General features: G+C 50.4%; 6 protein-coding genes and 2 long non-coding RNA genes across 8 annotated transcripts; 3 read left to right on the top strand and 5 right to left on the bottom strand.

Annotated features, from left to right (window-relative positions):
- Nucleotides 1-9444: 9444 nt before the first annotated feature.
- On the bottom strand, nt 9445-17722 carry TRIM11 (tripartite motif containing 11). Its single transcript, XM_027050622.2, has 6 exons — nt 17169-17722; nt 14405-14500; nt 13968-14198; nt 11569-11591; nt 11380-11480; nt 9445-10860 (listed from the first exon to the last, which is right to left on the bottom strand). Exons 1-6 carry the CDS (start codon nt 17574-17576, stop codon nt 10313-10315), a joined length of 1407 nt encoding a protein of 468 aa, XP_026906423.1. The 5' UTR covers nt 17577-17722; the 3' UTR covers nt 9445-10312.
- Nucleotides 17723-17787: 65 nt separating this feature from the next.
- Nucleotides 17788-24063, top strand: LOC113596631 (uncharacterized). Its single transcript, XR_003417430.2, has 3 exons — nt 17788-18112; nt 18268-21535; nt 21602-24063. It is a non-coding gene; the product is annotated as an uncharacterized LOC113596631 (long non-coding RNA).
- A 12958-nt stretch (nt 24064-37021) lies between these two features.
- Nucleotides 37022-38035, bottom strand: H3-4 (H3.4 histone, cluster member). Its single transcript, XM_015083406.3, is given in 2 exon segments — nt 37022-37809; nt 37812-38035. Coding segments are annotated over 2 exon segments (396 nt in total). The 5' UTR covers nt 37951-38035; the 3' UTR covers nt 37022-37552.
- Nucleotides 38036-59420: 21385 nt separating this feature from the next.
- On the bottom strand, nt 59421-60022 carry LOC106985217 (histone H2A type 3). Its single transcript, XM_027050624.2, has one exon. It carries the CDS (start codon nt 59948-59950, stop codon nt 59558-59560), a length of 393 nt encoding a protein of 130 aa, XP_026906425.1. The 5' UTR covers nt 59951-60022; the 3' UTR covers nt 59421-59557.
- On the top strand, nt 60021-62049 carry LOC106985218 (histone H2B type 3-B). Its single transcript, XM_027050625.2, has one exon. The coding sequence runs from the start codon at nt 60263-60265 to the stop codon at nt 60641-60643; it is 381 nt and encodes a 126-aa protein (XP_026906426.1). The 5' UTR covers nt 60021-60262; the 3' UTR covers nt 60644-62049.
- A 293-nt stretch (nt 62050-62342) lies between these two features.
- Nucleotides 62343-68658, bottom strand: LOC106985210 (uncharacterized). Its single transcript, XM_053219814.1, is given in 5 exon segments — nt 62343-65112; nt 65144-65454; nt 65456-65943; nt 66763-66817; nt 68642-68658. Coding segments are annotated over 4 exon segments (822 nt in total). The 3' UTR covers nt 62343-65112; nt 65144-65192.
- Nucleotides 68659-96121: 27463 nt separating this feature from the next.
- RNF187 (ring finger protein 187) lies at nt 96122-99362 on the top strand. The gene is made up of 5 exons (XM_053219748.1): nt 96122-96133; nt 96211-96984; nt 98406-98498; nt 98700-98921; nt 99039-99362. Exons 1-5 carry the CDS (start codon nt 96122-96124, stop codon nt 99039-99041), a joined length of 1104 nt encoding a protein of 367 aa, XP_053075723.1. The 3' UTR covers nt 99042-99362.
- Nucleotides 99363-102920: 3558 nt separating this feature from the next.
- On the bottom strand, nt 102921-105043 carry LOC106985221 (uncharacterized). The gene is made up of 2 exons (XR_001431857.3): nt 104661-105043; nt 102921-103606 (listed from the first exon to the last, which is right to left on the bottom strand). It is a non-coding gene; the product is annotated as an uncharacterized LOC106985221 (long non-coding RNA).
- Between the last annotated feature and the right edge of the window lie 10599 nt (nt 105044-115642).

Genomic DNA, 115642 nt, shown 5'->3' with positions numbered 1-115642 from the left:
GGAAAAACTGAGAGCTTTTTCCCTGAGATCAGGAACACGACAGGGATGCCCATTCTCACCGCTGTTGTTTAACATAGTGTTGGAAGTTCTAGCATCAGCAATCAGACAACAAAAGGAAATCAAAGGCATCAAAATTGGCAAAGATGAAGTTAAGCTTTCACTTTTTGCAGATGACATGATATTATACATGGAAAATCCGATAGACTTCACCAAAAGTCTGCTAGAACTGATCATGAATTTAGCAAAGTTGCAGGATACAAAATCAATGTACAGAAATCAGTTGCATTCTTATACACTAATAATGAAGCAACAGAAAGACAAATAAAGAAACTGATCCCATTCACAATTGCACCAAGAAGCATAAAATACCTAGGAATAAGCTTAACCAAAGATGTAAAAGATCTGTATGCTGAAAACTATAGAAAGCTTATGAAGGAAATTGAAGAAGATATAAAGAAATGGAAAAACATTCCATGCTCATGGATTGGAAGAATAAATATTGTTAAAATGTCAGTACTACCCAAAGCTATCTACACATCCAATGCAATCCCAATCAAAATTGCACCAGCATTCTTCTCAAAAGTAGGACAAGCAATTTTAAAATTCATATGGAACCACAAAAGGCCCCGAATAGCCAAAGTAATTTTGAAGAAGACCAAAGCAGGAGGCATCACAATCCCAGACTTGAGCCTCTACACAAAGCTGTCATCATCAAGACAGCATGGTATTGGCACAGAAACAGACACATAGACCAATGAAATAGAATAGAAACCCCAGAACTAGACCCACACAAGTATGGCCAACTAATCTTTGACAAAGGAGGAAAGAACATCCAATGGAAAAAAGACAGTCTCTTTAACAAATGTTGCTGGGAGAACTGGACATGCAGAACAACATGCAGAAGATTGAAACTAGACCACTTTATCATACCATTCACAAAAATAAAGTCAAAATGGATAAAGGACCTGATTGGGAGACAGGAAACCATCAAAACCCTAGAGGAGAAAGCAGGAAAAGACCTCTCTGAGCTCAGCCATAGCAATTTCTTACTTGACACATCCCCAAAGACAAGGGAATTAAAAGCAAAAATGAATTACTGGGACCTTATGAAGATAAAAAGCTTCTGCACAGCAAAGGAAACAACCAACAAAACTAAAAGGCAACCAACGGAATGGGAAAAGATATTTGCAAATGACATATCAGACAAAGGGCTAGTATCCAGAATCTATAAAGAGCTCACCAAACTCCACACCTGAAAAATAAATAATCCAGGGAACAAATGGGCAGAAAACATGAATAGACACTTGTCTAAAGAAGACATCTGGATGGCCAACAGGCACATGAAAAGATTATCAACGTCGCTCCTCATCAGGGAAAAACAAATCAAAACCACACTCAGATATCACCTCACGCCAGTCAGAGTGGCCAAAGTGAACAAATCAGGAGACTATAGAGGCTGGAGAGGATGTGGAGAAATGGGAACCCTCTTGCACTGTTGGTGGGAATGCAAACTGGTGCAGCCACTCTGGAAAACAGTGTGGAGGTTCCTCAAAAAATTTAAAATAGACCTACCCTATGACCCAGCAATAGCACTGTTAGGAATTTACCCAAGCGATACAGGAGTTGATGCCTAGGGGCACTTGTACCCCAATGTTTATAGCAGCACTCTCAACAATAGCCAAATTATGGAAAGAGCCTAAATGTCCATCAACTGATGAATGGATAAAGAAATTGTGGTTTATATACACAATGGAGTACTACGTGGCAATGAGAAAGAATAAAATATGGCCCTTTGTAGCAATGTGGATGGAACTGGAGAGTGTTATGCTAAGTGAAATAAGCCATACAGAGAAAGACAGATACCATATGTTTTCACTCTTAGGTGGATCCTGAGAAACTTAACAGAAACCCATGGGGGAGGGGAAGGAAAAAAAAAGAGGTTAGAGTGGGAGACAGCCAAAGCATAAGAGACTCTTAAAAACTGAGAACAAACTGAGGGTTGATGGGGGGTGGGAGGGAGGGGTGGGTGGGTGATGGGTATTGATTAGGGCACCTTTTGGGATGAGCACTGGGTGTTGTATGGAAACCAATTTGACAGTAAATTTCATATATTGAAAACAGAAGAAAAAAAAGAAAAAAAAGATTAACATTAAAAAATAAAAATACAATTACCATATGATTTAGCAATTCCGCTTCTGGGTATGTACCCCAAAGGTTTGAAAACAGGATCTCAGAGGGATATTTGTATAACTATGTTCACTGTAACATATTCACAATAGCCAAGAGGTGGAAAAAACCTTACTGGCAATGGACATGTGAATGGACAAAGCAAATGTGGTCTATACATATAATGGAATATTATTTGACCACTTAAAAGAAGGAAATCCTGACATCTGCTGCAACATGGATTAACTTTGAGGACATTATCCTAAGTGAAATAAGCCAGACACAAAAAAAATAAATCCTGCATGAACCCACTTCTGTGAGGTATCTAAAGTAGTCAAACTCTTAGACACAAGAACATGAGTGGTAGTTGCCAGCAGCAGAAGGGACAGGGGGAAGAGGGAAATTGTTGTTCAACAACTGGGTATAGAATTCCAATATAATTAATCCTACTGTATTGTGCACTTAAAATGGTGAAGATGGTAAATTTTGTTAGATGCTTTTAGCCTTATTTTTAAAAGATTAGTAGGCATGATTTCACTCATATGTGGAATTTAAGATATAAAAGAAATAAGCAGAGAGAGAGAGAGAGAGAGAGAGAGAGAGAGAGAGAGGGAGGGAGGGAGAGAGAGAGAGAGAGAGAGAGAGAGAGAGAGAGAGACCAAGAAATGGACCCTTTACTCTAGAGAACACATTGATAGTTCTGAGAGTGGAGGTAGGGGGGGATGGGGGAAATAGGTGATGGGGATTAAGGAGTACACCTGTTGTGATGAGCACAGGCTGATGTACAGAAGTGATGAATCATGAGATTCTACACCTGAAACTAATACTACACTATATGTTAACTAACTGGAATGTAAATAAAAACTAAAAAAAGAAATCAGTAGGCATTTCAATACAGAAATAAAAATAATTGTAAGGATGATGACAATGATCCATAAAGATGAAAATGATCAAAACAGAGAAATCATATCCAGGAAACAGATGGATACTGTCCTCCACAAAGGAAAAGGAAAGAATGATATTCCCAGATATACAAAAACAGAATTTGTTGATAGCTGACTTCCCTTGCAAGAAATACCAAAGAACATTGTTCAGACAGAAAGAAATTGACCCCAAAGAAAACTCAAATTGACCTGAAGAAATAAAAAGCACAGTAAAGACAGTTACATGGGAGGATATGAACGACAATATCAATAAAATTTGTTTTTAACTGATTAAAAAAACAACCACATGCAACAATATTTATAAAATTGTACATCTGGGAGGATAATACGTAAAGATCTAACATAGGTAACAAGAAAAGCACACAGAATGAAGTGAGGAATGGAGCTACACTGAAGAGGCACTGACAACAGTTATGCTAACCCAGAGGAAGAAAAAAAAAGTACTAAAAATGAGAAACATGTAGGTTAATGTAAAAGTCTCTATGAATATGTTTCTCTCTACTTCTCTTAACTTCTTTAAAATACCTAAGATTAGGGACTCTGTTGGTTAAGCATCGGACTCTTGATCTTGACTCAGGTCATGATCTCATGGTTCATGAGTTCAAGCCCTTCATTGGGATCTGTGCTGACAGTGCAAGGCCTGCTTGGGATCCTCTCTCTCCCTCTCTGCCCCTCCCTTGCTCTCTCTCTAAACAAAATAAATAAACTTTAAAAAATAAAATGAAATAAAATACCTAAGATTATATAAAGCAATAATGAAAACATTGTATCATTGGGTTAAAACATATAGACATCATCTATCTGTCATCTATCAACCTACCTATTTATATTTATCTACACACATACACACACAGAAGGGGAGAGTAAATAGAGTTATAATGAATAAAATCTTCTGTTTTTTACTGGGATTAAGTAAGTATTGATCTGATGTAAATTGTGATAAATTAAGATGCATATTTCCATGTCACAAGCAATCAGTAAGAACCACCAATAGAAATAAAAATGACCACTGGAAAACACTTCTTTAATATAAAAGAAATTGGTAAAGGAGCACAGGGTAACACAGAAAACATGAGACAGAGAATAAATAGCAAATTGATAGACCTGCATAAAGCAATTTGAAATAATTTGAAGTGAAAGTTCATGAAATACTCCAGTTAAGAGGCAGAGATTGTCCCTGATCAAAAAAGCAAAATAGATAAACAAACAAATAGAAGTGGTGTTTATAAGAGACACACTTTAAGACACAAATAGATTGAAATAAAAAAGGCTGAACTTGCAAACTGTCTTATGGTTAATAAAAGCTAAAGTGGTTATAATAAAATAATCAAAAATAATCTATAAAACAAAAAAAGGTTACTAGAAAAAAAGGATGTTTTATAATAAAAAATTTAATATTACAAAGATATGACGATTATAAACATGTATGCACCTGACAAAAGAGTCTGAAAAATCATAAAGCAAAAAGTGCCAGAATTAAAGTGAGAAACAAACACTTGAACAATAACAGCTGGAAATTTCAATAGCTTCCTCTCAGTAATGGACAGGATAAATAGAAAACAAACAGCAAGAATATGGAATTACCAAACACCATCAAGCAACCTGGCAAATCTGACATCCATAAGTATGCTGTGTTTTCTCAGATTCTAGATTTGTCTATTTGGCCTCATAGTGCCAGTTGTATTAAATATATATCTATACATAACGTTTATTTATTTTGAGAGAGAGAGAGAGCAAACAGGGGAGGGGCAGAGAGAGGGAGACACAGAATCTGAAGCAGGCTCCAGGCTCTGAGCTGTCAGCACAGAGCCTGATGCGGGGCTCAAACCCACCAACCGTGAGATCATGACCTGAGCCAAAGCCAGATGCTTAACAGACTGAGCCACCTAGGTGCCCCATATATTTTCTTATTTTCTGTATTTTTCATGCTCTGGTGTTTATGTCCTCTCTGACGGGGGTGAGGGGGAAAGACCACCCCTTCCCAGGCTGAAAAATTCTTAGAGATAGTAAATGCTCTTCTTTTGTAAGCAAGGTATCCAGAGCAGATCCCACACCACCAGCCAACTTGGATTCTCAGCCACCAAGCCAATATTCTCCCTGCCCTGAGTCAATGCAGGACCAGGTATGGGACAGCTAGCCCCTCTGCCCCACAGCCCACTAGAATTATTTAAACCAGCCAAGCTAAGCTGTTTACCCTGTCCTGCTTTCTCTTTCCTGTGGAAACCAGGGGAACAAACCTGGGTCTCTCCCTTCACTACTTTCTTCTGCCTCCTACCAAAACTGCTGTTTCCCTGAAGTGGCCCTGGGTGGCTTGGCATGCCCCTTTCTCTTGAGACATATCAGTAATGGATTCTTTCCAGTGCTCAGCAGGTCACCCCATAAATTAAACTCCTGTGTGTGCACAATATAACACTGACTGGCAGCAGAATGAGCAGGACAACACAGGTGTGCCTGGAACATTTTCCAGGGGATGCCCTGCCCCAGACTGTTCACAGCTAATGGCATGCAAAATCTATCAGAAGTCAGCCATGCAAGGAAACTCGGGAATGCCACACACATTTGCAAACTAGACAATATATTTGGGAATAATCCATGTGTCAAGAAAGAAATCATGAACATAATTAGAAAGCGTTTTGGGCCAGATGGGAATGGAAACAGTAGTTATAGGGCACAGCTAAAGTGGGGCATGAAGGGAAATTTATAGCTGCAAATGCCAGCGTCAGAACAGACGCTGAAATCAATTTTAAGAAGCAGATAGAGAGGAGCAGGGACGCCTGGGTGGCTCAGTGGGTTAAGTGTCCGACTTCGGCTCATGTCATGACCTCGGCTCATGTCATGACCTCAGGGTTTGTGGGTTCAAGCCCCACGTCGGACTCTGTGCTGATGGCTCAGAGCGTGGAGCCCGCTTCGGATTCTGTCTCCCTCTCTCTCTGCCTATCCCCTGCTCACGCTCTCTCTCTCTCTCTCTCTCTCTCTCCAAAAATAAACATTGAAAAGAAAAAGGAAGAAAGAAAAAGAAAGAAATGTAAAATCTGAACAGACTTGCCAAAGCAAAGAAACTGAGATGGTAGCGAAAGAACAGAGACTCCCCAGAATCCCCGGAATCGGATGAGGTCACAGCACAGTCCTGTGCCAGCTAGTTCTCAGAAAACAGTGGCGGGGGAACGGAGATCCCGGTCCCCAGGTATGAATGCAAGCCCCCTGGCACAGTACGAGCTCACGGAGTCCAAGAAGAGGAACAGGAGCCAGTGGGATTTACCCGGGAAGGCAAGATGGGCGGATTTAGTAAAAATCCCTCCAGTGTGCGCTTGGGACAGCTGCATTCTTTGGCGTGAAAATTAGACCTCGGGCCTGGGGTAATCAGGAGGGGAGGGGTCAGTGCAGGGGTCCAAGCAGAGAGGCCAGGCGGGCGCGCTCACTCAGGGGACGTGGGGGACTGGGGCGCGGGGAGCAGGGAGGCTGTGGGGTACGTGGGAGGCATGGAGGGCGGGGGATGCGCGGGCTGCGAGGCGGGGTCTGGAGCCACAGAGCACACGGGGATCTCAGAGGACCGCGGGGGCGGGGTTAGGACACAGGGATCTGGGCGAGGGGAGGAAATCGTAGAGCCTGCCAGGTTCCGGGGACGTGCCCAGTCTGTGGGGGTGCTAGGTGGGGCTGTCGAGCGCAGCGCAGGTGGGACCGAGCTGTCCTCCACGGGTCCCTCAGGGTCTCCGCGCCCGCGCGCAGCAGGTGCGGAGACTCGCGGCAGCCCCCGAACGCACCGCGGGTCGTGTGGACTCCAGGGCGCGTAGACGCAGCAGGTGCGGCCCAGCCCAGGGACGCTGGGGGTGGGGGGCTCCACCCCGGGAGGGATTCCAGCGCGCCGGGGAGGTGGGACGTGGTGCGCACGGATGGTTGCGCAACTCTGCCCAAGTTTACGGAAATCACCCAGTTAGTTGTAGGTTTGCAGCAGGTGAAGTTGGTGTACAATGAGTCCTCAGCAAAGCTTTTGGAATGCAGGCAGCGCTCCAGGAGATTGTGCGGGTGTGAGGGAGGATGGTGCTGACCTCACTACTGGCCGCTGCACTAGATGCAGGAATGTGTCTGGCAGGTGCAGGGAACAAGTCGCTTGTCTGTTAAGACAGTCTTGTGGAGGCTTTCCTGACCAGGAGAGGTGCAGGAGGGGAAGCGCTTGCAGGGAATGACCAGCAGCCAGCACCAGCAGGGATGGTTTTAGTTCTTAATGTTCTTTTTACCTCCACGGAGCCATGCCCTGAGATTAGACCAGGCGCTCCCTTCCTGAATATTTTCTTCATTCCACGAATTACAACCCACAATGCCTGTTTCTCTTCTCTACCTGCTTTCTCTGCTGTCTCCCCGTTGGACGGCTGAGCCACCAGGGAGCAAGGCGTCTGGGAACTTTAGGAAGTGGTAGGCTCTGTGCTGGGTTATTGTGGAAGCCTCTGGATGGGCTGAGCACATGGGGTGCGCATCCTGGTTCTCTGCTCCCAGCCTTGAGGTATCCGCCTCCAGAGCACTCATCACTCTGAGGGGATGAGGGGGCTGAGAAAACCAGAGGAGGGGCTCACACCCGCTGCTGCCAGTGTAGGACATCATGCACTGGTCATCACCACACCCCCCCCTCCCCCCGCCCACCCGCACAAGGGCATCAGCCCCACAGGCAGGAGCTGGCATGTTGCTGTGGTCTGTCCACCATCTAGAACAGTGGATGGCGCCCTCAGGCCGCTGGAGTCAAGCAGGGAGACCAGGTGGAAAGGTGAGTGTGTGAATTTAGGGTGTGTGCTTGTGAATGGGCATCACTGAAGCTTGCTCTCTTTTCGCCTGGTGAAGGGTACCAGAATACGCCACCTGAAAATATCCCACTTTGGCATTAGGATTATTTTGAGATGGAGGCAGATGAGAAGAGCTCTGTACCCTTCCTTTATGTCCCTAAAAGCGGGACTCAAATGTAGGTGTCCATCTGTCCTCCATGCCAGGAAGGACTACCGGTCACAGGAGAGAGCTCTAGACAGTCAGCCTGAATGTGGCAAGGCGGGAGGGCGATCCACATGATCCCACTAACTAGCCTTTTCAGTTTACCTTCCCGTGGCACCTTGAAGCTTGATGCCACTTCCTGTGTCCTGTGACGTCTGCACGAAGTCATACTTTCAAACTGGTTTTTTTTTTTAATGTTTATTATTTTTTAGAGGTAGAGAGACTCAAGAGTGTGAGCAGGGGAGGGACAGAGAGAGAGGGAGACACAGAATCTGAAGCAGGGTCCAGGCTCTGAGCTGTCAGCACAGAACCTGATGCGGGGCTTGGACTCATGGATTGAGAGATCATGACCTGAGGTGAAGTGGGACGCTTAATCGACTGAGCCACCAGCCGCCCCTAAACTACCTTTCTAAGCTGCTGGTCTGAGTTACTCATTTTCCATAGGTATCTCCTATCAGTCTCTGTGTTGAAAACACAGTGAAGCCGTCAGAGGGGCAGAGGAAAAATGAGGTCTCCACCCTTACACCAGCACCCAGTGCCCTCCTAAAGCCATGGCCAGAGCATCTGTCCTGGTGTCCTGGGTGTGGCTTGGTGCTTGTCCACTCTCCTGCCCATGAGGCTGTCCTGCTGCTGGCTGCATTCTCGATGGCCACTGTTCCAAGTCCCAAACCGTAGGGCCAATCTTGCTGCAGGTGGGAGCACCCAGTATTCCCTGATCCTCAAGCAGGAGTGACGCAACAGGAAGTCACTTGGGAAGAGGTAGGAAACACTGCCAGACCCCCGCTATACTGAGAAAATACTCGCCCATTGGTATGTAACGTGAGGGAGCTGTCCAGGATGTTCAAAGTGGTATAAATTTATAACAATAGCCAAGGAGCACCTGGTGGGGGGCTTAGGCCGCTAAGCACACGACTCTTGATGGTGGCTCAGGTCATGATCTCGTGGTTTGTGGGATCGAGCCCATATAAGGCTCTGTGCTCACAGCGTGGGCCTCCTTGGGATTCTCTCGCTCTGCCCTTCCCCGACTTGCGCATGCACACTCGCTCTCAAAATAAACATAAAAAGAAAAGTAACAATAGCAAAAAGTCAAAAAATGGGAGAATGCATAACCAAATAAATGGAGCACTTAGCTACTGTGCACTTTCTGGGTATCTGGAAAAACAAAACAAAACAAGAAAAATGTTCCTGAGGCAGGTGCATGAGATGAACGCACAGGAGAACACGGCTGGGAGTCTGCTGTGCCCATGGGGGTGACTTGTGCCCCTGACTTCGCCCTTGGGGGTCCCGCCTATGTGTCACCCTCCCGGGGCCATCCCCCTCACTGGTGCATTTCCTCACCTCCACAACTGCAGACAGCAGATTACAGACAACAGTTAATTTATTTGCTGTGACATCAGTCCTTACAATAAATAAAATCTAGGGTACAAAGAATTTGCAGCACACCTTTAAGCAGGGTGACCAAGAGTCTGAACAAAGCAAAGACAAATCCCAGACTGTTAGCAGGAAAGGGAGGGGGCTCTCTGAGCCTAGCCTTCCCCAGGCAGGGCAGGGATGCCTATGGACCGGGTACACAGAGTTCTGGGATCAGCGAGAGGGTGACTGTCTAGCTGGTGGTTCTCAGCCCAGGGGAGACCGTGGGCTCCTATGCCTGCTCACCTCGGGGGCCCTAACCTCTGCTGCACCTGACTGGGAGCCAGGGAAGGGCACTTTCTGGAAGACCCAAGTGGTCTGCATTTGGGGGAGGGGCGTGGTCACTCGGCCCCCTGACCTGCGCTCCCAGCTTCCTCTGGCCACCTCCACATACCACCCAGTACCTGGCTGTTCCGAAGCCCATTCTGCCCTGCCTTGTAGTGGATGGGACCTGGACACAGGGTGGCAGGCTTGGAATGGCCTCCTGCCAGCAGCTCCAGGGCCGTCGGGGGCTCAGGCTTCAGCCGGAGAATGTCCCACAGGCCATGGTGCCTCTCCCCAGACCTCTGTAGGGCTCCGAAACCAGAGACTTGGGATGTCTCAGCGCCCTGTGGCCCCCAGAAAAGAACGCAGCTGGCCCCGCACATGCCAGCGCACGCTTGCAGGAGCGAGCACACTTCAGTTCCGCTGTGCACACATCTGTGCACGGCACTGTGTGCATCTCCCTGGCTCAGAGGACAGCACTACCCACCCAGGGTCCTGTGTAGCCAGAAGTCCCCGATCCCGGAGCCAGGGTGAGGAGCCACGAGGCTCCCCCGTCACTGGGGAGCCAGCGCATCCCCGGGCCCACCTTTCAGCCTGCAGATGGTCATGGGCGTGGGGCTGCTGGACAGAGGTGAGAAAAGGGCCCGCAGGGTCCCCGAGAAGGGGGTCTCAGGGAAGGCATACAAGAGGGAGCCATCAGTGGCGCTGTAGAAGGACAGGTGCCCAGCCTCGTAGTCCAGAAAGATGCCCACGCGCCGCGGCGGGTTGCGCAGTGGGGCGAAGGCGCGCTCAGATGAGTTGTAGTAGCTGCCCAGGAACACCAGGATCCAGAAGCCATTGCCGGCAAACAGCTCGCCCTTCTCCTTGCGGTTGGCCGTCTCCCTGCAGACGCCCAGCGCCCAGCTGGCCCGCTCCCCCACCTCCACCTCCCAGTAATGACGACCCGACGTGAGGGCCTCCTGGCCCAGCACGCAGGGCCCGGGGTCGAAGCGCTCGGGACTGTCGGGCAGCGCCTGCCGCAGGTCCCCCCGCCGCACGCTCCTCCTGTCCTCTGACAGGACCAGCTCGGGGTTGGCGGTGTCAGGATCCAGGGTCACATCCCCTGCAGATGGAGTGGAGGTCACTGGGGGAGCAAGTGGGCAGCCCTGCCTGTGCGCCCCTGTGGACCTCTGTGGGGGCTGGCTGTGCACTGGCCATGCCCCATGTTGCCTCTCTCCCTGAAAGCTATCACCTAACCACCTGCCATTGCAATTCAGAATGTTCCAGAAGGAGGTCCAGGCTCCCTCATGATGCACCCTCCTTCAGAGGACCTGTGAAACCCCAAGGGTTTCCTGCAGCCACTCCTCCAGTTCCTGGGGCAAGGGAGGAGTGTCCAGCCTACTCGCATCCTGGACTCCCCACAGCTGGGGTCCGTGCGGGTGGACCTGTCCACCCCGGCGGGGTCTGACCTCTGCTCTTCCTACACGCCCAGGCCAGCAGCCAGACCGGCCCTCCCTTAGCTGCTGTCTGGTGCCTGAACCTTCCAGGTCTCTGTGAACTGGTCCGCCACAGGAACAGACCCATCCTGCATGCCTGCAGGAGCTCAGGACCAGTGCGTCCCCTGGGCCACAAGGGTACCCACCTCGGAACTTCCGCAGGGCCTCCACCAGCCCCGGGACCCTGCACACCGTCCTCATCTCCATGGGCACCACCTCAGGCGGCTGCAGCTTCACGTCCTGGACCCTGGAGGGGGCAGAGCATGCGTCACCCCCCATGGCAGCCCTGCCCTGCACCCTGCCCACCTTCCCCGGGGAGAGGCCGGGGCTCCTACCTGCGCAAGGTGTCCCTGATGTCCTGTGGGAGAGACACACGCCAGTCAGCGCCTGTCCCCTGACCCTGGGCCCCCCCACGCCCCGGCCACCAGTGTCCCCCAAGACCCAGCTCTGCCCCCCCGTCTCACACTCACTCACACACTCATACACCAGTGATCAGGAACCAGCGGTGGGCTGTCCCAAGTGCAGCTTGGACATGGGGACCCTGGAAAGACCCTGGGCTCAGCCACCGTGCAGACCTGGCCTCACACCCCCCATGTGCTTAGAGGATGCAGGGCACTGGCTACTTCCTTGCCCACCCAGAGCCCCCAGCACCCCTGGGTGGCGGGACATGTGGGCGGGGTCCTGGCCTCCAGGGCTCAAGGGTACCTGGCTGTCTGCTGCCTGCCCTCCCACAGGTCCCAGACTCACACCCACCTTCCAGGTGAGGCCTCTCCACTTGGACATTCCTTTCTCCCATAATGACACACATAAGCATTGTACTCAGCATGAGGGATTGACTGTGTCCCTCGAATCCAAATGTTGGAGGCCTAACCCCCAGGGCCTCAGAACAGGGCTGGATTTGGAGATGGGGACTTTACAGAGGTGGTTTGAGTAAAAGGAGGTCACTAGGGTGGACCCTGATCCCACATGACTGGGGTCTTTATCAGAAGAGGGGACTGGGGCACAGACAAGGGACAACCATGTGAAGATACAGGGAGGAGACAAGGAACCTGGTGTGGGTAGCATGCAAAGCAGAAACAGCTTGTCCTTGGTAGTTTTGCTGGGTGGGCAGCCCACCCAGGGGGCACTGGGGAATGACGGGGGCAGTTCTGGTTGTCACAAGGCCTGAGGCGAGAGCAAAGCCCCACCTACCCTGAGGGTCATGTGGAGGGCCCTGAGCTCCAGGAAAGGGGCTGGCCTCCATGCAGACCACATGGCCCCTTGGAGACACATATATCCCTTTAGGAAAAGGCTCTGAGCGGACCGAGGATGGCTACAGGGTGAGCCTGGCGGGGGAAGCTGGGACCCCCAGACTCTGTCACACAGCTGGGACTCATAGGTGTGGGTTCCTGGAAGTCACCCAAACCCTCACTTCCTCTGTCCATGAGGGTGCACATCCCCACCCACCCAGGTGCCAGAACCCATGCAGCAGTCCTCCGCCTAACACTGAGGTCTGAGGGTGCAGGTGCACCTGACCTCGCTCCCTCACACCAGTACACAGGGTACTGCTGGGGTCTGCTCTTCTGCCCCTCCACACAGCAGACCCCACCCCACCCCTAGCACAGGCAAGGGGGGCTCTGGGGCTGGGGGGTGATAGGAGAAGGGACAGGGGTCCTCCCTCTAGCTAGCCAGCCAGCTAAAGATCCAGGCCAGGAGATGTGAGCAGGTTGGGGGAGGCAGTGGAGGGCAGGTGGGGGAATAGGCAGGGGGCACTGGGGGGCAGGTGGCCACTTTCAGGAGTGCAGCAGGCCAGTCAAGACCACCCACCCACCCACAGCCTCCAGTGAACCCAGTGCCCGCGCCACTGGAGCCTCCAGTGAACCCACTGGGACATCTCACATTGTCCCAAATCACGTTTCATACAGACTTGGGGTTATCATCTCACATCTGGGGCTGACCCCTCCTCTTTCCAGAACTTGGGGTGTCCCTGCCTTCTCCACCTTGGTTCACTTCCCCTGACCTCCTTGGCTGGCGGCTCAGACTCTGCCTCACTGACCACAGCCTACTTCTGCCTGAAGCCCCGCGAGATACTTGGTCTTGGGTTCTTCCTCTTTCCAAGGCTTGAAACTGCCTGGTGTCTCAGCAGGGCGGAAGGACCAAGTTCAGACTCCAGGAGGGCAGCCAGGAGCCTCTGCCTGGTCAGTGAGACGCAGGAGGGTCACCACCCATGGGAGACGCCCAGGGCTACACACACAGCGTCCTCACTCCCACCCTCTGCCAAGAGCCAGGCAGAGTCTCAGGGCCCCACAGGGCTGGTGCAGGAATCCTACAGGACTCCTGCCGGCCCTTCGCAGTCCAGGGGACCAGAACCTCTGGAGCTAGCCTGGTGACCCACAGACCCCAGATGCCACCTGTCACACGGTCCAATAGGGCTACAGGACAGGCACTGGAGCAGTTCCGGGAGAAGTTCCAGATCTGCACCCACTCTGCAGGACCCACAGCCACATGTGGATCGCTGGTCCCAGCTACCCCCCCCCACCCCCCCCACCCCGCCCTCACCTCTCACAGGTGGGTGACACCTGGGTGAGCTGAGCGCGCAGACTGCCCCATCCGGCTGTGGCTTTCTCTGCTTTCCTCTCTCTGCCCCGTGAGCCCATCCCTGCCCAGAGCCCCCACGCAGGCACCCCCAGGGCACAGCGCTGCCCATCCCTTCTCAGAGCCAGCACGCGCACACCTGGGGTGCAGCGTGCCTCACCTGCAGCAGCCCCAGCGCAGGCAGCTGGCAGCGCCCCTCCAGCTCCGCGATGAGCTCGGCCAGCTGCGCGCTCTGCTGACCCAGGCGGGCAGCGCTCTCCCGCAGTGGGGGCAGGACCTCCAGCTCCTCCTCCTCCAGCCTCTGCAGCAGCCGCTGCTCCTCCTCTGCCAGCAGCCGGCGCAGCCTCTCGAACTCCGCCAGCACGTTCTGCCGCTGGCTCTCCACCATCTTCTGCAGGGTGAACAGGGCAGCTGAGGGCCCAGGGACCTCATCCATCCCCCACCTGGGGCCCCCACGTCCTGTCCAGTCCCCAGCCTCACCCTCCTGGGTGGGTTACACGCAGGGAGTCTTCCTCATACACAGCACGAGGCAGGCGCCCGCTTGCCTGCTGCCCCCACCCCCCGACCTTGGGCACCTCGGGGCACCGTGCCACCTGCCTGCCACAAGGCACAGGTCTCCTCGGCCTGGGCCTGGAACAGCAGCGCGTCCTCCATTTGCTTCCGCAGATGCTCTAGGGACTTCTCCAGTTTACCCTACGGGAAGGTAAGGCCAGTGTGACCCTGGCTGGGTGGGCCCCATCCCCGTTCCAGTCAACCCGGCCAGGCATGACACATGGGACAGCCTCAAATTAACTTACGAGTCCCCTACCCCCCAGCACCGAGGCCCCTTGCCCTCCCCTGACTCGGTCCCCTTTCCTTCTCCAGGCCTGCTCTGGGCTCCCTGCAGGCCCCACACCTCTCCACCTGACTGCGCTCTCCCTCCAACTTCTAGATGGACTGAGGCCCGGAGAGGTGGCCCTTTGGGGGACCCAGCACTCCAGGGTGTGCAAATGCCAGGCACAGCCCTTTGGGGGCAGGTAAAGATGGTGTGCTGCGCACCCCTAGCATGAAGGGTAGCTACCTGCTAGTACAGGGAAGGAGGTCAGAAGGTGCCAGCCCAGAGGGAGCCACTTTGGCACAAGGACTCTCTGGAGATGTAGGAAGAGCCCTCTGCCCTCCTCCTTTCTGCCTCAAGGCAGAGCAGAAATTTCCCACAAGGGTGCCCTCCCTGTCTGTACCCAGAAGGGGACGGCACTCATCATAATGTCTGTCAGACAGGACTGTGCCTGAAGGGACTTTATGACTCAGATAACCCTGACCTATCACTTGTTCCCCCCATATATTCCCTAGTTCCTTTCCCACAACTTACTGACCCTACAAGCCCTAATTCCCTTTCTTTTGCCTAGCCACTTTTTCCCAGTTTATCATCACCCTTTGTTAAAATAGAACATAATCCCATATCTAAAAGGGTTTTTCATTTTGCCTCTGTGAAGCTCTTGTGCCATAGAACATTTAAAAGACTGATAAAATTATGGGGCCCCTGGGTGGCTCAGTCGGTTAAGCGTCACACTTCAGCTCAGGTCATGATCTCAAGGTTCACGAGTTTGAGCCCTGCACTGGGCTCCATGCTGACAGCTCAGAGCCTGGAGCCTGCTTTGGAATCTGTGTCTCCCTCTCTCTCTGCCCCTCCCCTGCTCACCCTCTGTCTCTTTCTCAAAAATAAATAAAACATTAAAAAAATTAAAAAAAATTTTTTTTAATGTTTATTTTATTTTTGAGACAGAGAGAGACAGAGCATGAGCAGGGGAGAGTCAGAGAGAGAGGGAGACACAGAATCCGAAGCAGTCTCCAGGCTCTGAGCAGTCAGCACAGAGCCCGACGTGGGGCTTGAACTCACCAACTGTGAGATCATGACCTGAGCTGAAGTTGGATGCTTAACCGACTGAGCCACCCAGGCGCCCCTAAAAAAATTTTTTCTTTAAAGACTAATAAAATTATGGTTTTTTTCACTTGTTACTCTGCCTTTGTTAGCTTAATTTGCAAGCCTCAGTCACTGAACCTAACAAGTTGGACATAAAGCTTTGCCCTCCCCTATGATAGGAAGGGGTTTAAGTGCTGCCCCAAGAGGCGTTATCAGGCCAACCGAGAGGGGCCTCTGGAAAGCGGCATGGTCACTTTCTGCTCAGTGACAGAGCACATTTGCTGGACCGACAAAAGGGGTGGGGCATCCGCGTGTTGTGCCTCAAAGTGGAAGGCAAGACTTCAGGGGTCTCCATCAGGACAAGCCCACAGATGCAGATCAGGATCCAAGTTTGTCCTGTTGGTTCTAGAACAGTGACAAACTGGCCAAGTACTGGTTCACGTGGCCATGCCACGTCCTTGGAGCAAGCCAGCAGACGCTCTGGGCCATGAAGCACAACGCACACCAATCCAAACATTGGCAAGGTGTCAGCCGTGTAGTCAATACCTGGGGCTCCAGGAGCAAATACTCCTGAGGCCCAGTGAGGACCACACATGGGTGTCTGCCCCAAGCTCTCAGCAGTTGGGCGAGGGCTGGCCTGGATTTTGAGGAAATGCGTTTCCAGAACAAAGCAGGTGGATCTTGCCATGTCAGGTGGCACAAGTGGCTCCAAGCATCCCACTCGGAAAGCTTGACGGGCTGCGGGGACCCTGGCACCTGCCTCCCAGGGCAACGGCTGTGTCCCCACCCATCCCAACCCAGTGATTCCTCAAATCTCGTCTCCACCCCACAGCCCTGCCTTGCCCATGGCCCTCTGAGGGCTGAGCCCACTTCTGTCTACGCAGAGAACCTAAGGTTCTCTTCCTGCTTTCTCCTTCTCTGGGCTCCATTCCTGATTTTCAGGCCGGTGCCCCACTGGTGAATGGTGTCCTAGCCAGTAGGTCTGGGACAGGCTGCACACACACCCTGTGCCTCGTCCTTAGACCCTGGCCAGGAAGGTGCCAGCCTAGACCGGCTGTACAGGTACCCTGTGTCCCCTACTCGCTGGCCAGAAGGGTGCTGGTGTAGGCTTGCTGCACTCAGACCCTGTTTCCCCTAAACCCCAGCCAGGATGGTACCGGTCTGGGACTGGCTGCACACACACCCCCCCAAGAGGGTACCAGTCTCCATTGTTGCACGCGCACCCCCACAACCCGGCCAGGGTGCACCCCCAGCCAGGAGGATGCTGGTGTGGGCTTGCTGCACTCACATCCCGTGCTCCTTAGAACCCGGGCAAGGGTAACCCTGACAGCCAGAGGGTGCTGTGTGAAGCCGGCTGCGTGCACTCCCTGCACCCGAGCCAGGAGCACACCACCCCCGGGATCCCGCCCGGGCCGAGCCCCCACCCCCGGGCCCCGACTCCAGCCGAGCCCCGCCGCGCACCTTGAGGTCGTCGGCCGCATCCTGCAGCGGGCGCACGCGGTGCGTCCAGTGCTCCCCCGAGCGCTCGCAGGCGGCGCACAGCAGGCGCAGCTCGTCGCCGCAGAAGGCAGCCAGAGGCTCGCGGTGCGCGGCGCACACGCCCTGCGGGACGGGCGACGGCGGGTGCAGGCGCCGCGCCATCTCGGCCATCTTGGCGAGCGGGCGGTTGGGCCGCAGGTTCCTCTGCGGGGACACCTCGCGGCACTCGGGGCAGGCGTACGGGCCTTCGGGCTGGCCCCAGCAGCGCCGGATGCACTCGCGGCAGAAGTTGTGGCCACAGTCGGTCATCACGGGGTCGGTGAAGTAGTCAAGGCAGATGGCGCAGGTGGCCTCCTCCTGGAGGTTGGTGGACAGGTCGGGGGCGGCCATGGCGCCGGTCGGGCGGAGATGGGCGGCGCTTTCCGCCGGCTCGGGCGGTGTGGCCTCCGTCACCGAGACTCCGGGTAGCACTCGGAGACGCGGGGGCTACAGGGACGCGCGGAGGAAGAGGCGCCGCGGCGGAAGCAGGAAGCAGCTGGTTTTTTTTTTTTTTTTTTTTTTTTGGAACAACCCGCTTTAGCTCCGGATTGGCTGAGGCCGGCCACGCGGCCCGCGGGCCCAACCGAATTGGAGGCTGCATGCCAGCTGACCTTGTGCCGTAGCCTCCTCTGTCTGCTCGCGCGCGCGTGCGCTCCAGGCTGTGGGTCACCTCTCCCTGGCGTCCCGGGAAGCACCGGTTGCCGGACCCGGGCCGGCGGGCGCCTCACACGTTCACTGGGTTCCCCGCACAGCACAGCGACTTCGAGGACAAGGGGAGCCTGAGGCCGCGGCGGCGAGCCCCAAGCCGTCTCCCGTGCGCCCCTGCGCCGGGCACGATCAGGATCAGTGCAGGAAGGGGCTCGGCCTGTAGGCACTCTGGCCTTAAGGTAGACATACACCGACTGGGATTCTGGGTGCCCGGCCTGGCGTAGGGCGGTTAATGCGCCTGAAACTGCGGGGGCGGGGGCCAGAAAGGACTCTCCTCCCACCACCACCACCACCGCCCCCCCCCCCGCCCCCCCGTGACCCGTGATCCCTGCAGGTGCACCTTCAAGGCAGGACTGCTCTGAGGGTTTCAGCGATGCAGTTTGAAAAGTGTCATCTTCCCATGGTCCCCCCTTCCCCATGACACCCGCGAAAGGTGCGTGCAAACGTGGAAGTTTTGGAAGACAAGGTGGGTCCTGCTCTGCGAGTCACAAGCAGCCCATGCGCAGGCAGCATCCCTGCTTGGGCGTGTGTCGAAGTGGGGGCTAAACAACAGCATCCCACACTGCGCCGGGCACGGGAGGTCCCCACTCAGAATCGGCCCACTGTGAAACCCAGCGGTTTTCAAAGCCTCCTTTATGACGCATGTGTGAATACAGTCTCTTGATATTTAAAGGCTTTAATCGCTATTACACTTCAGCTTTGAGAGCAGCCAGCCAGTGGCTCACAAGCGCTCCACCACCTTAGATATGTCTGGCAGGTGGCCTGCGCTGAGTGGAGCCACCTCACCTTCTGGAGAAACCAGGGACGCCCGCGCCCCCCTTCCCCCGGCCTGTGCCCCTATCCCTTCACCCACAGCGTCACTGTAGAGATGACCATCTGGCCTGATTTGGGGGCCCCCAGGCAGAAGAAGGGCTTCAGGGGGCCGGAGAATTGCAGCTGGGCGTAGGTGTGCATGTGTGACCCGTCCTTCAGGTTGTAGAAGGACACCTCCCCCGCCTCGAAGTCCAGGAAGACCCCCATGTGGCTGGGGGGCTCGGCCAGCGTGACAGGGGTTGGGGCAGATGTGCCGGGTGTGTACTTCTTCCCTTTGCACAGCTGCACCACCCAGAACCCATTTTCGGGGCACTTGGGGACCCTGTCCCTCCGGCTCACATTGTCCCTGCACACGCCCAGGGCCCAGAGAGCGTCACCGGTGAGGTTCATGCCCACCTCCCAATAGTGCCTGCCCGAGGAGAAGGTCTCCCGCCCCACGGCACAGGGGTAGGCCAGGAACCGGTCCTTGCTGTGGAGCGCGCCCTCCAGTGGCGTGCTCAGGTAGCGCCTCTGGCGGCTCTCGTACAAGAGGAGGTAGGGGTAGGCGGTGGCGGGGTCCGGCACCACATCCTCTGCAGATGGAGGGAAGGGGGCAGCGAATCATCCCTGCTCTCCCTAACCAGGCTCCAGGGCTGAGTCCAGCTGTACACCCGGGCCACTGGGGTCCCTCCCCCAACTGTCCATATTGGTGGTGCTAAGGAGCTGGGAGCTGGGGGGCCATTTGGGCACCTCACCGTGTGTCCCCATAGGAACAGAAAAGGCACAGAGTGTGAATGTCCCATAAAAGACAGTCCCCCCGGCTGGGCTCCTGCTTACCTTGGAAACTCTTCAGCACCTCTATCTGCCCAGGGACCCTGCAGAGTGTCCTCAGCACAGTTGGGGTGGCCTCTGGGTACTGTACACTCAGGCTGTTCCTCCTCCAGTGGACACAGGGTCATTGTCCCCTCTGACCCCACGCGGAGCCCTCCCTGCGCCCATCAGTGCCTCCCCTGCAGCTGGCCACGTACCTTCTCAGGAGCTCCTTCATGTCCTGCAAGACACAGAAGGAGGGAGATTGGCAAAGCCTCGTGAGGAATCTGGGGCGTTGTGCCTGCATTTCTGGTCTGTAGTGCTAGAAAGGCTAAGATGTTTTCCCACAGCCCTGTGCCCGCTTTCCAGAGCGTAACCCGGTCTTGGCTGCACACAGGAATCCTACGCGCTGGCCTGGCCAGGCCTCCTGTTCTCCCCACATAATGCCTGGAGACATGGAAGCTGTGCCAGTGAACCCATGGGTGGAATTGGGGGCACAAGGCAGGTGACCATCAATGTGCCTTTTGTAGTTCAGCATCACTGTGAGTGACAAAAAGGTCCACATGTTAGTTTGTAGATAGGTTGCTTTTTAATAGAAGACAAAACGTTCCTCTGAGCTACGTAGCCTGAGCTACCATATAACCTGTCATCTAGAACAGGCCCCTTCCTGGGGACAAAACCCACAGAGGTCAGGACAACAGACAAAAACCTGGGCCTGAGCCAGGCAAACGGGACGGATGCATGGATTCCCTGCATGTGGCATTTGCTTCTCTTGTGGAAACATGCACACAGGAGTGTGTGCAATCTTATCTGTCGCCGTGGATTCCGTCCCTCCACATAGTTGGTGAATCACCCACTTGTTGGCCAACATAACCCCCTGCTTTCAGGGTCTCGGTGGGCCGGTCTGTCCTTGGAAGGCCAGCTGTGGCCTCTTGTGACTGCCATCCTGGGGTGCAATCACATGACTCCCTCCTGCCTGTGAAGTCGTGGGTGTCTATCTGGGCCAGTGTGTCTGTGCCCCACATCACCTCACTAATGACAGCCGCCCCCAGGCCACTTCCCTGGGCTAGGAAGGGAGGGGACATACATCTGCAGGACGAGAGCCTGTTATGGGCTGACTGGGCTTCAGATTCACACACTGGAGCCAGCCTGCAGGACCTCAGAGGGGGACTGTATTGGTGATTGGGTCTTTAAAGAGCCGATTTACGGTAAAGTGAGGTCACTAGGGTTGGACCCTAATTCCCTAACACTGGTGTCCTTGCAAGAAAAGGAGTTTAGGACACAGACAGGCAGAGAGGGACGACCCTGCGAGGACTCAGGGAGAAGATGGCCACGTATACGTCAGGGAGAGAGGCCTGGGGAGTAACCAGCCCTGCCTGTGCCTGGATCCCAGACTTCCTGCCTCCAGGACTAGGAGACACAGTCCACTGTGTGAACCACCTCCTGTGGTCTTTGTGAGGCAGCCTGAGCTGAGACAGAGCTTTCCCCTGTGTGTACTAGTTACTGCAGTCACCACCTGACCACACCTGGGCATGAGTCCCCCCCACCCAGATAGGTGAGCAGGGGTGCTGAGGTCTCACCTACCCCCCCAGGTGAGCAGGTGTACTGAGGTCTCCCCTCTCCCAGGTGAGCAGGGGTGCTAGGTCTCCCCTCCCCCCCAGATGAGCAGCTGTATTGAGGTCTCCCCACCCCCCAATATGAGCAGTGGTGCTGAGGTCTCCCCTCCCCCAGGATCAGGTGTCCTGGGGACTCCCCTCCCCCAGGGAGCAGGGGTGCTGAAGTCTCCACTCCCCCAGGTGAGCAGGGTTGCTGAGGTCTCCCCTCCTCCCCAGGTGAGCAGGGGTCCTGAGGTCTCCCCCCCAAGTGAGCAGGGGTCCTGGGGTCTCCCCTCCCCCAGGTGAACAGGTGTACTGAGGACTCTCCCCCATTCCCCAGGGAGCAGGTATACTGAGGACTCCCTCCCAGGGAGCAAGTGCACTGAGGACTCGCCACACCCCCAGGTGAGCAGGTGTACTGAGGACTCCTTCCCAGGGAGCAGGTACACTGAGGACTCACCACACCCCTAGGGAGCAGGTGTACTGAGGACTCTCCTCCCCCCAGAGAGCAGGGCGCCCCCTCACCTGCAACATCTGCAGTGGGCTGTGCTGGTTCTTGTCCTCCAGCTGGAGCAGCAGCATCTCCAGGGAGTGGCCCTGCCGCTCCAGGGTGGCAGAGCTCTCCCGTAGCCTGGCTCCCACCTCCTCGTCCTCAGTCTTCAGGGCCTGGAGCAGGCGCTGTTCCTCCTCCAGGAGGAAGAGGCCCATCTTCTCAAACTCCACCAGGATGCGCCGCCTCTGCTCCTTCACCTTCTCCTGCAGGAGCCAGCGGTGGGGGAGGGGGGATTGCGGGTGTGAGGGACCCCGGACCCGTGTCCACTCCCTTTCCCCGCCAGCCAGATGGGAGGGCAGCTCCCAGGACGCTGTAACCCCCCAGGGTCCTGGTGACCCACAGAGAAGAAGCTAGCCTAGCAGGGGAGGGAGCCCCTCTGTGGGGGTCACCTGCTGAGCCCCAAGCAGCGGCACCCAAGTGTCCCTGCATCTCCAAGGCGGCCGGCCTGGGCTGGGCGTGTGTTCTGGATCCTGATTCTAGCGGGAATCCTGAGCTCCGGGTATGTGTTCGCATCCACACAGCTCTTGTGTGGCCTGTCCGAACCCACTGGGCTCCTGTGTGTGCACCCCGTCCCTGGGCACCTGCCTGCCACTCAGCCAAGGTCTGTCTCTCCCTGGCCTGCAGCCTCCCAGTCTTCATCATCTCCTCCCGAAGGTGCCCCATGTCGGCCTGCAGCTTCAGCTGTGAGACACATGGACCGCAGAGTGTGGGGTCAGAGGCCCTTATGCCCTGGCATCTGCCCAGTGCCCCCACCCAAGAGAAGGATGTGAGGGGGTCCTGGGGAAGAACACATGGCACCTGAGACATGCGCCTTGGGCAGGAGGGTTATTATGAGCTGGAGCCAATCAAGGATCAGCACTGCAGAAATAGACCTTCCTGGGGCTCCCCTTAACTGAGTAAAGGCCAGAGGAAGAGGAGGCCCAGGGGTCTCATCCCAGGAAGGTTTATGGCCCTACAAGAAGGTGGCGAGCTGGTGCCCTGATGCATGTGCACTAACAACCCTTCTCTTCCGTGAGTTTCTCTATATTTGCTTTCTGCTGTGCTTGGCACATGTCTCCAAGCCCACATGCTGAATACGAACCCCCAGCGCGGAGTGAGGAGGTGGGGCTCCTGGGGGGCAATCAGGTCACGAGGGTGGCGCCCCCAGGAATGGGATTAGTGTGATCATACAACAGACCCCACAGAGCTCCCCGCCCAGCGAGGACAGGGAACCAGGATGAGGGCTATCAGCCCATGGTGCTGGAGCCCTAACTGCACGGACCTGGGGCAGGGCCTCCAACAGTGTGGACTCCAGGCCACCAGCTTTGTGGACGTTTGGGCTGTGCATTATGGGGGCTCTTGTCCTGCCTACTACATGTGCACCAGGACGTCCCTGTGACCCACCTTGTACTCTTGCACGGCCTCCTCGACCGGGACCACCCTATGGGTCCTGTGTTCCCGGGCCTCCTTGCAGACGACACAGATGGGGATCTGGTCGTCCTCACAGAAGAGCTTCAGCAACTCCTGGTGCTCTGCGCACAGGTCCCTGCTCTGGAAGCCCGGGTGCTGCCGCGCCATCTCAGCCACTTTGGTCAGCAGGCGGTTGGGCCGCAAGTTCCTTTGAGGGGATAGCTCCCGGCACTCGGGGCATGGGAAGGAGCCCTTCCGCTTCCTCCCCCCTTTCCTGCCTTTGGCCTTCTCCCAGGCCAGCCGGATGCACTCGCGGCAGAAGTTGTGGCCGCAGGAGGTCATCACCGGGTCCGTGAAGTAGTCTAGGCAGATGGAGCACGTGGCCTCCTCCTGCAGCTTTCTGGCAAGTTCCAAGGCATCCATGCTTTCTGGGCAGGGAGTGGAGTGTCCCTCACATGCTCCTTGATCCTCTCCACACCAAACCCTTGTCTGTGGCCGGCCCAACCAATGTAGGGAGAATCTTGCTAGGTTGCATTAGAGCGTCCCCCCAACCCCCCAACCCCCCACCCCCCACATGATGTCTGATCTGGCTCCTCACCTCCCACTGACCTGTCAACAGCAAGAATCCTGTTCAGCCAGTTTGGCAAGAATCGCCCTCTCAGAGATTTTTCATCACTAACCCTCACTTCCCCTGAACCGCCATAAATCCCCACTGGTCCACCCTATACTGAGTTGAGCCAGTTCTTTGCTGGGATCTCTCATCCCCTATTACAGTAATCCTGAACAAAGTCTGTTTTTACTGTCCTGACTACGCGTCAGCTCTGGTGTTCTGCCACATGGTGCAGTGCAGAAAAGACACCTGGTGTGCGTGAGTGCATGCACAGACATGCACACACACAAGAGCAAACACACACACGTGCACATATGCACACACACGAGAGCGCACCCATGCACACACGCGCACATATACACACATACACATGCACAGAACACACACACAAATACACACACATGCATGCTTGCACACATACGTGCACAAATGAACACACAAACATACACACGTGCACACACATACACACATGCACATGCACACACAAGCAGACATGCACATACACACGCAATGCAAACACATGCACATACATGAGAGCACACGCGCACATATGCACACATACACGAGAACACACATGTTCAGAGAACATATATGCACACACGTGTGCACACATGCACAGAGCACACACACAAACGCGCACAAATACACATGTACGCACACATGCGCGCACATGCATGCACACACACTCACACAAATACACACATGTACATGCGCGCAGATGCACACATGCACACACAGAGACATACACACGCATGCACACACACAAATACACACATGCACACACATGAGAACACACACATACACACGGTCACACATGCACACACATGGTCACACACGCAAGACATACGTGCACACACACGAGAGCATACATATGCACACACAGTGCACACATGCACACAAATACACATGCACGCACACACGTATACGCACATACACGGTCACTCATGCACACACATACATGCACACATACATGCAAATATGCACGCACACACGACAGCACACCCACATAGGGCCACACACATACATGCACACATGTACGTACATATGAGAGCACATACACGCACACACATGCACACACACACACAAGAGCACACGCACACATATACATGCACACACATGAGAGCACACACATACACACTCGCACACATAGTCTCACAAGCACACACATACATGCACACACAGTCACACACGCACACACGTACATGCATACATGCATGCACACATGAGAGCACACACATACACACATGCACACACATGGTCACACTGGGTGTGGCTGTACCCCTGACCCTATGCCAGGGAGGTCCAAAGCCCCCTCTGCAGGTCACAGGGTGTTATTCGAGCCCTGTTAGGGGATTGGAACATCATTTCTGGACTTTACTATCCCAGCTCCTTTCTCTGCAGTCATCTGCAGTGAGCAAGGCTGGATGCCTCAGGCCTCCCACGTCCCAGACCCTGGTTCAATTTATCTGGAGCTGTCTCTGCAGACACTGTGAGGTCAGGGTGTCCCTCTGCTCTCTCCACCCTAAGGGGCACTGCTGCCCACCCAACAGAAACGCGGGCCAGCGGGGCAAGCTGGTGGGCTGGGGGTCTGGCTCAGGATGGAGGCGACACGCCCAAGGGCCCCAGGTCAGTGAGGATGGACAGGCCACCCTCCGTCCGAGAATGCTTTTCTGTAAAGGGGCAAAACCAGTTCACCTGTCTGGTCCCAGGCTGTAACCATCCTGGAAGCTGTGTCTGCTACAGGGGCAGCGCACGAAGTCCCCACCAGAGCCTCAGCGCACAAGGGGTGACGTGCCGCCTGCCCCCTCCCTGGAGGGACCGGTACTCACCACCGGGGAGGGGGCCACAGGCCGCGGCGGTCGTCCTCAGCCACGCGCGCAAATAGCGCCCTGGAAAGCCTGCGTTTGCGCAGTGAAGACCATGGGGCGGTGGTCACAGGGCGTGGGGGCCCCGGGGGTGCTGGGCTTTGTGGCGTCAGCAGGGGCGGGGGCAAGGGCGGCGTGGGGGGGGGGCGCTAGTTATCAGGTGGGGGCAGGGGATGGGGGCGGGAGGCTTTGTGGGGCGGGTTGTCAGCAGCCTGGGGATGGGGCGGGGGGCCAGCGCAGAGTGGGTCAGGGGTGGGACGGAAGCGGTTTTGGCAACCCAGCCCGGAGGAGGGAAGAGGGATGATAGAGATTGCAGGGGTAAAGGCCAGTGGGGGGTAATCTTTCTGAGAGGTGTGGGAAAAGAGGGTTGCAGGCAGGGGGGAGGTGGGGAAGGGGCAAGGGGTGGATCCACAATGGGGAAGAGATGAGAGCAGAAGACGGAGCAAGTCTGGGCTCCCCGCGGCGTGGAGGGGGGGGGAGGTGCGGGAGGTGAAGGGATCGCTGGGTGCGGGTGGGGATGAAGTGGGGTCGCTGGAGGAGGCAGCAGGGCGGGCGACCCTCTCACAACAGCCCCACCTCTCCGGTGGTGACTTCGCTAGTGCTCAGAGCCGGGTCCAGGGGAGGAGGCGTCGTCCAGATCCCCGGTTAGGAAAGGAGGATCATATCGGACGGGCACTGGGAGCGGTCGACCCCTTGGGGTCCGGCCCCCGCCCGGAGGTTGCTTCGGCGGGTAGCTGCCCCCAACCCGGACCTAGAGCTCGCTGGTGGCTGAGCACCCCCAAGTCCTAGGGTCTGGGGGACCCGACAGATGAGGAAATTGAGGCTGGGCCAGGGCAGGAGGGCGGGGAAAACAGGCATGTGGCTGTAGACGCACAGGACCAGAACAGGCTGGGCGCTCACCCTTTTTATGTGCGCCTGGGCCTGGGCGGTGCAAGAGGCTCCAGGTGGACAGCCTGATGCTGACTCTAATCCCCCCTCCCAGAGCCACGACCCCTCTGCTGCCCTTTCCATCAGCTGGGGCGTTCTGGGCGGAGGATGTCTTTCCCTTCAGGGAACAGAGTCATGGAATGTTCAAACCTTGAGTAAAAAGGTGTCAGGAAGACCCACAGGAGAGCAACGAATCCCGTGCATAAAGTGCCCAGATAAGCCTTTTGCCGCGTTTGATGTATCTGGCCTGTTGTTTTGTCTGCGGGAAGACAGAGCACAGGCAGGGGAGGGTCAGAAAGAGAGGGAGACACAGAATCTGAAGCAGGCTCCAGGCTCTGAGCTGTCAGCACCAGAGCCCAATGCGGGGCTCAAACCCACTAGCTGTGCAATCATGACCTGAGCCCAAGTCAGACGTTTAACTGACTGAAACACCCAGGCGCCCCAAACGTTGTGTTGTTTAAGCAAACCCCAGACAGCACTGGATTCATCTTTTGCCTGCTCCAGACAATACCTGGAGGAGGACAGACAGAATGACAGGACAAAAAACTACCTTACTGTGTATCCTTGGGGAGCCAGAAAAGGTTAGAAGGGGTGTGAGTTTCATGCGCACCTTGGGAGGGGGACAGGTAGCCTCTGTGGGGAAAACAGGTTCCTTTAGGAAAGGCAAGTGGGTTTTGGGGAAGAACAGGAGATAAGCTTTGTCTCCACAGCTGCCAGTGGTCTTTCCGTCTCCTTGGGGATGGAGAGGTTTCCAGCAACCTCGTTCCCAGAACTTGCTGCTTTTAGTCAAGAGAAGCCCCAAGGCAGCTTTCTTTTGCATCTGTTGAATCTTAAGTGATTTTGTCTTAAAATAATGTGGCAGTTCTGGGGTCCGGAGTGGCCCCCACACTTCCCACACATCTCCAAAACTGGGTTTTTTACATAACCACCATCGACTGTCATTCCTGGGAACTCCTTGCCAAGGAAGGTTTGCTTTAGAGCTGAGCTTTGTAAGAGGGCTACACAGTGGGGACTCCCTCTGTCTTCTTCAGGGAGCTTTAATTCAAAAAAATTTTTTTAATGTTGATTTTTTTTGAGAGAGAGAGAGAGAGAGAGAGAGAGCACTAATTGGGGAGGGGCAGAGAGAGAGAGAGGGAGGCAGAGGATCTGAAGCGGGCTCCAGACTCTGAGCTGTCAGCACTGAGCCCGAGATGGGGCTCGAACTCAGGAACTGTGAGTTCATGACCTGAGTCGAAATCAGATACTTAACCGACTGAGCTACCCAGGGGCCCCTCCCCCGGGGAGCTTTACACAACTCTGTGCAGGGGCAGCTCGGAATCTCTGTGGAGGGATCTGGCACCACTATTTTTTTTAACATTTATTTATTTTGGGGAGACAGAGATAGAGCACGAGCAGGGAAGGGGCAGGGAGAGAGGGAGACACAGAATCCAAAGTGGGCTCCAGGCTCTGAGCTGTCAGCACAGAGCTTGACGCGGGTCTCAAACTCATGAACCATGCGATCATGACCTAAGCCAAAGTCGGATGCTTAACCGACTGAGCCACCCAGGCGCCCCTGCACCACTATTTTTAAAGCTGTCAGAAAGCCTCTCACTGTCAGAAAAAATACAATAAAAAACAAGAGGCTTGGTTCTCTCTGTTGAAAATAAGAGACTTCCTTTCTCCTGGTGCTTTTGAAATGCATCCTTTCAATGTCTGAAGAAGGGACTGGGAACACGTGGTGGGTGGTCTGGTTGAATGTTCATTCGACAACAAAATTGTTTTCTTTCTTTGTTTGTTTTTCTCTTTGTTTCACTGGGTTGGGAGCAAATTTCATTATATTTCCCCAGCATTAACATACTGCCACTGTTGTGAACCAGGTTGGTTTAGAGCATGATCTGATTTACCTAAAGATTTTGATGTTTGGTTTCTATCCACATTTGCCACTTTTAGTCAGAGGAACAGAAACACAAAATTAAAGTATGAAAGGAAATATAAAGTTTCAAATGATGATTTTTGTGCATTTGTAGTGTTTAGTCTTTAGGGCTTCTGAGGTGTAGGGAAAGGAAATCTTTCTACCCTCTTAGATTCTTAGCCCGAGGTCTGCAAATTAAACTGACAAAGACAGAATAACAGAAGAAAAGCCTATGAATATGATTTAATGTTATTTTTTTATGTGCACGGGGCTTCATAGAAAAGAATTGAAAAACCCAGAGCAACAGACTTGGGGGTCTGTATGCGATTTTAACAAAGGGTGATATATTGTGCAGAACTGACAAAAGGGAGTTTGGGCTTCTTTGGATGTTAAATCATGAGAAGGTAAATATATGTGGGGGAAACCAACTAAAAAGGGTTATAGTAAGGTTTTTCTTATGCAGATTCATCTCCGTGCTGCCTCCATCTCTGGTAATAAGGTCATTCTCCGTTTCCTTCACAAGGGGGATTTATGCCCTGCTTTTAGGCAGATAGAAAAAGAGCAGTAAGCCCATCCTGTGCTCAAAATAACCCTTATGCCAAAGTGGAATGTTCAGGGGTGACATATTTTGATTCCCTGACATGTTTGATCTGAGATACACAGAGCTGGTTACTAGGTAAAGGTGGTAAAGGCATTTTATTCAGCAAGAATGGAAAGATGCTCTTTTCACTTCAACTGAGCTGAACTCTGAATGCAGCAGAGACAGCTGGAGATTTCTACCAGTGAGTGAGAGAGGGGCTCAGCCCTAACAGGCTACTATAGACAGGGTGGCTTATAAACAACATATTTTGCATAATTTTGGAGGCTGGAAAGTCTGAGATCAAGGTGCTGCTAGATTCAGTATCTGGTGAAAGCCTAATTCCTGGTTTGTGGGAAGTGTGTTCTCGTTGTGTCTTCACTGGTGGATGGGGCAACGGTGCTGCTGTCTGGAGTCTCTTTTATAAGGGCACAAATGTCACCAGTGGGGCTCCACCCTCAGGACCTCATCAGCTCCCAAAGACCCTGCTTCCAAAACCCACAACACTGGCAGTTACGTTTCAACATATGAATTTTGGAGAGACACAAACCTTTAGTTGGTGGCATTGGGTTTTCAATATTCTTACTCAGGCCGGTCAAGGATATACAAAAATGTCAGAAGTGGGGGGTGAGGGGGGTGCCTGGGTGGCTCAGTTAAGCATCTGACTTCAGCTCAGGTCACAATCTCGTGGTTCGTGGGTTTGATCCTCTCATCAGGCTCTGTGCTGACAGCCCAGAGCCTGCTCAGGATTCTCTTCCTCTCTCTCTGCTTCTCCCCCACTTGTGCTTTCTTTCCCTCTCAAAATAAATTTTAAAACCTAAAAAAAAAAAAGATGGGGGGTGAGGAACTTACTCAGACATCAAGCGTCGGGGCAGGGTGAGATCTATCACCAGGCAGACTCAGCAGGATTCTTGCTATAGCTGGGCTCTGGGCACAGAAGTCCACGGGTGAGGTCCCACAGGTGACTCATGGAGAAGAGAACTCAAGGGGGCCTGGCTGGTTTGGTCAGCACTGAAGCATGAGCTGAACGCCCTCAGAGCTGTGATGTGGGATGTAGATGGGGAAGCTGGAGGGCCATTCCCCCTCCCCTCCCCCTCCTGACACAGCAGGACCCTTCCTGCAGGAACCCTCACAATGGGCATCTGGCTCCTGGAGAGCGACATGCTTTTCTGTCCTGTACCAGGAATCTGGGGGGGAGCGGCCTTAGGTCAAGTGCCGGCAACCCTGCAGCTTCAATGTGGGGTTCTGGCTTTTCCTTTGGAAACCGCACAGAGTCATCCTTGTCTTCTTCTACCTCGTGTAGTCCCTCAAATATCTGCAGGTCTCAATTTTGTGGCTCACCCTACCCCACCCCGTTCCCCCTGTCCCCTGCCTACCAGATTGTAGCCCCCTACCTGCATTGCTGTCACCATTTCTTGCAGACCCTGGTTTCCAAATTTCTTGCTAACGTGATTGTTTTTATCTGTAGTTACCACAGAACCAGCTGTATCTGTGAGGATTCTGTGGCAGAGGCACACAGTTCTGCATCCTGGAGGCTCACCACAGCAAGGGTTGTTTCTCACACTCACTATATGGGCACCAGGGACCTTGTAGGGGAGGAGGAAGATCTTTTCTCCTACCCTCTTATCTTCTGTACCTGGGGTCTGTGAATTAAGGTGACAACAGCCAGAATAATAGAAAAGAAGGCATACAGATTTTATCTTATGTTTGTAATGTTATGTGTATGGGCCCTCACAGAAAGGAAGCAAAAACACAAATTGGCTTATGGGTGACAGATTGTGGAGAAGTAACTAGACAAAGGAAAGGGGATTGGGGCTTCTGGAGGTGAATTGTAGGAGGGTGTCTGGGAAACTTGAGGGAGGAACCAATGATAGGTAAGCGTTGTTTACACAGACTCATCTCTGTCCCATCTCTGGTGATAGGAGCTCACCCTTTCCTCTTTCTGGTACAGGAGAGGGGGCACCTTTGCCAATGGAAATTTCCTGACCAAATGGGGATTTTTGCTTTGCTTTTAAGGGAATAGGTGGGAGGGCAGAGAGCTCCTCCTGTGTTTGCTGTTTCTCAATTGCCTTCAGCTAAAATCATCAGGATGCCAAGGTGGTGTATTTTGGGGTAGCATAGCCCCATTTCCCTCAGCCTCTCGGTGATCATACGGCAACACATCCTCAGGCAGGAGGCCAGTTCACAGCCTCTACCACGTGACGGGGGTCACCAGCTCTCAAAGCCAGTGACTCCAGAAAATGCGGGAAGGTTGCTCCTCTGGCTTAATGAGACCCCCGATGAATCTGAAACATTGGGACCCAAGGCCCAGGGCTCTGTAGTGATGGCTGGCAGTGTCTGTTTGGGCCTCTGCTGCCTTAGCAGGTGGTGACAGCCTCCCCAGGACCATGTCTCAGCTCCTTCCCATATCCCAATCCAGGCAGCTGAGACCACGGGGGCTTTCCTGTTTTGGGGTCTGATGTTATCCTTTCCTGGGTGACCATCTTCTGTATGTGCCCTTCTGTCCACTGTGTACCCTCTGCCCCCCGGGTAGCACCTGTCTTTCTTCTTGGGGACGGGGCAGGGGACCGTCAGAGGGAGTTCCTGGTGGGGTCCATCAAACAGGGAGAAGCAGGAGGGCAGTGGACAAAGCCTAGAATCCAGGTCCCAGCTTCCTGGGCCAGCTTCACATGACACTAAATGGCATGACCAACAGCCCCAGAGTCTCAGCTTCACCCACCAGAACAAGAGTAAGGCAAGTCTCTCTTGCCCCCAAATCTAGAAACCTCTGTCTAGTGGGAGGGAGAAAAACAACTAATTTGAGTGCTGATTTTAACTGTGATGATAGCATATCAGTCAGCTTGGGCTGCATAACAAATACCACAGCCTGGATGTGTATTGTCACACATACATTGTCTCCCAGGCCTGGAGGCAGGAAGTCTGAGACCCAGGTGGTGGCGGGGCTGGTTCGTCCCCAGGTGTCTCTCCCTGGTGTGTAGATGAGCCTGCTATGAAAAAATGGACTTCTGTGTGTTTCTTGTACTTCCTTTAAAAAAATTTTTTTTTTAGCTTTTATTTATTTTTGAGAGAGAAAGAGACAGAGATAGAGACAAAGACAGAGTGTGAGCAGGGTAGGGGCAGAAAGAGGGAGACACAGAATCCGAAGCAGGCTCCAGTCTCTGAGCTGTCAGCACAGAGCCCGACACGGGGCTTGAACTCACAAACCAGGAGATCGTGACCTGAGCTGAAATCAGATGCTCAACCGACTGAGCCACCCAGGTACCCCTCCTCTGACACTTCTAATCACCACATATATGTAGGGGGGAGGGAGGGGTTCTTTCCCTACACCCAGCAAGTCTGCGACAGCAGATGGCGGGGGGGTCCTACAGCACAACTCAGTTAGGACACCATCTATGTGGACTCTGCTCTGGCCCTGTCCACATGGAGTCAGCATCAGACCCCACAGGCTCAGCCCCACAAGACAACCCCCACTTCAGACGCCAATCCCAAGTCCAGATGTCACCTGTGCTCTGACCCACAGGCGACATATCAGAGTTTCCCATGGGCCCTCCTTGGGTTTGATGTTCTGGAGGGGCTCAGAGAACTCAGGGAAATGTTTCACTTGATAGATTCGTGGCTTATTACAGAAGAAATGAAAGCATATGAATCAGCAGCATGATCTGGATGGATCCCGCCAGCAGGAGCTGCTGTCCCCATGGAGTGGAGAGAGCACGACCCTCCCACTATGTGGATGCATTCTTGTTCCCCAACCCAAAAGCCCTCTGAACCTTATCCTTCTAGGTTTTCATGGGGGCTTCATTGTACAGGCGTGATTGATTAACCCATTGCCCATTGGTGATTGATTCCTTCTCCCCTCCCCAGAGGTCAGGAGGCGGCACTGAAGCCTCTAACCCTTTGGTCCCATAGGTTGGGTCCCCCAGTCACTAGCCACCATCCCTGGGGGCTTTCCAAAGTCACTGCAACAACACAGATACAGGGGACTGTTATGGACATCATGACATCCATCACTCTCATTACAGAAAATTCCAAAGGTTTTGGGAGCTCTATGCCAGGCATGCAGAGGGAGACCAAATATGTCTCATTATCAATCACAGCATCACAGCCATCCTCTTCCCATGTCCTCATACGGTTGCCCGTCTGTGCGTGTCTGTGTCCTATCCTGTTATAAGGACACTGGTCCTAGGGGATTAGGACCTACCATAGTGACCTCATTTTATCTTAACACCACTTTAAAGGCCCCATTTCCAAACACAGTCTCATTCTGAGGTCCTGGGAGTTGGACTGCAGCACAGGAATTTTGCAGGGTTTGGGGGTGCACGCAATTCACCCCATAACAGGGAGTGGACACACTTGGGCATCCCCTTAGTGGGACTTTCTGATGTGATTTTCTGGGAACCCTCTGGTCTGGGAACAGACATTCTTATGCCCAGGGCGTGTGGCCCAGCTCAGGGTGGATATGCACACCTGAGTCAGGGACTCAAATGAAGGTATTATGTCCTTCAAAAACCTCAGGACAGGCTCAGTGGGATGGCTGGAGATCTCAGGCAGTGGGGCTGGCAGATGACCAGGAGCCATCTGCTGGTTTGTAACCCCCCGGGGAGCTCCCCGGGTGCAATCTGGAATGGGTCCCTGGACTCGGAAGGCAGGGGGACATCCAAGAGAGAGGATGGCAGGAGGCAGCTGTGGTAAGCAAAGGGAACTTACACCCAAGGCTTGTCTTGGGGGCCAGCAAGACAAATAGATACCCACACAGGCCCACCAGATCTGAAACACTTGTAAAGGGGCCTTAACTGGACTCAGCCACGTATATCACATAGCTGTTTCAACACCACATCAGCATCTCAAGGCTCTATCTTGGAGCAGCCTCTGAGAGTGGAAAAGGCAAGTGGGAGCCACATTCCTAAGACAAGGGGTGGAAGTGAGGGGCCTCTGAATGCCTGGGACCAGCTCTCGGGTCAATCAGTGGTCATGTGTTGTTTTTTTTTTTTATGTTCATTTCTTTTGAGAGAGAGAGAGTGCGTGCATGAGGGGCAGAGAGAGAAAGGGAGACAGAGAATCCCAAGCAGGCTCCACGACGCCAGTGTAGAGCCGGATATGGGGCTCGGAATCACGAACGGTGAGATCATGACCAGAGCCAAAATCAAGAGTCAGATGCTTAATCAGGTGCCACGGTGGTTGTGTCTTTTGATGTCATTCCCCAACATTGTCCTTTAAGAAGAGTCAGGGGTGGGGGGCCCCTGATTCCTCCTGACTCCCTAGTCGGGAAGCCCAGCCTGCTCCCCACTCTGCCCCAGGCCCAGTGCAACCCCAGCTATTTATGTCCCATGTCCTTCTGGAGTGCCAGCCCCACAGGGCTGTCCTTGAATGCACCTGCTGTGCCCTCCTTTCCATGACGGCCTGTCACGGGGCTCCTGAACCAGCACTCTTGTGTCCTCCACGGATTGCTGGAATCCACGTGGCCCATCCTCTTCTTTCAGTGTGGCACTTTTTGTGTGTGTGTGTGTGCTGGCAATATTTCAGGCACTGAGGATCCCTCCTGCTCCCCCCCCCCCAAATTAGGGCATATATTCACAGCCCGTAAGGAGCACAAGGAGAAAGATTCATTTTACTAAGCAGTAAATGCACACACCGGAATACAGTAAGCATGAGGTATGATGAATGAGAAAAGGAACATCGCTGGCCCACGGGATATGTCTGAACCACCATGTGCCCCGTCCTGCCCCCTCCCCACCATGAACCATCTCGATTTATCAGAGCCTAGCTTTTTCTCATCAATTCAAGCACGTGTGTGTGTTCTTGTCTCACAGGTGTCTGTCTGGGTAGTCCCACTCTGACCCTCAGCCAGCGATCCTGTCCAGGCCTACCTTCCTTCATTTAGTTTTACAATTTCTGTCCCTGAGGGGTGCGTGGGTGGCTCAGTCTGTTAAGCATCTGACTTTGGCTTAGGTCATGATCTCATGGTTTGTGAGTTTGAGCCCCGCATCAGGATCTCTGCTGTCAGCACAGAGCCTGCTTCAGATCCTCTGTCCTCTCTCTCTGCCCCTCCCCCAATTGTGTTTTTTTTTCTTTCTCTCTCAATAAACATTTAAAAAATAAAATATTTAATCTGTATAAACCATTATAAAAAATGGGGCACCTGGGTGGCTCAGTCAGTTGAGCATCCGACTTTGGCTCAGGTCATGATCTCACGGTTCCTGAGTTCAAGCCCTGCATCGGACTCTGTGCTGACAGCTCGGAGCCTGGAGCCTGCTTCAGATTCTGTGTCTCCCTCTCTCTACCCCTCCGCTGCTTATACTCTGTCTCTCAAAAGTAAATAAACATAATATTCATGAGGCACCTGGGTGTCTCAGTCAGTTAAGCGTCTGACATTGGCCCAAGTCATGGTCTCACAGTTCGTGAGTTCGAGGCCCACGTGGGGCTCTGTGCTGACAGCTTGGAGCCTGGAGTCTGCTTTGATTCTGTGTCTCACTCTCTCTCAAAAATAAATCAACATTAAAAACTTTGAAACAAATATTCATGCAATTGTGCACTTCAGATGACAGCACTCTCTCGATGTGCATATATATGTGTTTGCTGACGGATCCCAGCTACACCACAAGTGAGGCAACTCCTGGCACATCCTGCCCCTGTGCTGTCTCCCTTTCCCACTTTTCCCGTGGTCCTCTCTCTCGTGCCCTGCCATGCTGCGAGGGTGCCAGAACGTTCTCTGGACAGCAAGGAGGCTGTGTCTCCCTTGGCAGTGGCTCTGCCCCGATCAGATCTCCCGAGGGTGGTTTTGTGCAGAGGGTTTGCTCAATGAGGAACTGCCGCCATTCTCCCCAACTCGCACCCCCCCACCCCTCCCACCCCCCCACCCCCCCCACCCCTGCTGCAGGGACACAACCACAGGTTCAGATAAGTGTGTGGGAAAGGCTTCCTTCACTATCCATTTATATGACTGTGAGGGATGTCAGTTACCTTCTTCCTTTATCATCACTTCTTTGTTTTTCTTTGCTCCTCACCTCTGGTCCTCGGGCAGAACATGCTCTGTCAGAGTCTGTTCTGGAACAGAACAGAATGACGTGGACCTGCCCCGCTCCCCCACCCCATGGTCTTCCATCATGATCTGTAGCCTATCCTGCCAAGGACACATCATCTGCATGGTTTCCCATCATCTGGGTTTCCCCAGATGTAGCTAGTTGCCCAGCCCCAGGTCATATGGTAATGTGGGGAAGGGCATGGAGGGTTAGCTCTCCCGCATTGGAAAAACCCTTGCCAAGAAAAGGTACTTGTGAGCACAGTAAAGACACAGTGGCCAGACTTGGATCTACTTAGAAGGAGCCTAGCATTAAAGGTTAGCACTGATTTTCAAGCCAGAACATGGGCTTCCCTGAACACTGTAAGCTTGTGTACATCCTAAAACTTCAGGATTCTTCTCAACATTCAAAACACACTTCTGCATGTGCTACTTTCATTGAAGCTTTTGAATGAAGTCTAACGGATAACAAACTGGGTCTGAGGTTGAAAATTCACCCTTGCACACAGACAGCATTGGGCTGTCATGCAAACACGTTCACACCAAGCATTTCTCCGTCTGAGCCTTCACTCAGCTAGGAGGACCTGGGAAGTGTAGGCTGGCCGTCTGCAGGTGACCAGCACTGGCCAGCGACTGGGTTTTACCAGCTTTAAAAACAAATTTTATTTTAAAGTTTGGTTTTGAAAGAGACGGTACATGAGTAGGCACGGGATAGACAGAGACACAGAATCTGAAGCAGTCTCCAGGCTCTGAGCTGTCAGCACAGAACTCGATGCGGGGCTCGAACTCACCAACTGTGAGATCATGACCTCAGCCCAGTTGGACATTTAACTGCCTGACCCACCCAGGAGCCCCTAGAGTTCTATCAACCTAAAATTTTAATTATGAACATGCTTGTGCGGTGCCTGGATGGCTCAGTCGGTTGGGCAGCCAACTTCAGGTCAGGTCATGATCTCTCGGTTGGGGAGTTTCAGCCCCACACCGGGCTCTCTGCTGTCAGCACAGAACCTGCTTTGGATCTTCTGCCCCCCCCCCCCCTTTTTGCTACCCTCCCCCTCCCCCACTCACACTCTGGGTCAAAAGTAAACATTAGGGGAACCTGGGTGGCCCATTAGGTTAAGCAACTGACTTCCTCTCAGGTCATGATCTCGCGGGTGAGTTTGAGCCCCTCATCAGGCTCTGTGCTGACAGCTTAAAGACTTGAAGCTCCTCCCCAGCTCATGCTGTCTCAATAATAAACGTTAAAAAATTTTTAAATAAAAAACATTAAAATAAAACCAAAGATGCTGGCAAAGATGCAGTGGGAAAAAGCCCTCCAACCGCATTCTCTAGGTAGCCCTACTCTGGTGGGCTCCTCTCCACTCCACTCTTGGACTTATGGGTAATCACCCCAGTTGTTAGGGTTTTCATTTGGTTAAACCCCCGCGTGAACCCTAGGGAACACAACCAGCTAACTGGAAGCTAAGGAAGCTGGAACCAGCCAGAAAGAACCCGATTGGTACCGCACCCTTTGTGGACTGGTGGTGGCTCTGAAAAGAGCCTTTAGGGGGAGAGCGACGACTCAGGGCTTGGCGGCCCACACATGCGCGTGGCGCTTAAGCGCGCTCCCCGCGAATGCGGCGCGCCAACTGTAGGTCCTTGGGCATGATGGTAACGCACTTGGCGTGGATGGCGCACAGGTTGGTGTCCTCGAAGAACCCCACCATGTAGGCCTCGCACGCCTCCTGCAACGCCATGACGGCCGAGCTCTGGAAGCGCAGATCGGTCTTAAAGTCCTGCGCGATCTCGCACACCTCCCGCTGGAACGGCAGCTTGCGGATCAGCCGCTCGGTGGACTTCTGGTAGTGGCGGAAACTGTGCCAGGCTGGTGGCGGTGCGGCTTCTTGATGCCGCCGGTAGACGGCGAGCTCTTGCGCGCCACTTTGGTGGCCAGGTGCTTGTGCGGGGCCTTGCCGCCCGTGGACTTGCGCGCTGTCTGCTTCCTGCGAGCCATGGCTTGCAGTGTTACAGAAAAAACCGAAGCCACTTGTCCCTATGGAAATCGTCAAAAACGAAAACCAAGCCAGTGTCAGCTTTTATAGAGGCCTCGGCCTTCCCATTGGCCGACCGCTGGTGGCGTGATGGTAAGCTGTGCTCTGATTGGCCCGCGGGACGCTCCACTCGGCCGCCTGCCCCTTTATCTCCGCACCTCTGCGGCAAGACTGTTAGTAGCAAGGGGATCTCCTGGTTCCACGGAGAGTTTGTTCTTGCGCTTGCAGGCCAGGGGCTAGGGTCAGGGTAAGGGTCAAGGTCAGGTCATCTCGCCAAGGGCGTCGTTGTGGGCTTTGCCTCTCCCACACAGCTCCCTCCTTTCCCCCTCAACACTCCTCTTGGCTCCCGAACGCTCCAGGGCCCGAAGACCCTTCTAGAAGCCTGCATTCTGAGTTCAGCTTTTCCGGGGTGACCACATAGTTTTCCCTGCCAGCAGTTAAAGGGGTCCCCCACCCCTCGTGTCTGCCTGACTCTGACGCGAATCAGGGGTGCCCCTTTGCTGACCCGTGACACCATGGGGCACAACTTGTCCACATCCCCGTCCTTCCCTTCCCCCAGGGACAGTTGGCTGAACTGCCTGTCTCCATAGGCGGATCCAAACAAGGTGCCCATTTGCCCGGATGTGGTGAAGCGTCCGTGCTGCTCCGTGTCCTGATCCCTGGCCCCTCCTGGGAACCCGTCGGCCCAGGGCAAACCTTCCCTGACCCACTGTCCTGTCAGCTGCCCTGTCGTGTTCCTTTCATCCTATGGAAGGAGATCCCCCATTGCCCCACCCCAGTGACACTTGGGCACCCCGATGTGCCATCCTCAAATGCAACTTCCCTGCAAGGATTATTCTGAGCTAAAGGCACTTGAAAAACGGCAGACGTAAGAGGAGAGCTCGGATGCCTCTGTTTTCTTTCCTGAAAACAGGAGGTAATTCTCCTGTGTGTGAAGACTGACCTGTACCTGGAGGAAAGAAGCGTTTGTATCATCACCCACCGGACCCCGCACTCACAGGCCTTACTGACGTAATTCTGATCTTCCTTCGTTGTGCTCACGTCTTTTTTTTTTTTTTTTCTTTGTTTTACAGTTTGAGAGGGAGAGCATGAGCAGGGGGAAGGTCAGAGGGAGAGAGAGGATCCCAAGTAGGCTCCACACAATCACGGCACAGCCCCACTCGGGGCTCGAACCCACAAACTGAGAGCACCACCTGAGCCGAAATCAAGAGTGGGATACTCAACCACCGGAGCCACTCAGGCGCCCCCATCCCTTGCATTTAAGTTACTTTCCCACAGTTGCCTTTGTTCAACCCAGTGTAAAAGCATTTAGGCTTTGCCCCTTCTGTAAGTCTTCATTCCCTTTTGAAGGGTCCTGTGTCACAATAAAACCTAAAAGCTTTCCTTTAATCTGTCTTTGGTTACAGAGTCCCTGCCAAGTCCTAAGATGAGTAGAGGCAAGAATTTTCCTCTCTCTCTCCCTCACTCTCTGCTCCTCCCATGCATCTCTCTCTCTCTCTCAAAATAAATAAAGTTGAAAAAAAAGAAAAAAGAATTTTTCCTGTCCTAATAGTCCTTTCCCCTGCCTTGTAATAATCTTTTCAGATAAAATCTCTCCTTACTAAATCTGCGTGTTTTTTTATTTGGTAATGATTGTCACATAGAATCCCCACTGCCATCCCTGAGTCAGGTTGGGTTGGCTGAGCACCAGGAAGAGGGACTAAGGGACACACCTAAGGTCTCCTGGTGTGTATGGTGTGGATCTGACGCAGTCTGACAGGGACTTGTTGGTTAATCTCCCAGAGCTGTCCCTATTTCAGGGCAGACAGAGTCCAGAGCTCTGGGTGTCCCAAGGGCTAAAGGGGACAATGGTGGGTGGATGCTGGATTTCTGGCACCAGCTGTGACTTGCACAGGAGCACCCAGGAAGGAGCCCTTTGGGGATCAACTCGGTCTATGTGGCTGAGGATGGAAACCCAGGCGGCACTTTGAGACTGTTTGGGTGCATGTCTAAGGCCTTCTCTTCTGACCACAAGAGCTTTAGTTTTATTTTTACTTTTTTTTTTAATGTTTATTTATTTTTGAGAGAGAGAATGAGTGTGAGTGGGGGAGAGGCAGACACAGAATCTGAAGCAGGCTCCAGGCTCTGAGCTATCAGCACAGAGGCCAACATGGGGCTTGAACCCACAAACCGCACGATCATGACTAGAGTCAAAATCAAGAGTCGGACACCCAACCAACTGAGTCACCCTGTCGCCTCAGTTCTGTTTTTAGATTTATGTTTCTAGATTCCCAGGGGACTTGAGTCCATTCCCCGGACATGAGGCAGAATGTTACCTGGTTCCATGTGTCTGAACAAATACACACACAAAACATGGAATTGGGGGCTGCCTATTGTGCACCCTCCCCACCTGCAGTGGGATTTGAAACCATAATCTGCATTACATGTGTCAACGCAAATTGAGCAAACCTTTAAAAAAAATTTTCCCCCACCTATTTAAATTTTGAAGAGTGGAGAGTTTTATATGAGCTGCCTGGATACACCATCCTCACAAAGAAAAGCGTGTTCCAAGGAAGGAACATTTGGTGCAGGGTTACATTAGTATCATCATCATCATTATTATTCTTTATTTTTTACATAAAGAGTTACAGGTCATCACGATGGAGAACATTCCAGAAGGTTATAGACTTTATCTTATGTTTGTAGTATGTGCAAGGCTGTATGCCTTTAATCTTATGGGAACCAGGGAAGGTTTTTGTTTTTCTTTATGTTTGGAATGCTCCTTTTTCGTTATATATATATATATATATATATATATATATATATATATATATATTTAATGGAGCAGATATACAGAAATAGAGCCCATGCTTTGAGGTTCTGCTGAGTTTTTTTTAATGCTTATTTATTTATTTTTGAAAGAGAGAGAGAGAGAGAGCAAGGGAGAGGCAGAGAGAGAAGAAGAGAGAATCCCAAGCAGGCTCCATGCTGTCAACACAGAGCCTGACACGGGGCTCGAACTCATGAACCGTGAGATCATGATGTGAGCGGAAATCAAGGGCCAGACACAACCAACTGAGGCACCCAGGCACCCCTTGCCAAGTCTTTTTGACCTTGGTAAAGGCTAAAGTATAACTTCCCTGGGAGCCTGAAGGCAGATCCCACAAACCAGAAAAGTCAAGAATTGGGGTGCCTGGGTGGCTCAGTCAGTTAAGTGTCTGACTCTTGATTTTGGCTCAGGTCATGATCTCATGGTTCATGGGGTCATGTTCTGTGTCGGGCTCTGCTCTGACAGCGCAAAGCCTGCTTGGGACTCTATCTCCCTCTCTCTCTGCCCATCGCCTGCCCGTGCTCTCTCTCCCTCTCTCAAAAATAAATAAACATTAAAGAATAAAAAAAAAAGAAAAGTTGAGAGTTTCGTTTATCACATGTTAAACCTCTTTTTTAGGGGCACCTGGGTGGCTCAGTTGATTAAGCGTCCAACTTCAGCTCAGGGCATGATCTCACGGTTCCTGGGTTTGGGCCCCACGTGGGGCTGACAGCTTGGAGCCAGGAGCCAGGAGCCTGCTTCGAATTCTGTGTCTCCTTCTTTGTCCCTCCCCCTCTCAATGCTCTGTCTCTCTCTCTCTCTCTCTCTCAAAAATAAACATTAAACAAATTTAAAAAAAACAAAACAAAACAAAAACCTCTTTGCAGTTGGTTCAGTTGACAAGTTTTCATGATCTCAGCAACTGACTTCCATGTGGTTCCTACTCCCTCAGAGGCACTGAGGCCCAGGGAAACACATCCCCTAAAAAAACTTCCTGAGAGATTTGGTCTCTCTGAAGAGCGCTTCAGATGCAAGCATTTCCTCCCAAATACTGGCTTGTCCAGGACAAATACACTTTGTTATAGATCAGGTCTGTGCATGCATTTGGTGCTGATCACTTTGATGGGGAGAACAAACGGAAGAGAGATGTAGCTAACGTTAAGTGTCCCTACAACTTGCAGGCCACTCATTAATCCCTGAGGCATGCGGAGCATGACCTTCCTCAAGTAACTCATGGCTGCCTTCATGCTGATGTTTTAGTAGAGACTAAAACCAAACTTATCCTGACAACAGCCAGACCTCCAAGGTCCGGGAAACGTCAGTCTTAGCGTACAGCAATTCCTTAGAAACTTGCATTATCTCTACTCAGCCTCCCTCCACAAACTTAAACATATATTATCAGTAACTCCTCACAATCCCAGGGCAACTCTTTCTGCCCAATGTGTCTGGTCCCTGTGCTATGATAACAGCATCTTTTTGCACCATAAAACGTCTCAAGAATTCATTCTTGACCATTGCGCTTGGCAACCAAGCACCGACTACCATCCGGTGCTGGAGGGGAACCATCCCTAACCTGGAATGTTCTTCCCTTGCTCTCATCACTCATGGAATTTGCACACACTACTAAGGAAATATGAGGTTGTGTGTAGTGCTTTGCTGTAGATCCTTGGGGATTTTAGGTCACAGGGGGTTGACCGTGTGCGTCATCTCTCTCTCTCTCTTTCACACACACACACACACACACACACACACACACACACACACACACACGATGCCGTTCTCCAGCATAAAAACTCCCTATTCTCCCTTGCTCACGTGACAGCAAGCTGGGAACCATCTGGACTTTCAGGAGCTCAGTCTAAAGGCAGAGTGGGGTTCTTGCAGGGGCAGGTGGTCCTGTAAACAGTGTGCGAAAGCCCCTCCAGAGCTGACAGCTACAGCGGACGCTAGGGTTCCCAGTTGTTGGGGGGACCCTGCTGATACCCCAGCTAGTACCCCATTTCTCTGGCCCCCTTTATAGGAAACTCCCATTGACCATGTCCAGGTCCTGCCTTCCCATTCTTTGGGCCTGAAGCACAGACAGCATTCAGTTTGAGTCGCCCAGAACCCCACACAGTACCAGGGGCATGGGGCTCGCCCCAGTCACTCACACCATCAGCCACCTCGCAGCATTCAAAGGATGCAGATGGCACCAAAGTGCTCCGAAACCATGCAATGCGCCTGGTTCTTCTCCAGCCCTAATGGGGTCCTCAGGACAGGGTCTTCTTCCCGTTTAGCCCATTTCATAAGAAGCTCGGTGTGGGGTTGTCTCCACTGCAGTGATTCCCCATGGACTCCACAGTAAGAAAGAATTCTGCCATGTGGTTAAATACATTTCCTAATCGTGCTTTGTAACTTTGGCCTCTTCAGGAGGTTTTCTTTTTCTGTTTAGTGTGAAGAGATAGCAAGAATTTAATTTTGTTTTCCTTTTTTTGGCCTCATGAACCCCTCTGGCAGTTTGGTGAAGCTGGGAATATTTTAAAACATTTTATTCTATTTTTACCTCTTTAATTTAGAGAGAGAGAGCAGGGGTGAAGGGCAGAAGGAGAGAGAAAATCAGAAGCAGGCTCCATGCTGAGCATGGAGCCCAATGTGGGGCTTGATCCCACAACCCTGGGATAATGATCTGAGCCAAAGTCAAGAGCCAGACATTCACCTGACTGAGACACCCAGGCACTCCAAGATTTTATTTTTATGTAATTTCTACATCCAATGTGGGACTTGAACCCACAGCCCGGAGATCAAGAGTTGCACACTCCACCAACCCACCCAGCCAGGTGCCCCATTTTCTGCTTCTTAGAATCAGAAGAATGTAGAATTAGAATGTAGAATTTCATCTACAAACTTGCACACTTTTCTTCATCCCAATGTGCAAACACTTCATCAAGGATATTTGTAGCTGTAAAATTTTTCAACAATATATTAATATTTATGTATATATTTATTGTGCTCTACTGGATGGATGTCCTTATTACATTCCCTGTTCCTTGTTTGTAATCGATTACTGAATGGGCACAGGGTTTATGTTTTTGTTTTTTTGTTTTTTGTTTTGTATTTGTGTAACTGCACTCTGTCATTTCTGCATATCCGGTACCTTTTAAAAGTTTCTTCTTTGCCAAATACTGAGTGACAGTGGACATTCCAGGATAAAGGTAAATACTAATGGCAACAGTGGGCTTCTCTGATTTGTTTCCAGACCTAATGGCAGCCACACTAAAGTAATTCACCAGCAACATGATGCTGGACCTCCACTGATCCTAACTCACCGATTATTAATTTCAAAAAATGATAAAAGATTAGAGATGCATATGAGATGCATCTCTTATATGCATCTCTTTTCTCTTCAGACCTAACTGAGGTGACTTACGTTCTCTCCAATACTGAACGATTCTATGATTCCTCCAAGAAATTCAAATTTGTCATTGTTGTTGTTTCAGTGTTGTACCTAATATTTTAAGGTAGAATTTCTGAGGGCCCCTGGTGGCTCAGTTGGGTAAGTGTATGACTCTGGCTAAGGTCATGATCTTGGAGTTTGTGAGTCCTAGCCCCGCGTCCATCAGGCTCTGTGCTGACAGCCTGGAGCCTGCTTTAGATTTTGTGTCTCCCTCTGTCTATGCCCCTCCCCACTCACACTCTATGTGTCTCTCAACAATAAATAAATATTAAAACATTTTTAAAAGGAAGAAAGAAAATTCTTATACTTTTAAGGGTTTTTTGCTGCCTGTTTTCTATTTCCTTGTACAAGATCTTTACAATTTTTTTTTCAAATAACAAATAAAATCCTGAATTTATAGATCAATTTAAGGGAAAATAGATCTTTTTTTTTCAAATTTAGTAGCCAAGGAAGTGGAATCTCCCTGTTTTATTTAAACCTCTACACACCTCTCAATGAGGTTTACTCTTTCATGAAAATAAATTCTACTTTTTCCAAGATTACCCTTGTTTATTTACCACAATGAGCAAAGTTTTCCCCATTCGATTTTTTACTGACTCATTTGGAGACAGGAAAGATAATTTTGTGTGTCGCTGAATCTCCCAGTGAGCCCTTTCAATTGTGTTTTAGTTGTTTCTGTGGGGGAACTGGCTCTCAAAGGTTCACATCCATCTGAACACCTGAAAAGGTTTCCAAAGCAGATGACTGGGCCTCATCCCCTTTGTGACTCAGTGGGTCTGGGCTGAACCCCAGTTTGCATTCCTAACAAGTTCTCAAATGACCCAATGCTGGTTCAGGACCACACTCTGTACTGCTCTAGGATTTCCAGGCATTAAAAGCTCAAACAAACAAAACCCACAAAAACACTCCCAAACCCTCTTTCTCTACATTTTCTAATATTCCAGAATATAGTCCCTGACTTCTTTGATACTCGAGGAATGATAGATTTCACCTATACGTCTTGCTGGGCTTTGAGAGCTACGTGTTTTAGGACAATGAGGAATCATGAATTTACCATCAACATCACGGGTTATGTTTACAGATTTCCCCAGGTGGGAAAGTCTCCAACTCATGCCAGTAACCCATCCTGGGAATGCCTGGCCGGAGCGGTATTCGGAAGGCTTCTGGGGATATCTGTGTTCTGACTGGCTGACATCCCCAGCAATTTTATCCAATCAGATAGCCGCACTGCCTCTGGCTATTTAAAAATGTTCTTTGATCCAATCACATGTTGCGTTTGCCCAATCCCTCATTTGCATATAATCCATATAAATAGTACCGGGGTGCCATCCACCTTCTCTAGGACCAGCGCGGTCTGCACTGGAAACGCGTTTCTGCTCCTGGGAGGGAGTGACGGCGAGATGTGGCTGGTGTTAGAAGGATGGAAACGCCCAGATCCCCAGGCTCACTAGCTGCAAGGGGGCTGCTTTTTTTCTGCGGTAAATTCCAAGACCCTCTCTGTTACCCAAACCTTCCCAGCTACTTTGAAAATAGACTTTATAAAAATAAATAAAAATAAAAATATTTCATATTGGTTTCCTATTGCTGCCGTATCAAATTACCTCCCAAAAATGGCAGCTTAAAACAAAGCCTAGTTATTCTTTTGCGGTTCTGCCAGTGGAGGTCGAGGCTCAACCGGGTCCTCTGTGGAGGCTCAGGGGCTCACATCAAGGTGTCCGCAACCTTGCTTTCCTCCCTGCGGGCTCTGGATTATCGCCCCCAGGCTTCCTTTCCTAGCTGACTGCGTGTGGGCTCTTTTCGCCCACACCCTGCCCACAGTCCCGCTCTGGTGACCCAGGTGCCCCAAGCAGGGGCGGGTCACATCCCCCTCCTGTTTCCAATCTGTCCAACTTCCGTGCGGCGTCTTTCTTCCTCTCTGCCTTTAAGGCGCCTGTGATTATATGGGGGACATCCAGGATGATCCCCTTATCTTCAATCTGTAGCCTTAATGACAGCTGCAAAGTCCCTTTAGCCCTGTGACAGGTCCTGCAGGGGCGGGTGAGGGTGGGGGCTGCAGTCGGCCTACTGTAGACACCTATAAACAGATTTTCCCTTGGGACCTACTTAGTCGTCTATTATTCAAATCAGGGAGGTTATGTAGTAAAAATAAAGCTCATTCTTCCCTAGGTGGACTCATACGTGTAAGCAGGGTTCACATCTCCACATGGACCTTCACAGATGGCTCAATCAAAGGGGATATAACAAAGCTGGAAGCCACCTTTTACTTCGTTTTCTTTTTCAGAAAAACGACCTGATGAAACTCAGGTGTGCCAGAGAGCCCTAACATGGAAAAGAAGGCACTGTTAGGTCTGAGTTTTTGCAGGGTGGGAATATTTTTCTTGCTTGAGTGAACGAATAGGACAATCTGGGGGCATGCATGGGAAGTTGGAGCAAACAGACATTAGGGTTACACATGGGTACAAAATGTATTCACAGCAGAATATGTCTACTCTCACTGGAAAGAAATGAGGGCAGTAATAAAATTACATCCTCCCAGGATGTATGCTTAACACATGTGTGGCCATGGTTTTCATTATGACCTTATGATCAGGGTCATGATAAATAAAGTGACCTTAAAAAGTCTGTGGTTCAATGGCAATGAGAAAGAATGAAATATGGCCCTTTGTAGCAATGTGGATGGAAATGGAGAGTGTGATGCTAAGTGAAATAAGCCATACAGAGAAAGACAGATACCATATGGTTTCACTCTTATGTGGATCCTGAGAAACTTAACAGAAACCCATGGGGGAGGGGAAGGAAAAAAAAAAAAAAGAGGTTAGAGTGGGAGAGAGCCAAAGCATAAGAGACTCTTAAAAACTGAGAACAAACTGAGGGTTGATGGGGGTGGGAGGGAGGGGAAGGTGGGTGATGGGTATTGAGGAGGGCACCTTTTGGGATGAGCACTGGGTGTTGTATGGAAACCAATTTGACAATAAATTTCATATATTGGAAAAAAATGTAAAAAAAAAGTCTGTAGTTCAGACTCAAGAAAAACAAAAATACACTTGGCCCTTGAACAAGGCAGGGTTTAGGGTGCTGATCCTCTAAGCAGTTGAAAATTGATGTATAACTTTTGACTCCCCCAAAACCTAACTACTAAACAGCCTGCTGTTGATGGGAATCCTTACCAAAAACATTAACAGTCAATTAACATGCATTTTCTATGTTATATGTATTATATACAGTATTTGTACAATAAAGCTAGAGAAAAGAAAATGTTATTAATAAAATCATAAGGAAGAGAAAAAACATTTATAGTATTGTATTGTGTTTATATTAAAAAACAAATCTGTGTATCAGTGGACCTGCACAGTTTAAACCTGTGTTGTTTTTAATTTATTTTTATTTATTTATTTTTTATTGTTTGTTTATTTTTGAGAGAGAGACAGAGCATGAGCAGAGAGGGGCAGAGAGAGAGGGAGACACAGAATCTGAAGCAGGTTCCAGGCTCTGAGCTGTCAGCACAGAGCCTGACGCGGGGCTCCAACTCACGGACTGCGAGATCATGACCTGAGCCAAAGTCAGATGCCTTAACCTACTGAGCCACCCAGGAACCCCATAAACCTGTGTTGTTTAAGGGTCAACTATAATGTGTTAAATAACTGTTTTTTTTTTCTTTATAAAACTGGAAAATTTCAAACACATACAAAGGTAGACAAAATAGTCAGGTGGACTAGATTTCAACAATTATCAGCTGAAGACCAATTTTGACTTTATACGTTTTTCCTTCTCTTGCTCAGATTCTTTTGAAAAATAAAATCCAAAATATTGTATAATTTCATGCATAAATATTTCCCTGAGTTCCTATGCCATCCCAGTTGACTGAAAGAATTTTGTATGATATTTCAGGGATATAATTAATCACACTCATCATCCTGATGAGACAGGAAGATCCTGTCTTCCAGATGATAAGCAGTAATAAAACTTCTCAACAGTATCCTACACAGAGCTTATAAGCATTGATGAAGAACTGTTTCAACTTTTAATGTTTGTGGGCCCCAATCCTGGGGTCCCAGGGAAGCTATACTTTAACATTTACCATAGCCATAATGATTTGGCAAAACCTCAAAGTGTGGTGTCTATTTCTGTATGTCTGCTTTGTTAAAAAACAAAACAAAACACAACAAAAAGGAACATTCCAAACACAAAGATAAGAAAAACAAAAACCTCCCTGGTTTTTAAAATTAAAGTCATACAGGAGCACCTGGGTGGCTTAGTTGGTTAAGTGTCTGACCTCGGCTGAGGTCATGATCTCATGGCTCCTGGGTTCAAGTCCTGAGGCCAGCTCTATGCTGACAACTACTTTGGATTCTGTGTCTCCCTCTCTCTCTCTCTCTGCTCCTCCCCACTCATGCTCTGTCTCTCTGTCTCTCTCTCTCAAAAATAAATAAACACTTTTTAAAAAAGGTTAAAGTCACACAGCCTTGCACATACTAAAAATATAAGATAAAATCTGTGACTTTCTGGAGTGTGCTTCACCATGATGACTTATGACTCTTCATGTAAAAAAGCATATATAACCCTGTACCAAATGTCCCTTCCATGGACCACTCTCTTCCTTGTGAAGATTGTGTATCTAGGCAGCTGTCCCAATTTGGGCTCAAATAGAACTCTTTTCCTTTCTCTTTAAAATTTTAAAAAAGCGTTGTTCATTTGGTGTCGACCATGCGACTGTGTGCAGTAGCAAAGCAGTCTTATAAAACCATGAGCATGAGCTGAGCATTGAGCCAGAGTCCCTGTGTATTGATTTGCTAAGGCTGACATAACAGATACCCCAGCCTGGGCAGCGTGAACAACACACATGTATTGTCTCCCAGGCCTGGAGGCAGGGAGTCTGGGATCCAGGCGGGGGTGGGGCTGGTCCCTCCCCAGGCCTCCTCTCCCTGGCGTATAGATGGCTGTTTCTCCCTGTGTCCTCACAAGGTCATCCCTCCTTGCATGTGTGTGTGTGTGTGTGTGTGTGTGTGTGTGTGTGTGTGTCTTAATCTCTTTTCAAAAGGGCACCAGTCATGGGGCTCCTGGGTGGCTCAGTAGATTAAGCATCCAACTCTAGATTTCAGCTCAGCTCATGATCTCCCGGTTTGTGGGTTCAAGCCCTGCTTCAGGCTCTGTGCTGACGGTGCGGGGCCTCCTTGGGATTCTCTCTCTCTCCCTCTCTCCCTGCCCCTTTCCTGCTCTCTTTCTCTCTCAAAACAAATAAAACAAAGGCACCAGGCATACTGGATTTGGACTCACCTTAGTGACCTCAGATTTCCTTTAGGCAGACCTATATTGTCAACTCTTTCCTGGGTCCCCAGCCTGCCCCATGGATTTCAGAGTCACCACTATCACAATTACGTGAGCCAATTCCTTAAAATAGATCTGTCTGTATATATCCTATAGCTTCTGTGTCTCTTAAGAATCCTGGGTTATAAAACCTAGAATCAATGATCTTTTGTCTTTCACCCCTACTAGTAAATAAGCCAAGATCTTTTTTGATCTTGTTATTATTATTAATATCCTGACTCACATGTTCCCTGTCTGGCATCGGGGAGCACTCTTCTCTGGGGCATGTGGGTCTCTGGTGCAGGACAGGAGCACCTGGGTCGCTGCACCAGAAGCCCTTGCTCCAGAAATGGGGCGTGGTCCTACCCCCCCCCCACCTGCCGTCAGCCAGGGGGAGCCTGTGGTGGGTCAGCTTCCTGGAGCTGCCCTAAGGAACTACCACAACCTGGGGGGCTTACAACAGGGGCTCCCCTACCCTCCTGGGCTTGGGGGCCAGAAGTCCAACATCAAGGTGTCACAGAGCCACGCTCCCTCTGGAGGCTCTAGGGGTGAGCCCTTCCTGTCTCTTCCAGCTCCTCGGGGCCCTCTTGGCTTGTGCCCACATGACCCCAATCTCTGCCTCCATGTTCACCTTTCCGCTTGTGTGTGTCCACACTCCCTCTGCCTTTCTCCTACCAGGAGACATATTGGGAGGTGCCTGGGTGGCTCAGTCGGTTGAGCATCCGACTCTTAATTTTGGCTCAGGTCATGATCTCATGGTTCATGAGTTCCAGAGCCCCGCATCGGGCTCTGTGCTGACAGTGAGGAGCCCGCTTGGGATTCTCTCTCTCCCTCTCTCTGCCCCATTCCCTGCTCTCTCTCTCAAAAAATAAATAAACTAAAGAAGAAGAAGAAGAAGAAGAAGAAGAAGAAGAAGAAGAAGAAGAAGGGAGACATGTGACTACATTGAAGCCCAGGATAATCTAGGGAAAGCCCCTTCTCTGGAGATCATTGATTTCCTCCCTTCTCCCACACAGGGTAATAATCGTGGATTCTTGATAAAGAGAATATTTGGCTGAGGGGTGGTTTTTTGGGCCTGCCACCCGTGGCCACACCCCAGGTCAGCGGAGCAGGGTGGCTGACTCCTGGGAGTGAGGCAGGGGTGGGGGGGAAGGTTACACATGGGGGAACATTCGCTGAACTCAAAGCAGCACAGGGAGATTTAGCACAGGGTAGACCCACCTGCTGTCATGATCGGAAACTAAGTAAACAGCACATTGGTGACTTTTCTTGAATCTGTATTGCTAAATGGAGCGAATCTGAGGACACGCGAAATGTACACGCGAAAGGCCACATAAAAAGTCATGTGGAAGAAAGGAAGGTTCTTTTTTTTTTTTTAAGTTTATTTATTTGAGAGAGACAGACAGTCGACTGAGGGAGGGACAGAGAGAGGGAGAGAGAGAAAATCCCAAGCAGGCTCTGCTCTGTCAGCACAGAGCCTAACTCAGGGCCCCATCTCATGAACCTTGAGATCATGCCTTGAGCAGGAAGCCAGAGTCAGATGCTTAATTGCTGGAGCGCCCCAAGGACAGTTCTTGTCATTGTTGGTGGTTTTGTGTCAGGGAAAACTGCATGGGTGGCAGGAAAACAATGGCTAAGTGGCAGTGGTCTCCTGGTAATGACGAACATGTCCTTTCCCTTGAATCAGTGGTCATGCACATGCGGACATGGCCTCCAGAACTGTGGGCATAGAACTATGTCTCCTTTGGGACGCCTGGGTGGCTCAGTCAGTTAAACGTTTGCGGCTAAGGTCATGATCTCGCGGTTTGTGGTTTCGGGCCCCACATGGAGCTCTGTGCTGACAACTCAGAGCCTGGAGCCTGCTTTGGTTCTGTGTCTCCCTCTCTCTCTGCTCCTCCTGCATTCAGGGTGTGTGTCTCTCTCTCTCAAAAATAAACATAAAAAAAAAAAAAAAAGAAGTATGTCTCCTTTGTTTCTACCCTGTGCTCACTTGGGTCGACCAGAGGTCTGGAAATTATAGAGGACCCCCCCAGTGATTACAGGACTCTGGAGATCAATCTGTCTTCATAGGAGGGACATGCACGTCACCATGAGGAGAGGACAGTGAACAAGAGGAACAAGAATGGCCGAGTCAACATGCACACATATCATGGACCTGACAGAAGCAGCACTTACTACTGCCCTGCCCCCAGAGCCACTGTCAGGTGTGCATCCAGCTCCTGGACGTCATCTGTGTTATTAATTGTCATGAAGGGGTGCCTGAGTGGCTCAGGCTGTTGAGGGTCCCACTTCCGCTCAGGTCCTGATCTCACGGTTTGTGGGTTCGAGCCTCTCGCTGGGCTCGACAGCTCAGAGCCTGGAGCCTGCTACGGATTCTGTGTCTCCCTCTCTGCCCCTCCCCAGCTTGCACTCTGTTTCTCTCGCTGTCAAGAATAAATAAACATTTTAAAAACTGAAAAAAAAAAAGTTAAACGATGTAAGAAGATTGTGTTGACTTGTTATCGATTTTGGTATAAAGGAAAGCGTTGATACATAAGCGTATTTGGTTCTTAAAAATGTGTGCATCCACAACGTTCAGCTGTGCACATGCGCGGATTCCTCCCGGGAAGGAACCAGGAAAACAAAATGCGCGAGGAGCATAGGGGAGGAGGAGATAGATGCACAGGGGAAGCGGCGAGGGGACAGGCGACCTGCAGGGGGCGTGCTGGAGGCGCTCCATTCCTGCGCGCACTGGCGCAAAGGCCTACGCCAGCCGTCCGGACCCGCCGACCCAGGCTTCCCTTTCGGGGAGAACGCACCTAGTCATTTGCATCCATGGAATGCGCGCCCCTTCGAGAAATCAGAGACCTCCAGTCTGCACAATGCGGTCAGCATCCGGGATTCGGAGCCCAGAGGAGCAGCGGCGAGGCGGTCAGCATCCCAAGGCCACCAGGGCGAAATCGCCTCTAGGGCGGTTGGCCCCAGGGCTTTTGAAACGACCAACCGGGACACGTGCCCGAGCATAAACAGGGGCCTCAAAGGCTTCGGGTCTTCACCCAGAGACTAGGACCCGGAGCCTCCGAAGCCACTGTCAGCCTCGGCGCGCGCGCTCCAGCAGCAGTCCGCGACCGTCCCCTCCGCCCTCACGTGCAAGCAGCGCGGAATCCCCAGCTCCCTGCTCCCCGGTACCCCTGCATCCTTTGTGCCGTTGTATCCCCGCCCCTCTGCATCCCTGCCACCTGTCACCACCACCGCGGCTCCCCCGAGCCGCGCCACCCCCAGGAGTTCGCCAAGCCTCCCTATGGCGCGCTGCCTTCCAGGACCGAGGACTGCGAGCTCGAGCCTTGCCGCCGTGGCACCACCGGCTGGAGGCGCTAGGCCAGCCAGGGCACCACCCCGTGCGGCGCGTCCCCGGCACGCCCAGGGACGCCCAGCGCATGCGCCGCATCCTCTGGGAGCCGCCAGGAGATGGCGACCCCGGCTTCCAACGACACCATCAAGCCCACGTCCCTTTTTGCATTTCAGCAAAAACACTGGAGTCCTCTCTCCCCGTTGGCCTCTGAAGAGGCCGCGCCTTTTAAGTCCTTTTGCAAACCGCTCTGTCGCATCTGGGAGCCTGCAGGAGGGTGGCCCTCATTCCTGAGGCCCTGATGTTCTTTTCTGGGTGACTTCCACCCACACCCGGAGTCGGCTCCTGCTCTGGGCAGTGCGCAGTCTCTGGATGGCTTCCGTGCAGTGACTGCTTTCAAGGGCTTTGTTCCCAGGGAGCTGGAGCTCTTCGGGCCACACACGTGGCGTGCGCAGATGGCATTTCACAAGCAGGAAGACGGCCATGTGTCACACGCGGACGCCTGCGCGCCTGGTACACCTGTTTGGGGACCGCGACACCCAAGTGCACGGGTGTCCTCGGGAATCAGGGCAGACAGGGTTTCTCCTGCTCTCGGGGGGCTCTGAGAGTCGCCCACACTATCCAGTGCAGTGAGGGGAGGAAACACAGCGCTTCCATTTAAGTGGCCTGTCGCGCTCACCTGCCTGGGAGTAGCCTCCAACCACTGTGGAGGGACACTGGAGACTAACGTGCTCCCCAGTTCACTTCAGGGCTTAGCGCGGAAGAGCTCTCAGGCCTGTCAGAAACCTCAAACCAGGTGGTTTATTAAATCCATTTAAAAGACCCAGCAAAGAGGCGCCAGGGTGGCTCATTTGGTTGAGCGTTAGACTCTTGATTTCTGCTCAGGTCATGATTTCACATGATGACATGGTTAAGGATTTCAAGCCCTGCTTCGGGCTCTGCGCAGAGTGTACAGAGCCTCAGAACCTGGTTGGGATTCTCTCTCTCCCTTTCTTTCTGCCCCTCCCCATCTTGCATGCTCTCTCTCTCTCTCTCCAAATAAATAAATAAACTTAAAAAAAAAAAAAAACTCCCAGCAGAAGCTAGGTGGAAGACATGGGGTGAGCTGACAAACTTAGGACAGATGTCAGGGAGCCACAGGAAGTCCTGTGTCCTGTTACTCCCTGCTGCCTCAGCCTTCTCGCTGATGGTGGGGTAGCCAGGACAGCTGGGCTGATGCACACAGGTGTGGTCCCCCAGGGACAGGCTCACCTGTGGAGAGCTCCAGATGTAGCTGATTAAGACCTAATGGAAACCGAGTGCCTCAGGGGTCCTGATTGCTGAGTGTCTACTAGTATACTTGGTGATCATGAATATTTAATGCCTCACGTTTACCTTGTGTGGTCCTCCGGTCTCTATTATCCTTAAGATCCACTTACTCTACTCACTTAAAAAAAATTTTTTTTTTAACATTTATTTATTTTTGAAAGACAGAGAGACAGGGCACAAGCAGGCGAGGGACAGAGAGAGAGGGAAACACAGAATCCGAAGCAGGCTCCAGGCTCTGAGCTGTCAACACAGAGCCCAACACAAGGCTCAAACCCACGAACTGTGAGATCAGAGCCCAAGACGAAGTCGGACACTCAACTGACTGAGCCACCCAGGCACCCCTCTACTCACTTTTATCTACACTTACATCTTAGGAAATTCATCCATCTCTCCCCACCCTGCCTCCCCCCCCCCCCCCCCCACTGCCACCTCTATTTCCTTGTCTTCTCCACCAGAATGGAAGATTCTACTATAACAAAAAGTCACTCCAGGAGGGGGCAGCCAGGCTGAGAGAATTAGGATGCAGGGAACAGGGTGAATGGCAAAAGAGGGGCCTGGCCTGTCCACAAATCAAAGAGTGATTTTTTCAGCGTGGAGTTCTGAGAGTTCTTTGCGTGGTCCAGATGACCACCTCATCTCAGGGCCCTTAAGTTACACTACAAAGACCCTTTCTCCAAATGAGATCACACTCACAAGTTCTGGACATTAGAACGGGGTCATATCTATTTTGGGGGAGGTGGCACTAGGGGTGGGACCCAGGACATGGAGACGAACTGCATCCTGAGACTCCCGGATTGCTGATGGTCTCCAACAGGGCATGTCTGCCTGGGGAAGACGAGGAGGTGCCGCCATGGGGGGTGAGGCAGAGTGCAGCCTGGCTGCCAGGAGAGGATGGAACTCCCAATCAGGAGGTGATAGCCTGTGGCTCCTGGAAGACAGCTGCTGCAACGTTCGGGCCCCACTGATGCCCTGGCTTGAGAGCAGGAGAGAGGAAGCCTCGTAGCTGAGCCACAGAACCCGTGGTGGATGGCAGCGTGGCTCTTGATGTTCCCAGCACCATGGAGTGAGACTTGTTGTGAACCCCAGCATGGGGTATGAGTCACAATGTGCAGGCTGAGCCTCAGGGGTCCAGGGGACTCTGTCCTCCAGGGATGGTGTAAGGAAGCCCAAATTAGCCTTGGAAAGAGACTGTATACAAGAAGAAACAAGGTACCTAGCCATGTGAAGGAGGCCACCTGGACCAGTGTCTTCCCAGTTGACTCCACATTGACCTACCAGATTAACACCACCCCCCACCACTGACCCTTCCCCTGACCCCCTAGATAACCCCCTCAGATGATACCCTCCCAGCTGATCCCAAATTCCCACAATCTGGCCTTCAGCATGGTCACCAACCACCAGCTTTCCTGGGGAGCCCGGCTGTAACCACTGATTCTCAGACCAGCAGCTGGGACATTTTGGGCTGATCCATCATCCCATAGGAGAGAACGGGCAGATCAGGCCCCCAGAAGGGCTGCCGGGGGCTGTGGCAAGCTGAGGACAGGGCAATGGGTAAGAGAGGGTGTCCTGAAGGGCAGCACTGGCTGGAGGGGAGGTCATGGGCTCCACTGTCTTGGGGAGGAGGGAAGCATCAGGACCTGGCCTCCCCAGAGACCTGTCCTCCCAGAATCCTGCCTGGGACCAAATTACTCATGAGGAAGGAAGTGGGCAGAGAGAAGGATGCACTTTTCAAGCTTTTGCTGGGGTGGGGGGAGGGGCATGAGGGAAAAGCAGACCCTTGGCGAGGCTTGGTGAGCAATGCATGGAAACTGCCCTTCCTGGGAACATGAGGGTAAATTCTGATGACCAGGTCTGGGACCTCCATGTGACAGAGCAGCGTGTGGGCAGAACAGCTCAGGGCAGCCCGGACCTGACAGCTCTCAAGCTGGGTGACCCAGTCCACCTCAAGGCCTGTACCCAACGCTCTTACTCAGGCTCTAAGCCAACACAGAAATTGAGGGGGTCCTTCATGATTGCTCACTTGGAAGATTCTTGAAAACGTCGGTAAAAAGACGAGAATGAATGGATGTGGGGCTGGGGCTGGGGCCAGACCCTTTGCCCAGGAGAGGGGCAAGTTGAATTATGGGACCTGGATGAGGTGAGTGGAGAATTCCAGAAGCTGGGAGCAGTTTACTGGCAGGGGGCGTGGGTGTTTCTGCATTCTTCCTGTGGGACCTTGTACATCTTTGGTTCACCTTTCTCAGTAAACTGCTCATACCACAGGGACATGGGGAGAATGACGGAGACGATCTGGGGATGGGGAAAGGGAGCATGTGACTTGACGCAGTGAGCATGGAGAAGGTGTTGAAGCTCTGTAGAGGCTGGCAGTCTCCCCGCCATCCTCCCCACTTCCCGAGAAGCCTCTGGCCGCCACTAATCTGCTTCCCATCTCTATGGCTCTGTCCATTCTGTTTCTGTAAAAAAAAAATTATTTTACATTTATTTATTTTTGAGAGACAGAGTGAGACAGAGCACGAGCAGAGGAGGGGCAGAGAGAGGAGACACAGAATCCAAAGCAGGCTCCAGGCTCTGAGCAAGTGTTTAGCACAGAGCCCGATGTGGGGCCCGAACCCATGAATTGTGAGATCATGACCTGAGGCAAAGTCGGACGATCAACCGACTAAGCCACCCAGGCGCCCCCGTTCTGTTTCTTATAAGTGCAATCATACCCTGTGTGACCTTTCTCTCTCACAGAACATCATGTCTTTGAAGGTCATCCACATGGTAGCATGTACCAGTGCTGCACTCCATTTTATGGCTGAATGCTGTTCCACTGTGTGGCCAGAGCACATTTTGTTCATCCATTTGCTTGGGCTGTCTCCACCTTTGGGACATGAGGAATAATGCCGCTGTAAATGTGCATGTACAAGTAACTGAGTCCTTGTGTATACCTGGGAGTGCAATTGCTGGGCCATATGGCTCTTTCTTATTGAAGCGAGGGTCTGATGGGCTTTCTCCTGCATAGGCAGGCAGCTCTGGATATTGCATCACATTCCTGAACCAGATAACCCCCAAGAGACGATTAAACTTTAGACCAGAGCTGTCCACCTGACCTTTCCACGATGATGGAGCTTCTCCACCTGTGCTGTTCCATGCGTTGGCTGCTGGCCGCACGTGGCTAGGGAGGCTAAGAAACTGCATCCTAGAATTTAATTTAATTTAATTCATTTAAAAAATTTTTTTAACGTTTTATTTATTTTGAGAGAGTGCACATGCGTGAGAGAGGGGCAGAGAGAGAGAGAGAGAAAGGAGGGAGAGAATCCCAAGCAGGCTCTATGCTGTCAGAGCAGAGCCTGTCTTGGGGCTCCATCTCATGAACTGTGAGATCACAACCTGAGCCGAAATCAAGAGTCTAAGGCTCAACCAACTGAGCCACCCAGGCACCCCTTGTATTTAATTTTAAATCATTGAAAATTGAATAGTCCTTTGGGCACCTGGGTGGTTCAGTCGGTTGAGTGTCCAACTTCAGCTCAGGCCATGATCTCACTGTGAGTTCGAGCTTTGCATCGGGCTCTGTGCTGGCAGCTCAGAGCCTGGAGCCTGTTTTGGATTCTGTGTCTCCCTTTCTCTCTGACCCTCTCCGGCTCACACTCTGTGTCTCTCTCTCAAAAATAAATAAACTTAAAAAAAAGATTGAATAGCTCTTGTTGCTTGATGTTATCTCCAGGGGACAGCTCAGCCTTAGAGATAACAGATGAAGGGCTGCTTCTGTGAGCACCACCCACCTCACTGCCTCCCTCTCAACGTCCCATTTAAGAAATTAAAAATTGGGAACTCCATGGATACGTGGCATACCTAACCTTGCTGGCCCTGAGAAAACATTTCCTAAATACCACTGAGGGGTTTGATGACATACAATGGCCTACATGAACATCAGTGCATAAACAAAAATTTATGCTACAATTGAACATAATGGATCCATCTCCAGAAGGCTCTATGGTTTCTTGGACAGTCCTTGCTTGTGTCACAGAAATGCTGCCCACTCAGCAATGTGGTCCACTACCTACCTCTGCTGCAGGAGGCTCCTGTGTTTAGATGCACACCGTCAGAGCAGGGTTTGTAGATCCTTGGTGCGAATACTTTCACAGCACTAGGATATTTTCTCAAGACCAGCAGATGTGTGGTTAGCTCCAGATGGTGTCTAGGGAGCCCTGGTTTGAGTAGACCCAATTTTACTAAGTTTAATATAAATTATATAATATTCCTGAATTGTGTTACTGGCCTGCATTTATTGCGATAATAATAAAAAAAATTAATGAAAATGGCAAAGATCTTGATACTAGGAATAACTAGCAGTTATCAAGCTGTGTGTGTGTGTGTGTGTGTGTGTGTGTGTGTGTGTGTTGTGCACATGCCAGACATTGTTTTAAAGGAATTATTATGAATTAACCACTTAATCCCTCTCCCCCATGAGGTGGGTGCTATTAACATTTTGACGACTTCGCCAGAACCCTTGGGAATGTCCAACTCCCCTTTATTACAGTGAGGAGCTCGTGTAAACAGTCATCTTCTGAAATATCCACTCATATATTACATAATCTAATCCTAACAACCTGGTCTTCCTGACCAAACTCAATGTACAAATTATTTTATTCTCTAACTTTAGTTATCAGGTTAAGGGACTTGAATTAATGTTTGACCAACCCAGACTGAACAATTTAAATCCTTTTGGTCATTCTACTTACAGTAAGATTTTCTTTAAAAAGTTTACACTTCGTTTAAAAACATAATTTTCTTTCTGAATGTTGTAAACGCCTCTAGAACAGACACTTTACAAGACCTCAATCTCCAGATCATAATTCCCAACAACCTCATGTTTCCTAAAACTTTGCAATATCCACTCCCTCAAGCACCCATACGTTCTAGAATGTAAATCTTTAAGGGTTACCCATAAGAACCGCAAATAGCGGATTCTAACAACTAGACTTATTTTCAAAGGCAGGTGAATCTGCCCTGTTATCCAGGCCTGGGATAAGCAGACAGCCTGTACTTGGGTGTCTAAATGTGACCGAACGACACGTTGCAGAGTGCAAGGCAACTGGTCACCGATAACGACAGATACCTTTACGGTGAGCGGGTTAACTTAAGACCCCAGGCGCAGTTTAGGAGTGAGATTCAAACGCAAAGGGCGGCTACGTGTCCGGTAGCATTCCCTGCGGCAAACAACACGGGAGGCCACGGTGCGCATACCCGCTCCCGGATTGTGCCTCGGGCCGGCTCTCCGTGCGCCCGGAAGAACGCAGCCTTGGTAAGACAAAGCTGCGTGGTCAGTGTGGCTCTTTTCTTGAAACCGTGGGTGGCTCTGAAAAGAGCCTTTGGTGTCACAGGGCCCCCGGGGCACACGGCCGTTGCCGGCCCGCCTCCGCAGCCTCACTTGCCCTTGGCCTTGTGGTGGCTCTCCGTCTTCTTGGGCAGCAGCACGGCCTGGATGTTGGGCAGGACGCCGCCCTGCGCGATGGTCACGCGGCCCAGCAGCTTGTTGAGCTCCTCGTCGTTGCGGATGGCCAGCTGCAGGTGGCGCGGGATGATACGCGTCTTCTTGTTGTCGCGGGCCGCGTTGCCCGCCAGCTCCAAGATTTCAGCAGTCAGGTACTCCAGCACCGCCGCCAGGTACACCGGCGCGCCGGCCCCGACCCGCTCGGAGTAGTTCCCTTTGCGGAGCAGCCGGTGCACGCGGCCTACGGGGAACTGCAACCCCGCGCGAGAAGAGCGCGACTTGGCCTTGGCGCGCGCCTTACCGCCCTGTTTGCCTCGGCCGGACATTGCCAACACGGGCGCGGAGAGAGAAGAAAGACGAGAAGACAAACCCAAAGTAACGAGGCCGCCAACCCCCCTGAGCCCTTATATATGGTCTGGAGGTAGTGGAGCTGACCTCATCTGATTGGATAGTAATGGAGACCAATCAGAAAAGGAGTCCATCATCCCCTAATTTGCATGCACCTTTTCCAGTGATTACGTTAGGCGGCGTTCGAACCTATCAGATACGAGGACCTCTGGATCCTTCATTTGCATACGGGACGTATAAATACAGTTGCTCGGGCCGCACGTTCTTTTTGTTTGGAGAGACTTGCTATAATGCCTGATCCGTCTAAATCGGCACCCGCGCCCAAGAAGGGCTCCAAGAAGGCCGTCACCAAAGCGCAAAAGAAGGACGGCAAGAAGCGCAAGCGCAGCCGCAAGGAGAGCTACTCCATCTACGTGTACAAGGTGCTGAAGCAGGTGCACCCCGACACCGGCATCTCGTCCAAGGCCATGGGCATCATGAACTCGTTTGTCAACGACATCTTCGAGCGCATCGCCAGCGAGGCCTCCCGCCTGGCGCATTACAACAAGCGTTCTACCATCACGTCCCGCGAGGTGCAGACGGCGGTGCGCCTGCTGCTGCCGGGCGAACTGGCCAAGCACGCTGTGTCTGAAGGCACCAAGGCCGTCACCAAGTACACCAGCTCCAAGTGAGGCGCGCCGGGCGCTCTGGAACCCAAAGGCTCTTTTCAGAGCCACCCACATAATCGAAAAAGAGTTTCGAACACGGTTAAGGGTTGTCCTGTGAATCAGTTCCGTTTTGTGCACCTTAGTGGTTTCCTGGTTAATGGGTCCGTGTGTGTGTGTGTGTGTGTGTGTGTGTGTGCGCGCGCGCGCGCCCCATTGTGTGTGTGCGTGGAAGGCGAGAGTGTGTAACTGTTTCTTATGGAGGTCTGGGATGGTAACCAGCCTGGCGGTCAAGGATCCGTGTCCACCCTCCCCTCTGCGGAGGGCTGTTGACGCATCGCCCTGCTAAGTAGACACCATGAGTTCTTCGTCCTTTGGTGGCTGCAAGGGTGCATCCCCGGCGCTTGCGCGCGTAGACTCCGAGACCCAGGCCTGTCTGCGCGCGGCGTGCGTCTGTGGGTGAAGGGCGCGGGTCACCTCTTTCAGGAGGTGCCAATCCCCCCCGCCCCAGTGTCTCTGATGCATGGGCTGGGAAGTGAGGTCTCCGGTGTTGCGCGGCCCCAGGCGGTGTCGCCTGCAGCTGCATCCTTCCCTCGACCAGACATCTTGATCCTGAAGCAGTGAACATTTCTGGGAGAATGTTGGCGTGACTGGACCTTACAAAGGCAAAACGTTTGAAACCGAAAGGGAAATGGAAGCGTCTGGTGCGCACGAGCCACATGTAACAAGACGATTTCTGCTGCGGGTAGCTTTAGCCTATGTGGGGATGGGGGAGATCAATTCAGGAGGAAAGTAATTCCCCTTTAATGTAATCCCCCCTTTTCTGGACAAATAGCTCCCTCTTTCAGCCACATCATTTTCTGTGAAGCATTAGTGACGCAGAATTACCTCTTTTTTCGAATTTATGGCATTTATTAAGGGAAGTGTCATCTTGGCTCAGGGAAAGCGCTTTGGCACGAAGAGCCTTTACTTGGAAAAGGACATCGCTTTGGCTTTTCTTCGTTGTAAATAGGGGATTCCTAACAAGCACTTCCTTGAGCCACTCTGAGATTTAGATGTACCGATTGGTCGTGTCATCCGCTCAGGCAAGGAACAAACATTTAATGAAAGGTATCAGTCATGTTTTGCAAATCATCTCCAGAGGAAGCTGGTCGAAGCCGGGCTGGGCAGGAGGGTCTGAGAACGTCACAGTCGAAGCTCCCTCCGCCCCAGCGTCTGGAAGCCCACCCACCCTGTTCCTTCTCCTGCGTGGGTCCAATCTAAAGGAATTTAAAATCTGACACGTTTTTCAGTTGGCATCTAAAATATTTTTATTCTTAGTTGTTATAGTTACAAGGGCGCAATTCCCAACGTAGGAGGTTGTAAAAAAGCAAAATGGTCACATCAAAGAAATTAAAATAAATTTTTAAATAAAGTTCTTGAGCTTTGACACATTTTCAAATAATGCTCTTATAAAAATCTTTCTTACTGAAATATGGGTGACACGATCACATCAATCTTTTAAAGGTATCTATTGAAATAGCAATTCGATACTGTAATCAATTCTTAGAACACATGATCAAATTCTTTGTTAACAGTGAGACAGTCTACATGATCCTTTTTTTCCTCCCTGAACTCACCCCCATTGTACTTCTTCCTGAGAATTTCATCCAAATGTAAGCTATATTTTTGAGTGTTTTTATCTATTACCTTTCGTTACACACACACACACACACATACACACACACACACACACACACCCCAACGTAAATTGAAATTTAAAAATACTTGCAGGTGACAAAAAGTGTTTTAAAAGTCATCTGGGCAGTACACATTTATTGAAAACATAAGTTTTGATAGCTAGTTATCACAGATACATGATCGTAAGTAATTCTCAGTTAGAATTTTAGTGAAACCTACCTCATTTACTGGGATTGATGGTGGTTCCTATTGCCTCACTTTATGCATCAGTGGACATATAGAGTATTGTTATGCTTACAATGATAGCAGTGTGCATCATTTCATTTCCATTATTAGTGTGTATCCATAGATACACACTCTGAAATATTTACAAAAACAACACAACACAACTCATAGATACAGAAATTTTGCCACAGTTATTTTACTCAATTCTTTCCCTGCTAGTTATGATCCCCAGATTTGAAAACAGTAATCTACGTCAAAATCAACACCTTTAATCTTCTCAAGAGCTGTCTGATTCTTCTCGGAAACTACAGAATCCAGTCCTACACTATGAAGCAGGGGCCTCCTGATTGATTCTGAGCCCTCCTCTACCTATGGAAGGAAGGAGATTAGGCATCACGATCTTAATGAGCACTTCTGGTAACAGGAAACTAGTGTCCCAGATCCAGGTCATTCTCTGCTTTAATAATAAGCTTCAGACCTAGGTTTAATAAAATGCAACTTGTCTCCAGTAGTGTGGGACTGTGCTAGCAGTGAGAAACAACATAGTTTATTTAGTCCCTAAAATAAAATCAAGAAGCAGAATAAACATAATTCCCAAATACAGTTGCATGAAAATGTTTTGTTGTGGGTAATGCAAAATGTCGATTAATTTCTCAGTCCCTTCATTCTTCAGACACACAGAATTAGTGTGAAGTAAAAGAAGGAGGAGGAGGAGGAGAGGAGGCTGCCTCTATTTGCTGAACAGTGTGGAGGATGCTGAGGCAGCCCCAGGGGAAGAATGGGCCTGGTTGGGCCCTCTCCTACCACGGGAGTGAGAATCTATTAAGGACGATGCAGAGCAACAGAGTTCCTGCCCTTGAGAATTTATAATGAAGAAAATGGAGAGAATCTGAATACAGAGCCCAGTCAGTAATACTACTACAACAAAAAGAAATGTTATTTGCATTAAGTTGGAGGCTGAAGGAAGGGGTTCACTGAGTATTTAAAAATGCTTAGACTCACAGAGTAAGGAATCAACACAATGGAAGACTTCTCTAGGCCTGAAATACCAAAAGTACAGGCCAAAGAGTAAGGCTCTGGAAAGCACTGGAGGGATTTTGCAGGTATCCCCTGAGATGTATTTGAGAGGGGGCACCTGGGTGGCTGAGTTGGTTAAGCCTTTGACTCTCGACTTTGGCTCAGGTCATGATCTCACGGTGAGTTTGAGCCCCACATTGGGCTCTATGCTGGCAGCGTGGAGCCTGCTTAGGATTCTGTCTCCCTCTCTCTCTCTGCCCCTCCCCTGCTTACTCTCTATCTCCCTCTCAAGATAAATAAAAATAAACTTTAAAAATAAAATGCATTGAAGAGACTCTCTCCTCCCCTCATCTCAGCCAAAAATTTTAAGTCCAATTTGCTAATTACTATGGAGTAAACCAAAGATGGAGAGGGAAGGGCTATCTCTTTAATAAAAAAAGTACAAACGCAAAACAAAGAATTTAGTGTAGGAGGCTAAGATTTGATGGAAGCGTGACATCACCGGAGATGGACACCCCTAGGGGCCAGGAATCAGAAGGCCTCTGCCCACCTCTTGGGACTGAACTGGAAATCCAAATCCTGGGAAGTGTTTTGCTTTCAGACTGGGATGCTCTTGTGGTGTTTTTTGTAGTCTGGGGTATTTTTTAGAGCGAGAGAAGCCTGGGCCACAGTCAAGCCTGCAGCTTCAGTTATAAATAAAGTGGGCAAATTAAATCCACCTTGCATATGGTTTACTTGTGTGTATGTGTTTAAAGTGCTCCATTCGTTTTGTCAAAAAGGCTCTATCACTATTTACAAGGCTTTCGTTAAAAGTATATACCAAAAACAAACAAAAAACAAAACAACCAAATTAGGGGCGCCTGAGTGGCTCAGTCCGTTGGGCCTAGACTTTGACCTAGGTTATGATCTCATGGTTCTTGTGAGTTGGAGCCCTGAGTGGCCTGGGACTCAGAGCCTGGATCCTGCTTCAGATTCTGTGTCTCCCTCTCTCTCTCTGCCCCTCCTCTGCTCACGCTCTCTCTCTCTCTCTCTCTCAAAAGTAAACATTAAAAATTTAAAAAACCCCACATAAACTGATCTCCTAATATGAATGATTTTAGCAGAGTATGATGATGGAGGCCACTACCTGTGCACCTGCTGTTCTGATTTTTCAAACAGGAACTGTGGTGCCCACAAAAAGCTGCTTAAACTGAACACTGCTTTCGTGTATTTGACAAGAGGCAAAGGAGGGAAGGACCAGCCCAAGCGTCACCGCCAAGACTGAGCCCAACACCCAGGGCCTCATCGAACCCCACATCCGTCCAGCGCACGCAGACCTAATCCATTAAGAGACACGGGGGTGCTAGTAGGGAGGTTGGCCTGAGGCCTTCCTGGAGGTGACCGGGTCTCTGCCTAAAGCTAAGGCCGTGCCCTCTCTGGCTGCTGGCTGGGTAGATGCTGACTCAACGCGCCTTTGCAGGGTCTGCGCCTTTGAAGTCCAGTCTCGCTTTCCGTGGCGCATTGCAGCGCCCCCCAGAACCCTGCCGGAGCAGTACATCACAACCAGAGCGGCTGGCAGTCTCCTTTCTGAGCTCCTTTCTGAGCTCTGTGCTCCTTTCTGAGCACAGAGGTGGCTCTGAAAATAGCCTTTGGGTTCCAGGGCGCCCGGCGCGCCTCACTTGGAGCTGGTGTACTTGGTGACGGCCTTGGTGCCCTCAGACACAGCGTGCTTGGCCAGTTCGCCCGGCAGCAGCAGGCGCACGGCCGTCTGCACCTCGCAGGACGTGACGGTCGAGGCAGGGGCCTCGCTGGCGATGTGCTCGAAGATGTTGACAAACGAGTTCATGAGGCCCATGATCTTAGACGAGATGCCGGTGTTGGGGTGCACCTGCTTCAGCACCTTGTACACGTAGATGGAGTAGCTCTCCTTGCGGCTGCTCTTTCTTCTGCGCTTTGGTGACGGCCTTCTTGGAGCCCTTCTTGGGCGGAGTGGGAAGGATCCGGCTTGGCCGGGCAGCGCGGGGGTGGGGGTGGGGCAACGCGGCGGTGGGGACTCCGGGGCTCAGGCAGCGCGGGCACAGGGGCTCCAAGGGGGGCGCGGATGCCCGGGTGGGGGCGGCGGGGGCGTCGCAGGGAGGCCGGCTCGGGGCTGGCGGGGTACGCAGGAACGCCAGGAGGCGGCTAGAGTGGAGGTAGCTGGGGCGCGAGTGTGCGGGCGAAGGGGCAGGGGGCCGCGGACCGGGCACCGGAACCCGGGCGGTGCAGTCGCAGAAACCGAGATGAGTGTGCCGAGCGCAGGCAGCGCTATTTATTGTGTCCGTATTCAAATGAAGCCTCCAAGTCACGGGAATCTGATTGGACGGCAGGCTGTGAGCCTCTGGGACCGCTAGGAGTTTATGTAAATAGCAGATGCTGGCTCTTATTTCCTATTGGATGGCAATCCCACCAATCCGAAGACGCAGGTGCCTCGCGCTGGGAGTCAGGTTGAACATCTTTGTTCAAACCGGGAGAGGAGGGGCCTTTGTGTGGTCACCGGTTCTGGATGGGGTAAATAATAATAATAAAAATAAACATAAACAATAACAACAATAATAATAAATAAGGAAATAAAAGTCGGTTTAACGCTGCATCTCCATCTTCTCCGGGCAAGGGGTAAACACGTTTCTGAGGCCCAAAGCTAGGGAGGACAAGCTGATGCTTATTCAGCAAAGGGGAATGGGATTAACTTAACTATTTATTTCCCATCATTCCCCCAACAAAAGGCCAATGTCAGAATTCAGGCGTAAATCCAAATGGCTGAACACTGAAAATCTGTGAAGGCACTCACGTTGGAGGTGTAGCAACAGGGCAGACTTGCAAGTGGAAGGACTGATGAAGGGGCTTCCGGGGAAACAGTCCTTTGATTTCAATGCTGACTAATTTCTTTTGAAGTGATCGCTGCATGCTCGGTACTCTGTATCTAGGGTCTCATCTTGTCTGTGAACGCATCAGAACACAGGCTTATAGAATTGTTACAGGCTAAACTGAGGCCTACCAAAAATATTAAGAATCTATTGAATAAAAGTTGCTTAGAATCAGGAAACATCCAATTTAACAGATAGAGAAGATTTCCATGGAGCCGTACAAAATGAAAGACTTGTATCGGCAGAACAGAGAGGGAACAAGAAGTCACAGGAAAGGAAAAATAGCATTATTGCGAGGTCACTTTCTTTTAGAGAATGGAAGAGGCCTATCAGACTGATTACCTCACTAGTGCTGATCAGTGTTGCGACCGGCGCAACAAACACCGAGATCAGGGTCCTGAGGGTAGGGGAATGTAAGGAAAAAAAGAGAGAAGAGAAGACAGTTTGGGAACAGGAGGGTCCCCTGGGCTGATGGCCCAAGTGACGGCTTTATTGTTGCTGTACACAATCTTTTATATCAAGACTCATAAGGGTCAGGCCATTCTAAGAATAAACAGGTTTCACATAATCGCTGCCAACCAAAACATTTAGTTCTGTGTTCCTTGTGAATTTTCTAAACGGGTCACAGCAAGACCTTGTTGATAAGATTGCTAGCAAAACACAGTTCTCATGTTTGTTTCTATTTGACTCGGGGTAGATAAAAGGGGAGGTAACATTACTGCCAACACCCACAGACCACAGGCTTCAGGAATTAACTTTCTCAGCCTTGACAAGGCTTTCGTATGCCCTTGAAAATGGGGGAATGGGAGGGGGAACCACTGGGTTGGCTGAATCAGCAGGGAACCGTTGCTCGACCCGGTCTCAGCCTGGCACCGGGGCCCGGCCTCCCACAATCAGGGGATTCCTGATTCACTGGAGCTTAATGCTCCACTTCTGGGACAGCTGACACTTGCAATAAATTCAGTCTTGGTTCCATGACATGGCACTTAGCATGAGGCACTCCATTTTGGATATGTTGTCTTGTTTTCACCAGAAGTTATCAGTCCCTGAGTTGCCTCCCCCATTAAATTAACTCCTATAGACATGAGTTAAGGTCTCCTATATGTTAAATGCCAAGATGGAAATATAAGGTGTTAAGAATTTACTTACTTGAGCATCACACCTGGGAAGCTCAGAAATGCAGACTCTTGGGGTGCCTGGGTGGCTCAGTGGGTTGAGAGTCTGACTCTTGATTTGGGCTCAGGTCATGATTTCATGGTCTTGAGATTGAGACCTGTGTTGGGCCACACTGAGCATGGAACCTGCTTGGGATTCTCTTCCAATCTTTGCTCCTACCCTGTGCAGTCTCTCTCTCTCTCTCTCTCTCTCTCTCTCTCTCTCTCTCTCTCTCAAAATAAATAAATAAACATAAGAAAAATAGAAATGCAGAATCCTGGGCCCCATTTCAAAGGTATTGACTCAAAAGTTGTATTTTTTTCTTTTTTAAAAATTTTTTAATGTTTATTTTTGACAGAGAGAGACAGACAGAACATGAGCGGGGGAGGGGCAGAGAGAGAGGGAGACACAGAATGGGAAACAGGCTCCAGGCTCTGAGCTGTCAGCACAGAGCCCGACGCGGGGCTCGAACTCACAAACTGCAAGATCATGACCTGAGCCGAAGTCGGATGCTCAACCGACTGAGCCACCCAGGCCCCACTTTTTCTTTTTTTTTTTAAGTTTATTTTTATTTATTTTGAGAGAGAGAGAGAGAGAGAGAGAGGGAGAGAGCAAGTGGGGAAGGGGCAGAGAGAAGAGGGAGACAGACTCCCAAGCAGGCTCCACACTGTCAGCACAGAGCCCGATGTGGGGTTCAATCTCAAGAACGGTGAGAGCATGACCTGAGCTCAAGTCAAAAATTGGACTCTTGGGTACCTGAGTGGCTCAGTCAGTCAAGTGTCTGACTTTGGCTCCAGTCATGATCTCACAGTTTGTGGGTTTGAGCCCTGCACTGGGCTCTGTGCTGACAGGTCAGAGCCTGGAGCCTGCTTCGGATTCTGTGTTTCCCTCTCTCTCTATCCTTCCCCCGCTCATGCTCTGTCTCCCCAAAATAAATAAACATTAAAAAAAAAGGGTTGGACACTTAACCAACTGAGCCACCCAGGTGCACCAGATGTATTTTAAACAGACTCAGATGCATATCACACTTTGAGAAGGTCTAAGGTCTGGTCTGGGTGTCACTTACCTGGCCTCTGTAACCATCCAGAGTCCAGGAAACTTAACGGTGCCCCCAACAGACAAAATGGATCACAGCTTCAGAACAGTCAGCAAGATGCTTTCAAGATACCCACACAAATGCCCTCTATGTGCAAATATGTCTGTACAAACATGTCTTGTGTGTTCACACATGTCCTGTAAGATCCATGGGCCTCTTGAGATTGTGGGTGCCTTGAGCTGCTTTGGATATACTCAGCATTGACCATTTTATCTATTTACCTTAAAAAATGGAGTTGATTTAACAAACATTTCTATAGAGCTCATTATCATCTAGGTAACCATTTAATATATAATTCACATTAGTGCTGATAAGATCCTTTCCTGGTATGCACTATTATCAACTCCATTTTATGGATGGGTAGCAAAAGGCTGAAGAAAATATGTCCCGAGTTAAACACGTGGGAGGCAGGAGCTGACCCTGAAAATCAGGCTGATTGGTGCCAAGAAATTTTAAATATTTGGATAGTGAATTGCACTCAATTTTGAAGAAGGAACACTACTTATGATGTGGTGTGTAGAAGAAAAATAGTAAAACACCAATGCATCACTCTGTGTTTCAGTTTCTGACAAACAAAAGTCCAAAATCTTATAATTGGTCTCTCCTGGAAAGATGAAAGTATTGTAGATGAAATTGTACTGAATTCTACAATCGCTGACTCCATTAAAAGAATAAAGCCTTTGAATACAAGGTGCCTTAAGGAAATAGAAAAAAAGGCTTGTTTCTGGATCATTACCCCAAATCACTTTTGTAGCCATCATTATTTTTTTTCTGTGGGAGTTAATGAGTATAAAAATGATTAGTCTTGCTTCCCAGCACCAGTGGGAGACGTCGGAAGCCCGATCTTGCACACGAGGTGCACTCCAAGCAAGAATCTCTTTCCTTTTGCCTGCAGATTTCGTGAGCACAGACTTCTTTGACATAGTCTTGAAACTCACTGTTTGGAGAAGGTCTTTCTGTCTCAGTGAGGCTCACTTCCGGTGGATATTGAAGCTCTAACACATTTATAATGTTGGGGAGGAAATGCTTTCACTCCACCCTCCTGGCTTTGATAGCTGGTTATGGGAAGTGAACCGACAACAGGCAGATTGACAGGAGAAAAGGTGTATGAATTTATTAATTTTTATTATTACGTGCATGGGGGCCTCCCAGGGGAAAAGGGTGACTATCTCCCAAAGCGGTGAGATTGGAGGGAGAGCTTATATACCATGTTTTTTTAATGTTTATTATCTTAGAGAGAGCACGCACACAGGAGCAGAGGAGGGGCAGAGAGCAAGAGGGAGACACAGAATCCGAAACAGGCTCCAGGCTCTGAGCAAGTGTTCAGCACAGAACCCAATGTGGGGCTCAAATCCACAAACTGTGAAATCATGACCTGAGCTGAAGCTGGACACTCAACCGACTGAGCCACCCAGGTGCCCCTTGAGAGCTTATATACCATCTGAATTGGAGCAGGGGAGGGGGCTGTGGGCCTCTGAGGGGGACAGTGAATGGTGTTTAGGAAAGATGAGTGGGCCTTTTGGAGAATAGATAGCAGGTGTGATAGTCTGTGACAACGTTTGTCTGGTTGTGGCGTGAACTTCTTTCTTCCCTCCTGTGATGAAACCCCAGGAGGGGATTGATGGCAGTTAGGGTCTTTTTTTCGGGGAGCACCTGTCTTTTTTTTTTTTTTTACATTTTATTTATTTTTGAGAGACAGAGAGAGACAGAGCACAAGTGGGGGAGGGGCAGAGAGGGAATGAGACACAGAATCTGAAGCAGACTCTAGGCTCTGAGCTGTCAGCACAGAGCCTGACGCGGGGCTTGAGCCCACAAACTGTAAGATCATGACTTGGGCCGAAGTTGGACACTCAACCGACTGAGCCACCCAGGCGCCCTGGACCTGTCTTTTTTTTGAGAGAGGGAGTGAGCACTTGGAAGCATGGGAGGGTCAGGGGGAGAGAGAGAATCCCAAGCTGACTCCACACCCAGAGCACAGTCTGAATGCAGGGCTCAATCTCACCAACCATGAGATCACAACCTAAACTAACATCAAGAGTTGGATGCTTATCCAACTGAGCCGCCCAGGTGCCTCTAGAAGAATAATTTAAAAAGGGGGTGGGATGATAAAAAAATAAAAAATAAAAACATTTTTTTTTCTTAATGGTTTCAGTGCACAGTGCCTGGTGCTGGTAGCAATTCCTTAACTATGTGGAACAAATGATGGAGTCAGTGAAAGGAGCACACTTCATCATCCTGAATTCCTGTGCCCACCATGGACACCATCCTTTTTCTCTGCTGGGATAAAGATGCTGTGCAGTGTTTTTGCCCCACCCCAGCCTGGTGTCTTACACATTCCCACCATTGAGCATTGCTGTAGATGAAATGTTGCAAGCCCCCCCGCCCCCAACAACTACAGCAGCACTCGCTGCTTATGGATCCTGCAGGGGTGTGGGGTGGGGGGAGGGCTCTGCGGGGAGGCAGCACCCTGCAGATGCAGGAAGGGTGCCCGACCATAATGGTTGGGGCTGGGAGCTGCAGGTAGGTGGGTGCCTGCAGTGACAGTGCACGCACACTGGAGCTCTGCAGAGAAGAGGTAAACCTCCTTGCACGCTTTGCAGGTTCACAAAGCAAAGAAGGAAGGCAGCTTGGCCAGCCTTTGTCCTGGAGACAGCCTCCAGCGTGCACCTGAGACAAAGGCCGTGGCGGAGGTGCTGGGGCTCCTGTGGCCGGCCTTGCGTACAAGACCCTGGAGGAGACAGGTGCTAACCCCACACCCATGCAAGGTTTTGGGGTTGCTTCCCAGGCTGGGCCCGTCCTTTTCTTCCTGTGCTCATTTCCATGTTGTTTCAGCAGGCAGGAGAGAGGGGGTCTTCAGTCAAATCCCAGCTCCAGGTGGGAATAAAAGGCTGGAGACCACGGTGGAGGGGAGGTGGGGGGTGGGTCAGGGAACTGAATCTGGTGTTGGGTGAGCAGCTTGTGGGATGGATCATTGCCATCTCAGTGCCCACACAGACACGCAGACACAAAGGCCAGATGTGCTGGCCCCTCAGCCCCTGAGCTGCACAGCTACCCATTCCCCACCTAGGACAGGCAGGTTTCGGGTGCCCCCAGGGGCTGGGGTCAGGGGACAAAATGCTCTGGAGGCCACACAGGCCTTTCTGGTTACTTGTTCCTCCACGAGAGTGAGCTCCCGTCCTCATTATATAGTATATTTCTATTACTTCCCGTCTACATACAGATATGCAAAAATCGTGTGGGGAGCCTGGGTGGCTCCATGGGTTGAGTGTCTGACTTTGGCTCAGGTTGTGATCTCAACCGGTTCCTGAGTTCAAACCCCGATGCGGGCTTAGTGCTAACAGCATGGAGCCTGGCTCATATCCTCTGTATCCCTCTCTCTCTGCTCAACCCCTGCTCACGCTCTCTCTCAAAACTAAACTAAAAAAAAAAAAAAAAAGTAAAAATGTTGGGGCACCTGGTAAAAATGTAGGTTAAGTGTCCAACTTTGGCTCATGTCATGATCTCACAATTTGTGGGTTCGAGCCCCGTGTTGGGCTCTGCACTGACAGCGAGGAGCCTGCTCGGGATTCTCTGCTCTCTCTCTCTCTCTCTCTCTCTCTCTCTCTCTCTCTCTCTCTCTCAAAATAAATAAATATACTTAAAATGAAACAATCAGGAATCACCCTGTCCCACTAATCTGACTGATAGGCCCCTGCTGTCCCCTCCCTAAAGGAAAGTGACCTTGCAATAATCACCCACCTTTGGCCCCGTATGACTTCCTTGCTTCCCCCCTTTCTGCCTATAGAAGTCTTTCATTTTCGGCTCCTCCGAACGCCTTCTTATCTGCAAGACTGGGTGCTGCCTGATTCAAGTCAGTCTTTGTTGAAATACACTCTCACAATTTTCAATATACCTCAGTTTCTCTTTCAGCAGTGCTGGTATCAGAAGTGGGACTTCAGGGAAACCCCTGTCAGTCCCAGAGCAACCGGGAACCAGGCACAGGCACCTGCTGAGCCCCTCTGAGCCCATGGCTGTCTTGCCGCCTCCAGTGGTCATGGGTAAGTCCTGGTTGGTCCTGGTCCTCCTGTGTTATGAGCTTTCAGACTTTATCAGAGCATGTCTTTTTCCAGACTGGAAATCGGCTGAAGTCAGACTGGGTCTGACTTAGAAACTGGGCTAGGTCTGGGGTTGGATTGGGTCCTATGTGAGGCCTCAGGTAAATCGGATTTTGTTTAAAGGCTGAACAAGCAGTTCAACATTACCAGAGATAATCTTTTTCCTTTTAAGTTTTAATTTTAATTCCAGTTAGTTAACATACAGTGTAATATGAGTTGCAAGTGTAGAATTGATTCAACAACTCCCAGTGCTCATCACAAAAGGTGTACTCCTTCATCCCTATCTCCCATTTAATACACCCCCGACCCATCTCCCTTCTGGTAACCATCAGTGTGTTCTTTATAGTTAAGAGTCAGCTTCTTGTTTTGCCTCTCTCTCTCTTATTTTCCCTTTACTCATTTGCTTTGTTTCTTAAATTCCACATATGACTTAAATCATATGGTATTTTCTTTCTCTGACTGACTTATTTCACTTAGCACATAATACACTCTAGCTCCATTCATGTTGTTGCAAATGGCAATATTTCATTTTGTTTTCATCACCGAGTACTATTCCAATGCATGTATATACCACATCCTCTTTATCCATCATCAGTTGATGGACATTTGGGCTCTTTCCATAATTTGGCTATTGTTGATAGCACTGCTATAAACATTGGGGTGCATGTACCCCTTTGAAACAGCACACCTGTTTCCCTTGGATAAATACCTAGTAGTGCAATTGCTGGGTCATAGGGTAGTCCTATTTTTAGTTTTTTTGAGGAACCTCCATACTGTTTTCCAGAGTGGTTGCACCAGTTTGCATTCCCACTAGCAGTGCAAAAGAGATCCTCTTTGTCCATCATCAGTTGACAGACATTTGGGCTCTTTCCATAATTTCGCTATTGTTGATAGTGCTGCTATAAACATTGGGGTGTATGTGTCCCTTTGAATCAGCATTTTTTTTATCCTTTGGGTAAATACCTAGTAGTGTAATTGCTGGGTCATAGGGTAGGTCTATTTTTAACTTTTTGAGGAACCTCCATACTGTTTTCCAGAGTGGCTGCACAAGTTTGCATTCCCACCAGCAGTGCAAGAAGGTTACCCTTTCTCCACACCCTCGCCAACATCTGTTGTTTCTTGAGTTGTTAGTTTTGGCCATTCTGATAGATGTGAGGAGGTATCTTATCCTGGTTTTGATTTATATTTCCTTGATGATGAGTGATGTTGAGCATCTTTTCATGTGTCTGTTAGCCATCTGGATGTCCAAAGATAATCCTGAGACACAGTGGCCACAGTGGAGAACTTTTAACCTAGATGAAGAGGTGTCCCAGAGAAAAAGGGGGCTCAGCCAAGTAGTCACCATAAAGGCTCGACAGAAAATTGTTTTTCCTCCTTTACAGTTTCTGGTGACCAAGATGAGACCTGCTGGGACACCAGGCTCACTCCAGAACCTGCAGATGATGTCCTGGGAGTAAAAGCAGGAGCTGGCAAAGGGTGAGAAGTCTTAGCAGATCTCCATCTATGGTGCCTGATGGAGAGAGGAAGGTAAAATCTCACGTTGTCCCTTTCTTTCCAAATTCGGACTGGCAGGAGAAAAACATTTTTAAAAATTAGATCTTTGTTTTTTTTTATTAAAAAAATTTTTTAATGTGTATTTATTTTTGAGAGAGAGAGACACAGAGCATGAGCAGGGGAGGGGCAGAGAGAGAGGGAGACACAGAATCCGAAGCAGGCTCCAGGATCTGAGCTGTCAGCACAAAGCCTGACATGGGGCTCAAATCCATGAACTACATGATCATGACCTGAGCCGAAATAGGATGCTTAACTAATCGAGCCACCCAGGCTCCCCTAAAAGGATTTTTTTTTTAAACATGGCTCTATCATCACAGGTTGGCCAAACTGGAAGCTGATATTCAGAGCCTGCTAGGAACTTATTTTTAGGCCTCCTCTCCTAAGTTAAAATAAAGCTATGTACACAGAGATAAAGGAAAACATTCTGAAGCCTTTTGTGCTGAAGCATGTACTGAAATATTCCAAAGACACACAGCTGTAAACCTAGAACATAGGAATCTTTTGCTTTCCATTGTAGTTGGAAATGTTCCTGATATCACGAAGCAAATTGAGTGTAATATGGCTGGATGGCTGCATCAGCGCCTTGATATCACTCAGGCTCTACTATGATTCTTTGGGGGAATTAAAAGCCACTGTCCTTATCCCATAAGGGATTTTGCTTTGCAAAAGCAGAAATGCAGCTCTAGAAGCAATTCAAGGTCCACCTGTCTTTACCATTCCCCAAATGTCCTGTATTTCATGATGCTTACCGATACCGTAAAAGATCAGGATTTTGGAGGGGCACCTGGGTGGCTCTTGGGTAAGGGGCTGACTTCAGCTCAGGTCATAATCTTTCTTTTGTGGGTTTGAGCCCCACATCGGCCTCTGTGCTGACAGTTCAGATCCTGGAGCCTGCTTCAGATTCTGTGTCTCCCTCTTTCTCTCTGCCCCTCCCCCGCTCATGTCTGTCTCTCAAGAAAAAATAATAATAATAAATAAAATTAAAAAATTAAAAAAAAAACCTCACAGAGGACAGATGTCAGACACCAAATCAAAGACACATTTTCAGGGGCACCTGGGTGGCTCAGTCAGTAAAGCATCCAACTTTGGCTCAGGTCACCATCTCATGGTTTGTGAGTTTGAGCCCCATGAAGGGCTCTGTGCTGACAGCTCAGAGCCCACTTCAAATCCTCTATCCCTCTCTCTCTCTTCCCCTCCTCTGCTCATTCTCTCTCTGTCTCAAATAAATAACTAAACTTAAAAAAATAAGAAATTATAACCAGGATTTTTTTTTAACATTTAAGTAATCTGCACAGACAGCAAAGATTTTGTGTCCTACTAAAATACCTTACTGTGTTTCACGTTGTCTTTAGCAGGTCTTTGATTATGTAAGGAAATCCAGTTTTCTCAACTTACGCCATACCACCCTGAATGCGCCTGATCTCATCTGATCTTGGAAGCTAAACAGGGTCGGGCCTTTAACATCTTCAATTGCCACTTTGGTCGAGTAGATGAGTAAGTATTATTTCATAATAATCTGTGATCCTATTTAATCAAATGTCCAAACCTTCTGACATTTTCCCCAAATCAAATTCTAAATGGAGCCTTAAATTTTTTTTTAAATGTTTATTTTTGAGAGAGAGAGAGAGAGAGAGAGAGAGAGAGAGAGAGAGAGAGAGAGAATGAGCAGGGGAAGGACAGAGAGAGAGGGAGACACAGAATCTGAAGTGGGCTCTAGGCTCTGAACCATCAGGATAGAGTCTGACGTGGGGCTCAAATCCATGGACCGTGAGATCATGACCTGAGCTGAATGAAGTCGGACACTTAACTGACGAGCCACATAGGCTCCCCGTGTTGTCTTTAAACTTAAATATATATATATATATATATATATATATATATATATATATGTTTATTTTTGAGAGAGAAGGAGACACAGCATGATCAGTGGAGGGACAGAGGGAGGGAGACATGGATCCGAAGCAGGTTCCAGGCTCTGAGCTGTCAGCACAGAGCCCGACGTGGGGCTCAAATCCATTGACTGTGAGATCATTACCTGAGCTGAAGTTGGTGGCTTAACCGACTGAGCCACCCAGGCGCCCCTGGAGCCTTTTGACCTCAAAATAACTTTGACATTTCCCGGAGGGATCCTGGAATATCTCAAAGGACGTGTGTCTCACCTTGTTACAGAAAGACGTCAGACCAGTTAGCTTGATTTGATATGCAATTATGGTATACAAATCATGCAGCAAGCACCTTCAAACACATCATGGTAAACCTTAAGTTGTATGTGTGGGTGTATGTTACTAATATACCATGAAATGCTCAAAGTACATAGAAATCTGTTGATACTCTCTCCTTGTCCAGCTAGCACCTGAAATTGTATGCCACAGAAACATTACACTTCCTTATCAAAAGAACACTCACCAAATGTTTGAGCATGGGCATTTTTTAAAGTGTTTTTATTTATTTTTGAGGGAGAGAGAGACAGAGTGTGAGCTGGGGAGGGGCAGAGAGAGAGGGAGACACAGAATCTGAAGCAGGCTCCAGGCTCCAAGCTGTCAGCACAGAGCCTGGTGTGGGGCTCAAACTCGTGAACCACAAGATCATGACCTGAGCTGAAGCCGGGAGCCCAACTGACAGAGCCACCCAGGCACCCCTGACCATGGGCATTTTTAACTTTTGCCATTTACAGACCGTTGTTTTACTCTGACGTTCTTGCAAGAGCAAGATTCAGCAAAAGGACCCTGCTGAGTACTCTTGACCACGGACCCCACTGCCAAGCCACCAGGTGTTGAAACTTGGGTGCGTATTCCAAATTGAGGAAGGCTTCCCCTGCCATCTGGTCATTTGTAAACACCGGATAATGCCACTGGCCACATATCTCGGGTCATTGCCGAGGGGGATAATCTAACCTCCAATGTCTGTTGGATTCTCCACGATGTGATGCTGGCAATCCTGTCATTCTGCCCGGCACAAACCTTCCCCTTGATTTCCAATGCCTCAGCACACACCTCCTTACTCAGTTAAAAGATAATCAAGACTGTCTGTGGCCAGAGGCTCAAGGGGTTTTTGCTGGGCAGCTACTGGTTCAGTTGCAGAATCTGCAACATCAAGAGTGAAGGGGAGGGGGAGCCTGGGTGGCTTGGTCGGTTAAGCCTCAGAATTGGGCTCAGGTCATGATCTCCATGCTGACAGCTCAGAGCCCGGAGCCTGCTTCGGATTCTGTCTCCTTTTCTCTCTGACCTTCCCCTGCTTTGCTCTCTCTCATTCTGTCTCTCTGTCAAAAATAAATAAACATTTTTTTTAAAATGTAGGAGGGATTATTAAAACAAGACTCCAGACCCCAAATATGGAGTCACTTCTAAGCCCCAGCTCACCAAACCGAAACAATCAATGACAGTGTTAGCTCTCCCAGAAATGGGAGCTTCGACCAGACAATCAGGATTCCCTGGTCAGCACTGGTGACAAAATCTGCCTGGTAGGCCCCTGCCGTCCCTTCCCCAAAGGAAGGTGGCCTTGTCATAAGCCACCTGCTTTCTTGCCTGGAATTACTTCCTCATTCCTGCACCGTTCTGCCTGGTTAAATCTTTCATTTTCTACAGCTCCCTGGCACTCCCTGCTATCTGCCTGGAGACTGTGTGCTGCCTGATTTCAATCCAGTTTTGCTCAAATAAATTTGTAACATTTTTAAGAGGACTCAGTTTACTTTTTTTTTTTTTAATTTTTTAATGTTTATTTATTTTTGAGAGAGACAGAGACAGAGCATGAGCGGGGAAGGGGCAGACAGAGACACACAGAATCCAAAGCAGGCTCCAGGTTCTGAGCCATCAGCACAGAGCCTCACACAGGCTTGGAACCCACGAGCTGTGAGATTATGACCTGAGCTGAGTCAGATGCTTAACCCACTGAGCCACCCAAGCGCCCCAAGAGGCCTCAGTTTACTTTTTAACAGAGGAGATCTAGAAAACGGATTGCACATATGTCCGAAAACACAAAACTTGACATTTTATGAGAACGATTTTCCTATACTTGATGTATTTGATAGGTTTTGAGTTTTCAGGAGAGGTGGTCTGCATCTGGGAAGGGAGAGCTCTGGAGAGATGTGCACGAGGGTGTTGGGAAAGGAGGATGGGGCAGATGGAAGGGTGTAGGGAGGAGGCTGGGGGCTGGGGAGGCAGCCGGCCTCACCCACAGGACCGTGCCCTGGGGACACCCCAGGCCATGAGGTTTTCTCCAAGGTTCCCCCTCTTCCCCTCCAGGGCAGCCGCACTGCCATTGTCACCCGCATGCTAGGAAATCGCGAGGATGTCCAAAGACAGGGGTGAAAACGTTAATGCACAAACGTGGACAAAACACAACAGATTCCAAGCTCAGACACCAAACTGAGGGCGCAGCAAAGGCGATTGGGAAAGGGAAGCTTTAGAAAGCTCCAGAACGTGCCTCAGCCAACCGGGTAGGATTGTTTGAACCAATCCAGATGGGCTGTTCTGGTAAATACCAGAGGCTTGGCTCTTCTTGTTCATCTCAGGGGCCTCCTGAGACTGTGTGCCCGAGGGGTGCCCCCCAGGCGGCTGTGGGCGTGAGGGGGCCCTGAGGCGAAGGTCCCGCACTCCCAGCCTCTGCGCATCCGGTCACCGCCTGCAGTATTGCGTCCCCGCGCCCCTGTGCTACACCTCTGCACATCCCCGCACCATCTGCAATTCTGTGCGCCCCCCTGCCTCCCCCCACCTCTACACCTCCCAGCACCCGCTGCAATTCTGTGACAGCCCGCCCCCCCCCCCCCCGCCTCCCATCAACTCTGCAGGTCCTGACACCTTCTGCAGTTCTGTGCCCCCCCCCCCCCCCGCCCCGGCTTCCCCCACCTCTGCACGTCCCGGCAGTTCTCCATCCCCGCGGCCCTTGTGCCCAGCACCCCTACACCTCCAGGCATCGTTTGCACTTCTGCGCTCCCACCCCAGCCCCCTGTGACCTGCACCTCTGCACCCCTGTACCCACCCCCCGCTTCCACCCGGCCCTCCCAGCGCGCTGGAAGGGCGGCCGGGGGAGGGGGTTCCTCGGTCCCCCACCTGTGCGCGGTCGTTGCCCCGCTCGCCCCGCCCCGCCCGGGGACTCCGGGGGGGGGGGCGGCGCGGGCCGACGATAGCCACGGGGGCCACCAGCAGGGCCAACTAAGTGACTTTGTGCGGGGTTTCCCGAGGCCTTGGCTCTCCGTTCGCGGTCTTGGGAGAGAGCCAGCTTTTCAGACTCGCTTGGGAGCGGGACTGTGGGAGGGGGGTGGCGACGGGAGGCTCGCGTTCAGAACTCCGGATCCACCAATCCGTGGTAGGCCTGCACTGGAATCCGGCTGCCCAGGGTCAGCCCCTCCAAGGCTCTGCCTCGTCTCCTCCTGCTGTGGGCTGTCTGCAGCCTCAAGCTGTCTCCGACCTCCGTGGCCAGCCCTCTGCTGGGACAGCAAACGCATCCTAGTATCTGAGAGAGGGAACCACCTCCAGTAATTTCTCCAAGGTGGGAATGGGCTCAAGAAATGCTTTTCCCAGGGGCTGGGGGAGGGGGTGGTGGCGGGAGCTTTGGCTGCTGTTTCAGCTTCCTTATTCCAAGTACCCACGCGAGCCCCTGCACACCGCCGGCCTGCACCCCGGCTTCTCGCTCACCTCGCCTCCCCACCTGTGGTTTGGGTTCCCATCTGCATAACTCCCATGAGTTCTCTCTTGTTAGTTACACAGATTTTGTTGTTTGTCGGTTCCTATTTGTTTCACAGCGTGTGATTCTGATATACACAGATTTATCTCGTGTTCCTTCAGGGAAAAGCTCCAGTTCTTTCCCAAAGCTACCAGCATACACTATTACTGAATTCAACTTGCCTCCGTGGGTTGATACTCACTTTTTTTCAGTGGCTTGTTTTTTTCCTACAACCAATGACTGGTCTTGACTTCAGAAGTCAGAGACCTGAATGTTTTTTGCAACTTCCACTCATCATAGAAAGTAGTTGCCTGCTGCTCTTCCCAGAAAAATAGATAACCTGGCCTCTGGCTTCGCTGCCTCCTGCAACTGGGCTCTAGAACCTTCTGGAGCCTGGTCACACCTCCTTCCTGCATAAGCATTGGCTATCTACATGGCCACCTAGCATCCACCCATAATGTGCCCCCCCTTCTGCCTCTCATGGCCACCCAACATCCACCCATAATGTGTCCCCCCCACCTCCCACAATCCACGCATAATGTGCTTCCCCTTCTGCCTCCCATGGCCACCCAACATCCACCCGTAATGTGTCCCCCTGCCTCCCAACATCCACCCATAATCCTGAGCTTGCAGCCCGGCTGTGGCCTCTACTGCCTCTTGCTGTGGGTCATTTTTTGCTATTTTAAAATATAGGGGTCTTACTATTATTATTCAGGTATGCTGAGGTGACCACCATCAGAGACAGCTTTTGGGGGCGCCTGGGGGACTCAGTTGGTTAAGCCACCTGCTCTTCATTTCGGCTCAGGTCATGGTCTCAAGATTCGTGGCATCGAGTCCCACATCAGGCTCTGTGCTGACAGCGTGGAGCCTGCTTGGTATTCTCTGTCTCCCTCTGTCTCAAAAACAAGCAAACATAAAAAAGAGAGCTAGAGAGTGCTGTGACACTCAGTTACCCAGAGGAAGGGGCACGTGGCTGCACATGACTGCACGGGGAAGCCCTGGGTCTGCAGGACCTGCAGCCCTGGGTCTGCACTAAAGGTTTTGTGGGCGAGACCTTTAGTGCATCTCTGCAGGACAGGTGAGTGTTGGCCAGTTTGAGTGTTTCAGTGGGCTGTGAGGTGGAAGGGCTCTCCCATTGTCTGGCACCTGCCTGGGCACAGCTTGATTAGAGGAGGCAGTGGGTAGGCCTGTGAGCTTTGGGTTGGTGAGTTTGCATATGAAAGGCACGCCTCTGGGTGAATTATTTCCTGTCTTAGGAACTGGTAGTCATGGCCTGGGCAGTCCTTGCTGGGGCCCCAAGGCCTCAGATGTCAGGGCTTCAGGATGCAGAAAGTAGGAGGCCATGTGCTTCTAGGACTTTCTGCCCTTCCTTACAGGAGTCAAGTCTCCTTTCTTCCTCAGGGGGCTACTTCTGTGGGTTCCCAGGGCTGGGTCTGTTAGGGAACCGGGCTGGTATGCTGGCGGAAAAACCAAGCGGCACTCGGAGATCTTGGTGGATCGGAGACTTATTTAACACCGGTGGGTCAGAGGAGACCATTTCTCCAAAGATCTGAGCCCTGAATGTGAGTGGGAAGGGTAATTTATAGTTATCAGCCTCCATATTTGTGTGGGGGTGGTTGGTGGTTTGCACATGCAGCAAACAAAGGAAGAAGAACCTGAGGGAGGGGTCTCTAAGCTAGAGTCCAGAGTTTGCTTTAGCTCAATCAGCCATCTTTGGTGTACTTTATCCACTTCTCCAACATTCCCCCCTTTGATGCCTTTTAAAAAAACTTTTAGTAGGCATCACCTTTCAGTTTTACAGGTTGGTACTCTCAGAAGGCTAAGATATGTGCAGTAGTTTGGCGAGGAACAGTGTTTTCAATAAAATGTACCATGGCATTCAGTACACAAGGGCCGATGGATATAAGTAAAATTATGGAGACGAGGGGACCCGCCAGGGCAGGAAGCCAGGATGCCCAATCTGTGAGATCCCATCCTTTCCATTGATACTTTCCTGTTGTCTAAATTGAATTCGTTCCTTGAGTTCCCTAACCTTAGTTGTAACTATTCCTGACTGGTTTAGGAAATAGCAACATTCCTTCCCCAGAGAGATACAAGTCCCTCCTTTTTCGGGAGTGAGGAGGTCAAGGGCTTGCCTATTTTGGAGGGTCACTGCCGCCAAGAGTTTATTTAGCTTTGTAAGGTTACCAGAGAATCTGCCACCCGTTCCACCCGTTCATTTAACTCTTGAGATAGACTATGGTATAGTCCTATGGATGAACCTGTGCCCCCTATTCTGGTTCCTATTCCTGTCGCAATTCCTGCTCCTATCAGAATGGGTAGCAGGACTGCCCATTTAGCCTGGGACTTGGGGCTAAAGGATGTGAGGGGAAGCACATCCAGCAGGTTTGGGTGTGATTATCTATTTTGTGGAGGACTGGTAGAGTGGTGTTAGTCCAACATTGGAGTGGGGAATTGGTAAGCATCTGATTGAGGGCTGAAAGGTTCAAACTTTGGTAGGCTGCCGGGGGAATGGTCACCTTTATGGCTTGTATTACCCTATCCTGGGTATCCTCCATAACTGTTTGAAGGGACCTGTTGTGCACCTCTCTCCCATCCGAGATCCCCCATTGAGGAAGGTAAGTGTAGCAAGCTCTCTTCCCTCTCTGGAGGCCCTTGTTGTGACATGGGTTCCTGAAATTTTGGGTTATCTCTATGGTCCAATACTTATCGTTGAGGCACCGGGTGACTGACAGAGTGGGTGTTTTCCCCTTGTAGCAAACTTCGTGGAGGGAGGTGAAGGCGCTGAATGCCCTTGACTCCCTTATTGTCATATAACAATCCTGGGGGCAAAGTGGGTAAGAGGCAGTTGTGAAGGTGAGAGAGGTTATCATAATATATAGGCAATACTTAATAATTCTCCCATTCAGAGGAGGTATGTGAGACCCAGCATGCATCTTTTGTCCCATGTCCAGCTTCTTGGTGATTTCTCTATCAGCCCAACAGTAAGAATTAAGATCAGGGCTATGGCACCAGTAAGGGGCAAGGGCTGGCAGAGTTGCATCCAAACACCTGGGCTTGGTCCACATGTTGATTCCTTAAGCTTCTGTCATGTGCAGGCCAGCCAGCTTCCGGGGCGTGGCTGGAGCAGGGCTGGAGATCTCAGGAGCCAGTGTCTTTTTGAGGGTCAGCTTAAGCGGGTTGACTGGATCTGGATCACATTGCCAGGTTGAGGGTTCATCTGAGTTGGCCTTAACTCTGGAGTGATGGACCCATGGGGTGATACCTGAAACTGAATCCTCTATTTGGTTGTATATCTGTAAAGTCCACCTCCAAGTCTTTGAAAGGGGTGGGTTTCTGGTAACTGTCAGACCAGATTTAAGGAAGATATGGTTTGCATATTTAGAGATCCATCCTGTTCAGTTGCTTAAATAATCATATGCCCATGGGGTCTTATTATTATCCACATAGTATAACAAGCACAGAAGATTGCCTATATATGAAATACTGTAACAATTTTCTGAAGTTTACCTCAAGTTGTCTAGTTTAGGCAAACAACAAACATTTAAAGACAATCATAACTAGCATTTAACATCCATAACTGTGCATTCTTGAAATTTAGTTGTTCTCTCTAAAACCCACCCTTTCCAGAGATAGCAAAATTGAGACCAATGCATTTGTAGAACAAATCCAGTCTTAACAAATCTGGCCTAATTATTTACATAAGCTCAGCAAGAATAGCGATTGATCATGAGGATCTTTTAAAGTCTGCTTTGTTGGAACCTTTTATAAGGAATCTCCGGGTTGAACTTTTAGTAGCCTCTCCCGGCCAGAAGCCAAGCCAAATACTTGCCATCAGACAGGCTGCAATACCTGTAGAATTGGGCAAATTTCTCTTCATGAGGTCTCAAAGATATCCTGAGGTTCCTGCACCTGCCAGGAAATGACCTTCTTTACTCATCTGGTGAGGTTGCAGTCATGTGAGATTACGGGAGAGACCCCCCAGAGGAAGTGCCCTCCCAGGCCACCCTCCCTCCTTCTCCATACAGCCTTGCTCATCTTAACATCTGACAGCTCTTCTATTCTTGTCGGTCTAGTAAAGGTGCAAACTGGTCTCACGTTGTTGCCAAACAACATTTAGACCTTTATTGTTTTTTCTCATTGGGGTCCATTCAACGTATAGCATTACATTAGTTTCAGGTATACAGTATCTTGGTTCGATATTTGGATATATCGTGAAATGATTACCACAGTAAGTCTGGTTAATGTCCACCACCCCACATGGTCACAAGATTTTTAAGATCTATCCTCTTAGCAACTTTCGAATATGAAATACAGTATCACTAAGAAAATAGTTGTTCTTAACTCTGCTATAATTTCCATTTCACTGATTTTGCCTTAAATTCTGTACTTTTTTAGTTTTGTTGAAGAAGTCCTTCTGTGCCTCTGGGTGACAAATGTATTGTCCTACGTTTTTGTCTGTTAACATCATGGTATTGGCTGTGCACTTTCTAAGACCGCTGATTGCTTCAATTCTCACTTCAGCTCACCTGATATGTGTCCATCCATCTGTGTGATCTCTCTGTGTCCTTCTGCAAAGTTTGGCTTTCTGTGTTGTAGAGTTTGTTGAATACATCAAGGAGGCTTTCAAATAATACATAAGTGTTCATAAATCTCTAATTAAAATTTTTGGGTTATAACTTGACTTATTAACACTTTAGTACAAGACCTTTACAATGCTGTTTCCTTCTGTATCTAAGTGCTGATTTTTCCTTGTTAAAAAAAAATCACAATAAATGGAGAACTTATACAACCTTTCACCCTGCATTAGATGAATATAATCGTAGATTTAAAGAGTTTGCTTTGTAGTTTATTTCTTATTTTTTGGCTTAATAATTTCTGCTTTTATATCTACTTTTTTACTTCGTGTTTACTTTGGTTTACTCTGTTTTTCCTTCAGCATACTGAGTTGAATGGTGTATTCAGTGTCCACAGCAAATTACCACAAAGTGGGCACCCTGAAGTAATAACAGACCTTTATTGTGTCATGGTTCTGGGGGCTCCAAATCTGAGGTTCCCTCTGAGCGTTCTGTGCCTCCATGTAGCTTCTTCTCCTGGTCGCTAGTGCTCCCTGGCAGTCCTTGGCTTGTAGACGCATTACCCCAATCTGTCCCCATCTTCATGTGGCTTTCTGCATGGGTGTGTGGCCCAATTTCCCTGTTTTTCATAAGGACACCAGCCATTGGCTTAGGGCCACATGAGTCAAGTATGACCTCATCTTAACCTGATTGCATCCATAAAGACCTTCCTTCCAAATAAGGTCACATCAACAGGCTCCAGGGGTAGGACCTCAACATTTCCAGTTATCTTTTTGTTGGATGCAATCAGCCTCCCCCCCCACCCCAAAATATATGAGCTAATTTTTTAAGTTTATTCATTTATTTTGAAAGAGAGAGCAAGAGTGGGGGAGGAGCAGAAAGAGAGGGAGACAGAATCCCAAGCAGGCTCCATACTGTCAGCACAGAGCCCAGAATGGGGTTTGAACTCATGAACAAAGAGATCATGATCTGAGCCAAAATCAAGAGTTGGTCGCTTGACTGATTGAGCCACCCAGGTGCCCCCCAATATAGGAGTTTAAAGAAACACAATTTCCCCTTTTTTAAAATGTTTATTTATTTTTGAGAGAAAGAGAGAGAAAAGAGAGAGCGGGAGAGGGACAGAGAGAGAGGGAGACACAGAATCCGAAGCAGGCTCCAGGCTCCGAGCTTCCATCATAGAGCCCAATGCAGGGCTCGAACTCATGAACTGTGAGATCATGACCTGAGCCGGAGTCAGACGTTCAACCGACTGAGCCACCCAGGAGCCCCAAAACACATTTCCTTTTAAGTAGAGCTTATCTGGTCCCACACATTTTAGCGTGCAGTAGCTCCCATATATATCACGTCTAGATATTTCCAGTATCTCTCATTTTTTCTACCATGTTTACATCTTAAGTTCTAGCAAGGTAGAATGTAAAGTAAAATGATCAAAAACGTGAAAGAAGGACATTACTTTCTAGTGCAAAGAACTCTAGATCAACATAATCATTGCTAGCACAAGCAGGGAACTCACTTGTCATTTGAGCGCATGAGAAACCTTTATCATCTGTTTAGTCATGTGAAAGGGCTCATAACATTCTGAACTGTCGTGTTCTGCATTCCTAGTGTGCTATGGTTTCAAGTCACTAACCAAAATCAGGTATAAATTTGATATATATGGACATTAAATAGGATATAATCTGGTCACATTTGGGTTAAAAATGGACTTGTATGGGGTATTAAAAGCATTTATTTATTTATTTATTTATTTATTTATTTATTTAGCAAACATGCTTTTATTGTAGTCTAATTGAAATTCTGGCAATATAGAATTATAGATTTTCTTTTTTTCTCCTAAAACTTAATTTTTTAAAATTTTTTAAATATAATTTATTGACAAATTAATTTTTGTGTTTATTTTTGAGACAGAGAGAGTGAGAGCAGGGGAGGGCCAGAGAGAGAGAGGGAGACACAGAATCCAAAGCAGGCTCCAGGTTCTGAGCTGTCGGCACAGAGCCCGACTCAAGGGCTCAAACCCACAATCTGCAAGATCATGACCTGAGCTGAAGTCAGACGCTTAATCACTTAACCTACTGAACCACCCAGGTACCCCTTTGTTTTTATTTTAATGTTTATTTGTTTATTTTGAGCAACATCGAGAGCATGAGCAAGGGAGGGGCAGAGAGAGAGAGGGAGAGAGAAAATCCCAAGCAGGCTAAGCTGTCAGCACAGAGCCTGATCCCACGAACCGTGAGATCATGACCTGAGCTGAAGTCGGATGCGTAACTGTGACGGACTGAGCCACACAGATGCTCCAGAAATATTTACATTGTAATAAAAAGAAATAAATACTACCTGCAAGAGTGATTGAGCTTAGCTGTATTTTAGACTGAATACAGCTTTAAATACACACATCACAATGGAAAACAGGTTGAAAGATGACTTTTCAAGTGTTCTGTTCTGAAACCCTAAGAAATCCTGGAAAATGATTCCCACAGATCACACTGTAACTGCAGTTTATGTTTCCATGTTTCCTATCCACCATTTTCTTTTTCTCAGTACTTGCAATTTGTTTAATCATCAATATTCCTATCCTCATCCCTACCCCCACTTTTCGACCCCAAAGTGAAGACAGTAAGTGGAAAAATCCAAAGGGAAATAAATAAGGAAGAGTCTTTAGTTTAGGAAGTCTACCAGTTTGGGGGACGTATCAGCCTGATGGGTGTGATTTTCAGAATCTCTTACAAACCCAGAGAAAACATTGTACTTGCTTGATTATCAGCTTATTATAAAAGGATCTGATTCCGGGACAGCCAGATGGGAGAGTTGCATAGGGTGAGGCACTGGGGAAGGGGTCACTGTCTCCTGCAGCCTGAAGGGTACGTGACGTGTAATACCTGTGGGGGTGAAGCTGCAATGTAGATGTATTACAATGAAGTTGTGGGTCACTTGGGGGCAGTAGATACTGGGGAGACTGCATGCATAGTGTCTGGAACTTTCCCTGGCTGTCCCCAACTTCTGCTCTGCTTGCAGTGGGGTAGTTGATGGTCTCCAACAGCTGGTAAGGCTGGTTCCCTGCTCACACCTGGGTAGTTGCCTCCTCCATCACTCCCCACTCAAGGACTTTTGGCCTGAAATCTGAGGGGCTTGAGGGGGGCAGCAGAGGCCTTTTGTTTGACTATTTTCTGCTGTGAAGGGGTGATGCTCCTGAGTCAAAGTTCCTTGCTTTCTGTCAGGATTAGTCTCTCTAGTGTGGAATGTGTGTCCAGCGTTACTCCAAGGGACTGTCCGACGAATCAGGAAGGGAGCGAGTGAAAGAGGAGGCTAAGAAGGTGTGGGCCAAGGGCTAGGCCCAGGACACTTGGAAGGATGAGCTGAGGCCCCAGGACAGAGAGCAACAAGGGTTTCCCTTCTTTGAGGGAATGGCCCCGTTCTTCAGTTTTGTCTGCCTGGTGGAGGACGGAGGACATTTTGGGTGTTTTCCTGGACTTTTGCCTGACTGGTTAACATGGAAAAACAACACTGTTCCTTTACACATAGACAGGTACCTCCTTGGTCTGCAGTTAGTAGGTCTAGGGCCCTGTGATTTGGGAAGACCACGGTGATGAAGTTTTGGGGTGATGGGGGTTTGTGGGGTCCAGAGCCAATGGCCAAGAAAGGATTCTTGAAGACATCTTTGGTGCAAAAAGGTGATTTTATTAAAGCACAAGGACAGGACCCGTGGGCAGGAAGAGCTGTACTGGGGTCATGACGGGGTGACTGATTATACACCCTCAAGTTGGGAGGCAGTCAGGGATAGAGTAAGTCTCTAAGGAATTTTGGAAGCAAGGTTTCCAGGACCTTGAGAGGGGCTGGCTGTTGTTAGGGAAACACCATTTATTACTGTTTAATAAAACCTCAGTAATGAGAGCCTTGAGATATATATCGGGGGCCATAAGCTTGGAGTATGATTGCCAGCATCTATCTTGGGGGACTTGTGATAAAGGAAGTAGACTTACAGGGTCCTGGGGGGTCAGGATAATGTTAAGCCAAGATTCCCTTTTGCCCCCAGCAAAGTGTCCTCATACAGGCAGCTGAGTTCCTAGAGGGAGGTCACTTGGCCTATGTCAAGGACTTTTCAATGGGCTGTAGGCAGTAAGGGAATTTCATTTTTAAAACACCTTTCCTTTGTTCTTGGGCAGCCAGGAGTGTCTGAGGAATATCACACATTCCACCAGGGGGTGGAGGGTGGGGAGTGGAGTTTGTAACCTGTCAGCTTGTCCTATGCTCCCTCACTATTACTTGTCTCCTTGAGGGTTGTTGGGGTTTCACTGCAAAGGAGGAGGTTTCACCCATGTGGAAACTGAGAATTTACCTACTTATTTTAGGCACTTGAGATGCCTTAGACTCTGGGAAAATAAATAGGGAAGGATGGGGCGCCTGGGTGACTCAGTCAGTTAAGTCTCTGACTCTTGGTTTTGGCCCAGTTCACGATCTCATAGTTTGTGAGTTCAAGCCCTGTGTCGGGCTCTGAGCTGACAGTCTGGAGCTTGCTTGGGATTCCCTCTCTCTTTCTCCCTCCCCTGCTTGAGTGCTCTCTCCTTCTGAAAAGAAATAAACTCTAACAAAATTAAAAAAAAAAAAGCAGATAAGGACACAGAGGTATCATAGCAAGAGCAGCAATGCTACAGGAAAATCAGTGCTGTCCATGCAATCAGAGCGCTCCTGGACAGAGGAGATACTCTCAGAGTCCTGACATCTGGGCAACACAGACCCAGGGGATGGACAGAGAAGATACTCCCAGAGTCCTGACAGCTGAGCAACACAGACCCCAGAGAGAAGAGACAGGCCATGAGGAGGTTAGGACCCGGTAATTAGTTGGCCTCCGCATCCAACAGGAATTGAAGTCTTACCTGCCACTTCCAGGGTCACCTAGTAATCTCCTGCTCAGGAGCTGGAAGGGGCATAGGGTCTCCTTGTTGCAGGGCCATCCATGGAGAAGGGTCAGTCCTGGGGGGAAGTCCCTCCTCCAGTGTCCCATTGCTTTGCAAAGGGGGTAGGGAGTGGATAGCTTCTCCCTCTGGGGACACATGTGTGTCCCCAGTGTCTGGGTTTCCCTAAAGTGTAGCAGTTTCCAGCAGCGGCCATTGCTCCAGGGCACCGAGACTACGGAGGCTAAAGTGGCCAGGTCACAGGGCAGCCGGCAGTGTGCTGGTGTCTTGCCCTTCCTTTCCCCTTCTCTTTCTCTATCCTGGTCTTCCTCCTCTAAATCCCACTGATAAAACATGGAAGAGGCCACCTGCATTTGGGCAGGGGAGCCTCTCAAGTTGTCTTCTAGTGTCAGGGGCTGACCGGGTGAGGAATCAGTTGGCCAGCCTCGGATTCGGGGCCCAAATGGGTACGGGTAGTTAGAGCATCCCTGAGCCTTTCTAGAAAGGATTTTTTCTGGCAGCCTGTAATGTACTTTAGCCATGTTAATTTGTGGGTTTAGATTCATTGTTTCACGCCTTCCAGTAGGCAAAGAGTTGTGATCTCCTGTCCACCTAGAGGAAAGACAAAGACAGTAACAATCCTTTGGGGGCTACAGGTGTCCCCGCTGAACCCTAAGAGTCATCTGGATAGCCTGGGGCCCAGAGACACCTCTCTGGAAGCCCCAACTACGGTTCCTGGGTCAGGGGAGCATCCTCGATCCGTGGACCTCTTGGTCTGGTGAGCCTCCCCAAGAGGGACCCCTGTCCACCCTAGTCGATGTGTCTTTCCTCAGGAGATGGGGGAACCGTCTTCCCTGTACTGAGACACCATCTAGTTTGGCAAACCAGTGTTGGGTCATTTCTTTCGCCCTGCCTTCCTCCATCCTCCCCAGACCAAAGATTTAGTCAAAGATCCTCCCTCCCATGCCTCAGGTAAAATGTAGAAAACACAAGTGATGAGAGCAGAGCAAGAGGATTTGAAAATGGTGGGGTCTCTGTGCACAGGGCTTTGGGAAGTACTGTAGAAATTGCTGAGGTTCAGAGCCGACCGCCAAGAAAGAATTCTTGAGACGTCATCAGTGCCAAAAGGTGGTTTTATTAGAGGGCGGCGACAGCACCAGTGGGCAGAGGCAGCACAGGGGTTGTGAGGAGTGACTGATCCTATCAGATTTTCTCCCCTACAGCGGAAGGAAGACATCAAGGACCCGGAAAACTGAATCTATAGGTTTCTGGAAGTTTGACTAGTGATTAGATTGCTTTTTTCCTTGTAAATGATTGAGACAGTTACAAACTGATGGAGACTCCGGTCAGGCATGACTGCGATCCGGTCAGATAACCACTTGTCCCCCCAACAAAGCATGAAGAGAACTAGGTCTTCCTTGAGGAATGTTACACTCGCCCTAGTCAGGGACTCCTCAGTGAGCTGTAAGTTGTAAGAAGATTTAGTTTTTTTTTCCTTTTGCCTCTGTTTCCCACCTCAGAAAGCACAGGAGATGCAAGATGGGGGGGGGGGGGGGGGGTGGTCAGCGTCCCAGCTGCACAGAGGTCACGGGGGCGGTGAGGCCCCTCCCTCACGCCATCCTTGCGGATCCGCCCGGCCCCAACAACACGCCAGCGGAAGCCCTGTCCTCGCCCTCCGAGTTCAGACCCAGACTCTTATGGACGCAGGCGTTTCCTGGCAGTGAACGCAGAGAAGGGTGGCGCGGGAACTCAAAGAAGAGCGCGCCCCGAAAGGTCCCGCCTTCGCCTTAGTATTTCCACATTCTCCGGCTCCTCTGGTCCCGCCTCCGTCCTCCCGGTCCCCGCAGGGCCTCTTTCCGGTGCGCCATTTTGGATCTTTCCCAGCCAACACCGAGAAACTGCTATGCAAATATAGTCTAATGAGGCCGTGAGTTACTTTGGGGCAGTAGTTCCGGGGAGGGCGCATGCGCGGTCTGCGGGGGCTCAGCGGGCGTTTGGAAACTTCTACTCTGCTTCTGGGAGAAGTTGGTGGTTTTCGTCCTTTTCCTAACAGCTGGGAGGTACTGTTCCCTGCCCCCACCAGGCCCACCCCGCCAGCTGTAGCATGAGGGGCAATGACAGTTAACCACCTCTGATTGCTTTTGAGCCTGCCAAATGTGACACTTGAACAGTCAGGATTTTTTAAATTTTCATTTTATTTATCTTATTAATTTTTTTTAATGTTTATTTTTGAGAGAGAGAGAGACAGAGTGCGAGCGAGGGACAGAGAGAGGAAGACACAGAATCCGAAGTAGGCTCCGGGCTGTCAGCACAGAGCCCCACGTGGGGCTCGAACTCACTAACCTTGAGATCATGACCTGAGCTGAAGTCGGATGCTCAACCGACCAATCCACCCAGGCGCTCCTTATTTTATTTTATTTTGAGAGAAAGGGAGCGAGAGCATGAGCAGGGGAGGGGCAGAGAGAGAGTGAGACACAGAATCCTTAGCAGGCTCCAGGCTCTTAACTGACCGAGTGATCTGAGCCAAAGAAGTTCAGTCTTCAACTGACTGAGTCACCCAAGCGCTCCAGACTTTCTTTTAAAGCAAACTCTAGGGGCGCCTGGGTGGCTCAGTCGGTTAGGTCGCCAACTTCGGCTCAGGTCATGATCTCGCGGTCTGTGGGTTCGAGCCCCGCGTCGGGCTCTGTGCTGACAGCTCAGAGCCTGGAGCCTGTTTCGGATTATGTGTCTCCCTCTCTCTGATCCTCCCCCCTTCATGCTCTGTCTCCCTCTGTCTCAAAAATAAACGTTAAAAAAAATTAATAAAAAATAAAAAAAACCCAAAACACTCATCATATCACTTTAAAAAAAAAAAAAAAAAACAAACTCTATAGTGAATGTGTGTCTTGAATTCACGACCCTGAGATCAAGAATTGCACACTCTAACGATTGATCCAGCCAGGCGCGGGCCGAGTCTGCTTTTTTTTTTTTTTTAATTTTAATGTTTATTTATTTTTGAGAGAGAGACAAGAGTGTGAGCAGGGGAGGGGCAGAGAGAGAGGGAGACATAGACTCCAAAGCAGACTCCAGGCTCTGAGCTCTCAGCACAGAGCCCGACATGGGGCTCGAACTCATGAGCAGTAAGATAATGACCTGAGATGAAGCTGGACCCTTAACTGAGCCACCCAGATGCCCCTATTTTTAAAACATTTTTTAAAATACTTGCTTTTAGGCAGTGAGGGTGGGGAGGGGCAGAGAGAGAGAGAGAGAGAGAGAGAGAATCCTAAGCAGACCCTACGCCTGATGCAGGGCTTAGTTTCATGACCCTGGGATTATGAGCTGAGTGGAAATCAAGAGTGGGGTGCTCAACCCCCTGAGACCCCCCAGGACTCCTTCCCCCCCAATCATCTCTTCTTAAACACCTGGTGTCTTCAATCATTTCCCCAGGTGTATAGCTGACCACATGGTTACCGTCCCTCTGGACAGCCTGGTTTATGAGAACAGAACTTAAAGTAGGGTGACCCCAAATGCTATAAAACAGATCAAATACACAAGGCAGACGTGGGGTAACTATTTCCTGTAATGAAAAGCGTAGGGGAGGAAAAACCTTTTTCCTTTACCCTTCTTTGGTTCATTGGCTGGGGCCCCCAGAATTAGACTGACAAGAGAAAAACAGATTGAGAGAAAAAGTTCATTAATGTCTATGGGGCACAGCACTTACAGGAGAGAGACGATGGGACAGTGTGATTGGAACCTCTGATCTATAGCCATTCCTTCAGAAGCACCAGTGACACCTGCACTTGCAGCTGGCATCTGGATTTGGGAGCAGTCTTGTAGGACTGAGCCCTTCACCTGTGGGGTCTGCCCCTGTCCGTGGGTAGAACTGAGTTAAAATTGTACAGCACCCAGCTGATGTCACAGAGAATTACTTGATGTTGGGGAAAAGCCCGCATTGGAATTTGGAGCAGATCTAGGGGGTTATGAAACAATGTTCGTGATTTCTCATTACCCCAAGTCTCTCATGCACACATTTTCAAATGGATAGCTACTACGATTTGCTCATTCTCTGCTATTGGAACTTGGAGGTTTTTGTTTTTTTCCTCAAGTAGGGATGGACAGACATTTCTCCAAAGCAAAGCAAATCAGGAAAGGCTTTATTTCCATTTTGGGCTATTTTAATATAATGTATTTTTTAAAAAAGGAATTCCAATGTTAAGAAAAATTTGAAGGTGCTTACTACATATTACTACACTGTCTCACAGAAGCAATATTTGCAAAATCAGGGTTTTGGGGGGGTCTGCTAACTTAGTAGTGAAAAAAGTCTTATTTTATGTTCCTATTTCCTTTTTTTTTTTAAAAAATGTTTATTTATTTAATTTTGAGAGAGAGCTTGAGCAGAGAGAAAAGGAGAGAGAGAATCCCAAGCAGGTCAGTGCTGTCAGTGCAGAGCCTGACTCAGGGGCTGGAACTCATGACCTGTGAGATCATGACCTGAGTTGAAATCAAGAGTCAGACATTTAACCGACGGAGCCTTCCAGCTGTACCTGTTCCTATTTCTTAATAACTGGTCAGAGTAGTGTATTCCCCCCCACCCCCACATCTATTCAGCAATGCTGAGTGTGTGAACTGACAAATCCCAGGGGGGTAGGGCAGTATTTCTCCACTGTATTTTTCTGTACTAAATTTTATGAACCCTGTATTATTTGTGGCTGAAAACTTCCTAGCTTGGCTAGTTACCTTTATTGTTCTTGATTATTGTTCCACTTTATTGTGGAGTTTGCTCAATTTCTTTGTCTCTCCCTTCCGTCCTTTCTCTTTTTTCCCTTCCTTCCTTCCTTCCTTCCTTCCTTCCTTCCTTCCTTCCTTCCTCCCTCCCTCCCTCCCTCCCTTCCTTCTCTTTTCTCTCCATTAAGTTCTTAATTTACCCAACAAATCAGGTATGCTAGGCTTGAAGCCCTCTTTTGATGATTACTCCACAGAACTAACCGGCATTTACTTCCCACTGCCCATTTACCGTATTCTCAAGTCTGTGACATGTTTTTACAAACATACAAAAATGGAAACCAATGTAATTCGGAAGACTTTGCACTCATATGGAATAACAGGCTAATTTTTTAACATTTAAAAGTAATGTTAAAATTAACAAGAAACAACAGGTGTTGCTGAGGATTTGGAGAAAGGGGAACCCTCTTGCATTGTTGGTAGGAATGCAAACTGGTGCAGCCACTCTGGAGAACAGTATGGAGGTTCCTCAAAGAGTTTAAAAATAGAACTACCCTACGACCCAGCAATTACACTAGGAATTTATCCAAAGGATACAAAAGTACAGATTCAAAGGGTACATGCTCCCCCATGTTTAAAGCAGCATTGTCAGCAATAGTAAAATTATGGAAATAGCTCATGTCCAACCAGAGATGAATGGATGAAGAAAGTGTGGTACGTATACATAAACAGACACATACATACTTATGCATACAATGGGATATTACTCAGCCACAAAAAAGAATGAAACCTAGCCATTAGCAACAACATGAATGGAGGTAGAATATATTATGCTGAATGAAACACGACAGAGAAAAACAAATATCATTATTTCACTCATATGTGGAATTTAAGAAAAAAACAACAGATGAACATATGGGAAAGGGGTTTGTTGAAAAATAACCCACAAGAGATTCTTAAATACAGAGAACAAACTGAGGGTTGGTGGAGGGAGGTGGGTGGGAGATGGGTTAAATGGATGATGGGTATTAAGGAGGGCGCTTGGGGTAAGCAGTGGATGTTGTATGTAAGTGGTGAATCACTAAATTCTACTCCTGAAACCAAAATTGCACTGTATATTAACTAAAATTTAGATAAATTAAAAGAACAAAAATTATGTAGTGGTAAATTACAGTAACTTTTTTTTTTTTTAAACTGCACGCTTGGTTGTTTTTAATACAACAGCAAAACAGATTGCTCCTCCTCCCGACCCCCCCCCCCCCCCCCCCCAGTCCTAAAGAAATTCTAACAAATGTCCTGGGGCCTGTAGCTCTGGGTCATCTGGAATCTCTTTGGTCTGAATCTGTGAAAACTCCTGTCTCTGGATTCCTCCAGGCCACGGGATGCCCAGGAGAATGGACCACAGGCTCTGCGGGAGGGTTCACGTGGAGCGGTGCATGCCCAGCGGCTGCACGGCTGCACAGGGAAAGGGCCCACACGGGGCGGCGTGTGCCCAGCTCTTTCACGGGGAAAGGGCCCACGCGGGGCCGGGCGTGCAGAGGGATTGCATGGGGGTAGGTCCGCGCATGGCGGTTGCACGAGGAAAGGGCCCACGCGGTGCGGTGCGTGTAGAGCGGTTGCTTGGGGGTAGGTCAGCGCGTGGCGGTTGCACGAGGAAAGGGCCCACGCGGGACGGCGCATGCCCAGCGGCTGCACGGGGAAAAGACCCACCCGACAAGGCGCGTGCAGGGCGGCTGCATGCGGCAGGGTCCGCGCGTGGCAGTTGCACGAGGAAAAGGCCCACGCAGGACCGCGCGTACCCAGCCGTTGCAGGAGGGGAGGGCCCCACCAAGGCCTTTTCCAGCCCCGCCCGACAGCGCAGGGGCGGGGTGCTCGCCGCCCAGGTCCTGGCAGCTTACAAAAAAAATTTAGAAATTAGTTTTCATATACTAATATGACACCTCTCCCTATTGTTTACGAGTAATTTAAGGGGAAATGACCATCCTGGTAAGACTTCAGGGTGCGAGGACGTGGGCCGGCCGACGGACGGGAGAGTGAGGCGCACCGCTGCCAGGACCTGAGAGGGGTGGAGTACATCGCTGCCAGGACCCGGGAGGGGACGCGCGCACCGCTGCCTGGACCTTCCCGGGGAGAGCGTTGCTGCCGGGACTCCGGAGGAGCGCGCAACCCTGCTAGGACTTTGTAACGGGAGCACGGCTGCCAGGATCCCAAGGAGTGAAGCACACCTCTGCCAGGACCCTGCGTGGAGCGCACCGCTGCCAGGACCCTGCGTGGGGCGCCCCGCAGTCCCCGCCCCGCGCGTCCCAGTCGCCATCCTGGTCCACGGCCTAGGCTCTCCGGCCGTGTTCTCCATCCCCGTCTCCGGTCTCCGCCGCGTCTCGGGCCGGCCTCGCCCGCACTCCCTGGTCACCGTCCCTCCGCCCGCGCCCTTCCGGAGGGCCTCCGCCGCCGCCGCCCTGGCGCTGCCCGCCGAGGCCGCCTGCGCCCTGTGCCAGCGCGCGCCGCGAGAGCCGGTGCGCGCCGATTGCGGCCACCGCTTCTGCCGGGCGTGCGTGGTGCGCTTCTGGGCCGAGGAGGACGGGCCCTTCCCGTGCCCCGAGTGCGCCGACGACTGCTGGCAGCGCGCCGTGGAGCCCGGCCGCCCGCCGCTCAGCCGCCGGCTGCTGGCGCTCGAGGAGGCGGCCGCTGCGCCCGCGCGCGACGGCCCGGCCTCCGAAGCGGCGCTGCAGCTGCTGTGCCGTGCCGACGGGGGCCCGCTGTGCGCCGCCTGCCGCATGGCCGCGGGGCCCGAGCCGCCAGAGTGGGAGCCGCGCTGGAGGAAGGCGCTGCGCGGCAAGGTGCGCGCGGGCGGCGGCCTGTGCGCGGCCCGTCCCCGGCCTGCGTCCCCCCGCTCCCCCACTCCCCGGGTTGCTCTGACTTCCCCTCCCCAGGCGTCCGTCCTACACCCTCAGCGGGTGTTCTGTTTCCCAGCCTGAACCCCGGCTCCCCGCCCCCACACCTCGGCCGGTGTCGGATCCCCCCCCCCCCCCCCCCCGCTTGGTGTCCTGTTCCCCATCCGTGCTTTCTGGCCTTGGACAGTGCAGTCTTCATCCTCCGAGCGGGGCCCAGTCCTCCAGTCATCCCCGGTCCCCAACCCTCTGACGGTACCCTGTCCTGTTTCCAATCCGGATTCCTTATTCTGAAGTGTGCTCGGTTACCCCTCATTTGCCGGACGGTGCCCTCTCCCCCCTTCTCTCCTGGACGGTGCCTTCTCCCCTTATCCCCCAGCCCTGTAAGGCGGCTGTGCCCGCCCCATCCCTGGACCGTATTCTTTTTTCTCCACCTCCGACACTCCTCTCCCAGCTAGGATTCAGACAGTTCCGCCCCTCCCTGCACCGTGCTGAAGACAGTGACCATCTGCTGACCCCACCCCCGTATTTCACCTACCGCACCTCATTCCCCTCCTCCAGGCGTGACGTCACCCTGTGGCAGTGCCCCCTGCTCCCCACCGAGGTTCTGTCTAGTGGACCAGGCAGTCGGCCTGGGCTGTCACCTGCTGTGGTCCAGTGCGGCCCCGCCCCCCACCTTTACCTGCACCATTTTCATACTGGCGCTCCATGACCCCCACCCACTTGGTTCTGAAACCTTGGCTGTGCCCTGGACCGTTGCGTGGGGCACCTGACCCTGGGGAGAAACCTGCCATTGGAGAGTCTGGGTGCAGGTGGGCCCAGGGGACCACCTCCCCTCCCCCCCCAAAGAGCTGGGGGCAGTGCTATTTCCGAGAGTAAAGACGGATCCTTGGTGCTGAGACATGGTGGTCCATGCCCACCTGAGAGGAGGGAGGAGAGAGCATGGCAGCAAATTATCAGGGGTGGGTCCTGGGGTTCCTGTGAGCCCCGGGCGGTGGCACTGGTGGGTGGTGGCTAGGGGCTGCACTGCTGCTAGCAGGTGGACAGGAGCTGGGCTCTGCTTCTGCTGGGGAACCCTAGGTCTAGGTCAGCGCACTCTTGAAAAGCCGTGCTCCATCCCTCCCATCGGTGACGGTAACACTGGGCCCCCCACCACCCCCCCCTCCAAGGGGTGGCCTTATGTCTGGTTACCTGGTTATATTCTTGGCAGACCCTTTCCTATCAGAGTTCTTTCTGGGGAGAGCTTAGAGGGGTTGCTGAGACCCCCTCTCTGGTCCCTGCAGTCCATTTTTGCTGAGTCTGCCCCCGGACCAGGTGAGGGGGACCCTGGACCTCTGACTGTACCCATCAGTAACCATGTGTCTTTCCAGGAGAACAAGGGTTCTGTGGAGATCATGCGGAAAGACCTGAATGACGCCCGGGACCTGCACGGCCAGGCTGAGTCTGCTGCTGCCGTTTGGAAGGCAAGTGTCCTCCAGCCTGGGGTCTGCCCAGGGAGAGGGTGTGGGTGTGAGCCCTGACCCCATTTGGCAGGGATGCAGCGGAGTGATGCTGGCTGTGCAGCCAACCCTTCTCCCCAGGTGGGCAGAGATGAGGCGGGAGGCCCCAGGGTTAGCCCTGGGACACAGGTGTCCCTCCGTGCCGTCCACCTGCCTGCCCTGCAGGGACACGTGATGGACCGCAGGAAGAAGGCCCTGACCGACTACAAGAAGCTTCGGGCCTTCTTTGCCGAGGAGGAGGAGCGTTTCCTGCAGGAGGCGGATAAAGAGGAGGGGTCCGCAGAGGACGAGGACACAGACCCGGCCGAGCGCTTTGGGTCACTGCTGCAGGCTGTCTCGGAGCTGGAGAGGAGGCACCGCAACCTGGGGCTCAGCATGCTGCTTCAGGTGGGCCCCCTGTTGTGTCCGGGCCCCAGAGGAGGGTGCCAAGGCCCTGCGGGGCTGGGGCGCCTTTGGCCTGGGTGTTCTCACAGCAGCTTCCTCTCCCTCCACACCCTCCTGCAGTGATGTCCTGCCCTCTGCTGGCTCCAGACGGTAACAGCTCCATCTACCCTGGCCTGTCGCCCAGCAGCTCCTCCATCACCTCCTCCTGGACCCGCAATGACCTTCACCCATGAGGGTCTGCACCGAGGTGCACACGCAGGACGCATACCACGGGTGGCCACCTTGGGTGGGCCAAGACTGCCCTAGCAGTGTCCCTGTTCCCTTTCCCTGTGGGTATTCGTGGTCCCCAGGCTGTAACCGTTTTACCGTAGAGACCTGTAGCTACTGGTGGGTACTGTTGACCCCAATGTATCACGACTTTTCATAAAGTTCTTGTCGCTGTCACTGAGTCTCATTTGCCTGGGGTCTCCGTGGCCCACGGCGGTTGCCAGGCAGCCCAGATTGTGCAGGCCTGGCACCCACCCCATTTAAATTCCACCCACGATGGGGCCGCTCTGTTGGACATGCAGACCAGACCCCTGCACATGTGTGGGGCATCCAGTTAGGGTGCAGGGAAGAGAAGGCTCACGGCACCTGGAGGGGAGGGCAGGCAGGCAGGTCGACTGTTTGTGGCTAGAGCTCCCTACAGCATGTGTCCTGGGGCAGAGGACCAGTGCGGGTGCAGGTCACCCCCAGGCCTGCACGTGGACGCCATGTTCCCTCTCGCTCTGCCTCTGGCTCCCTTTGCTTCAGGTTTTCTCCAACAGACAAATGTGGCAGAGTTGTGACTTAGTGGTAGCATCATCATGTACATTAGGGCAGGCAATAGTGCCGCAGCACAGAGATGGGGATGTGGGGTCCTAGAATGTTGACACGGGGCCATTAAGGATGGCTGAGGCTGGGAATCTTCCTAGATGGTGCAGACTTAAGGCCTGTAGGTGCATTCGCACATTCCCAGATGAGGCCTCAGCACTATTGCCCCTCTGTTTCTGAGAGTTTGGGTGTGGCTGGTATTCATGGAGCCCAGTAGAGAGGGCTTGCTCCAGCCGGTTTGCCTGGCATCCCTCTTCCCATCTGCCTCCTCCCCTGCCCAGAGGGTCTCCAGGGACGTGCTGTATCCACACTGCTGCAGGAAGAGGGCTCCCGCAGATGGGACTTCTCTCTGATGGGCTCTCTGCCTCCGCTGAGTGACCCTGGCCAGCTGCCTGCCTGCCTTCTCTGTGGAGATGTGCTGGACAAACCGTAGGACCATGGCCAAGTAACAATAATCCTGACTCCTCAGACCCAGGGACAGTGCTAGAAGCGTCCCACTCTAGATGTGGGGTGGACATAGGGAGGGCACTGTAGGGAGCCTGTGTCCAGCAAGCCAGGAACATTCTAGTGTGGATGGCCTGCAGTTGCAGCCAGGCCCACTGCCCACTTGCTGGTTTCTCGAAGTGCCCCGCTGGCCTCCAGGGCCTCGTGACCCACCCCAACTGCCTGCTCCCTGCTGGCACCCCCCCCCCCCCCGTGCCCCTATTCAGCCCTGTGGAATAGTGTTGCTCCTCCAGATTTGTGCGGCCGGCCAGTCCCCTGCCTTTGAGTCCGCGCTCAAATGACATCTTACAGAAACTGTACAATATCTTCACAAGCTCCTGCGTGTGAAGACAAGCAAAGCAAGGTCTCGTGTGGGCTCTCAGCGGTCCTCGTGTGTGTCCCTCCGTGTGATCCAGGTCCGTGCAGGGGCAGGAGCCCGAGGAGAGCAGGCAGGGCTCTGCACAGAGGCCCCGAAGTGGAGGTTTGTCTGCTAGAAGACTGGGGGCACTTTGAGGAAACTGGTTCCTTTGTGCAGGGCCCAAATGCCTTTCCCTTCGATCCCCCTTATCTATTCCAGGCGGACCTGCTTGTTTCCAGTTTCAGGGATGTTGAGTCTGGCGATCCCCCTTATCTATCCCAGGCGGACCTGCTTGTTTCCAGTTTCAGGGATGTTGAGTCTGGCGATCCCCCTTATCTATCCCTGGTGGACCTGCTTGTTTCCAGTTTCAGGGATGTTGAGTCTGGCGGGCAGAGACACACTGGGGGGCCCTTTGCACTCTGCGGAGTGCTGATTGACCAGGTGCAGGACAGCAGCACGGCAGGACAGGCCCACACCATTGGTCAGACAGGCTCCGGGAAGGGCCGGGGAGGTGGCGCCCCAGTTCTCTGTTAGGGCTGGAAACAAGGAACCCAGATGATGTGGGTCAGGACGCCCTGAGGGGGTGTGAGCCAGCACCACTGCTTTGAACAGCCGCCTGAGAGAGTAAGCTCCATAAACAGGAGAGGCAGGCTGGCTGGGAGGTCGGTGGGGGGGGGGGGGGGGGCATGCCCGGGACCCGCCCCCAGCCCCCCAGACCTGGTGATTTGCCAGAAAAGCTCCCAGAGTTCATTGAAGGCTGTGGTGCTCACAGTGACCGTTTATCACAGGGTGAGGAGACAGGTAAAGGTCAGCTGAAGGGAGAAGTGGGGAGCAGCAGAGTCCAGTAAAAGTGCCCAACACAGGTGCCGTGAAGTCCAGCCGCAGACCAGAGACCCTGCCCTGTGTCACGTGGTCAGGCCACCTGGAATGGCCCAGGGCCCCTGGGCACACAGACATTCCTAGCAGGGTGCCCTGGGGGTTAGGTTCAGAGATTGCCTCCCAGCCAACTACACCCTGGGCCGGGTGCTACCCTGTACCCTGTGTCACCGCACTCCAGCGTGCCTTGGATGACAGCATCTTCTGGCCCCGGTGTACCTCGGACAGTCACGGAACCTTGTTTGTAGTGTTGAGATGTTGGGCGTGACCTGTGGTGGAGCTGGTCCTGCAGAGATGTGCACACAGGGTGCCCCGACCGGATGTGCTTGCCTAAGACCAGCAGAGGTGTCCGGGGAGAGGCTGGTCTGCTGATGGTGTCCTGGATGCAGGTGCAGCTCCTCCCAAGGGGCAGAGCTCTGTAGACCTGGGGACTGACACCCACCCTCTCACCGTGGGCGGTGGGGGTCCTGTGGTGGGGTGGGGTCACAGCAAGAGAATACTGTCAATCCTTGCCTGCCAGTGGGGCCACCCAGTGCTTGGAACTGTCCCCTCAGGTAAGATACAAAGGCTTGTACAAAATGCCTGTTCTGCTCAGCTGGGCGGCCCGCGGCCAGAGTTAACGCAGGCTGGCATGTCACAACTGACGTGGGTCATACTAAGACCATGCAGGAAACTCCTGCAGATCAGGAAGAGCCCAGAGCAATGGGGTTCAAGACCCACAGCCAAGGCTGGTGCAGAAGAGGAGCCAGAAGGCTCAGAAGCCCAGGGAGAAATGCTCAAAGTTAGTAGTGCCTGGAAGTCACAATGTCCGGATGGAGATGGGGCAGTGGACAGCAATCCCCCCTTCCCCTGCACCCTTACCCCAAGCCCCTGCTCTCCTGCTGCGTTCTGGAGTTCAAGCTGCCAGATGTCCTGGCATTTAGGGTGTAGTGACCCTGGACCCAGCAACCCTGCTTACAAATGTCCTATTGCAAAGATGTCCTCCCCAGGCCCACAGGGTGATGCACATGCCAGCATTCAAGGCTCTGTTGTCATGGGGGAGGGCGTGGGCAGGGCAGACTCCAGTGCCCCACAAGGGGGAGGTGGGAAGTCAAATGGGGGATGGAAGCCACGGAGTAGGCCGCAGCCCTGGGGACATAGGAACTAGACACAGGGGAACTTGGACTGTCTAAGGGCACCATGCTGAGTCACAAAAATAAAGAAGTATAAGATGGCACTATTTGGGGCACTTGGGTGGCTCAGTCCATTCCAACAATGGCTCAGGTCATGGTCTCACTGCTCAGGAGTTCGAGCACAGCATTGGGCTCTGTGCTGACAGCTTGGAGCCTGGAGCCTACTTCAGATTCTGCCTCTGTCTCTCTGCCCTTCCCCTGCTTGCACTCAGTCTCTCAAATATAAGATATTAAAAAAATTAAACTAAAAAAACACAAAACAACAGGACGGACTTTTTACTGAAACTTAGAATGTGTGCACGCCGAACAATTCAAGGTTGCAGGACACTCCAAAAACTGGTGAGTGGTACCTGTCTGAGTAGGTGCCTTTGGGGAGGGCAATGAAGATAAAGGAAGTGACAGCAAAGCAGAAGAAAAGGCACCAAGGTGACCCAGCAGACACTGGGGGTCCCTACCTAACACAGGACTTCATGCCTGGGAAGGAAGTCAGTTCCAGGGTGGCGTAAGTCACTTGGATTTCTGTAACTGGCTCTTCATCAAGTGTGTGGGTGCCTGTGCATGTTTGGGGGGGGGAAAATCCTGAGAAGCTTTTGGAATATGACAGCGGTGTACATCCTGGAAGGTGTTGGGGGCTGCAATAAATGAACAGAGAACATCGACTCTAATGTGCATGTATACTGGTCCAGACCTACAGACTCCACGGGTCTCTGGCCCACCACACACCATACAGATTTCTGGGGACCTTCCTCTGCCCATCCTCTTTGGAATGTCTTCTTTTTCCTTCTTTCCTGTCTTGAAGACTCCAAGCCAGGCAGGGGTCCCCAGCGGCAGCTGCTTCCAGAAGCCCCCTGCCCTGGGCCTCCCTGGGCTACCAGAGCCGCTGTCCCCAGAGCATCCAAAGACCTGGCACAGTGCGTGCCCAGCATCTTCTCAGGGAAGGCTAGTTCCTGGAAGGGCACAAAAGACCACAAACTGGGTAACAGCTGGAACTCATCAGAAAGTGACATTTGTTTGGGCAGAAGAAAGCAGTAAAGGGATGCCTGAGTGGCTTAGTCGGTTAAGCATCTGACTCCTGATTTCAGCTCAGGTCACCATCTTGAGGTTTGTGAGCTCGAGCCCTGCCTCTGGCTCCTCCAGGACAGTAGTGAGCCTGCTTGGGATTCTCTCTGCTTTTCTCTCTGCCCCTCCCCGGCTCTGGAGCATGCTCTCAAAATAAATACGTTGAAATAAAAAAGCAGTAAAGTAGCTGCCAGGCGCTCGGGAGTCCCCTCAGTCAGATGGCTTATCAAAGTTGAGGCGTTTCATTCATTTCCTAACAGGAATCTTACTCTGGAGTCATGATTTATTAAATATTTTTTAAAAATTTATTTTGAGAGCGAGAGTGTGAGTGGGGGAGGTGCAGAAGTTTGCATTGGGCTGTGCAGTAATAGCAGAGCCTGATGTGGGGCTCACACCCATGAACTGTGAGTTGGTGACCTGAGCTGAAGAGGACTGAGCCACCCGGGCGTCCCTGAAGACCTAATTTAAATGAGACAAATACACTGAAACCCACCCCGACCCCCCTTTTGAACATAATCTTTTGGACTCTGAGGTTTTATTAAACATTCCTCCGCGAAGCGATGTGCTAGTGAGCCAAGTAAGTATGAAACCACTTAGAAAGAAAAAAATGTCAGTTAAAACATCATCAGCACAACAAATGGTCAAGTAGGTCAACCAGTCAGAATGAAACTTTCAAAGGACACGACAACCATCTCCACAGTCTTGTTTCTTCAGGTCGGTTTTGCGCTGAGTGGGCAAATTTACATAAAAAGCAACAGAAAACGCAACACGTGGGCCATGGATACTCATGTCTCCTTCTGGGCAGAACAATCATCTTGTAAACGGTCTCAATCCCACAGCAAAACCACCACTGACCTCGTTCGGTGACCAAAGATGGGGTCTCCTTTTGCACAGGCAACCTCTCCCGGTCGCTCTTGCGCGCAGCCTCCTTTCTTTCCTTACCTTGAGAAATTTTATTCTGACTGCGAGGGTCCGAAGCGCCACCTCTTCGCCTCCTGTGACCGAGCGGGCCCTCGTACCCCGGTAGAGGGGAGCGCACAGCTGGGGCGCAGCGCCTGGCCGGTGCCATGGCGACCAGGATGTAGGCGACACTCTGGGAAGTCCAGCCCAGCCGCTCTAGTGCTCCTTGTTTCTGTGCTCGCTGCAGGCCTCCTCTTGCCGCGGGCCTGCGGGGTCACCGCGCACCCCGCCTGCCAGCCGGGGTCAGCAACTTCGGAGGAAACCGGAGCGTGAACGGGGGCCTGAGAAGTGTGCCCGAGCCAAAAGGCCCATTCCTATGCCAGACAAACCCGCAGGGGCGACCAGGAGGCCGGAGAGCCGCAGGCGTCTCCCGGGCTGTATGCAAATGAAGCGACTTTCCAGATCTCGTCTGATTGGACAAAGCCCAGGACATGGCGTCGCACAGCAGCCAATGAGGATCCAGGGCCGCAAGTCCCCACACCCCATTGATGAATACAGCATCCAGTGGCGGCGCTCCCGGAATATAAAACTCTCTGGCCGGCGACTGACTGGGAGGCATGTAACCAAGACTTGCAGGGCTGCAAGGTGCACGCAGGCAAGAGGGCGCGCATCATCCAGTCAGCCTGCAACTGGCCACCCGCTACGACCCCCAGCTGCACAAGCTGCTGGGCGGCGCGACCATCGTCCAGGCCGTGCTGCTGCAACACCGAATACAGCCAGAAGACCTACTGCTGTCTCTTCCCGTCTCGTCTGTCCTTGTCCTTCCTTGTCTTTGTGTGGCTGAAGTCCTACAGCCAAGGTTGGCACACAGGCTGGTAATGGCCCAGGCCCTTAACGCCTTATCTCCGAATCCGGGGAGCCCCAAGGCAGGCCTTGCTGAGCTCCTTGCCTGGGTGCAACGCTAACCCCAGGCTCTTAATCCTGTTCCTCCAGGGCTGCGCACTCTTCTTGAGCCTAGCCTTCAATACTCCGGCCTGTCTCCTAGGAAGGTTGTCTGTCTCCCTTAAAGCTTCTATTGAATGAGGTCGTAGGCTTTTCTCCTGTGACACTGCCTCTGTCGGTTTCATTTTCAGACGCAGCCAGGGACTCCTAAGAGGGTTGAGGAAAACTTCCCCCTTCCCCCACCCCTCCCCCGCCGCTCACCCCCTTTTTCCCATCTAGTGTTGTACTCTCGGCTCCTCCGCAGCTAAGACCCTACTTAGGTTCTTCCAAGTGCCTATGGCCTGAAACAGTCTGGCACAGAGGACTCCAGAGGTGAGTCTTAATCTAGCCTCCCGGAGTCTGGCCCAGCCGGCCCTGGATGGGGGGAGGCAGAGAAAGGTAAGGACGTAAAATGTGTGAGCTTCCAAGATAGTGGTTTTTGTTTTTTTTAGTTTAATTTTTTTAACTAACTTTTTTAATGTTTATTTTTGAGACAGAGAGAGAGAGAGAATGAGAGAGAGAGAGAGAGAGAGAGAGAGAGAGAGAGAGAATGAGTGGGGGAAGGGCAGGGAGAGAGGGAGACACAGAGTCTGAAGCAGGCTCCAGGCTCTGAGCTGTCATCACAGAGACCAATGCGGGGCTGGAAGCCACCATCCTCGAGATCATGACCTGAGCCCAAGTCGGAGGTCCAACTGAGGGGGCCACCCAGGCGCCCCTGCAGCATGGTTTTCAGTCCCCAAAGGCCACAACTGATTTTAGCAGGAAGCAGAAACTGCAGGTGCCTTCCTCTGTACTGCTGACTTCTGGTCCCCCCGCGGCGCCCCCCCCCCCCCCCCCGCCCCCGACAGGGTCTGAGCTCTTCCAGACACGTGGGTCCCGTATTGGCCCGTTCTGAACCAGGACAAAAGTGGAGAAGTCTAGAGGTGCCTGTTAGCTGAGTTAGCAAAGAAACCTAGGTCAACAGGTCAACCTGGCAGCCTGAAGAAAAGCAGGTTTGAAAAAAAAAAACAAACCCAAATAGTTCTGGGGCCTTGTTACACTGCCTCCTCCCTCTGGCCTCCTGGGCTTCTTATGTCCTGGCTGCTCTTACCCCTTCTGCACCCTGCAGGCAGGTACCTGGACCCCAAGCTTTCTGAAAAGTTTGTGCTGACCTGTGTGTGTTTCACCTGCAGGCAGTGGACTGCCCTGAGCAGATTGGTTTTGACTGACTTTTTTTTTCCTTGTGAAAGTTGCTTAATTTTTTATCTCTGTGTTGTTTGTTTTGTTTTGTTTTGTTTTTTTTCACCTGGCTGCCACTGGTCCTGGTTTGGCAATCTGCTTATGTTCCTCCTGACAGTGTAATGATACTGCCTTCCCTGTGAATTGTAGTTCACTGCTCCCAGAACAGTTGCAAATAGTTATGCTTTCTAGTGGCACCGTGGAGTGACACTTCCAAGCATTTCAGAAGAGGCTATTGGAGCTTAGAGATGTTATATGACCCGTCAAAGCAGCAGAGCGTGGTGGGCGACATGTATCAACTGAACCTGCTTGTCCCTGGGGAGTGTATCACTGAGTTCTGGGCAGCACTGTGGATTTCTTATCATCAGTGATCCCACTGGATCCTCCAACCACCTTACACTCTAGGGTCATGGGACCACAGACTCTTGTCTACCAGAAATGGAGTTGAGTACCCATGGGAGATTTTGACAGAGACCAGAATCTCTGGGAAGGTACGTGGTCTGGATGCAGGATATCAGAAGCCCCTGCCACATATGTGCACAGAATCCCAGAGGATGGTGGCTTCTTACATGCCCTAGTGAGTCTGGGGAGGAATGCTCTGTAGACAGGCAGAGGCGGTGGGACCATTGGAGCATCTCTAGTCCCTCTACTTGGTGGGCAGGGATCCCAAGAGGAGGGGTTGGTTGGAAAGGCTCAGGGCAGCAGACACAGTCCAGAACATTGCTAAGCGTGAGAGGTCCTGCTAGTGCAAAATGCAGAAAAGTGCCACATGGGGGACACAGACACCCAGTCACAGTATGTGGAAAACCTGGATGTGTCTGAACTTGAAGCCTGGAGGCATCTACATGGATGGAAGGACTTATGGCCAATTGGCCATCCTGTAAATGTTCCCAAGTTGAACTCTGGAGTAAGGGATTGCCATAGTGTGTGTGTGTGTGTGTGTGTGTGTGTGTGTGTGCAAGTGTGTGTGCAAGTGTGCACGTGTGCATGTGTGCGTATGTGTGTGTTTTAATTGGAGTGAAATTCACATAACAAAGTTCATCACTTCACTTCTGAACTCTTATGTGGCTACTGAGAAACTTAACAGAAGACCATAGGGGAGGGGAAGGAAAAAAAAATTAGGGATGGAGCCAAACCATAAGAGACTCTTAAGAAACTGAGAATACACTGAGAGTTGATGGGGGGTGTGAGGGAGGGGAAGGTTGGTGATGGCATTGAGGAGGCCACCTGTTGGGATGAGCACTGGGTGTTGTATGGAAACCAATTTGACACTAAATTTCATATTAAAAAAAAGAATAGAAGGAGAGATAAAGGTTTTCCCAAATAAAAACTGAAGGAATTCATCATCACTAAAGCAGCCCTACAAAGGATTTTAAGGGGGACTCTGTAAGTGAAATGTTGCAAGGAACATAAAGTACCAGAGACACCACTACAAGCATGAAACCTACAGATATCACAATGACTCTAAACCCATATCTTTCAATAATAACACTGAATGTAAATGGACTAAATGCTCCAACCAAAAGACATAGGGTATCACAATGGATAAAATACAAGACCCATCTATTTGCTGTCTACAAGAGACTCATTTTAGACATGAGGACACCTTCAGATCGAAAGTGAGGGCATGGAGAACTATGTATCATGCCACTGGAAGTCAAAAGAAACCTGGAGTAGCCATACTTATATCAGACAAACTAGACTTTAATTAAAGGCTGTAACAAGAGATGAAGAAGGGCATTACATAACAATTACAGGGTCTATCCATCAGGAAGAGCTAACATAAATGTCTATGTACCAAATACGGTAGCTCCCCAAAATATAAAACAATCACAAACATAAGAAACCTTATTGATAAGAATGTGGTAATTGCAGGGGACTTTAATACTCCACTTACAACAGTGGATAGATCATCTAGACACAGGATCAATAAAGAAACAAGGGCCCTGCATGATACATTGGACCAGATGGACTTAACAGATATATTTAGAACTCTGCATCCCAAAGCAACAGAATATACTTTCTTCTCAAGTACACGTGGAACATTCATCAAGATAGATCACATACTGGGTCACAAAACAGCCCTTCATAAGTAAAAAAGAGTTGAGATCATACCATGCACACTTTCAGACAACAATGCTATGAAACTTGAAATCAACCACAGGAAAAAGTCTGGAAAACCTCCAAAAGCATGAAGGTTAAAGAACACCCTACTGAAGAATTAATGGGTCAACCAGGCAATTAGAGAAGAAATTAAAAAATATATGGAAACAAATGAAAATGGAAATACAACAATCCAAATGCTTTGGGAAGCAGCGAAGGCAGTCCTGAGAGGAGAATACATTGCAATGCAGGCCTATCTCAAGAAAGAAGAAAAATCCCAAATACAAAATCTAACAGACACCTAAAGGAAATAGAAGCAGAGCAGCAAAGACACACCAAACCCAGTAGGAGTAGAGAAATAATAAAGATCAGAGCAAAAATAAACAATATGGAATCTAAAAAAAACTGTAGAGGAGATCAATGAAACCAAGAGTTGGTTTTTTGAAAAAATAAACAAAATTGATAAACCTCTAGCCAGGCTTCTCAAAAAGAAAAGGAGATGACACAAATAGATAAAATCATGAATGAAAATGGAATTATTACAACCAATCCCTCAGAGATACAAGCAATTATCAGGGAATACTATGAAGAATTATATGGCAACAAACTGGACAACCTGGAAGAAATGGACAAATTCCTAAGCACCCACACACTTCCAAAACTCAAACAGGAAGAAATAGAAAATTTGAACAGACCCATAATCAGCAAAAAAATTGAATCAGTTATCAAAAATCTCCCAACAAATAAGAGTCTGGGACTAGAGGGCTTCCATGGGGGAATTCTACCAGACATTTAAAGCAGAGATAATACCTATCCTTCTCAAGCTGTTCCAAAAAATAGAAAGGGAAGGAAATCTTCCAGACTCATTCTATGAAGCCAACATTACTTTGATTCCCAAACCAGACAGAGATCCAGCAAAAAAACAGAACTACAGGCCAATATCCCTGATGAAGATGGATGCAAAAATTCTCAACAAGATACTAGCAAATCGAGTTTAACAGTATGTAAAAAGAATTATTCATCATGATTAAGTTGGATTCATTCCTGGGCTGCAGGGCTGGTTCAACATTCGCAAATCAATCAATGTGATACATCACATTAATAAAACAAAAGAAAAGAACCATATGATCCTGTCAATCAATGCAGAAAAAGCATTTGACAAAATTCAGCATCACTTCTTAATAAAAACCCTCAAGAAAGTTGGGATAGAAGGAACATACTTAAACATCATAAAAGCCATTTATGAAAAGCCCACAGCTAATATGATCCTCCATGGGGAAAAACTGAGAGGTTTCTCCCTGAGATCAGGAACATGACAGGGATATCCACTCTCACTGCTGTTGTTTAACGTAGTGTTGGAAGTTCTAGCATCAGCAATCAGACAACAAAAGGAAATCAAAGGCATCCAAATTGGCAAAGATGAAGTCAAGCTTTCACTTTTTGCAGATGACATGATATTATACATGGAAAATCCGATAGACTCCACCAAAAGTCTGCTAGAACTGATCCATGAATTCAGCAAAGTCACAGGATACAAAATGAATGTACAGAAATCAGCTGCATGTTTATACACCAATAATGAAGCAACAGAAAGACAAACAAAGAAACTGATCCTGTTCACAATTGCTCCAAGAATCATAAAATATGGGCAGAAATGGGCAGAAAACATGAATAGACACTTCTCCCTTCTATTCTGAATGACAGACTTGCTGGGTAAAGGATTCTTGGCTGCATATTTTTCCTGTTCATCACATTGAAGATTTCCTGCCATTCCTTTCTGGCCTGCCAAGTTTCAGTAGATAGGTCTGCTACCACCCTTATGTGTCTACCTTTGTATGTTAAGGCCTGTTTATCCCTAGCTGCTTTCAGAATTTTCTCTTTATCCTTGTATTTTTCCAGTTTCCCTATGATATATCATGCAGAGGATTGATTCAAGTTACATCTGAAGGGAGTTCTCTATGCCTCTTGGATTTCAATGCCTGTTTCCTTCCCCAGATCTGGGAAGTACTCAGCTATAATATGTTCAAGTACACCTTCAGCCCCTTTCTCTCTCTTTTCTTCTGGAATTCCTATGATAGGGATATTGTTCTGCTTGATTGCATCACTTAGTTCTCTAATTCTCCCCCTCATAATCCTGGATTTTTTTTATCTCTCTTTTTCTCAGCTTCCTCTTTTTCCATAATTTTATATTCTAATTCACCTATTTTCTCCTCTGCCTCATCAATCCATGCTGTGGCTACCTCTATTTTATTTTGCACCTCATTTATAGCATTTCATGACTATATTTTAGTCCCTTAATCTCTGTAGCAATTGATTCTCTGCTGTCCTCTATGCTTTTTTCAAGCCAAGCAATTAATTTATGACTATTACTCTGAATTCTTGTTCGGTTATATTGCTTAAAAGGTTTTGATCAATATATTAGCTGTCACTACTTCCTGGAATTTCTTTTGAGGAACATTCTTCCATTTCATCATTTTGTCTCGTTTTCTGTCCCTTATACATTTTAAAAGCTTTTTGTCTGCTCTGCACCTGCAAGCACTTCTATATTAAAGGAGGGTCATACACTGTCCAGGTCCTGGCCCTTCAGGAGGTGTTTTTTTGGAGATTGTTACATGCTGTCTATTGTTGTGACTTTGATTATTTTATTACCCTACTCATAGTGATATTTTGGACCCTCCACCAGGTGTGCTTTGATTTGTTCCTTGGAGTAGTCGTATCTTTTTTCCAGCTTTCCCATTTTCTTCCTAGTAGATTCTGTCTTTTTTCCTCCCAGGCTCTGGTTTTCAAAGTCCTTTGACTTCTGAACTTCTTTGTTTGACAGATGTGGGAAGTATGGATCCCCCTACTTCTCCACCATGTTGACCCCTTGCTAACAGATGCACAATATAAATCAAGATAAAGCACAGATGCTCATAGATAGTTCAAATTTCTGGCGACTGAATGCTGAGATGCTAAGTGTGGTTCCCGGGGAAGGAGCTGGGTGGCGCCACTCTCACTGGTCTGCTGTGCGCTGCCTCTGGACAGATTGCTGCAATCAAATGCTGAATCCTATCTTTGCTTATCACCTTTTTAGTAAAAGCAAAAGTCCTCTTCAGATTTCTTTCAGTTAGTAAAAGCCTCTGTATATCTTATAGACACTGTTACATTCACTCTTTCAGGACAAAATTGCTAATTTTCTCTATTACTGGAGGTGTGGTTTTGAGTCATATCACAGCTGGAATAAGACTTGTATGCTTCTTGGAGATGAGATGGGGCATGCCACCCTAAAATATGGGACTGCGGCATAATTATTTTCAGTTTAAGGCCTTTGAGATCCTGAAATCCTACATCAGCCTAAGGCAGGGCCGCCTGAAAAAAGGAAACTTCAGAGGTCCTAAATATGCCCCAAGAACAATCCTAATCTCTTCTTGGAGGAGGGAAGCCAGCCTCAATCCCAGATGAACTTGGTCCCAAACGGGCACATCTCTGGTCTATTTCCTGAGGGCTCATTCATCTTTCCAAAAAGACATTTGCTTTTCCATAAGCTCCCTACCTACTCCCACTTTCTTGTCTTAAGTGAGTTTTTAGACCCAAGTTCCAAGCAGTCCTGCAAGTCCCCCACACATATGCATCATGCACATGCTAATCAGTTTCTGTTTGTTTTTCTCCTGTTGTGTCTCTGGTTAGTCAAATTTACAGGGAAAACAGTCTTCCTCCTCTCCCAGTGCTACCTTCCTTGCTGCATTTCTGGGGTCATCCTTGAAACAAACATTTCCAGGCTCTGACCTGGCTTTGACCTTATGATGCAAATCTGTGTCAAGCCTAAAAAACACTCTTTCCATAAGTAGGAGAATAAACGTGGCCCAAGGAACTGACTGCCCTTCCTTGCTTCCTGTTGACAGGTAACATGTGGCATGGGAAGGTGTGTCTTCCCGGGAAGCAGTGTGGGACAAGGAGGCAGGGTACACATCTTGGCTCTAACTGCATGTGTATGCAGAGCTCACATCCAACCCTTCCACATGCAGGGCCTCCTCTATCCCACATGGAGGTGGACCCGACCTTCCAGGAGGAACCCACTGTGCTGGGGAGGTGGACCCGACCTTACAGGAGGAGCCCACTGGGTCGGGAAGTGGACACGACCTTCCAGGAGGAGCCCACTGGGTTGGAGAATGGACACTACCTTCCAGGAGGAGCCCACTGGGTTGGAGAGGTGGACACAATCTTCCAGGAGGAGACCACTGGGTCGGGAAGTGGACACGAACTTCTAGGAGGAGCCCACTGGGTTATGGAAGTGGACATGACCTTCCACGAGGAGCCCACTGGGCTGGGCAGGGGCTGGCTGCATGGAGCACTGGGCCTTCCTCCCTCTGACAAATGCTGTCTCCTGGACCAGACTCTGGTCAGGCTTCTCTGAACCCCCTTCTCGACTTGGCCTCGACTTTTTATTTATTATTTATTATTATTTGTATTTATATGTTTATAGAAATATACACATTTTATACCATTTCTTATTTACTTATATTTATATAGCTACAAAATATTTATAAATAGTCCATTTTATTCATATATATAAATATAAGCATTTCAGTAATTGTTTTGCATTTATATATTTACAGAAGTATGCCTATCTTGTAGCATTTCTTATTATACTTACATAGATATAAAACTTTTATAAATACTGTATATATATTCCATATTTATATTTATAAAATTAACATTTAATAAATAATGTAAATATTTATTTATATTTATATATGTATAGAAATATACACATTGTATAACATATCTATTTATATAGATACAAAATATTTTAAAATACTTCATGAATATTCCATATTTATATTTATAAATCTAAACATTTTAATAAATTTTAACATAAATATTTATATTTATATATGTGTAGAAATATACACATTTTATAGCACTTCTTATTTAGATAGATGAAACATTTTATAAATATTTATAAAAATTCCTTAAGCATTTTGTTTTTTTAAAAGCAGGCTCCATTCCCCGTGGAGAGCCCAACACAAAGCTCTCACTCACATCCCTGAGATCAAAAGTTGGATGCTAACAGACTGAGCCACCCAGGCGCTCCCAAAATTCCTTATACATTTTTAAAGAATGGTGCACATGATTATGGAAGCTGGAAAATCCCAAGGTTTACAGGGTGTCTGCTGGCTGGAGACCCAGAAGAGTGGATCTGTCGTGTGTCTGTTCATATCCAAGGGGAGGAAGGAAGCCGATGTCCTCTTCAGAACGCCCTCTTTGGGTGGTCAGCCTGATTGCATCAGGCCCACCCACATTAGGGAGTGCCATCTTCTTCCCTCAGTCTGCAGATTTGCTGTGAATGTCAGGCAGAACCACCTCATGGACACACCCAGAATCATGCTCACTCCAGGGCCCCATCTAGTGGACATAGGAGAAACCACCACAATGACTTTATTTGGAAAGGGAGCAGCTTCAAAAAACCTTCTCAGGCTAGCAGGAACCTGGGTTCCACTCTGTGTGTCCTGTGGTCAAAGGACAGTCCCTGCTGTGGACAGGTCCCATTCCTCCTGCATAATTTGGGCTCAACGATATAAGTATTAGCCTCTCTGGCTGCCCTGAGACTACCTTAAACCAGTGGTTTACAATGACAGAGATGTGTTTTCTCAGGGCTGTGGAAGCCAGGAGTCTGAAGTCAAGATGTCACAGGGCTGTGCTCCCTCTGAAGGCTCAGGAGGGTCCCTTCTGCCTCTCCCAGCTGCCGAACTCCCAGGCTTTGTGGGTTTGTGGCCTCCATCACCACATGGCTGTCTCAAACCCCCTCCCTTGTCTCATAAAGATCCTCCCTGATCCAGGATGCTCTCACCTCAAGATCCACCCCCGACCTTATCACCTTTGCAAAGACCCCATTTTCACATGAGGCCACATTCTGAGGTCCTGGGTGGGCAAATCCTCTGGGGGCTACAACTGAACTCACTGCAGTTTCTCAGGAGCTGCAAGTGTTTGCCTGGACATCTGCTCTGCAGACATCTGCTCCAAGTTTCCCCAAGTTTTCTTCCTTCCTTCTTCTTTTCCAACACAAGTGCATCCTTCATCATGACCCATGTTGTCCCTACATTATGATGTTGACCTGTGACTGCCTGATGCCCTTTGAACCAAGGAGGAGCTGGAGGCCCACGTGGACCCCCACAGCTGCCTCTCCACTTTGTGACCCCTCTGTAGGGCACCCTTCTGCCCCCATGAGCCCTGCAGGTGGGCACTGGGAGGCCTGTGCCCCATGGCAGAAGGGCATCCTGGGACCACGGGTAGGCTTGGGAGAAATCGCAGGGCATTCCCAGTACAGCAGTGGATGCAGGTGCATCATGGCCACCATGGGGCCCTTACTGTGCACATCCTGGGTCCCCATCTCTAGGGAGCAGCAACACAGCCCTCTGGGTTGGGGGGCATTGGGATGAAATGAGACATTCCCATGTTATGTGCAAATGCACACAACTTGCTTAAGGTAGAATCTCTCTTTCATGTCTGGGTGTGAGCACACACACTAACCAACAGAATGTTCACAGAGTGAGTGTTGAGTTACCCTCAAGGTCACATGGGGTCACAGCCCAGGGACCCTCCTTGGGAGAAAGACCCCTTCCATGTCTGGGGGGCAAGCCTTCACTCTACATCAGATCTGGCAGCTGCAGCCAGGGGAGGCACATGATGGACCATCCCAATCCTGCTCATGCCCCCATTGGCCTCTCCTAGCACTCAGGGGA

Source organism: Acinonyx jubatus, chromosome A1 (genome assembly GCF_027475565.1).
Source record: "Acinonyx jubatus isolate Ajub_Pintada_27869175 chromosome A1, VMU_Ajub_asm_v1.0, whole genome shotgun sequence".
Lineage (NCBI taxonomy): Eukaryota > Metazoa > Chordata > Mammalia > Carnivora > Felidae > Acinonyx > Acinonyx jubatus.
Note: the sequence above shows the minus strand (reverse complement) of the source record. Positions and strands in the feature narration are given on the sequence as shown.

What these genes read in the sequence shown, in the direction of transcription:
- RNF187 (XM_053219748.1), top strand. An exon ending in GGAAGGCGCTGCGCGGCAAG is followed by an intron (nt 96,985 to 98,405) that starts GTGCGCGCGGGC and finishes GTGTCTTTCCAG; the next exon opens with GAGAACAAGGGTTCTGTGGA. An exon ending in CTGCTGCTGCCGTTTGGAAG is followed by an intron (nt 98,499 to 98,699) that starts GCAAGTGTCCTC and finishes CCTGCCCTGCAG; the next exon opens with GGACACGTGATGGACCGCAG.
- LOC106985218 (XM_027050625.2), top strand. Translation starts at nt 60,263, where the DNA reads ATGCCTGATCCGTCTAAATCGGCACCCGCGCCCAAGAAGGGCTCCAAG.
- TRIM11 (XM_027050622.2), bottom strand. Translation starts at nt 17,576, where the DNA reads ATGGCCGCCCCCGACCTGTCCACCAACCTCCAGGAGGAGGCCACCTGC. An exon ending in ATGCGGCCGACGACCTCAAG is followed by an intron (nt 14,501 to 17,168) that starts GTGCGCGGCGGG and finishes ACCTTCCCGTAG; the next exon opens with GGTAAACTGGAGAAGTCCCT. An exon ending in GGCCCTGCGGAAGTTCCGAG is followed by an intron (nt 10,861 to 11,379) that starts GTGGGTACCCTT and finishes CTCCATCTGCAG; the next exon opens with GGGATGTGACCCTGGATCCT.
- LOC106985217 (XM_027050624.2), bottom strand. Translation starts at nt 59,950, where the DNA reads ATGTCCGGCCGAGGCAAACAGGGCGGTAAGGCGCGCGCCAAGGCCAAG.